The sequence below is a fragment of the Stenella coeruleoalba genome, assembly GCF_951394435.1.
Source record: "Stenella coeruleoalba genome assembly, chromosome: 6".
Classification (NCBI taxonomy): domain Eukaryota; kingdom Metazoa; phylum Chordata; class Mammalia; order Artiodactyla; family Delphinidae; genus Stenella; species Stenella coeruleoalba.
The window spans coordinates 70,072,052-70,197,480 of record NC_137151.1 but is presented as its reverse complement, the minus strand read 5'-3'; the positions used below and the strand labels follow the sequence as shown (position 1 = coordinate 70,197,480).

The 125,429-nt window shown below is 43.3% G+C and overlaps 1 protein-coding gene across 3 annotated transcripts; it reads left to right on the top strand.

Moving 5' to 3' along the window:
* Positions 1-6,927: 6,927 nt before the first annotated feature.
* WIPF1 (WAS/WASL interacting protein family member 1) lies at positions 6,928-121,396 on the top strand. 3 transcript variants are annotated; one of them, XM_079925264.1, is made up of 8 exons: positions 86,452-87,318; positions 96,771-96,859; positions 100,819-100,948; positions 106,265-106,393; positions 109,396-110,187; positions 113,877-114,089; positions 114,825-114,938; positions 118,335-121,396. In XM_079925264.1, exons 2-8 carry the CDS (start codon positions 96,809-96,811, stop codon positions 118,388-118,390), a joined length of 1,485 nt encoding a protein of 494 aa, XP_079781390.1. In that variant the 5' UTR covers positions 86,452-87,318; positions 96,771-96,808; the 3' UTR covers positions 118,391-121,396. The 3 variants fall into 3 exon arrangements, with proteins under 3 accessions (XP_079781389.1, XP_079781390.1, XP_079781388.1); XM_079925263.1 differs by lacking the exons at positions 86,452-87,318; positions 118,335-121,396 and adding an exon at positions 6,928-7,017 and having other exon boundaries at positions 114,825-115,601; XM_079925262.1 differs by lacking the exon at positions 118,335-121,396 and having other exon boundaries at positions 114,825-115,601.
* Positions 121,397-125,429: the final 4,033 nt, after the last annotated feature.

Sequence of the window (125,429 nt, the reverse complement as noted above, 5' to 3'; positions counted from 1 at the left end):
GACTGGGAAGAAAAAGGCCCACTCTGAGTCCTGGGGGTCACCCCACTTCCTGGTTATGGTATTAAGGGTCCACTTCTCGCTGGTCCTCCAGCTGTGCCGCCTCATCTCAGTGAAGTTAGGCACCTGGATCCTTGTTACAGGAGGAGGACATTTGGAAAACCTTGTGCCTTTGGAAGCTCCTAAGGTCTTCGCAGGTACCTGCCCTGGCACCTGACTAATGAAGCAAGGCTTAATCATCCATCAGAGTCATCAGAACAAACGCCTTTCATGCCATTAACTCCATTCCCCACATAAATAAAACCTACAGCCCACATGATCTTCCTGAGACACTTACTCGGGACCTGCCTGCCAGTTGTGAGTTTCAATCCTAGTACCTTCCTCACTGCTCCTGTAGGGGCACCAGAAACCAGCAGTTGGATCAAACTCCTCTGGACTTGTGCTCCCTGCCACCACCCTTTCCTGCCCCCTGTGCTGGACACTGAGGGTTAACTGCCTTTCAGTTCCTCTTTTATGTGAAGGGACATGATGTCAGGTCCCCGGGAAACATCGGTTAGTGAACAGCTGTGCCTGCCTGTGCTGGCCATTTTCCATTCCTCCCTCCAGTCCTGGGGGGCTGACCTGTGCGGACAGCATGGCGGGTTTCCTTGTCCTCTGGCTCCTGACTGGGTTCACGTGGTGGTGACACTGGCAGGAGAGAAGTCAGGGTATTTATGGCTCCAGTCCCACCCCAGGGTCACCGTGGCTTGACACCATTCTTCATCTGAAGGTCACAACTCCTGCCAGCAGCCCCCTCCCAGAGCTGAAGCTACCCTCTCACATTCTGTCCCCTTCAGGCCTGGGGGCAGTAATGGCAGCGTCCCTTGCTCCTTTTCCTAAACACCTTTGTAAACAATTCCTTGATTAAGCTTTCCTATATTACCTCATTTGAGAAGATTTCTGTTTCCTGATGGAAACTGCCTGCTGTACTGTCCAAACAGCAGCTGTGGTGTAATGCCACTCTTTTGTTCTTGATGTGATGCTGGGTCAAATAGGAAAATGGGGCGAGTAATGAACAAGGATGAGGATAATAACAACAATAATAATGAACTTTTCTTGAGTGCCTGCTAAGAATCAGATGCCATGTGTATTCTTTTACATGCGTGAACTCATTTGAACCTCGCAACACTTTCATGAGGAGAGTGGTAGGCAGCCTCTAGTGACTCCAGTGACCCCTGACTGCTAATATTCACACCCTTGTACTACACCTTCACCCCAAGTGCAGGCTGGATTTAGTGACTTGCTTCTAATGGCTAGAATGTGGCAGAGCAATGAGATGTCCCTTTCAAGATTACAAAAAGACTGTGGTTTCTATCTTGGGTGCTGCCCGTTGCTCACTTACTCTGAGGGAAAACAGTTGCCACGATGTGGGCTGACCTATGGAGACATCCATGTGGCAACGAACTAATGTCTTTAGCCAACAGCCAGTGAGTGAACTTGAAAGTGAATCCTCCTCCAATCAAGCCTTGAGATGACGGCATCCTTGCAAGAGACCCTAACCCAAAACACCCAGCTAAGCTGCACCCAGATTTCTAACCTCTAGAAATTATGAGATAATAAGTGTGTGTTGTCTTAAGTCATTAAGTTTTGAGGTAATTTGTTACACGGCAACTGATAACTAATACAAAGGGATGCCATTTTTATCCTCTCTTTAGAGATACAGAAACTAATGCTTAGCCACCTGCTCCAGCTCATGCAATTAGGAAATCGAAGAGTCAAGACAAAACACCTGACAGAGAGTCTGTGCACTTAACCATTACACTTATGGCCTCCTGATGAAACAGTCTATGAAGGGAATTTAAGTGTTTATAAGAATTAGCTATTTCCATTCTTCAATGTTGTCATTCAAAGTATAAATTGGTATCACGTTTTGGAGAGCCATTTGGCAGGATCTATCAAAAGGTGCAAACCCTTCCACCCTGCACCTTCACTTCTAGGATGCTAATTTACAGACGGACACAGGTGTGCCGGCATTTAAGCGCATGAATCTTTATTGCGTATTTCTAAAAGGCAAATAACTGGAAGCAACATAAATGTCTGCTAATAGGGGATTTGGTTGGATTATGATTCATCATACAGTGAAAGACTACATAGCTATTAAAAAGAATGAAGTAGATTTATATTTAGGGAAATGGAAAGGTAAACCTATGTATCTACAGTAGGTAGGATTCTAGGATGGTCCCAAGATTTCTACTCCCGGTACACACATATTTTCTCCAAGTTGTTCAATCAAGCACTAATATAGATGCTGCTGTAAAGGGATTTTGTAGATGTACTTAAGGCCCTAAATTAGTTGAGTATAAGATAGGGAGATTGTGCTCAATGGACCTAATGTAATCAGCTGAGCTTTTAAAAAGGATTGAGCTTTTCCTGGTAAAAGACACTGAAAGTGTGAGAGGGATTCAATGTGAGGGAATTCTCCATTGCTGGCTTTGAAGATGGAGGAAGCTAGAATGCAGGTGGCCTCTAGGAGCTGAAAGCAGCCACTTGGTGACAGCCAGTAAGTAAATGGGTACCGTAGTCCTATCACCATAATGAACTCAATTCTGCTAATAATGATTTGAATGAGTTTGGAGGTGGATTTTCCCCAAAGCCTGCAGAGAAGTACTCAGCCCTGGCTGAAACCTTGATTTCAGACTGTGATGCCTTGAACAGAGAACCCAGTCATGCCATGTCCAGACTTCTAACCTACAGAACCATGAAATAATAAATGGATGTTGTTTTAAGCTGCTAAATTTATGGAAGTTTGTTATATAGCAACAGAAAAACAATGCAATAGATTATTTAGTGGGAAAAGAAAGGCAAATTACAGAAGAAAAGGTGTAGTATGGCCCCATTTATTTGGCTTTTCATAAATATTTGCTGATTTTTTTAAAAATTAAGGATATATAGGAAAAATATGGAGAAGAATATTTATCCTACTATTACAGTGGTTATCTCTGGAGAATGGGATTGCAGGAGTCTTTAGCCTTCCATACCTATGCTTATGGAATACCTGAATTATTTAGAATGAGAATATATTTTTAATAAGGAAAGAAGATGATTAAATTTGCTAGCTTGGACTAAGGCTTAAATTCATCACATTCAATTCTCACTGTCTTAAGTTTTTTTGGAATAAGGTGTGATACTAAGCACACCCTGATTCTCTGCAGCACCCCTTGACCTAGCCTGGTGCTCTTGTCCCATATAACATTCTATGTTCTCCCTGCATTAAGTCAGAAGAGAGAACCCAAATCACTTGTCAGTATAGAGCCTTTAACCAGATATACCTGAACCCCAAGAAGTCTGTTCAAAGATCAATAAGTTTTCTTCTTTTGCTATTTGGTACCAAGGAACCTGTATGCTAGTCAATTCAGGTCATTCGCACCAGCAGAAGCTCAGAGGTGGAACAAACACAAGAAGTAGGGTCAAGAGACAGTATGCACAGTAGTTAGAGTCAGGGCGTTGCTGTCAAAATAATCTGGATTCTGATGTTCACAAGTTGAGTGATCTTGGGCAGGTTGCCTAAGTTCTTTAAGTCACAGTTTCCTCATCTGTAAAATGGCGACAAATATCTATTCAGTTAATTTGCCTTGAGAATTAAATGAGATACTATATGTAAAAGGACCTAGCTTAATGCCTGGTATATTCATTCATCCGGTGGTCATGAGTACTAGAAATGTGCCAGGTGTTGGGAGTACTGTGGTGAACCAGTTGCCTTCACATGCCCCTCCCCACAAAGGGGACTACTGCCTTGGGGGAGGGGTGAGGAGACAGGCATTTAAAAAGTAATTGCAATAAACAAATAATTGTTATAAGAGGGGAAGTTCTAAAACACCACAGGCCTAGTTTAGAGGTTAGGGTGAGTCCCAAAATGGTAGCTCTGAAATGATAAGCACATATATATCATTAATAATATTGGGTTCTGGTAAATTTGTCTTAATTTTGCCAATCTCAATGTCCTTCTATCTCCCTCCCTTTTCCTTCTTTCCCAAGATCATTATAATATTCCTAGCCTAACTTTGCCTTCAGGCAGCATTCAAGAAGTCATTTTTTCTTCATTCATTTCGAAGTGCCCATGACTGCAGAGGTTTAGCATGATACCTTTGCCTGGTGCCTGGTAATAACTTCATTCATTTTTTAAAAAAATAAATTTATTTATTTTTATTTTTGGCTGCATTGGGTCTTCATTGTCGCACACGGGCTTTCTCTAGTTGTGGCAAGTGGGGGCTACTCTTCATTGCGGTGCACGGGCTTCTCATTGCCGTGGCTTCTCTTGTTGCGGAGCATGGGCTCTAGGAGTGCGGGCTCAATAGTTGTGACTCACGGGCTCTAGAGTGCAGGCTCAGTATTTGTGGCACACGGGCTTAGTTGCTCTGTGGCATGTGGGATCTCCCCAGACCAGGGCTCGAACCCATGTCCCCTGAATTGGCAGGCGAATTCTTTTTTTTTTTTTGCGGTACGCGGGCCTTTCACTTTTGTGGCCTCTCCCATTGCAGAGCACATGCTCCGGACGCGCAGGCTCAGCGGCCATGGCTCACGGGCCCAGCCGCTCCGCGGCATGTGGGATCCTCCCGGACCGGGGCACGAACCCGCGTCCCCCGCATCGGCAGGCGGACTCTCAACCACTGCGCCACCAGGGAAGCCCCGGCAGGCGAATTCTTAACCACTGTGCCACCAGAGAAGTCCCCTAACTTCATTCTTCATTTTGTATCTTTTTTTTCCCCCCTCTTTGGCCAAGCTTTGTGGCTTGTGGGATCTTAATTCCCCGGCCAGGGATGGAACCCCAGCTCTCAGCAGTGAAAGCGCAGAGTCCTAACCACTGGACCACCAGAGAATTCCCTCAGTACCTTAATTTTAAAGTATAATTTAACATCACGCAAGGGAAGAAGGTATCTGTTGCAGAATTTTAGGTTTTGATCTTTTTAAGATGAAAATTTAACTTTTTCAACTTGAAATTATTTGAAACTTACAACTAAGTTGTGAAAATAGTAAAAAATGTTTCCACGTACCCTTCACTCAGCTTTCCTAAATGTTAACATCTAACATAACCATAGCCCACTCACGGAAACTAGAAAATTACCCCTGATAAAATACTATTCAGGTTTTGACCTTACTGAGAGAAATGCTGTCTGAGGAGAGAGAGCCAGGGGACTCTGGACAACTATCACTGACTTTATGGGTGACTTAAAACAGTAGACAATTCAGAATACCATTTATTTTTGGCTTCCAATGATGAAATAATGGGAACGGGCATATATTTTATCTTCCTAATTTTCCTTTTTGTGTACGAATGCAAAATTTTTATGGATTCTTGAAAGACACACACTCCAGAGAGTTCTTATCCCAACCAACATTTCATCAATTCCTTAGAAGTTGCCAGGAGCTCTACTGGGCTTTGGGGAATTAAAGATAAGTAAAAATTCCTGTTCCACTTGTGTGCCGCTACTCTGCTTACCTTTAGAGGCACTATCACATTTAATCCTTACAACAATCCTAAGAGGTAAGAGCTATTGTTATCCCTATTTGACTGAAGCAAAAATTGAGGCTTAGAGGGCTGATAGGAGCCAGCTCCTGGACTTAACTTCCATGATACACAGTGGTAAGTGCTACTGACTTTTTTTTTCCAAGTCTGGAATAATATACTGATATATGAAATCAATGGTCTTCATTTTATATAAAACACAGCAAGCATATGCGTATCACTATAGAAATGGTTGAAAAAGAAAAGCTTCGAATGATGAAATACGTAATGAACCTTTAAAAGATGGGTACACTTAGGGACAAATTTTGTCGCTGGGAAGTTTATCCATGTTACCGACCTCTTTCCCAGAAGAATTATTGTATCTGTTAAGAGCATGCGTGTCAAGGTACAAGTATGCACATGGAAACTGGCATAGGAGCAGACAGCCTAAAGTCGAGGATGAACCACCTTTTCAGCCTAGGACATCAATTCTGAAGTGCCTATGTTCCCACCTTTTCTGCTTTTATTTAAGGGGATACGCAGCCTTGATATTTTAACAATATGATTAAATGGTTATTATATCGATCGTAACTTGTTCTTTTCAAACGCACACGTTCTAACACCTGTGTCGTCTTAGTGTGTATTAACTTTTCTTTGGAGCCTGGAGATGGCGGCTTTCAGAGCCGGTCAGTAACAGCTCCGGCAACAGAGTAGAGCTTCAGCTTTCTCCAAATGTTTGCTGTTGATGCCACCGTATTTGAGGATGTGGGTGGCTGATGACAAATCCATCCCCACTAAGAGCAAAACCATTCAATCCCAGCCGATTCTTGGTGCTGGTGGGAGGCGGAGGGGGAGGGGCGGGCATCTTTACACGAAAGGAGTAGCAGTGCTGTCCCCACGCAGTGTTCAGGAAGACATGTGGATGGACCCTGGGCCTCTGTGGGCGCCACTCCATTTTAAAATTTATTTTTAAGTTGAATTTCTATTTAAGATGTCTCAAAGCAGGCCCCTTCTTTTGAGAACAGAGGAGAAGGCGATGAGAAAAGGCTTTCCCTCGGGGTTGGGGGGTAACCCCGGCAGCGGGAAGCTGGAGAGCTTGCAGTCCTTGGGGGAAAGGGCCCTCGGCTGGACACCCCTTCCAGTTCCCGCTCCTCTGCAAACACAGGGGAGGGAGACGGAGCGACACACGAGCCCCAGACTCCTAACCGCCCCACAACTGCCACGTTCCTCCAGGGTCCCGAGGCCACGGGGCGCAGAACCTCGGCAAGGGGCAGCGCGGGCGCGGCGCGCAGACAGGAGGGCGAAGGGCAGACGGCTGCCTCGCCGCGCGTCCACATGTGGCAGGGCCGCTGGGGGGTGGGGACCGGCAGCCGAGGGGGAGGGTTTACATCCCAGCGAAGTTCCCGGATGGTCGCAGCCTCCCGGCGCTGAGCACTTTTCCTGCCCGGCTGCTCAGCTCTACGGACTGGGGAGAAGTTTCCCAGAAAAAAATGCCCGGCGCGCCGCGAGGCCCTGGAGCCCCACGGAGCCGCTGCGCGGTAAGGGACGCGCCGCCGCCGCCACCGAGGGCGCGACCGGGTTCCGGGGACTCAGGGCAACGCCCGTGGAGACCCTGGCAGCCGCCGGGGACCCCGGGGAGGGGCTGGGCGGCGCGGCGCGGCTCGGCGCCGGGTGGGCACGGGCGGGGGCCGCGGGGACGTCGGGGCTGCGTCCGCTGCGGGCGGGGGTGCGGGCGTGTGGTCTCCTGGGGGGCTCGACTCGGGCCCGGCGGCTCGCGCGTCCTGCCGGCTGGCCGGCGGGCGGGGGAAGAAGGGGCCGCGGACCGATGGGCTCCGGACGCGGGCGCCTCTGGGGCTGGGCGCGCTGTTTGGCTCCGCCGAGCCTGGGGCCGCCCGGGGGGCTCGGCCCCGCTCGCGCTGTGGGTACCCGGGGCAGGGGCTTCGCGGGGATGCGCTGGGGCGCGTCTTCCCCCTTGCTCCCCATCCCCAGCGCCGGCGGATGGGGACTTTCGGGCATCCCCGGGGCCAGTTCCTGCTCTGGAGCCGCTTCGCTTTCTTCGCTGGGGAATCGTACCCATCCCGCAACTCGGCTTCCCAAACTCTCTTCCCGCCGGGTGCCCCAGGCTGCTGCTCGCGCAGTGGGCGGTGTAGACGCGCGCGTTCGATGTGTGCAGTGACCTTAGAGGACTTATAGTCCCCGTCAGCGATTTTCTCCCGGGGCCTCTCCCGAACTTTCCGGACAGCTTCACTGCAGTCTCATTCCCTCTACATTTTCTTTTTAAAATAGAACAGTTAAAGAACGTTGCAAGGGTAAGAGAAACCAGCTGACCCAGTCAGGGGGACCCTAAATCTTCAACTCGTGTTTAGACTTTGAACTCTTTGAGATTAACAAAGGGTGCTTCTGCGAGGGGCCCAGCCTGGCCAGGTCCTTGGTCCTGCTCAATCCCGGAGGAATACATATTCCTTCCTGGGCCACCGGCTCCTGACTTTATCTCAGTTCTCTGGGAAGCCTCTCAGGTTGTCAGCAGTGACTGGATGGACTTGGTACCTTTTTCTGAAAATTGCGTGTCACTATTGTCCCCTGCATGGTCACTGGACCCCCAATCGCTGGCCGTGGGTAGTCCCAGACTTTAGGCGGTGCAGCCGCGGAGCCCCCGGACAGAGTCCCGCCCTAGGTGGGTTTTCTTTTGCCAGTTTCCCAAGGCAATTCCAAAACAATACTGCAGCTTCATTTTGAGTCATTGGCATATTTTTTCCTCCTCAAAAAAATGCCTTTTTCTCTAGCGGATAAAATAACTCCGAAGAATTTTCCTTTTCAGTTTGCATAAAATACTTTTTGACTTCCGGAGGTGAGAGATCCCGCATAGGCCAGCAATATTTACATCTTAATCCCTCTTTACAGTGCTTACAACTCTGCCTTCACTCTTGCTGTGTATCTTTACCTGCCTGACATCCCCACAAGGTTGAGTTTCTCAGGGACCAAATCCGCCGCCACCTGTAGGAGCCCATTACCTGTTGAGTGGAATTGTGCAGACTAGACTCTGCAGATGTTATTAAAACATTTTAATATCATCTTCTTCCTTGGGACCTACCCAACCTCTGCCATCATTTTGGCTCCCTGAGCAGCACATAAGCTCTTAGGTTTGTGTGCTGTAGAACAGAGAGATTTGTAAGCAAGGTAACATCAGATTCTGGTACATTTAGAGACAATGAGATTACTTCCAGGTGGAGAGATTCATGCCTTCTTTCATTTGTTTGTTCATTTCAGCAATTAAGTGTCTACTGTGTGTTCAACCACTTTTGGCCCCTTAGGCATATCATGCATATCGTGTACCTTGAGCCTCACTTATCTCATCCAAGAAATGGGGTTGATAACCTTTGCTCTTCCTCCATCTCATCGTGTGAGGATCAGGTGGGATAATGGCATGTGAAACAGCAAAAAGCAGCACAGCACAGGGCACTGGAGGGCCACACAGACACAATAAAGGGCTAAAGTTGTGGGACAGGGGCAGTGAGGAGGTGGGATGCCTTTACTTTTTAAACGCACTGCCTTAGTTGCTCTGGCCAGGGATGAGCCCGCTTTTGTGGGAAGTATTTGTTGCTGGGTCTGCGTCACTGTCTTAGATATTTCAGGGTGTTCCTCACTACGGTTGTAATTTTAGGAACATACATGGTTTTTACAGTGCACATCAGGAGAACAGAATTAAAGAAAAGTGCCTTTTGTTGTTGTTGCTGTAACCCCTTCAGTTTTCAGCATCTGTTATTTGGGATTGTGTGTCCCAGAGCCGTCATCTTCCGGAAGCCTGCCCTCCCGTGAGGTCTACCAAATTCCTAATGATTTTCATACAGAGGTTTCTCTGCCACTGTGACCCAGCAATCCACAATTATGTTGCAGTGCTGGATGGTTTGTTAGGCCTTGTGAATAGCCAGGACCCACGTATGTGAATCGGCTCACAGTTGAAATCAAGCAACATGCTCATTTGGCATTGAGGGTCCCTTTTAGGGGTCACTGTTGTGCCCTGTGCCAGGGTAGAAGGGGAGACCTAGCTCAGAAGCAGATGGGGTTTGGTCCCTGAATGCTTACCTCCTGGTAGAGATGAGACGTGGTTTTGAACAGCAGGAATGCAGGGTAGAATGTGGTAAATAAGATGAAAAAAAGGTACAGAGCAAATACAGGGAATTTAGAGGAAAGTGAAATTACTTCCAGCTGGAGGGAGTCAGTCTTCCCTCATTTGTCTATCTAACGAGTATCTACCAAGTGTCTTCCATGTGCCAGGCATGGGAAGATTCATAGGCACGTGTACATTGTGTTCCATCTTCCCTGCTCCAACTGAGGAGCAGTTCAGTTTCCTCCTCCCTGGGAGAAATGAATACTTCCTTACCGGCCTCATTGCCCAGCCCAACATTTATCAGTTGTTCTCACCTTGTAGGGATTACGGTCAGGTTAGAATAATTAACTCTGCCTTTTATACTTGGAAGTAATAAAAACTCTGAGGCTCACCATATTCCCCAGAATACCTTCCATTAGTTGAGAAATGCTATCTACCTAACACGCTTTAACCAGTATTGAAGTACACTGGTCCTTAGGCATGGGTGTGACTTAAAAAGGCTTGATTCTGTAAGGCTGGGGTGAGGCCCAGGAATCTATTTTTGAAAGCTCCCCCAGGTGATACTGATGCACTACCACCTGCAGAGTCCCTAAAGGGAAAACCGTGAGCCAGGGGGTCAGGCAGATCTTCCATTCCCAGCTCTGTCTTCCACATGTTCTGCGACTTCTGTTTCTTTATCTTTAAAATCGGAGTACTGTAACCACCTGTACTACGGGGTTGTTCTGAGGGTCGGATGAAGTCATGGATGTGAATCACTTGGCGGATTATCCAGGACATGCTGCTGCTAGGTATTTGTGGGCCATTATTATTATTATTTTTCTTCAGCGAAGACAGCAAAAGAGATGATTTATTGTACACATGTTACATTCAGCCACAGCTGAGAACAGAACTAGTCCAGAATGTCACAAGTCCAGGGCAAAGGACTGAAAGGGACCGTTTTGATACCAGCAAGATGGGCCTCTCAGAGGTGGTCGAGGTGATCAGAATGGCCATAAATGTTCTGGATCCATTGAGACAAGTTCTAGACAGTTGGCATGCAGTCCGACGACTTGTACCAGCGTGCCTGGCCTCTGGCTTCCCTTGTTTCTGCTCCTGTGGCTTCCATGGGTGTACGCGTTTACTTGGACCTCTGCCCCATCTCTCTTCTTTTGCGCTTCAGCCTGCGCCTTTGCTTCTTCCTCCACCACCACCTCCTCTGCTTCTCCCCAAACTATCCTTCCTCTCCCAACAGCTCTTGGGCACCCTTGAGAACCCAGTGATCCAGAACGATGGCGGCCTTCCCTTGCCACGTCTACTCCCACAGTCTCCAGTTCTTACAGCCTCAGCCCACTGGCAGGGACTGCTCGCCTTCGCTCGTGGTGCAGAGGTTTCTCAGCAGATGGCGCCAAGGCCGAGACTGGGGGTCATTGTTATCATCAGTGTTAATTTGCGCAAAACACTGTGTAGGTATTCCTCTTCCCATATGGAAATTAAAAAAGAGCCTAAACATAGGAACTGCTTTTGTATATAAAGTAACACATAACGATCCCTCAGCTGTCTGTAGTTTATTGAGCATTTCACACTGATCACCTCATGTATTCTCTCAACAGCTGAGGAGGAGGGATATCACAGAGGAGAACATCAGTGTGGGGGGTGAGGGGAGGGCTACCAGCCGGTGGTATCTGCTTAGCCAATCAAGCTACTTTGTTGAGACGACCAGGGCAGATAAAGGGCCAGGGGAAGAGAGATGTGCTACTTTCCTGTCCCTTTGGCACTAGGAAGTGCTGGGGTAACATGTTGTGGTGGTCGCACAGGGGCCCTCATCCGTGTGGGGTGACCAGGGGGACCGCCTGTCCCAGGCCAAGCTGCTTTGGTCACAGGTAGAGCGCCCACGCCCACCGGATGGGAGCAGCTCTGCTCTCATGTTCTCTGGCGGCCAGGAGTCAAGAAACGTTGGCTGATTCCTGGGGAGCCGCTCAGCATTGCAGCCTTCAGGTCAGGCGTCCATACTTGGTGAGAAGTCAAAAATAATTGACTTTGCTAATACTCAATAAAAGGCGAACGTAGCTAAAATAAACAGGCAAAACAATCACCTACAATTTTCATTAGTTTAGAAGCTTCAGAAACATGGTTCATATTGTAAAATCATGTTGCTGTGATGTTATACAAGTAGTCATCCCTTGGTGTCCGAGGGGCATTGGCCCAGGGCCCCCTGTGGATACCAAAATCTGCAGATGTGTAAAAATCTGCTGACTATAACAAAATCTGCTGACTATAACATTTTAGCATTGCCTACGAGGGATATATTGTTTCTCTTCTAATAAGCCATCTTTCCATTGTAACTCAGTAACTTCCTTTTAATTTCCTTTTATTGCTTAGTTATATTAATTTAAGTGAATCAGATTTTCAAAGCTTTCTGTGATCTGGCCCAAGCTTTACAAAATCTCTCCTTCCTTTCCTTCCTTCCTTCCTTCCTCCCTCCCTCCCTCCCTCCCTTCCTCCCTCCCTTCCTCCCTTCTTTCTTTAACATTACCACTTACTGTGTGTCATTTAATTGAATCATTTAATAGTCACACAGCCCCGTGAGGTAGATTCTATACATGTATGTGGAGCCTGAGACTGAGAGAAGTTCAGTAACTTGCCCAAGGTCACACAGCTAGTGACAGAACTAGTATTCAAGCCTGGGGCAGTCTGATTCCAAGCTCTGCACTTTTAACCCTTAACTTCACCTTCTGCTGTATTATACACGACTTTTCATTGCTGTGGACTCCAGCCAAAGATTCTTTTCCATTCCCATCTGTATGCCTCTGCTTTGCCATTTCTTCTCTTGACACTGCCCTTCTCCTCGCTTGTATGTTGAATCCTATAGATTCTTCATATTGGCCACAAGTACTGGTTGAGAAGAAAAATAGCAGACTTTGTTAATACTCAATAAGAGAAGAATACAGCTAAAATAAACAGGAGACACAATCACCTACAAATTTTGTTAGTTCAGTGGCTTCGATGAACATGGTTCACATTGTAAAAACATGCTTCTTAAGAAAAGTCGAAACGCTGTCTTCTTCTGGAGCCGATTCATCCCTCTTCTTAGTAAATTCTCATTGCTGTCTGTTTGGGCCTCACCTGTGGCTCAGAATCCACTCTATTCCGTATTGGAGTCAGTTGCATGTGTTTTTTTCTCCCTCATTAGATTGTAAACTCTTTGAAGGAAATAACTTAATTTTTTTTTTTTTACATTCTCTCAGAAACAGTAGGTTCTTGTATAGTAGGTTCTCAATTAATGTTTGTTGAATGACAGTTTATTTCCACCACTCTGGTTGTAAGGTTTGAGGTGAGTGAATTTTTTACGAAGGCAAAATCGATTTTGATGTTGGCTTCTGAAGATGCTGGGAAACAAGTTTCATCCTAAGAGTGATTTCATCCTTCACCATGATTGCTATGTATAATACATTACTTTTCATCACATACATAATTATCTTTAAATGCTGTTTATCTTTATTTCTTCCAAACTGAAAAATAACAATGATCCTAATAATAAAGGAATGGGATTTTGTGTTCTTGTGGGGAATGTGGAAATTATTATTGTAGAACCTAAGAAGTAACATTTCCTGATCTAATGCCTGTATGTGGTTCACTTCCACATTAGTGAGTGTTCAGGCTCTCCCACCCACGGATTTTCCATCTTTTTCTTTGAGCTAAGAGGTGATGTACAACTTGAGAAAGGAGTTTAAGCAAAATTGAAGGACATTAGCCTCTCCCCAGACTGCCACAGACTCCTTTGTATTTGGAGGATAAATAGTTCTCTCAGGTAAGAGGTGTCTGCAGGAGGAAGGAAATGGTGAATAAAATGGAAAATTGAGGGCCAAATAGTTTCCTTGGCCAGAGGAGTCGATTACGATTTAAAATAAAAGTTAATTTTACATATGTTCTATTTTTCTTACATAGGCAATACACACACACACACACATATATATATACACACACACATTTACATTATTTAAATATATATTTTGTCTCATAGGCAATACTTGGTTACTTTAAATACTGAATATGTAATGTGTACACCTTACCTCATTGTAACAGCTAAACACAGCTTGATTACATTCCTCCTATTCTCCCTCCTCCACCCCACATGTTTGAGACTGGGTTATTTGCATTTTGCTTGCCTGATAGTTTTAGCGTTTCTTGGACATATTGCTACTATGTTCTTAATAGTTGCATGGCATTCTGCTGTCCGGCTGGATATATTTTCCTGTTCAACGACCATCTTCTCATCTGTTAGCTCTTGCTAATGATGCCCAGACAGCTAGTCCATTGAGTCAAGTCAGACAACCAACCAATTCAGTGACAGCATCAATATAATCATTTAGTTGGCTTACACAGACCAAATGGGCAGTTGGTTGAATTTCTTGCTTTTCAACCACTTGTGTGTCACCCAGCCCGTTTCTGAAACTTCCCGAGCATTTTTCTATAGACGTATGCAGATTAGGTCTGTTGACTGAAGAATTTAGGCCTGGGAGGGACCAAGAAAGAAATCTGGCCGCATCTTTGATGCAATTTTGAAGTGTTGAACATGTTATCTAATAATATTTCAGGAAACTCTGAGACTATTTTCTGCCCTAGGCAGGATAGATTTTGAAAGCAGAGAACCTTTAGACCTTGGAGAAGATCTTGAGAAAACATGTACCCTAGCTATTTTTTTTAAAAAAATGTAAACAGTGAGGTCAGTGTCTTCACCACAATAGACTTGTGTTATGGGGATGGATATTTAAATAGAGGAGACAGATCAGCCAGACATAAAAGGGGAAGAAATGGGTATTCTGGAGCAGGCTCATGTAATGTAAGGAGCACACGTATGTGCTGCGGGAGGGTCTTTCAGGAAGGACCAGGGTGATGGATTGAGAGAAAAGGGTGGGGGCAGGGAGAATACAACAAGACGAAACCAGTTATCTTTCCCAGGCCCCAGAAGGCAGGCTGGGGGACACTAAGACAAGTTTTCAGATGGTACTGACATTTCTAATTCAATTTTTGAGGGCCTAGAAAAAGGCAAAGTAGTTGAAGTCTTTTTAAAAATCTTTAAAAAGTAGTGATTTACTTTAGCAGTGCCTGTTCTTATCTATTAGAGCAAGAATTTGATTGCCGCACATGGTTTAAAATTTAACCCAAAGCATCCGTTTAAATAATCCCAGGTTTTGTGAGTAAAATTCCACATTATTCTTTTCCCTAGAGTTTTAGCACTGCTTAAAAAAAAAAAGCCTCACGTGTTGTTTGAGACAAAATAAAAAATTAGATCATTGTTAAAATTGGGGATTACTTTACGTGGTACTTTACAAAGATGTTGGAGCTAGAACCTTATTAATTAAACATTGTAAACCTTTCCCCCCCTTAATCCTCTCCCTTTGATGAGGAACTGGCAGAAGAAAAAGAGAAAACAATTCTCAGTTGGTTAAAGGACTGTGCATGGGGTATTATGGTATTACTTTAACCACAACATTCCTTTCTGTACGGAATTTTTGCATACATCATCTCTACTTTGCTGTGATGAAACATGTCCCTTTTGTCAACCACCAAGCCAGGTGCTCAGTCTTTCTAATTCAGTCTTTGCTTCCTAGTTTTTGCTGAAAATGTGACTCTTATCACTTAAAAAAAATTAAATTGTAGTTTTTACCTTGTTGAGATTACAAAAGTATTATGTGCTTGATATAAATAAAACAGAAGAGAAAGACATATACAAAGAAAAAGTTAATTTTTCTCCTATGTCTCTCAAATCTAACCACTCGAGGTAATCAATATTACCAGTTTGGGGTGTGCCCTTCTTTTCTCTTTGCTTATAAAACTATGTACAAATATATATGCACATATATAGTTTTTCTATTAAAAATAGAAACCTTATACACATTAGGCTACATGATTTTTAATTGCGGCATAATTGACACAAAACATTGTGTAAGTTTAAGGTATACAACAAGTTGATTTGATACACTCATATATTGTAATATATTACCACCATAGATTGGCTAACCTCCAACATGTCACATAATTATCATTTCTTTTTAGTGATGAGAACAGTTAAGATCTAGTCTCTTAGCAACTTTCAAGTATTTAAAACAGTATTGTTAACTGTAATCACAATACTGTACATTAGATCCCTAGAACTTATTCATCTTCTAACTGCAAGTTTGTACCCTTTGACCAACATCTTCCCAATTCTCCTACCTCCCCCCACCCTACCCTGGCCCTGGTAACCACCATTCTAATCTCTGGTTCTACAAGTTCGGCTTTTTTAGATTCTACATTTAAGTGAGATCATACAGTATTTGTCTTTTTCTGACTTATTTCACTTAGCATAATACCTTCCAGATCCATCCATGTTGTCAGAAATGGAAGGATTTCCTTCTTTCTCTTGGCTGAATAATATTCGTGTGTGTGAGATATTTTCTGTATCCATCCATTGATGAACACTTAGGTTGTTTCCTTATCTTGGCTGTTGTAAATAATGCTACCATAAACATGGGGGTGAAGATATCTTTTTTGATATCCACAAGATTTATTTTTTATTTATTTACTTTTGGCTGCGTTGGGTCTTCATTGCTGCACGTGGGCTTTCTGTAGTGTGGTGAGTGGTGGCTACTCTTCGTTGCGGTGCGTGGGCTTCTCATTGCAGTGGCTTCTCTTGTTGCGGAGCATGGGCTCTAGGCACACGGGCTTCAGTATTTGCAAGCGTGCGGGCTCAGTCGTCGTGGCACGCGGGCCCTAGAGTGCGTGGGCTTCAGTAGTTGCGGCGCGTGGGCTCTAGGACGCGTGGACTTCAGTAGATGTGGCATGCAGGCTCAGAGGTTGTGGCTCGCGGGCTGTAGAGCGCAGGCTAAGTAGTTGTGGCTCACGGGCTTAATTGCTCCGCTGCGTGTGGGATCTTCCCGGACCAGGGATTGAACCCATGTCCCCTACATTGGCAGGCGGAGTTTTAACCACTGCGCCACCAGGGAAGTCCCAAGATTTTTTTTTTTAACATAACAAAACATTATAGCCATTCTCTCCAAGTTAAAAACTCATTTATACTATGGCTGACTGATATTCCGTAATTTAACCATTCATATTATTTCAAGTTTTGTGCTACTACAGTTCTTCCCTGAATATCCATGTGTTCAGAACATACTAGCATACAGAAGCTTTGATTTCTGTCACAGTCCCTAAAGTGGTATTACTTTCTAAAAGTTGTAGTAATTCATAGTCCTACTAAAACTATTTGAAAATATCTGTTTCCCCACATCCTTGCCAGTGTAATTCATTTTAGAAGTATAAACTTTCTAATCTCTTTTTCCTGTTTTGTTTCACATGATTTCTTTAGGGAGCACTTGTCACTCTCTTTACCTTTTTTTCTTTTTTAATTCCATTCATTTGAATTATTCATGCCCTGTCTTTTCCTTAATTTTCTAATGTGCATATGGTTTGTCTTCTAGACCTGGAGAAGAGAAACTTGAGCCTAAGCTCACTGAGCTTAATTGTTCTGTATCGAAATGAAACAAAACACTTGATAGCTACATATAACAAAGTAAATACAGAACTTTTGATTCCAGTTTTCTCTTTCTGAAGTCTATTATGTAAGAAATGTCTCAGGAAATATAAATGTCTTACCAGGAAAAATGGAAACTTATAAAACGCAAAGATGGGAAATTTTCAAGGAGTTTTAAGCTTGCACAGCTAACTGGGTTTCCCTCTTGAATCTTAAAGTCTGAAGACAAACATTCTTTGAGAGCATTAGTTATAAGTTATGCTGAATTACATCAAGAGGAAAAAGTGAATCATAGCAGATAGGAATTTAAACCTGGAGTGTGGTTGAAAGCCCCTGCCCTTGTTGCTCCTGCTTGTTTTTCTGGGAGGTGAGACTAGATTCCACTGCTCCTGTCCTTGTAGTTGCTGAGTTCACTATAAAATTATTTGTATATAACTCCAGCAGTACATTGGTTAATCAGAAACAGCTGTACAACTGGATTCATTTATATGAACAGAATAACTAAATCAATCTGCAAAATTTCTTGTATCTGGGTAGGTCGGGCCAACATTGTGTAGCCCAGAATAATAACAGTGCTTTGTAACTAACCTGACACAGATGGCAAAAAGATTGTGTCTGGGCAGCAGACGTTGGAACTGAAAACTAAGAAGCCCTGTGAGTCCATGATATCTGCCATAATAAAATGTTGCTCTCTTTTTAATGTGAGTGTTTTAAAGGCTAGGAAGCTTCATAAAGGGATGTCCTGTTTAAGAAAGAACACATCAGAGTTGGACCCTCTGAGAGTTGGATCTCCTGAATGAGGCTGAATTGTCCAGATCAGTGTCCCCGGAAAGATCAGTTTGTACCTCCTGCCAAACTGTCGGGGCTGCGACAAGCCAAGGGCCTCCTGCTGGGAAGAGGCCACAGACTAGACGGGCAAACTGACGTGTCTGCCTGGAGGGAGCCAGGCCAAGGCAGGGAGAAGCACGAGGTTCCAGGCGAGACTGAGGCTGAAGTCCGGGCATAATGGAGCCAGAGGAATTCCTCAGGACGTGTGTTCTTGTGCAGAACCCTAAGGTCCACGGGAGCTGAGTGAGTTCAGTTCAGAATGCAGCCTTGTCCATATGCCTCTCACAGTCAGTCTTTTTTTTTTTTTTGCGGTACGCGGGCCTCTCACTGTTGTGGCTTCTCCCGATGCGGAGCACAGGCTCCAGACGCGCAGGCTCAGTGGCCATGGCACACGGGCGCAGCCGCTCCGCGGCATGTGGGATCCTCCCAGACCGGGACACGAACCCGTGTCCCCTGCATCGGCAGGCGGACTCTCAGCCACTGCGCCACCAGGGAAGCCCCACAGTCAGTCTTAATGGAGACTTCAGTGCAGTAAGATGGGAGGTCTGATGAGAACAGGAAAATCTCTAGATCTTGAGTCTCCATGGGTGGCCCACTCCTGCAGGACTGAACTCTCCACCACTCAAAAAAACAGGTTATTCTCAAGGCCAGAAATCCACTGGCCCTCAACTAGCCAGAGTCCTAAGTCTGGACTGGGTTCTGGGTACCTGGTTGGCCTTGGTAGGTAGCTGTATTAGGTATTAGCCAGAGAGTGGCAGTGAGGGAAAGTGGTGCCCAGGGGGAACTGGGCACAGACCATAGTTTTGGCATTGGGATTTGCAAACACTCAGCTTCTTGGGGTGCTCATATGCTGTTGCCTGAGGGCATGTGTCCCCTCTGCCCTGCCTTCACTTTCACTCTGCCCCTGGTTTTGGATGTCCATCAATCCTCAGAAATAGACTCTTGAAAGTCAAGTCACTTTCAGGCTAAGACCTGATATCAACCAGCTTATTACTTAATTCCTTTTGCACTGAATCCTCTGCTAAAGGTAGAGTAGTAAAGTGAAAAGTGCAGAAGAGCCGTAGACTAGGAGTTTACCGTTGTTTTATAATCCCAGCTTTCTTGCCTAGTGGTCACATGACCTTGACAACAATAAAACACTGTGCAAAAATAGAGTAGGGGAATTTGTAAGAATGGGAAGAAGGCTGAGGCTAGGATGTCTGTGATGCCTGTGGTGGGACAGACCCGACATCTCCAGATAAAGCACTGTCTAAACAATGCAGTTGTTAACAGTTTAACTTATCAGTCAGAAATTTGATAAGTCTGAAATGTTACTTTACCTGTTTTTGACTAAGTATTAGGTAAATAAGGGAGAGAAATAGATGTTTATCTCATTCCTCATTTAGCTAAAATAGTGTGGCTGTGTGACGTGGAACTCATAGGGTTCTTCATTAATACTTGAATCTTACTGTATGCTTGAAAAAAGACCATTAGCTATTATCCCAAGATTTTCTTGTAATGTTATTTGTGGGAGTGAGACGTGAACCAGGTGAGTCCAGGTATGCCTGGCAGATCTTATTTTATTTACATCCAGTGAAAATCACACTAGCTCGTGTGTACCTACACACGTCCATTATACTCACTTTTATTCTGTATTAGTGCACACATGGTCCCAACCCTGAAACCACATGTCCTTATCATCTGCCACCCACGGGTGCATGTGTACACACACACACACACACACACACACACACGTGCACACACATGTCATTGGCTTACCCCTTTTAAAGAACACTTCAGATAGAGCCAGGAAGTACCAATTCTAAATGTTGCTGGGAAAGCACATGGATTGCTGAGTTTTGTACACATCTGCCTTTGCAGTGTCTTAGAAAGCAGAGGTCATTGCTCACTAATGTGCCCTTTGTACAGTCTCAGACCAAACACCAAATGCAGGTGACTGTAAGTGTGCGCTTTGGAGGATGTTCACTACGATGGTGGGGATTCCCTGGGGGTGGAGAAAAATACCCACTTGGGGCTTTGCCTTGGGAGTTCTGCAGTGACCATTGATTGGTGGTTGTGACCATCACTGGGTGAGTGTCTTGTTTGTGTTTCTTAATCCTGGTCTGAGGAACAACACATTGCTGTTTTGGCTCAGAGGCAGACCATCTTGGATGGCATCCAAGAAACTGCACACTGCTCTTGCTTCTTGAGATTGGTGCCAACATTACAGGGTCTCCAGTTGTGCATAGAAAGATCCTGGACCAACACACTTGTAAATGGTACCCCTGTGGACTCTTTGCTTTACAGAGAGGTTAGACAAACTTGGCCACCCCGGAAGCTGAACCTTAGGACTGGTGCCCGAGGGAGCCCAACCACCATTTGTAGATAAGGTTGTGACTAGGAGAAGATGTTTTCTGAGTTCCAACCCAGATGCCCATGGAAGGATGGAGGCCTAGTAGAAACTTCCCCTTTGTCCCCTTCAGCTCTGGCCCCAGCAACACAGAGGGAGGAAGGAAAAGGGAGGATGTTCCTGGTGGTGGAGAGAGTACAGAGGTCAGCAGTGACAACAGGGAAAGGATCTGGTGGTGCTGAGCTACGGGGAGACGCCTCAGCAGTGGGAGTGAAGGGACTCGGATCCTAAGCGTCCTCTGCAGGGTAAGAAGCTTCCTGACCTAAGGATGTTGCTGGGTGGGGGCCCTGGAAGTGCAGGGAAAAGTGGTGAGCTGCACTAAGCGGTGGCCGCCCTTACTAAGAAGTCATTAGGAAACAGAAGCAAGAGGGTGCCTGCCTGCTCTCGCTTACAGACAGAAGTCAGGAATGAATTATTCCTCTTCAGATTTCTAGTAATGATGTTTGGACAAGGAGTAATAATAACAGCATCTAATAACATAGATATTGCTTAGTATGTGCCAGGTAATGTTCTAAGTGCTCTGAATTAACTCACTGAATCCATATAACAACCCTATGAGGCAGACACTCTTATCTTCATTTTACAGATGAGGAATTTGAGGATGGTCAGCTTGTCCAAGTTCACGTGGCTAACTTGGCAGAGGTGAGATTCAGTCGAGTCCGTGTGGCTTCAGAGCCTGCTCTGAACCACAGTGCCCACCTGCCCCTTCAGTAAGGGACATTCAGTTGTAAAGGACCTAGGTGGCCCCAGCTTTCTTCATGTAGATGGTTGACCATTGATCCATTGTTCTGGGGAAGTAACCTGGACTTCCTGTTTCTCTGCATACTTCTGGGTTAGTGTCACCAATGCATTGCAAAAAGGACAGCCAGAAAAAATAAAGACCAACAGCTGACCTGTCAGCAGAAGGGCCTGCTCTTTTCATGGTGTTTGGAGTACCACATTAGCTTTACTCTGAATCACCCACTTTAACACCTGACACCCGTCACAGCCATACATTCTAAATGACCCCTAAGACTTCAGCAGTCTCTAATGAGGAAGAAAATCTTCCTAGAGTGTCACAAATGCTGCCTAGTATCATTGACTAGTGACACATGATGTTCTCAAGAATAAATGAACAGGGGCTTCCCTAGAGGCACAGTGGTTAAGAATCTGCCTGCCAATGCAAGGGACACGGGTTCAATCCCTGGTCCAGGAAGATCCCACATGCCATGGAGCAACTAAGCCCGTGCATCACAACTACTGAACCCAAGTGCTACAACTACTGAGCCCAAGTGCTGCAACTACTGAAGCCCGCATGCCTAGAGCCCATGCTCCACAACAAGGGAAACCACCGCAGTGAGAAGCCCGTGCACCACAACGAAGAGTAGCCCCCGCTCGCCACAACTAGAGAAAGCCCGTGCGCAGCAACAAAGACCCAACACAGCCAAAAAAAAAAAAAATTAATTAAAATTAAAAAAAAAAGAATAAATGAATGACATTCAACCTGTGGGGAAGGAGTATAATATTCAACTATAAAATGTAGAATCTTTCATAAAATCCCAGAATGTTGGACATGGGAAGCCAAGCGAAGAGGAAGACCATTTTGCCTAACCTCTCAGTAGAAGGAGAACCCCAGAGAAGTTATGCGACTTGCCCAAGGCCAGTGTCTAGTTGGTAACAGGCCTGCTGAGTTCCAGTCCAGTTCTCTTTCCTCTGCCTGAGACTGTATAAAATATTCTGTAAGTGATTTTCTTACTAAATTACAGATGAAACAAAGAATGGTCTATTTCTTTGCTGGGCAGGGCCAAGGTTAACCCTGACTTAAAGATGTGAGGGATGCAGCTGGACACCTCCTTCAGGTACAGGACGCAGTAAGCCCAGGTGAGGAAAAGGCAAGGCAGGGTTCCAGTGGCAGCTGCTCCCAGGGAGTTTGCAGTACTGAGCCTCTGCCTTCTAGAAGGTCCCTGGTACCCTCTGCTCAAGTCTGTTTTGGAGGTTAGGGAATCAAACTGACTCGGCTTATAGCAGAGTTCAGTGAGGGACGTGAGGGAGAAGAGGAAATGGTCACTTCCTATCCATAGAGAAAAATGTTTCTCAAAACCCTGCTGCTGTCAGGCAGCCAGGGCTTAGCCAAGCTCTGGCCATATTGGCCTTGGGGCCCGAGAGGCCTGCCCACTACAGGGCTCTTTCTTGCTCCACTGCTGGGATGGAGAACATCGAGCCCTTCCTGGAAGAGGCTCAGGCAGCCTGCGGAGGCCTGCCCAGGGGGCTCTGGGCAGCCCTGCCCCTGTCTGCAGCCAGGACCACAGGGCTCGACAGCCATTTCTGCGGACAGGGACAACTACAGGTCACCTTCGTACCTGCAGAGCAATGACCCAGGGATCCCCACAGGCAAGAATGGAGAGGAGGTCACATAAAGACAGAAACCCAGGCCTGGAGGGGCATCCAGAGCTGTTTTCCTCACCTCTGGGCTGCACTGCCTCCAAATAAGCCCAAAGTGGGCTGTAAGGTAAAATTGTCAGGGCTGATTTCAGCCCTGGTCAGTGTGATCCCACCCTCAGCAGAAGCGTCTGGGGGGAATCGAGGGGCATTCTCCACAGTGCCTGCAGAGACCGGGACGAGCAGTCCCTAAAGGTCCCCTCCCCAAGGGGCAGGGCTGCTTTACTCCTTCAGGCCCCGCTGGCCGCTTATCTGGCCACCTCATCAAGCCCAGGGAAGGACAGAATAGAAGAGCTCTCCAGAGAGCAGGAGGTGAAACAAAACCCGCTCCATTCTCAAGCCCGTCCGATGTGGGAAGCTTTTCAGGGAGGTGTGCTGCTCTGAGCCCCAAGGGGCCTTTCCAGCCTCAAATCCACAGGTCACCGCTCTTGGTCAGAGGGTAACAGGATCTTTGTGTTTTTCTGATGTGACCCGGAGCCCTTCTGTTATAGAATTAAGGAAGAAACCAGAGGCAGAGCTAGGATTCAAATTTAGAAGGTTGTGCTGTCCAGTTCTGTGGTCTCCGTGCCCTGGCTTGGTTAGAACGACAGTTTTTTGTTTGTTTGTTTGTTTGTTTTGTGGTACGCGGGCCTCTCACTGTTGTGGCCTCTCCCGTTGCGGAGAACAGGCTCCGGACGCGCAGGCTCAGCGGCCATGGCTCACGGGCCCAGCCGCTCCGCGGCATGTGGGTTCTTCCCAGACTGGGGCACGAACCCGCGTCCCCTGCATCGGCAGGCGGACTCTCAACCACTGCGCCACCAGGGGATCCCAGAACGACAGTTTTGGTGAGCTGTGCTGTGCGAGCAGCAGCCACCCCCGTCCTGCCTCCCTGGCACATGCGGGCTGCTGCCTCGTTGCTGCGTCTCCCCCTCCTCAAGCCTGGATGGTGTGCAGAGTGGGAAAGTGGCTTCCGGCCCTCCCTCTGTGTGGTCGCGGGGTACGGAGGGGACTGCTGTGGGCCAGCCCTGGTGGGTGCAGGTGGGACCCACCTTCTCCTGATCTTACCATCCCAGCTCCAGTGTAAACTGATGAACTCTCATGAAACCAGCAGTGGCCTGCTTGCCAGGAGGAACCAGAGGGTAGCATGTGCTTTAACTGACCCTGTTCAGTAAGTCAGCCCAGGGAGTTCCTCCTTTTTCCCCCCATGAGGTACCTCAGAAGGGCCCAAGGCACGAGAGCTGCACGAATAAACTCGGTCCTAGTACAGAGGCCACAGGCAGGAACCTTGTACTGTGAAGATTCTGGGGTCTGGGAATTTAAGAGACTACACGTGGTTTAAATTTTAAAAAACCAGCAAAAAAGAAGCATGCTTAGAGTGCCTTATTCCTTGAATGACAGATGTGACAGATCACAATGTCAGATGCCAGATGGCATCTGGGCGATATTTGAAAAGAAATCTCTCTGTGAACAGTGAGTACTCCATGTAAAGAAGCATTATCTAAACTAGCGTTTCAAACCTTTTTTGACCATGACCCACAGTAAGAAATGTATTGTTCTTTGAGATCCAGTATAGATAGATGGATTGATAATAGAAACAAAGCTTTATAAAACAATTCCCATCCTTCCCACGTGCAGTACATTTTTATTTTTATTTTTTTTTAAAAAAGAAGCAACAGCTGGTTGCAACCCATTAAATGGATTTGACAGCCAGAGAATAGGCAGCAATTTGCAGTTTGAAAAATACTGATTTAAACAGAAATGTATCAGGCGTGTAGAAACCAATTCTCGTTGTAGCTGTGGCAGATCTCTGCAGAAGGAGATCCAGTAACAGGCCTTGTAGTCTTTGAAGAGGTTTTCCTCGCGCTTCCAGTCGCTGGAAGTTGGTGAGATGGTGATGGAGATGGAGGACCAAGGAAGGGAGGAGACGAAGCTGAGTTTTAATTCTGCTCATACAGAGAACACTGAGTGTCCCTGATGCCTTGTCCTGGCGCAAAGAAGACAGACCCTGCTTGTTCTGTGAGGGCGCTCACAGTTGAATAAGTGGACACTCATCACCATCCAACATGGTTTATAGTGAAATGGAAGCATAAACAGGATGATACGGGGCAGCTGAAGCCCCTTCGTTCCGAGTTCCCTAAATGGAGGAGCCATGATACAGGGAAGGGTGTATTCAGTGTTACATCCCTAGTTCTGTCTCACATATGATAAGTATTCAATAAATATTTATTGAAAGACCATGTTATCTAATTAATACTTGCAATGAGACTAGTAATACTCCTAATTATCTATGGTAATATTAAGAAAACATTTTTGAAGGGCACTTTAACACACTTGATTCATAATGGAGCATAAGAAGGGACAGGACAGTTTAAAAAGACCCCAAGAAGTTGAGGTTAAAGAGCAGAACTGCTAAACCCCACCCAGGCTTCAGGTCCTCCGCATAGCAAGCCTTTAAAAAGTTGAGGTTTGTCTGCCCTGACTTGTAGGTGTGGGCGACTCATTGGTGGGTCTTGGGACAAGTTGCTCTGGCTCTTTGCTTGGAGGTGAGAAGTCAAAGCGGTGAGGCGCACGTTGCCCCTGGCCAAGCGGGGAACACAGGCAGGAGTGCCTTCTGACTTTCCACCCCTGCGCATCTGAAACGGCTGCGTCTGCCCACTCGGGTCAAGCAGTTCAAGAGGATGTGATTCAGGCCCAAATCACCCAAGGTTCTGGGTGGTAGGTTTCTGGAGAGAGGAAGGTGCTTGCAGACCACTCTCTGTCGGGTCCTAAATGGAGTCTTTGTTTCAAGTTCTGGACCAACCCAGCACTAACCAGGCATTAAGGCTCTGAAGTGGTCAGGAGCCGTGGAGCCCCTGGTGTGGGTGCCCCTGCACGGTGGGAGGAGTTCCCTGGCGCCCTCTGAGCTGAGCTTCCTGTAAGGGTCCAGCCCCTGGGGCCAGCCTTCAGTATCTAGCTGGGCCTGTTGGTCCAGACCCCAGCCTGCCATCCTGCTGCTACACTGAATTAGCTACAGGTCCTTCTTTCAAGCAATTGTGGGGCGAAGAGTGGGGGAGTGGGGAGTAGGCAGGGAAGCAGGGGTGTGAGGAGAGGAGAGGGAAAGATATGTGACCTGAGAAAAATACTTGAATAAGGGTGGTTTCCGTCCAAATGAGGTCACCTCACTTGAGCTTGGACTAAGGAGACACCCGTAAAAGTAGACAAATTTAACCTCGGGGTGACTGCTGTCCATTTTAGACATGCGTTCAAGTTTTACATGACCCGACCCCAGAGAGAATAGTTAGGGATGACCGGGAACTGGGAACCAGTCACAAAGAATAGGTAGCCCTTCGGCCCTGGAGCTTGAATACGGCCTTGGGACCTTGGACGCGTGAGGGGCTTCACAGGATGGCAGGTGCACCTAGCAAACTCCGTCTGTGTTTAATAATTTGCCTAGTTATTTACACCTATTTACGATAAAAAACGTTCTTGGATAAAACCAAATCTAAATGCAAAAGAGCATTAAAAAGAAGAAAGGCAGCCCCGGCGCCCCAGCTTCTAGCTCCAGCTCTGTCCCTGTCTGTGTGACATTGGGCCTCAAGAGTCCTCATGGGTAAATTGAGGGGGAGGGGGGATTTGGAGATGCTTCCCCAGATCTCCCTCAGCTCAAACACCCTGTGGCTCTCTGCAGCCCGAGACACGTTTTCTGGCAGGAGAGAGGCTGCCAGAGCTTCCTTCTCAGGCAGCCAATGAGTACATTCTTTCCTGTGCCCACATATGGAAGCAATTTCTAGATTATCCAAGGCACTTGTGCCGCTGAGCTCAACCAAAACAGAGGAGCTCGGCAGTGGAAAGTGGAAAAAGAGAAAAAAACCTTGTGTGCGTTCTCTTACCTACGTACACTTTCACATCTTGAATCCCCCATGCAATTTGCCTATCCGTGCTATCTCAGGGGTGTGCCAGTGGGTTTGGGGCATTCCACAGATAAAATCAAAACTAAATGAGGGTTGAGCTCACTGCTTCTCCCCTGAAGCCGAAGGCCTCTGCCTTTCCCCTCTGGAAGCTTATGGCCGGAGGCTGGGGAGGAGTGCAAATTCCAGAGTTTTGTTCCCACATTTATGGTAATCTTTCTCTCCAGTCTGTTAATAAGGACTATTAATGGCTGCTTTCAAGGTTCTCTGTGAAGTTGAATTGGCAAACATTAGCCAAGTGCTTTGAAGGGGAAAATGTTTGATTAGTTCCTTTTCTGCCCAACCCTTTACTTACCTTGCTCTTCTGAACTCTTCAGGGGTTTTGGTAGTGGTTGAATGGTAGCTCTTTCACCTGTAAACCGGAGGCACGGGGCATTTGCTCCTGAATTTAGGTCAGGAGAGTGACTTTTTCTAGGACACGACCTTATTCAAAAAGTCTCATCTGTGGTCCTGGTCCCCATAGATGTTCCTAAGACCCTTATTTCCTCCTCCTCTCTCTCACCCTTGACCTTAATTCCTGGGAAAGAAGGTTACTGAAAAGGACATGTTTATAGAGAAGTGCTTTTTGTTCCCCTTTCATTTTGTCTCTAACTTCTCTACTGCCTAATCCCCCACCAACGTTAAAATTTAATCTGTAAAGCAGTGATATTCTTCCTAGGTATGAAATTCGAGTAATTAGAGCTCTGTAAACGTTTACCAACGCTTGTTAAAACCGTTGCATGGATGTTCTCATAACAATCCAGGGTACCACCTCCAGATAACTTTCTGGAAAAAACTCTCAAAATCAAGACAGTAGGCTGATGAATGCCGAAAGACTCTTAGCGGGAACCACATTCTTTTTTGTTGTTCTTGCTGGGTCTCCAGCTTAGAGCCTTCTGGTCAAAGCAGCCGTCTTTTTCCCTTCAGAGAGCATGTTTACGGCTCTGGTTTGCTTCATCTGGGATTGCTGCTCTGGAGGGCCAGAAATCAAACATGACGTGAAGATAGAAACACTTGCGGGAACCTCACATGCCTGGCTGCCCTGTTTCAGGACGCTCAGATTAGCTCTGCTTGGCTGTGAATAGGGTGGTGATTCCACACATAGATTTTCCCCCATGGGATTCTTGCTTGTTTTAAAGCAGCTAAACTTTGCCGCTCTGTAGAACCATCATCAGGAATGTTTATTTGAAGCCCCGTCTCTGCAGGACTCTGTGCTCGATTCTCCTCAGCCCTATTCAGAAAACGTCAACCGACCTGCCTCTTGTCTGCTAGGTGCTGAGGGCCTGAAACCACACTCCAGGAGAAGAGTTACTGAGTGCAGGCCTGTTCCTGCCACACACATGTGCAGTATTAACTCAGGGCCGGGTTAGGTACCTGTGCCAGCCAGAGTGATGCCACTCCCTGCTCTGCTGAGAAGGTGAAGACCATTCAGTTCATCTGTCCGTTCCCTCCAGGGATTCCTTCCCCTTCCCAGGCAACCTCTTGTCTCTAACGCAGCCACAGACACACCCACCCAGACCCCAGGCTCCCACTGAGCAATACGGTTGAACCCACCTCTCCAGGTCGGTCAACCACAAACCTCCTTACTACTCTGCAGCCTGTTTTTTTTTTTTTTTTTGCAGTACGCGGGCCTCTCACTGTTGTGGCCTCTCCCGTAGCGGAGCACAGGCTCCGGACGCGCAGGCTCAGCGGCCATGGCTCACGGGCCCAGTGTGGGATCTTCCCGGACCAGGGCACGAACCTGTGTCCCCTGCATCGGCAGGCAGACTCTCAACCACTGCGCCACCAGGGAAGCCCTGCGGCCTGTTTTTGCTTCATCTCTTCACTCAGCAAACATTTGCTCAGTGCTCACTGTTGAAGCTTGCAGAAGGCAGGCTCCCTATCTCTGTGGAACGTATGTTCTAGGAGGGAGAAACAGCAAACAAGTAACTCAGACAAATTAATGAATGCTTCAATAATTAACGCTTAGTTAATTACTTAGGTAGATTAGTAGTGATAAGGGCTATGAAACAAGGCTGACAGGATGATGGGATGGAATGGTAGGGATGCTACTTGAGGTACAGCTGTTAAGGGAAGTTTATGAGAGTTGAGATATGAATGACAAGGAGCCAGACGTGAAGATCTGGGGAGAAGTGTGCATCAGGCAGAGGGAATGGCAAATGCAAAGGCCCTGAGGTGAGAACAAGCTGGACAGGTCCCAGGGAAAGAAGGAGGGCTGTGAGGAGAGGGGTGGGGACGAAGTCAGAGGTGCAGGCCTGGCCAGGTACTCTGCAAGGACCATACTGTAATCTAATAGGGTTTTAGCCCATGGAGTGATGCCGCCTGCTGTGTTTCAAGAAAATCACTCTTGCCTCCATCCCATCTCCACCCAGCTCTGAGCTCGTGGCCTCACACCCTGACTCACCCCTGCTTGTTGGTTAGGGTGCCCTCAGCTCTGCCCACTGCGCCCTGGCCCGGCTCTGGCCCTCCCATGCCCGCTGCCCGTGTTCAGGCCCGTCACTTCTGCAGCCCCAGCACCAACTGACCAACCGTGCCTGGGGGTTCAGAGGGTGGGTGAGTCAGTCTTCCCTGAGCTGGACTGAGCGCTGGGCAGAGAAGAGAGCGAGGTGCTTACTGGGCTGTGAGCCCTTGGACAGACTCCTCTGTGCTGGGCTGTACTTGTATCACACTCACTCCTCTGAGACTGGCACTGTTGTCATGCCCATTCTACAGTGGAGGACACTGAGGCACAGAGAGGTTAAGTAACTTTTCCAGAGTCCCCAGCTAGCATGTGGTTGAGCCAGGATTCAAAGCAGATGGTCTGATAGCCCCATGTTCTAAACCACTACATTCCACTGCCACGTGCAGTGGGGATGGCTGTTCCTTCCCAGCCGCCTGACAGTCCTGAACGAGGTCCTTTTCCAGAGTGCTCAGCCCAGAGTGCTGCCCTCACTGGGGACACCAGATGCCCCCTGCTGACACACTCAGCCTCAAGCCGTCAGCAGACCCGTTGAGTTCACCGAGTTAGGGCGGCATCTCCAACCTCAGTCAAGCCAGTGCTGACTGTCCTCTCCAGGAGGAGCCCAACAGCCCTTTCCTCGTCCACCTGTGAAAACCCCACTCTGGGCACATCCACCACCTGCCAAGTAACAGTCAGGAATAGTAATAGGAGCAAGCGATTACGGAGCACTCCCTATGGAATTCTTATTTTACCGATGGAGAAACTAAAGCACACCCTGCTTAAGGTCACAGAGCTAGTAAATGGCAGAACCGGTATTTGAACCCAGGCAGGTTGGCTCTGGAGACCCTTTAGAGTACAATTCTTATTCTTTTTTTTTTTTTGCGGTACACGGACCTCTCACTGTTGTGGCCTCTCCCGCTGCGGAGCACAGGCTCCGGACACGCAGGCCCAGCGGCCATGGCTCATGGGCCCAGCCGCTCCGCGGCATGTGGGATCTTCCCGGACCGGGGCATGAACCCGTGTCCCCTGCATCGGCAGGCGGACTCTCAACCACTGCGCCACCAGGGAAGCCCTAGAGTACAGTTCTTCATACTGAAGAATTCCACTCCTGTGGTTTCCACGTTGTGGTCCATACTCTAATCCTTGTAGCCACAGATGGTCTAATTTTATTAACATAAGACAGACCTGTCAGCATTTGAAGACAACTATCACATCTCTCTCGGTTCCAAACCACCACACCAAGCTCTCAGGGAGCAGTTCTACCCTGAGTCCCTTTCTTTCTCCCAGAAAAGCACAAAGAGTGCTTTGTAATTCTCCATCCAAATCCAGATACTTGTGAGAGGCGAGGGAGCACAATTAATAATTATGCTGGGACAACAGGCATAAATGTGGACTGTCCTGGGCGAACCAGGAAGTGGTTCTCCCTACCCCCAGGCCACAGCAGAAATACCACCACTTGGCATGCCTTCTGAGCATTCTGTTCAAGTGGATTATCGGGAAGTTGAGCTAACTTTACACAGATACGTTATTGATGGGACATCAGGTTTCAGGAGTCTGCCATTAGTCAGACTTCTTGCAGTGGAAAAGTGCTGGATGTAAGGTCAAGTCCCACAGTTGCCACTGTGAACTTGGATGAGTCACCTCCCATCCGTGCTCACTGTTTTCTTGTCTGTAAAATAGAGGTTGATCACCCGGGAGTCCCTTCTAGTTCTAAATCTCTGATCCCACGTCAGCCTTCCCAACACAAGCAAAGGTCTAAGCTCTCACTTTGAAGCCATGAACATGGAACTTGAAGGTTTTAACCCATTTTCTGTCCGTTTAGCAGCTCTTCTACCAGCTTATTTGCCAAACCCCAGAGGTAGATTTTGAGAGTAAGATCCCCTTATCTTGTCTACTCTGGGGGTGTCAGTGAAACTGTGCTGAGCACTAATTATCTTTAAATAATGCTTTTCCTCCGAGACAGCCATGGATTTTGTCGATACAAACACAGGAGATAGAAAATGGCGTCCAAGGAAAGTGCCTGTTGACTTACTGAGCAATTTCTTTATTTTAAAAAAAGAAAGAAAGCCTTTTATGTTCCCTAAACGCTGTACCTCTGAAATAATTTCGAAGTGTTTTCACATAATTCGTCACATTAGATCCTCAAAATGGCCATGTAAGATAGGTGTCGTCTTTGTTGTCCGGATATTGAAACAGAGGCTCAAGGAGACGAACTGGCTGGTCTGAGGGCGCACAGCTGGTTAGTGGTAGGGCTGCAACTCACATTCACGTCTCCAGGATCCTTTTCTAAGAGTTTCTGTGCTGCACCAGTAGTTCTCACTTTGTTTGAGTCTTTTAGCAGAGAACTCATTTTTTTCAAGCAGAAGGGAAGCTTTTCTGGGTAAAGTCGAGTGTACGTGCCTTCCGTGGTGCTCTGTGAGGGGGTCCCCGCAACCCGCACAGAGCATGGCTTGAACAACCCTGCACTTTTCCAAGGTGCCTCACGCTGTTTTGCCCTTTTCTAGGGTATAGAGTGCTTGTGGGATTAGGTACAGTTTCACTGTACATGAATTTGTTGCATTTAATAAGCTTCACCGTGATTCTCGGTTACCTGGTCAAACATCTGGGGGCTTGTGTCAGCTGCATGGACACGGTCTTTGCTAGGAGGTTTGACTCCCTCCTTCCCGCCTCCCTCCCCTAATCCCCAAGGCTCAGTTATGAACCTCTCCACCCTGTTTTTCCACCTTGCTCTGTGGAATCCCAGTCCTACCTGTACCATTCACAGACTCCTGTGGCCTTTCTGGATAGGACTTGCCTGCCTTCGTCATTCATCCACCCACCCAATAAACACATTAAATACATACTAAGTAAAATCATGTGAAAAGGCCCAGCCTAGCAACTGGCACATAAGGAAAATGAGTTCCCATCCCTACCACAAAGCGTGGTACCCTTCATTTCCTTGTATCTGAGATGACCGGCTTCCCCATGACAATCTCCCAGGTCCCGTCTCTTGAGAAACGCTGTTGCTGTTCTGCCAGCCTTTTCTCTTCCCTCGAGGGTAAAAATGGGGCGCTGGGCTTATTGTCACGGCCTGCGTATCCTGTCCTCTCCCCACAGTCAAAGCACAAGTCTGTGCCTCCACCAGAAGTTACCCCCCAAAAGAGGAAAATTTAGAGAACAAGCTTTCCATTCTCTGAGGTTGCTGGGTTGCAGGGAGCAGCTAAGTGGCATCTATTCACAGAGCCCCCCTATCTAGGAGAAAAAAAAAGAGCGGGAAATAGTTCCCATTTTTTAAGTCTAGATTTTGCTCTCCCTCAGCAGCGTTTAAATGCCCAGTCTCACCAACTGACAGGACATGTAATAAATGCTGAAGGTGTATGTTTATGCTTAAGGTTCTGTTACTCTTGCTTAGAGTCCGGAGCTTTGCACACACTGGGAACTGATCCTTCTCTTTCAAAACACGCAGCATACGTGCTGCCAGATTTTTCTTAAATCTACTTCTTCAGTCTCCACCAGCTAAGGTTTATTAATTGGAGATAGTTTTAAAAGACATGATAGGACTTCCCTGTGGCACAGTGGTTAAGAATCCGCCTGCCAGTGCAGGGGACACAGGTTCGAGCCCTGATCCGGGAAGATCCCATAGGCGGCGGAGCAACTAAGCCCATGCGCCACAACTACCGAGCCTGCGCTCTAGAGCCCATGAGCCACAACTGCTGAAGCCCGTGTGCCTAGAGCCTGTGCTCCGCAACAAGAGAAGCCACCACAGTGAGAAGCCCACACACCGCAACGAAGAGTAGCCCCTGCTTGCCACAACTAGAGAAAGCCCACACGCAGCAATGAAGACCCAACACAGCCAAAAATAATAATAAAATAGAAGACATGATATATTCTCAAAAATACATTGATAATTTTACCTTCTGTAGATCATTCAGAAATGTCAAAGCATTAGTCCAGTATGAACTGTTAGAAAATATTTCTGACATTCTGTTTTTTGGTTTTTGTGAAAGACAGATACTTAGCTTAGACCCTATTTCTTTTACGATGATCCTTTTTCTTTCTGAAAGAGAAGTAATTATGAGAAGCATCAATCCAAAGTTCCACCAAACCGCTGTAAATTTAGCACTTTCTCTTCATTCTGCCTATCTACGTGGGTCTTTAAAAAGAATCTAGCCATATCCTGGATTATGTAATAGTGCCTCAGCTGTCTCCATGGGACATCAGTATAGTATGTGTGTGTATGTGTTTGTGTAAGTGATTGGATGCCTGGGCTAAAGTCATGGGTGGCTGTCTGTTTTACTTGTAATGATCATTTTAGTTTCTAGTCAAAATTGGCCGTTTTGTTCTTTGGCTGATTTTCACACTGAACTGAGCATCTGATGCTCAGTCCAGCTAAGCCAGGAGCCCCTACAATGTTCCAGTCTGCCCTGAACACAGCAGCCCCCATGCCCTCATCCACAGCTTTGGATCTACCCTACTGGTAAGTAAGAGGAAGTGGAACAGCAGGCTGGGCTGGTCGCCTGCTAGTTTCCATTAGTGTCTTAATGTTCACATTGCATCCTTGGTTGGACTCCTTAATTTTTAATGTCAGACCAGGAATCCTTTAAAAAAAAAAAGTAGGGAAATCTTTTCATTGGAAAATATCTTAAAACCGAAGAAAACGACAGAGGAAAATTGTGATGTATTTTAAATGGAAGCTGGTGGTATGAGTTCCTCCATATCCTTTTAATGCTGTTGCTCTTTTCTTAGATCTGCCTTTTAGAAACTTCGACTTGTCTTTGCATAGAAGTTATTCTGTGATTTTTGTATTCCATTTTATTTATATATTGAATTTATTATAGTTATGTGTTGGTATGTAACAAACCACCCCAAAACTTAGTGGCTTAAAAACACAATCATTTAATTGCTTACAATTCTGCAATCTGGGCTGGGCTCGGCTGGGCAAGTCTTCTGCCATTCTTGCCTGTGGTCAGTCTGGGGCTGCATTCAGATGGCAGGTTAGCTGCGGCAGGACTGAGCTGGGCTTCTCTTTTTCTCCAGGAAATGTCAGGACCTTTCACTTTCCAAGTGGCCTCTCCAAGTGGTCTTTCCATATGGTCTCTTCAGCAGGATTGCTGGACTTTTTACATGGTAGTTAGAATCAGAAAAGCAGAAGCTGCCAGGCCTTCTTAAGGCTCAGGCCCAGAACTAGCAGGTTCTTCACTTTCTTTTTTTTAAATCAAGTCACAGGTACAGCCCAGTTCAAGGGGAGGGGACTACGCAAGGTGTGAATACCAGGAGGCATGCTTCATTGGAGGCCAGCAGTGGAACAGACTACCCCACAGTCATTCTTCAATCACATGACACTTACCAAGTGCATGTCATGCACCAGGCAGTGAGCATACAATGGTGAAGAAGCAAAGCCTTGTCCCTGCCCTTATGGAGTTTATTAGTCTCTGGGGAGCACAGGAAATGAGGAATCAGAAAATTACCATGCCAGCGCTGAGTGCTGGGATGGGAGGAATGCTAGGGGCCCTGGGAGCACACCTGGACTTCATGGAAAGACAGAGGAGGCATCCTGTGGAGATGGCTGAGAGGGCTGCTGGGAAAAGAACAGCATGCTCCCTGGCCAAGAGACAAAAGAAAATATGGCTCTTCCGTGGAGCTGAAGAAGTTTTGTGTGGCTAGCGAGTGGAGTGTGGAGGGTAGAGCTGGGTGGGAATGTTCGGTGGGGGGAGGGGAGGAGTCACACCTCGGGTTCAAACAAAAGGCCCAAGAACTAAGCAGGAGCCTCCTCACTTACTGAGAGCCTGGTAAGCCAAGTTTGGACTAGACTTGATTTCAGTTGTGATAGGAAGAGAATTTTAAGCAGATTTGCCTTTCAGAGAGATCATAGCTACATCATGCTGAGAATGGAAGGACCTGGGCCTGGAGACCCCAAGAAACTGTTCTGGGGCCAGGCAGGGGAGAGTGGTGGATGGCTCAGGGGACGAGTCCAGAGATACTAGGAAGTAGAATCTGCAAGTCTTGGTCATTGGTTGATTGGTTATAGGAGTGAATGAGAGGGAAGAGGCGAGGGTTACCTTCAGGTTTTTGGCTTGGGCGGCCAGTGATAGTCTCATTTGCTCCAGTAGGGAGCCCTGGAAGAGAGGCAGGGTTGGATCCCATCGAGGTGGGCTGGAAGTAGCAAGGAGAGCCAACTGGAATGTACCAAGTTTGATTCCTTTGGGTTTTAGTCCACTGCAAACCTTTTTCAGACTAACATGTTGTGAGAACCTTATTAGAACCTGCTTCTTCTGCTTCCCTCCCCCACCTCTCTCACCCACTGTGTTGCTTTCTGCTTCTCTCCTTTCCTCCCACGGGGAAGAGTAGAATGGCCAGGTCTGAGGCAGGAGTGTCCAAGGATGGCACCTTCTTGAACCTTTCACTTTGAGGGCAGTGGGTTGGAAACACTGGTGATGGAGAGTTATAGGATTTGAGGTTGGCAGCTTACAGAGAGCAACTCAGGTCACAGGGTTGAGAAGTGCAAAGGTGAGGGGATTTAGGACAAAACTGGGAAAAGGAGAAGAGAAAAAAAAAACATGCCAGTTAAGGCAAGGAAAATGAATCATCTGAGGAGGAAATACTGAACAGAATAGAAAAAGCAAAGAGAAAGAGGCAGCCCCACAGCTATGACCTCTGTCATGGAAGACTCTAGAATCTTGTTCTTTCATGCCTCCTTTTCACATCCACATTCTAAAAGTTAGAAAAGTAAAATAAGCCTTTTTCCTGAAAGCCTCAGTGGGCCTTCAGATAAGCTTTCTTGTAATATATGAAAAAGGGAAATGAGCAGTTAATACACTAAGGTAACCTCTAGTCCTTTTGTGGAAGAAAAGGAACCCTAAGAAAGGGACATGCATACAAACCGTTAAAGTCAATTTTTAAAAAATTATTGTCTATTCTCAAGCGATCTGACAGAAAAATATCTGTAGCCTGAGAAGATGGGGAGAGAGCATGTCCCTGTGATCAATTTTTAATAAACGTAAATGGTATAATAAATTATGCATTGAGGAGTGGTATAAAGCATTAAACAATGAAGGATAAATAATTTAAATGATTAAAAACTGCCTCTGTCATATGTTTGATGTATGAGAACTCTATTTGACTTTTCAAGGAAATAGAGGAGGATTTCTTTTTTTAAAGGGGATTTTTCAAAATAGATTTTTTTAAAGGAAAATCATGTGATGGTCTGCCGAGAGAGGGTGTTGAGCACAGAAACACCAATTTCCATGATCCCGTGTCTTGTGCTCCTTTGATAAATACGTGAGTTGTGCCTTGCTAGTGGATGGGATTCTATCAGGTGATCAATGGTGGAGGTACTGCCCATCTTCTAGAAGGCTGAGACTCCAGATCTCTTTCCTCGTGTCCAGAGAGACGTGGTCTGGGTGTTGGAGTACAGTGACCTTATACAGTCTTAAACTTCCAGTATTCTGTGTAGGAGGAACTGTCTCTGCATATTCAGTGCCTCAGGTAAACTTCCATTTCTATCCCAAAATCAGAGTAACTGGATGGGTTATAACCAAAGAAGTGTTGACCAAGGCTTGCTCCCTTCTTGGACACCACTCACCTGTGGTTTAGGGGAGCCGCATTCATCAAAAGCACCATATTATAACATGCAGTGGCTAAGAGCACAAGTATCGGGGTCAGACCTGTCTGGGTGTGAACCACTGTGTACCACTCAGGAGCTTTATCACCTTTGTCAGGTTAATTAACCTCCTTGAAGCACCATTTCCTTATTTGTAAAATGGGTTCAGTAATACCCCAAAGGACTGTTGAGCATTAAATAAGGAACAAATGTCAGTAGCTTAGCTCAGTGTCTGGAACATAGTAAATGCTCAACACATGTTTATTAACTACATAATTATATATTGAGGGTTTATTTTCTGGTCTCAGAGGAGTGCAAAATAGACCAATAGAACCAGAACAAAAACTGTAAACCTAAGAAATATCCACCATGTAATCTCAATCAAAGATCGTAAGCTGTGGTCTAAGAGCCATTTCTGGAAAATGCAGTATCTTTTAAAAATCAAATTCAGATACCTTAAGGCAAAGGACACATGTGCTCCAGTTAACCCCAGTCCGCAGTATTTCCATTGGCTTTTACTTCTCTACTTGCCCAGCTCTGATAGAAGTTTGAATTTGCCACCTCAAACTGAATAGTTAGTTCTATAAAGTTAAATTGGTTTCCCCTAAGTTTCCTTAGGTGTTTTAATTTAGCTTGGGGCATCTGATTGCTCTATAGCCTTAGTGGAAATAGGGGAAAAATTTTTTTTCCCAACAGAATAATTTTGATAAAATTAAAGGCAAAACAGGCCAACAAATCTGCCAGTTGTATACTTTGTTGTTCTTCCAAATTAATATTTTCCTGTTGTTCCAAATTAATATTTTCCTAAGATCCATGTAGGCATTTTATTGCCTCCATGGCAATTCAGAATCTGATTATCCAGAAATATAATTGCAGGCATTTATGGTTGATATTCTGAAAACACAAATGCTGATCAATAAAAGTTCAAGTTCCAAATATTGGTGCACCAGACAACGGAAAACTGAAGGCTCACTCTAGGTATTTGAAATCATGGCTGCAAATATGTTGACACTTCTCCCGTTGAGAGGTGGGTCTATGTCCCCTTCCTTTGACTCTGGTGGGGGAAGGGGATTGTACTTCTTTTACTAAGAGAGTAAGACAGAAGTGGCCCCATGTGACTTTCAAGGCTAGGTCATAAAAGGCCGTACTTCTGCCGTGTTCACTGGGAACACAGAGACTTGAGCCACCAAGTAAGAAGTCTAACTAGATGTAAGTGCTGTGGTGGACAGTCTTGGTGAGCCCATCCTTTAGCCTTCCCAGCCTTGCGTCAGACATAAATGAAGAAACCATCAAGGAAGTGGATTCTCCAGCCCTAGCCTTCTCGCCCCCAAGTTATCAATGATCCCAGCTAAGACCACAGATAATATGGAACAGAGACGAGTTGTCTTCATCATGACCCTTCTAAATTCCTGACTCACAGAATCCATGAGGATAATGAAATGGTGGTTTTACAAAGCTGAGTTTTGGGCTCATTTGTTACACAGCAGTAGATAACGAGAGCACTCACCCACCATGGTGGGCTGGCTGTATAGCTGGGGTAGTTACAGTATCACATCATTGTGTTTATAAGATCTTAACTGTAAGAACCACCTGGTCCCATCAAAATGTACCATATTATTGCTAGGTTTTTTCCATACAAGATAAACATGGGAGAGTGAGCTAATCAGTTAATAGATATGTATTGAACTGAGACCCAGTAATAGGTGACAAACCAAGCTCTTCTGCAATTTTAGAGCTTGCTCAGAGGAGTATGTTATTGTTTTTCATTTAGCAGTAAGTCCGTGTCACCACCTCTAAAGTAGAAATAACAGCTTTCTTCAATGATGATGAATTAGGCAATGCATTAAAAAGCACTTAGGGTTTGTTTTTTGGTTTTTTTTTAAAGGAAAACATTGTTAATACATATAAACACTTAATGTCATAATCATTTTAGGTTAATGGATAACGCTAATAGTTCGTGCTATTAAGAGCATTTACAAAGCAATCTGAGCATATACAGGAGAATTAGGCTATTAGGGCCTGAGGTAGCATGTGCTTCAGAAGCAGCTGAACTGGAGTAACAGTCTTAGTACTTACACTTGGAATTAGTTTAGTGGTCTTTTTATGAAAAGTCTGAATTCAGTCTGAATTTTGAAAATCAGGGTATGGCAGGTCACAGGGCAGATCCCTTCTGAGAGGCTGTGTGGAGAAATCTTTATTTTTTCTAATCGCTGCCTTTTCAGCCCAGCCAGCAACAGAGAAAGCCAGCTCCTTGTGGGTCAAAACGCATATTCCTAGATCAGGGGTAGCACATTCACAGCACAATGCAATGCCAGTAAACCAGGCTGTCTCTAGACACGTTAAGTTCACCATAGTGCTGGTCTCAAGTGTGCTTGTGTGGCCACCACACGTGAGTCCTCATGGCAGGCACCTGCCTGGCCATTTCTCACTGCCCATCCTTCTGAAGAGAGCCCATGGGCACCTTGAACCAGAACAAAGATCACTAGCACAGGTATGACTGAAGATAGATTGATTGCTTTCTATTTGTCAAAGACTTTCTATCTTGTTTGGACACCACTCTGTTAAAAATACTGTCAGGAGGTGTACTATTTATGTTTAATCCTAGAAAGAAAACCGAAAAGCTAGGAGATTTTAATTTTTTTTTTTGACTGCTAAGGAGAGCAGTCGAGATGGTATTATGATTCAGTGAAAGTAGAAGGTCCAAGAAACACTAGTACAGGAGACTGTAGAAGGAGGGACAAAGGGAATTTTATATCCAGTTTCACCTTAAGATCTATAAATTACTAGGCAGGTTAACTTAGAATTGGAATCAGCATTTTTCATTTTCAAGCTTTTATACTTTGTGCATACACAGAGTGGACCGTTTATAAAACTGGTAAACTGGACTGTGGATTTGAGAATGAGGAATTCCTCTGTTCTTTGTTTTGGGGAGGCAGTGATCGTTCATTCATTCAGTAAACACCTGCAAGGTGCCAAGCCCCTTTCTTTCCCCTAACCTCCAGATGGGCTGGTAAGGAGTGGTCTAGGGGAGGACTGGTCCAGTGGAGTGAGGGGGTGAGACTCTACTGAGAGGGTTGAGAGGAAGAAGGAAGAAAGGAAGGGAGGGAGGGAGGAAGGGGCTGACCTTCGACCGAGGCCAAGATTGGCATCACAGGAGACAGAACACCTCTCTCTTGAGGTGCTTATTGCCTTAAGTTTCACTCTTTACTTCAGAGATGTACTGAGAGATGGAAAGTAATTTCTTTGTTTTGCTACATACTGTTCCAGACTTTTTGTAAGGGCTGATAAAGCAGACTGCGGTGGGGAGCATGTCATTAGCACATTGTCGTGTGTTAGGACAGTCACTCACCTCTGGGTATGCCTCCTCTTTTCCTTTAAAAGGGCCAGTAATGTTCCAAACTTCCTGTCTCCTTTCGCGAGACATGAAACTATCACAGGTACAGGACAACAGTAAAAGGTTGTTGTTGGTTTTTTAAAATCCGTCTCAAATCTTTCCTTCATCAGCTTGGCATAAGGAGAACGTGAGGGAGGGACTGTCCAGAAGGAACGGTGGTTTATAACCGAGCCTTGGAGTCACTGCAGCAGCAGAGCTTCTGAGCTGCCGTTGTCAGGATGGGGAACCACGTTGAGATAAAGAAGTATCTGGTCCAGTGCAGTTCAGTGACGTTTACAGTTGTGGCTAAGGTAGCAATTTACTCTATTCGGAATTACTCTTGATCACTGTCTCCTTGGTTGACATGAACTGGCTGGTTGCCATTTATGAGCCCTGGCATGTGAAAAATATGTGTTTTTGAAGATGGGCATTATACCCAGTGTGGCATGCCCGTGACAACCACAGATTCACATCCCTCATCTCAGGAGACTCGGGGCGCACTCATTGCACGGAATGGTGAGTGAAATGGCTGTCACTGTGTATATTGTTTTTTCTCTCTTTTTCCTTCAAGCATAAAGAGTTGGATTTCTGTAAGTAAAATATGCCTGTTATTGCAACTGCACAAATGAGAAACATAATCCTAAGATGTGTCTGTGCACCGTTAGCACAGTTTGGTCGTGGGTTCCTAGATTTTTTTTCTTTACAATTTGGATAGCAAATTGGATTGCAAGACAGTTTATCATTAATGACAACCCAGGGTTGTGTTGGTGTTGCTTTGCTTTATTTGTTTTTGTTTTTGTAACCCTAAATCCTTGTCTTTAATCAAGCTAAATGAATTATTTTTAACCTGAATTTATACATTTCGTTGTACACTTAGTAGGACACTACTTGTTACAGCTTATCTTCCCCCTGCATATTCCTTATTGTTTAAGAAGGCTTTACACTTATGAAGTCTAGTTACTAAAAACGTCAACGTATTTTGATGACTATTACAGTTCATGGTGTTCATTTTCCAGTAAAAAGGGAAGTATAATTTATTAAAACAGTTCATCATAATATTCCATTAACTCCTATTCTGCCTATACTTCCAACAGTGTTATTAATGATCCACAGTGCCCCTGAGGTTAAAATGCAGTTTATGTAAAATGTTCAGGAAACATATTTAAATAAGTACACTTATGTTATTAGATGCAGAGATGTTTGAGCATTTTTGTGTGTACGTTTGTCCTTGGAAGTTAGTAGCTGCTATGTTGCTTTTAGTACAGTAAGTATATCATTGAGAGATGTGCAACAGTAATTTAGCACATAGCACCTTGTTTTATTTTAGGTACCTCTCAGAGCACCAACTTTATTTCTAGGCAAAGAAAATAATAGGTAATCATATATAAAATATATATATAAATCATATATAAAATATATAAAATAAAAATCATATATAAAATATATATATAAATCATATATAAAATATATAAAATAAAAATATATTACTCATTCAGAATGACTGTGAGTAATTAATAAAATCTTGAGAGATGTTTATCTTTTGAAAGTTTATCTCATTTATAGAATCGTGTAATTCAGCCTGTCTACAGCCACTTCAAAATCCAAATCATAATCCAGAAAATACGTGATAAACACATGTGGTTGGGTTTGATGTTGCTCAGCTGGATGTGACCCACACTCTAATTGTAACCTGAATAAATCTAGAGGCCCCACATGGTCCAGATCCTGCTTGGAGTCTCATTCAAAGAAAACATCAGAAAGCCAGAAAGCCTTGAAGAGTAATGTATCTCTTTCATCTAAGGTTTTCTAAAAGGCATGGCTTAAAGCTGTTACAGTTTGCACCACATAAACAATTTCTCCAAAATTCTGTGTAGCCATCTGTTCCTCTCCCTACACTCATGGCCACTGCTAAACCTCTCTAACTCATCCACATAGTTTTTTACTGGCTATGCAACCCTTCATCATTCAAAAAAAATTAATGGAGATATAATTCACAAACCATTTTCCTCCTAATTTTTTGATCAGACACAAATACATCCATCTCTTCCAAATTTAGAAGCATAAATGCTACACCACTTCCAAAGTTAGAGTATGCAGATGGATTTCCTGTTCTACTTCCTGGATGGACTGTGCCTCTCTAGAATGACTGGAGGACCTGTAGCTCCACTGCCTCTGATTTCTGAATATTTTTTATTTCCTGTTTACCCAGCACCCTCAGAAGTAAAGCCCATTGCCTCACTCTGATTGCATTTCTTTTTCTTTTTTAATAAATTTATTTATTTGTTTATTTATTTATTTTTGGCTGCATTGGGGCTTCGTTGCCGCGTGCGGGCTTTCTCTAGTTGCCGCGAGCAGGGGCTACTCTTCGTTGCAGTGCGTGGGCTTCTCATCGCGGTGGCTTCTCTTGCTGTGGAGCACGGGCTCTAGGCGTGCAGGCTTCAGTAGTTGTGGCACGCGGGCTTAGTTGCTCCGTGGCATGTGGGATCTTCCCGGATCAGGGCTCAAACCCGTGTCCCCTGCACTGGCAGGTGGATTCTTAACCGCTATGCCACCAGGGAAGTCCCTGATTGCATTTCTTGTAAGAAATTCTAATGTAGAATTTCCTAATAAAATTTCCACCTACTAACAGTAACAGGAGCCACCGTTTATGCACTGCACTGGCTAAGCTCTTTGAATGCAGCGTCACACTCAATACTCAGAAGGTTATCTGCATGTTACAGATGAGTAAACTGGGACCTAAAGAATAAAGTAATTCACTGCAATTAGTAAGTGATGGATCTGAGATTTGAACCCAGGTAGTTTGATTCCAGAATCCTTCCTTTTAGGAACGACATGGGCTTGTTTACCCATTCTACCGTATTCTATGTGCTCTTCAATGTGGAAGGGAGGGATGCATCTGAGTAGGAAGATTGTGAAAACAGGCAATTAGTTAGCTGTTCTCTTGGTCCCATGTTATGTATACGTGTGAGAAAAACACAAATCCTGAATCAGGGCTACAGATCTGCGCAATACCCACTCATGATCTCTCCCAGTAACCTTGGTTCACTTCTGAATTGTAAGATTGCCTTATATTCTTCTTTTCTCTATTCAGCCTAAAAGAAAGGAGCAAGAAATATGTGAGAGGGTCTTGGTTCTCAATACTGTCTGCAACCTCTGGAGTTCTGTGTTTATGAGCCTTCTTAAAACTCATGCTGGGTGAATGTCAAGGCTTTCTGTGTGCCCCTAGCCAGTCTTTTTTTGAACAAGGGAATTTGCCATATGCTTTCAATGTTTTGATCAACAGCAAAGATGAGTGAGGGGCCTAGTTATTTGGAATTAAGCTGTGTGAAATTGGAAACAGCCAGTTTGGTTGTTGGCCTCAGGTCCCGTAGTATGCCAAAGAATGACTCTGTCAGGTAGGGCTCTGGCTTTAAAGACAGCTGGCCAGAGTGCTTGATGATTCTGGCTTAGATTACATTACAATGGCATAGTCAAATGTACCAGAGTGCGGCGCATCATCAAGAGAACTTTCTTGACTTTTCATCTTCTTTTTAGCTGTTCCAAGTGCTCAGAAATGTGGTGCATGGTGTCTTTTTGCATGACTGCTAATGAGGAAAGCCTTTGGCATGACATAATGCTCCCAAAACCCCTGAGGGTCAGTGTAGAAACAATTGCTCTGGGGTCCGGCTGGACTGTTTGACCTACATGGTGAAGCACTGACTGCCAAGGGTGTGCCTTGCTGCAATTTCTCTCTGCAAAACATGCATGTGGTGTGCATGGGTTTAGCTTTCTCTGAAACAGAAGTTTTGGTATATGTTGGAAATGACACTGGACTTGTAGTCAGAAGCTTTGGGTTTAAATCCCAGTTCTATTACTTATTTACTTGTTTGAACAAATCCCTTCAACTCTTGGAATCCCTTAGTCTCCCCTTTTGTATTATGAGAATGCTTAAAAAAGGATTTACTTCATAAAATTTTATGTGGCTAAATTAATTTTTAAAATATGTTAGAACAGAAACACTCTTTTAAGGTATTTAATCACTTCTTCTTTGTGATCCAAACCAGGATCTCAGTCCAGTAAATTGAGAGTTAATGGCAGGTATTCAAACAGTTGCTTCACCTTTATCCCTCTTCCCTCCCTCCCACTGGGATTCTCCATGAAAAATTAAATATGGAATTTTAATGTTAACCTTTATTCAAACACATGCACTTATAGAAACACATACAAAGAATACACATACATAGGTATTTATGGTCAGAATTTTCTCCATCACCCCTGCACCTATATCAAAGTTTTAAAAAAGTGGAAACCACCTCATTTTTAGGGGAAAAAAAAAGGTGGATTCTTGTTGATTACTTAGCTTTCTTAACTAGACATTAAGAAACTCAGAATTCTAGCCTCCTAAGCAGGTCTAGCAACATTTATTTTCTCATTTGGATTCTTCACCTCTTTAGAGGGTATGTTTACATTCTTGTGGTCTTACTGTTGCACTCTTAGCTAATTCTAGATTAGATTTCTCAGCTGATGATGACTTCTAGAGACTGGAAGTGAAGTAGCAGGAAACTCACCCTGACAGCCTCCCTTCTACAGATACTTCTACAGATCTCCAAAGTGCATGTATATCTCAGAGTCCAGAATTTGCAGAAGCATTCCTTAAGATGTTCCTAGCTGTATCCCAACCACTAGGTTCTTGACTGCCCCTCTACCCCACACTCATCCACAAGATTTGTGAAAGCTGTAGTAGCCAGTCCTTGTTGTAGGAAGGGAGAAGGGAAGTGAATGGAGATCTGGTCACATACTCTTTTAGAAGGGTTTCTAATACCTATTTAGTGTCATTCCCATATATACACAAAATCTATTATTGCTACTGACATGAATCTACCATTAAATTTCCCAAAGCAATGGACTGACCTTACCAATTAACAGGGTCCTACTATGCAGTTATCTGATGTTCACCAAGAAAGGTCACATGTATTTGATCTTTAGAAAAAAATATAGGTAGGATTTCTAAACCATTAGATATTAAAACACACACACAGAGCTAGGGGTGCTACAATAATAGAAACCATAGTCTATCAGCAAAGGTCAAGAAAAGAGGGAAAAAAAGTAAGAAGAAAACCATATGATAAAATAGTAAGCATAAGATAAACATATAACAATAAATGTGACTAGGTTAAATTCCTATGTTAAAATCAGTGACTCTCAGATTGATTAAAAAGATAATCCAGCTAAATGCTGTCTTTAGGAATCTTTGTATACCAAAATTACACAGAAAGGCAGAAAATAAAGGGATAGGTTGGTGAAGTCTAACTAACAAAACAAAAATAAGGATAGTAATATTAATTCTAAAAAGTGTGGGATTCAATGTAAAAAGAAATATTGAACGAGACATAAAAGAATAGATATAAATCAAACAAGATTCAATAACAATGAAACTTTATGTACTGAACATTTAGCACTGAATTAAATTAAAATTTGTTAAAAATCCAAGCAAAATAATGCAAATAAAAATAAATTAAAAAATTTAAAGCGTAAATAAACTTTTCCATAATCATAGTGGGAGACTTTAACAAAATACTTTCAGAATTTTATCAAGTAAATAAAATTAAGTAGGAACAGAAGATTTGAATAACATAGTTATTATTATTAACCTAACTCAACAAATAGGAAGTATACACAGTTTTTTTAAAAGACCATGGATCATTTTCAAAAATTGATGAAATACTACACCACAAAGAAACTTAAACTAACCAAAAAGTAGACATATAACAATAACATAGCATTGAAAGTTACACAAGATGGCTCCTGCCCCTACCTCCATCCAAGCACTTGGAAACTAAGATATGGTCCTTTTAAATAATTCTTGGATCAAAAAGGAAATCACTACTGCAACTATAGACTATTTTAAAATTAACAATGAAAATACAGTGCACTGAATTATGGGGATTGTACTAAAAATATAGTTAGATAAAAAGTTAAGGCTTTTATTTAAAGGACTGAAAAGAAAATAAGCTTAGAATTTAAGAAGCTAATAAATGAAAAACAAAATTAAACAACAAAGTAGGGGGAGGGAAATTATGATGTTAAATTATTTACCTTTATGAGAAAAATTGTGAATTTTTTCCAATAAGAAAAATTTGATTGGCAGTTAGGCAAAAGTTCAGAGTTAACAGGAAAGCTGCTGGAATGAGACTGGAAAGCTGAGTTAATGGGCTAAAAGACACTGTCCCTGTCCTCACTGTCACTTAGGTTTGGCTAAGGTGAAAAGCATGTGCAAAAAATAATTAGAGAACAAGACTGTATTCAATAAAGTGCCCGTTTGTGAGTTATAGATGGTAAACCATCTATAGCAAAGAGAAGCATTAGGCTCTGAGTCTCTGGCTTCAAACTTATCAAGGGCCTCTGGGTGGTTATTTAGCTCCTCTGACGTGGCTACTTATCTGTGAAGTGGGGATCACAGTACCCACCTCAAAGGATTGCCGTGAGAATTAAAGTACACTGGGCCCTCTGTATCCACCGAAGTGGAACCTCGGATACACAGGGCTGACTGTAAGGGACTTGAGCATCCGTGGATTTTGGTGTGTGTGTGTTGTGGGGGGGCGGTCCTGGTACCAATCCCCTGAAGATACCAAGGGACAACTCCGTGCATGTGGTAAGGGCTGCCAAAAAAAGTCAGTGTGGCATCTCTTGCAATCTCTTCTGGATGCTGGTGAGATGGTTAGGGCACGGTCAGTATGTTAGTATATTTTACACAGGAGTAGGACACGTAATGATGTTTAGAGTACCCAAGTTCTATCTGCCTGGGTGAAAAGACTGGGCATTTTATCTGTGACTGTCTTGAAATATGCCCGTGGTGATTAGATAAACAAGTCTCTGTCCATTAAAAGAGAAAAATCTATAAAGCATGACACTCCCAAAGCAGCGGCAGTTCATGAGTTCCTGGCCACAGAGAAAGAAATGACCAGTTTTGCCATTATGTAGTCAGATGGCTTCCCCAGGTAGGAAAGGGGGGGACCAAGGAGTCCTTCCTGATCTGCTTCTGACCAGTAAGCACTTTTAGTCCTCATGTGTAAGAGTGAGACATCATTCTTGCAACCATTTAGTGTCGGCATTAGGCTCCTCAGGCATGATGATGGATTCTGAGATCTTGAAAAAGTGACCTGGTAAACATAAAAGGAATCAGATAGTAAACCCATAAAAAATTGAAGAGAATTTAATGCTTGATGAGCATATGTGGTTTGAGGTAAAGTTAGAATGTGGCTGGGAGTAGGTAAAAATCTGCAGATGCTACACATCAAACCACTTTAGTCAAAATATTTGTTCAGTGGGGGAAAAATATCAGTGAAAGTAGTTAAATGACGTCTACGGTCCAAACAAGAATTAATCGTCTACTCTACTTCCTCCATTCCCAAGACACCATCAGCTGTAAGGTGTACCATCAACTTTATGACAGGTGAGGAGGCGGGGGCAAGGACATGGTATTAAATGTATACTTTGGTTCCAGAAATGTTAGAATATGAAGGCAAAAAGCACTATCAACACAAACATGCATCTTGGAATTAAGGAAATGCAGAATTTCACACAGTTGATGTTTTGGTGTTTTCTTGCTGGTAGAGGATAGGACTAATTTTATAAAAACAACTTTTAAAATGTTCACTAATACATGGGGCAGAACTAATGACAACTGAAGGCAAATTTAAGTTTTCTCAGGCCCATAGATTTATTTTCTTTTATTCTCTTGTCAAGACAAAATAAGCCATGGACCGTTGGGGCGGTACTATACGTGATAAGCGTGGAACATATTTTAGTGCCAGAAAATAATGAAATGCTCAAAAACAAAAACCAAGACACAAAATATTGGTGGGAGAATGTCAAAGGAGCACAGGAGCCAACTGAAAGAGGTCTCACCAGTCAAAGGTAGAACAATTTGAGCAACACAATTAGTAAAATAGTGTTGAATTAGAACCCAAAGTATAAAATGAATACCTATGAGGCCATACTGATGTAAATAAACGGTTGAAAACATTGTTGAATGGGGAGAAGAGATAAATCTTCCGTGAAGAAGAATTCGAAATAATTTATATAGATACTCCACCCTCAAGCTTTTCCTTCCAAAGTGTATGGTATGGAAGCGGGTAAGGAGCAACCTTCCAGTGGAGAAACCTGACAAACACCACCTCGGGTGATCAAGGCCAACGTCAATAGTATTAAATTATGTTGATAGTATATGTGCTTGATCTGATGTGATTAAAATGGCAGTTTACCTCTGTGGTCTTCCTCCAAACAGCCCATCACCCCAGTATCATGAGAAAGATCCCCATTGTGGGACATTCTACAAAATACCTAACCAGTACTCAGAACTGTCAAGGTCATCAAAACCAGGGAAAGTCTAAGAAACTGTCACAGCCAAGAGGAGTCTAAGGAGACTTGATGACTAAACGTAATATGGTGTCCTGGATGGGATCCTGGAACAGATGAAGGACATTGGGGGAAAAAATTAAGGAAATCTAAATAACCTATGGCCTTTAGTTGATGATAATGTGTCAATATTGGGTTTCTTAATTATTTATCTATCATATTAAATGTAAGATTTTAATAGTGGGGAGATTGGATACAGAATGTGTGGGAACCTTACTATCTTCTTGATTTTTCTATAATTACAACTGTTCTAAAAGATAAAGTCTATTAAAATTCTTTTAATGCCTAAACAGAAAGAAAAAAAAAATTCATGCACAGGAGGCCAGATTCTAGAGTTTAAAAGGAAGTTATAAGGCATTTTGTTGAGACCTTTAAAAATTCCACACAGAGCATGGCTGCAGCAGAACATATGTAACTGCTTAGCTGAAAAAAATGGAACTGGCAGCTGAGCCCAGAATGTGACACTTCTGAATAAATTTAACTGGACTCATTATTATTTATCATCGATGGAGTATTCTGTTTTTCCAAGATGGCAAAGTTCTACCATTATTCCTATTTTAAAGCGAATGCCGTGCTTTCAGCCATCTTGACTCACTCAACTGGCTAATCTAACTGTACAGTTCAATCAGAAAACCAGCCATCAACTGTCAAAATGGTAAAAACAGTTATGCATGTTTTCAAAGCCAGAAATGTAATTATGTGGTGAGACTTCAGGGTTTTAGTGTTCTCCAGGGTTCTGACTCCCGGGGTTCATTCCCTTACTCGGTAGAAACTCACATGGAAAAATTCTTTGAGGGAATTATAGGGTAATATTTTCAAGACTTGGAACAGTGAGCTTGTCTACGGTTACCTTCCTAAAAAACAACTAAAAAATGCCTTTAAAAGCATTTTTTAAAAAAAGAATTGTGCCAGCGTAGCCAAATAGAGGCAACGTTGGGGTTTCTGCACTGAGTCAAGTTGCACAAACTGCAGAATATTCCCCTCTGTCCAGGACATCGTTTTACTCCCACATACCACTTCCTACATCCACAAATTCCAGTGTGTTGGACCTCCAGAGAGCTAGAGGAATCATAAAAGGAAAGAGGCGGGTACTGACCACAGGGACAAGTAAGCTAGAATGGCAGCCCTGGACTTCTCGCTTGGTCCTGCCTCAGCTCTTCTCCAGGCCTCCCCGCTCCAGGCCTCTCCCAGGTGCTCTTGCCAGGCCAGCATCAGGGTCCCCCGTGGCCAGGGCTCACGGGCCGCCAGGACCCCCCCACCATCCCACAGGAAGACAAAGTCAGCCCTTTCAGGGGAAACCAAAAGGCTGGCATATTTTGGAGACCAGCAGGGGGGAGGTATGTGCCAGTTATTTAGCCCTGGGAGGCAGGGAGTACTGGGGCTTTGTTTGCTGAGCCCAGAATTAGGGCACACAGTCCGTCAGCAGGACTAGCTAGACGGGATGTGAACTTGAGACTGTCCCCGGAAACTCAGGGTGAGTGGCCCCTGTCGCTGCAGGGTGCAGAACCACGAGCCAGGCCCTGGGTGTGCTCCTCCGGGCTGGTGCCCTCCAGAGAGCGTCCTGGGGACACCCTGGGTGCAGCACCACGGCCGCCCTTCCTCAGCAGTTCCCAGGGCAGTAGCACCAAGGCCTGCCTGTCCTGGTGATAGGACAGCGCCTAAGCCCCAGTGAGCTCAGACGCCCCTACCCCAAGATGGGCAGCCTGGGGCCCAAGAGTCTCTGTCTCTCCCTTTCTCCCCCTCCCTCCTTGTGGAGTCAGAAGAGCCAGGAGCCCGGATACTACTGTCCCCGGCCCCCCACCCCCTTTGCTTCTCTCCTCTTTACCTGAGCCCTAGGGATGCCTGAAGCCAGCTGGGGACCCCTGCGAGGACACAGCATTTCTTCAGACACAGGATTACCCCAGCGTGAAGCAGGCAGGGAGATGGTCTTACCACATGCCTCTGACGGCTCCTTGAACGAGTCAGAGAAGGTGCAGTAAGGAAGTATAATGTCACATGCCACACTTACAGGAAGCTGGCCAGAAGACAGAGGGGGAACTTGAGAACCTGGGTCATTTCAGCGGATTAAAACAACACAGGTTAGTGCCTTTTTTTCCTCCCCCTGAAAAATCTTTCATAGCCATTCTAAAATACCTAACTGGTTCTCTTTCCTTAAACCGTCTTTAACTCTTTGCAATGTGGAGAAATTGCTCCGGCTTTGGATGTAAGAGCCAGGGCGTAGCTGGTAGCCACATGTTATTAGAGGAACCAGCAGCAAGCCATTATTATGAAAATGAAATTCTCAGAACCTCCCGCTTCCCTATTCAGAACTTCTGTACCCTAAAAAACAAACCTTCAGATGGTCATTAAATTACTTATTTCATGGAATCCAGCTAAGCCTCTCCTCGAGTTTACCTATTAGCGTACATTGGGACACATCATTTTGTGTTTGGAGGCAGACGCTGGGTGCTCAAAGGGCGGTAGAAAGTGCAGCAATAGTGTGTGGACAAACTTGCTGCAAGGCTGCATGCAAAAGTTTGCTGTTTTTATGCACTTTTTGCCTGGCAGAACGAATCTTTTGGCTTGTGTTTCCTGTTAAAATAATTTCTTGTATCTTTATAAATTCTTAAGTTCCCTTTTCTTTTATATATTTTTTTCTGCCCTCTTCCTTTCTGTGTTCTTGTTTTTTGCAATTTTCCTTCTTTTATTAACAGAAAATGGGAGTAGAGGGGTGTGGGCAGTTTGAACGTGGGATGAGGAAGTCCCCTGCCTCCCCCTGCCCCAGGGTTTCAGAGCACAGCCTGGGGCTGTCATGTGCAGGGTGTCTAGAAGCCATGAGGTCTGTCACTAGAGCTTTGTGTCTTCAGCTTGTTCTTCCTCTAGAAGGGAAGATTTGAGGAGTCTAGAAAAGAGCCCAAGAGATGATCAAAGCATTGGAAATTAGAGCCCAGAAACAGCTAAAGGGCCCAAGATTATTCATCCTGTGGTCCTCGAGGGACAGTTTAATAAAGAAGTTCAATAAAAGGCTCTTACACAACGGCCTGCCGCTTTCAGACCTGTATGACAAAGGAAAGTGTCTCAAATCTGAGTGAGAGGAAGGAAGTCACCACCTTCTTGGGCTCTCGTTAAGCACTAAAACAGGTTAGCCAGAGAGGTTGCCGAGCTTTTTTTCTGGGCCATTTGAAAACAAACTAGCCTCCTTCTGTGGCTGTTCACGTGTTAACAGAGGCAGGGAGAGAAAGGCAGAGAAGAGCCCAGGTTTGGGAGCTTCTTGTTTCCTTCTCTTCATTCCAAAGTGTACTACAAAGTGTCTGTGCTGGAAAACAGAACGACAGTGGGGTGAGGGGTTAGTGGACCCGTGTGTTGTTTATGTCCCAGTACTGCAAAATAACCAAAACTGTGAGGCAAGAGGAAGAACATCATTGTTGATGATGTCCTCAGATTGCCACATTTATTTCATGTTTTGCTACCACGTTATGCAAGAAGATGGAGAGGAAGCTGACAGACTATGGGAGGATTCTAAGTTGGAGTTCTCAGCCCAAGTGGTTTCAGAAACCCTGCACTAGCTCTGACTGAGGCAGCCCACGTTTCCACTGGGGGTCGGAGCTGGAGGGGAGATTGGACTTTATTTGATGTTTGGAGCCCTTTGCACAAATAAATGCCTGGAGGAGACACATGGAGGAGCACTGCAGTGGAAAGGTCTCTTGCACGTGGTACCAGGAGCTCTCCTGAGCACCAGAAAGAGGCTTACAACTTAGCCATGGCTGGACATCCCTAGAAGGAGCTCTTCTTTCGGTTTTGTTTTGATTTTTAATTGGTCCTAGAGGTTTGTTGATCAGGGAGTTTTGTATTCTGCTAATCTGCTGCTCATAGCAGAAAAGGGCTTTTTATTTTGTTAAATACTTTCCAGATGGACCTGACATCTTTTTTCTTGGAGTGCATCCTTCCAAAAGCTGTTTCCCTTTCTCCTGGGGGAATCTGTTCTCTCCCCAGCCATTTCTCCAGCTTCCTACCGTCACTGTGCTCCTTTGTGTTTGAGATGCAAGAGAAGGTTTATAAAGTGTCATTATTATGCAGTGCCTTTGATCCCCCAATCTGGAAGTGGTTCCGGAAAAGAAAAAAGACAAAAAGAAGAGGTCTCAGAATGGCAGAAGGTGGTAGATCGTGTTGGATGGTGGAGAACACCTGGAATATTAATCTCACGTGTAATTCTTAGACAGGAAGTACTGCCAGTTCAGTGTGAAGGTCAAAAGTAGAAAGAGAGAAGTGGTCATCTTTTATCTGGAGAAAAGATGCTGAATTTTATGGGGAGGGACTACATGGGCATGTTACTGAATTCTCTAAATAAGAAGAGGAAGGGGGCTTCCCTGGTGGCGCAGTGGTTGAGAATCTGCCTGCTAAGGCAGGGGACAGGGGGTCGAGCCCTGGTCTGGGAAGATCCCACATGCCGCGGAGCAACTAGGCCCGTGAACCATGGCCGCTGAGCCTGCGCGTCCGGAGCCTGCGCTCCGCAACAAGAGAGGCCGCGATAGTGAGAGGCCCGCGTACCGCGATGAAGAGTGGCCCCCGCTTGCCGCAACTAGAGAAAGCCCTCTCACAGAAACGAAGACCCAACACAGCAAAAATAAATTAATTAATTAATAAACAACTTTGAGGAACTAATTCATATTAAGCAAACACAGAGGAACCTGATTTATACACCAGAATGCCAATTTACAATATTAATTTAAAAAAAAAAAAAAAAGAAGAGGAAGGGGGTTGACTTCACATATCCCTCCTCTCCTGGACCCTGACATTTAGGCAGGCCTCTTTTCCCCAGAATCCCAGATAATGCAGAGGAGCACTTCAGAATCGGCATCCACAGATGTTTGGGTGGCCTGAGTTTCAGAGGAGTGTAATGGTGAGATATTCAAAATATTCATGTTAGTGGAGAAAAAGAAAATAAAAAATAAAACTCCGATGAGTGCAACCATGTAGTTGAATTTACCCTCGGCCGTCTTTTTGAGTTGGCATCAGCGAGTCTGTAGGCCAGCCATCTGGGCCTCTCAGAGAGAAGTTCCTGGGTGTGTCTGAGGTGTTATTGTTAACATCACTAGCATACTGGGAGCCAGAGATTTGGTTTTTTCAACTGTGGTAAAATACACATAAAATTTACCACCTTAACTATTAAATGTGTGGTTCAGTAGCGTTAAATATATTCACGTTGTTGTAAAACTCCAGAACGTTTTCATTTTGTGAAATGGAAACTCGATAGCCATGAAACAACAACTCTCCACTTGCCCTCCCCCAGCCCCTGGCAACCACATTCTACTTTCTGTTTCTATGAGATTGACTACTCTAGGTACTTCATGTAAGTGGAAGCATACAGTATTTGCCTTCTTGTGACTACTTTATTTCACGTTGCATAATGTCCTCAGGGTTCATCCATGGTATAGCGTGTGTCAGAATCTCCTTCCTTTTGGAGGCTGAATAATAGTCCATTATACGTATAGACCACATTTTCTTCATCCATTCATCTGTGGATGACATTTGCATTGCTTCCACCTTTGGCTTTTGTCACTAATGCTGCTGTGAACATGGGTGTCCAAATACCTCTTTGAGACCCTGCTTTCAATTCTTCTGTATATATATCCAAAAGCGGTATTGGTAGATCATATGGTAGTTCTATTTTTAATTTTCTGAGGAATTGCCATACTGTTTTCCATAGCAGCTATACCCTTTTACATTCCCACCAACACTGCCCAAGGGTTTCATTTGCTCCACAACCTAGCTAATAACGTGTTGTTTTCTGTTTGTTTGGTTTTTTTGTTGTTGTTTTTTTTGTTTTTTTTTTTTGTGGTGTGCGGGCCTCTCACTGTTGTGGCCTCTCCCGTTGCGGAGCACAGGCTCCGGACGCGCAGGCTCTGCGGCATGTGGGATCTTCCCAGACCGGGGCACGAACCCGTGTCCCCTGCATCGGCAGGCGGACTCTCAACCACTTGCGCCACCAGGGAAGCCCTGTTTGGATTTTTAATAGCAGCCATCCTGATGGATGTAAGATGATATAGTTTTGATTTGCATTTTTCTAACAATTAGTGATATTGAGCATCTTTTTATATGCTTGTTGTTGTTTGTATATCTTCTTTAGAGAAATGTCAGTTCAAGTCCCTTGCCCATTTTTTAATGAGGTTATTTGGTTTTTTGTTGTTGAGTTTTAAGGGTTCTTTATGTATTCTAAATATTTAGGGAACTGTAGATTTTTAAAGTATTGTATGTGCAGGTTCTAATGTTCACATTACCTACTAGGAACCAGCTGCCTCCTGTGACCTACACCCTTGGGAAAGAGCATGAGTTTCAATAATAAGGGTTTTTTTTCCCAACAGTATGATTTTTATCCTAACTCTGGAGTGCTATACAAAATCTCAGTCATTTGCAGCTTATAAGCGGTTTGGTTTTTGAGAACTGACAAAGGTGAAGAGAAGGAAAAGAAAGGGAAGAGCTTGGGGTAATGCTTTTTATTCCTTCCATAATTTATACTTTTTCAGCTATGTAAACGTCAGGAGAAAGCCTTATCCTCAATTCTGTTGACTAAAACTAGACTCTGTGCAAGAAGAGACATACTTTCTGAGAATCATCCAGTAATTATGTCTTCTTATACCACCCTCCCTCCAAACCCACAGACTTGAATTCACCTCAGATTATGAAACCATTATCATTTTCCTTCATGAATGCCTCAAGCAAAATGCATTTAGCTTCTGAGTAGTAAGGACCCAAAGAGGACTTGGTCTGCTGTCCCAGGAAAAGGAGCAAGAAAGGCGGGACTCTTCTGGAGCTGTGGCCAGGGGGTTTGTGTAGATTTCAGATTTTCAGGAAGGAACTGGTAGGGAAGATGTGATGGACAGGCGGGCACAGTGCTGTGGTAGGGCTGCTTTTGCTGGAGGTACTGCTTCTAAATGGAGTATCATCGTGGTTAGGGAAGGGATTGCCTGTGTGCCCGACTGATTCTTCACTCTACCGTTTCAATTTCCCTCCACTTCCTCATCAGTTACAAAGTTGGTGCTGTTTCAACCCCCCCCCCAAAAAAAGCCTTAGTGTCCCTCCTCTCCTCTCCCACACCCACCCCCCCAAAAAAGCAAGCTATCAGGAAATGACAGTAACATGTATTTGTTTGTTGATGAAAGGACAGAGAAAACTTTGTCTTGAAAAGAATAAGAATAAACTGGGAAAATATGAGTCCTGGAGGCGGAACCCTGTTATGATGCAACAAACCGACAAACTTCAGAGGCACCTCTTCCTAGTGTACATGACATCCTACGCCAGTGCCACCCGGAGGTATTCATACAACACCAACATTGTAATTTCTCCATACTAATTCGAAGTTACTGCTTTGAGACTGTCAGACTAGCTAGATACTTACCAGAATGTCTGTTTTTGATACTTTCTGGTATGAATTAGGCTACCTTTCTGCTTTTGTTTGTGCCTGTGTTTAAATAATATGTCATATTTTAGGTTCACTCATTGTATTGGTTTGTAATCCTAGTGTGACTTAAAAAGAGAGACTTTTTTTTTTTTATAGTAGGATACATGTTTGCACACATGCATGTACCCACCCCTCCTAAAAATTCTTTAGGGCATATGCGTCCTCAGTTAAAAGTCATTAGATGACATCTTGGCACCTACAATTATTTAGAATATGCTGCTAACTTCAGGCTAGGCAGTTATTCATGTATTATACCTATAGATGCGTTTGGAGGGTCTGCTAGTGAATTGCTCTTCTTTCAATAAATCACTGACTTATTAAGTGGTGGTTTGGAGCATCTTTGATTTCCAGGATGGCTACGGAAAGATTTGGTCTTCCTTAGAGGCTTTAGAGACCTGTAGAATGATCCTGGCTCCTGGAAACTGGGTGTGGGACCAGTAGCGGGGCTGCCCAATACCTCACCAGCTTGCTACGCAGACAGATGTGCAGAGAGAGCTGCTAAAGGACAGGAGTTGGCGTTCCAGCTCCGCCCTCTCACTGTGGTGTGACTTCGTAGGAAAGTCCCAGTTCCAGAAGCCATTTAACCAACTGAACATTCTTGATGGGCTGCCACCAGGGCTTCGCCTAAAAGCTCTTTCAAAGCAAACAACATGTGCCTTCACTCTTTCTCCCCTTCCCTTTGCGTTCTCCCTTTCTGCCCATCATCTCCTGAAAACTGAGACCAGAACTCACCTGCGCAGACAACTTGCTTCCTCCCCCAGCCCCGCCTCTAACCTTTGTATTCCATTTCCTCAGAGCATTTAATACCCTTCCCTGCAAAACAGGGACAAATCAAGGCTGATGAGCATAGTTGCCACAATGAAAGTGTTTGTGTGGTTTTTCATAGGAAAAATAATTGGGGGGGAGGGTGGGGGGAATAATGTTATTATGAGATAGATCCTGATGAATATGGAAGGGTGGATAGTTTCCTTTTTTAAAGCTTTTTTTAAGGATTCCTAAGGAGGTAGCAGTAGGGGAAAGGGAATTGAAAAGGCCAGAGGATAATTTGCTCTAAAAGACAAAATAGTTAGGTTATTCAAAAACTATTTTTTTCTCCTACTTCGGTGCCAGGAACATCTGGCCTTGGGAAAAGTTTCGGAAACAGGGTTTCAGATGCTGTTGTCATTATTTAAAACTTAAAGAGGTAGGTAAAAAATAGAACTCTGGGTTTTTAGAAATAGAAGGGATCTTCAAGTGTTCAATCCCCTCATTTTTACTTTTTTAATTAATTTTTTTTGGCTGCATTGGGTCTTCGTTGCTGCACATGGGCTTTCTGTAGTTGTGGTGAGCAGAGGCTACTCTTCGTTGCAGTGCAGAAGCTTCTCATTGCGGTGGCTTTTCTTGTTGCAGAGCACGGGCTCTAGGCATGTGGGCTTGAGTAGCTGTGGCACACAGGCTCAGTAGTTGTGACTCACGGGCTCTAGAGCACAGGCTCAGTAGTTGTGGCTCACGGGCTTAGTTGCTCCGCGGCATGTGGGATCTTCCCGGACCGGGACTTGAACCCATGTCCCCTGCATTGGCAGGTGGATTCTTAACCACTGCGCCACCAGGGAAACCCTCCCCTCATTTTTAGATTTGGAAACTGAGGCCCCGAAAGTTTAGGTGATTCGTCTTGGCCAAAAGAGCTAATTAGTGAGAGTGGTGACCATCAGTCACGGCTCCTGGCGCCAGCACGGGCTGCAATGTTGAGCGCTCCCAAGGGCTTGGACCCTGGATGTTCTACCCCTCTGGGACCTACAGAGGCCAGACCCATGCCTAAGAGGGGCAGGCCAAGCGACTGAGGAGCTTATGAGCTCACAGAACTCCAGCCAAGTGACCTCTGTTTCTGGAAGGTGGCACAGCAATATGGGTGTAACCTTACCAGGAGACACCTAATCCGTCCTACCTGGAGAAAGTTTGTGTGCAGTGAACGGTGATGGTCCCCTTGGAGCAAAGAAGACGACAGCCCAGAAAGGAAAAATTCCCAGCAGTTGCCCAGGATTGGCCAGTAAAAGAGACCCTCCATCTCGCGGACATGACTGTGGATTGAGAGGGCTGTCCGTTGAGCAGTGTGGCTGAAGATCAGGCCCAGATTAAGTAGCCTTTCCAGTGACCATGGCCCAGATTAAACAGCCTTCAAGAGGCTTACCCATCCTTAGCCCTGATTCCAAGATCCCTGAACCACCGTCTGAACATTCAATCAGTTTCCTTGCTACCACTGTCTCAGAAGAGTATATTCTGGGCAATGGCCATGGTCACTGGAAAGAAATGCCATCATTTGTGAATTCTGGTGTGCCGGGGAGCCTCTCGTGAATTTGTAAGATGGGTCGGTCATTCTGAGTCTCTGACTCCCAGATAAAAAGGAGATTTGGGGACCTCTATGGCGAAGTCCCTATGCTGGAAGTGTGGTGATCTACCCCTCCCCGGGAATGCCACTCCACAGGGTCTTTCCTGGGCAAGCAGCATCCTTTCCTCAGTGTCAGTCCTACTTCTTTGTCACTCCTCTTTAAAATGCCACAGCATTATGAAAAGAAGAAAATGGGGCTTCCCTGGTGGCGCAGTGGTTGAGAGCCCGCCTGCCGAGGCGGGGGACATGGGTTCGTGCCCCGGTCCAGGAGGATCCCACATGCCGCGGAGCGGCTGGGCCTGTGAGCCATGGCCACTGAGCCTGAGCATCTGGAGCCTGTGCTCCGCAGCAGGAGAAGCCACAACAGTGAGAGACCCGCGTACCACAAAAAAGAAAAAAAAAAAAGGAAAAAAAGAAGAAAATGAAATATAATATGTGGGTCCTGCAGTTGGACATTACAAGCCCTTTTTTGGACTCTTGATATCTTATGGGGTCTTTTTTCTGCCCTTTGGGGGGCATTTTCCCTTAATTCAGAAATATTTACCGAGCACCTTCCATGTAGATCTTAAATTCTAGGTGGGGGATGTGGACAATAACAATAACCCTAATAAAATAGTACGTCACATGGTATAGGACAAGGTTAAAAGTAGCGAGGACTGTGGAAGGAGTGCAGCAGGGTAGGAAGAGTGGCACGGCAGGGGTGGGTGTGTGGATTTAAGTGGGGCAGGTAGGGTGATTGTCACGGAGAAGGTGGCATTTGAGTGAAGACTTGGAAGAGGTGAGAGAATTCGCCTTGCAGTTACTGGGGAAAAGGCACAGGGGCCTTGAGGCAGGAGCAAGCCTGGCATATTGAAGGAATAAGGAGGAGCTGGTGTGACCAGGCAGAGTAAGTGAGGAGGAGGGAAGTAGGGGGAAGTCCTGGAGGGCCTTGTAGGCCCTTGTAGGACTCTGGCTTGGGAGATCAGCTCAGTGCCTTGTGACCACCTAGAGGGGTGGGATAGGGAGGGTGGGAGGGAGGGAGATGCAAGAGGGAAGAGATATGGGGACATATGTATATGTATAACTGATTCACTTTGTTATACAGCAGAAACTAACGCACCATTGTAAAGCAATTATACTCCAATAAAGATGTAAAAAAAAAAAAAAAAGAATATCCTGCTGAGTAAGGTTTACGTTAGAACGTATTGCCACAATTATTTTGAGATTTTATGGCTCTGAATTTGAAAACATAAAAAAAGAAAGAGTGAGAGGGAGCTTTGGGATCCCTTTGAGCCCTGGAGAGACGACGGTCTGGCTTTGTTCTTTAAAGGATGCCTCTGGCTACTGTATTGAGAGTACCGTACAGGAGAGTAAGAGTTGAAGAGAGAGACTATTCCAGTACCCTGGTGAGAGATGAGGGTGCCTTGGACCAGGGTGGCAGCACTAGAGGTGACGGTGAGGAGTAATCAGAGCCTGTTTGTTTTTTTTTTAATTGAAGTTTCATTGATCTACAATGTTGTGTTAGTTTCGGGTGTACAGCAAAGTTCATGTTCTTTTCCATTATGGTTTATTACAGGATATTGAATATAGTTACCTGTGCTGTAAGATAGGACCTTGTTGTTTATCCATTCTATATATAATAGTTTGCACCTGCTAGTACCAAACTCCCCATCCAACCCTCCCCTGCCCCTCCCCCCTTGGCAACCACAAGTCTGTTCTCTATGTCTGTGAGTCTGTTTTGTAGATATGTTCATTTGTGTTGTATTTTAGATTCCACATATAAGTGATAGCATGTGGTATTTGTCCTTCTCTCTCTGACTTACTTCACTTAGTATGATAATCTCTAGGTCCATCCATGTTGCTGCAAATGGCATTTTTTCTTTTTTTTTTTTTACATCTTTATTGGAGTATAATTGCTTTACAATGGTGTGTTAGTTTCTGCTTTATAACAAAGTGAATCAGTTATACATATACATATGTTCCCATATCTCTTCCCTCTTGCGTCTCCCTCCCTCCCACCCTCCCTATCCCACCCCTCTAGGTGGTCACAAAGCACCGAGCTGATCTCCCTGTGCTATGCGGCTGCCTCCCACTAGCTATCCATTTTACTCTTGGTAGTGTATATATGTCAGTGCCACTCTCTCGCTTTGTCAGAGCTTACCCTTCCCCCTCCCCATATCCTCAAGTCCATTCTCTAGTAGGTCTGCGTCTTTATTCCTGTCTTACCCCTAGGTTCTTCATGACATTTTTTTCCCTTAAATTCCATATATATGTGTTAGCATACGGTATTTGTCTTTCTCTTTCTGACTTACTTCACTCTGTATGACAGACTCTAGGTCCATCCACCTCATTACAAATAGCTCAATTTTGTTTCTTTTTATGGCTGAGTAATATTCCATTGTATGTATGTGCCACATCTTCTTTATCCATTCATCTGATGATGGACACTAGGTTGTTTCCATCTCCGGGCTATTGTAAATAGAGGTGCAATGAACATTTTGGTGCATGTCTCTTTTTGAATTATGGTTTTCTCAGGGTATATGCCCAGTAGTGGGATTGCTGGGTCATATGGTAGTTCTATTTGTAGTTTTTTAAGGAACCTCCATACTGTTCTCCATAGTGGCTGTACCAATTCACATTCCCACCAGCAGTGCAAGAGTGTTCCCTTTTCTCCACACCCTCTCTCTTTTCATCTTTTAATGTTTATGTTTATATTATCTTGATTTGAAATTGCATTTATTGTGATTGAAACAAATGTTAGCTAGTTATACGAATATTAATGAATTAATGTATGTTAGCTATTTTCCTGGTTTTAAAAGGAGGTATGTTAACTTCATTCAGTAGGGAGAACGCTGAGTTCTTATAGGTTGGATCTAAGTCTGTGCCAAACCTATTGAATACATTTGACCTCTAAATTCGCCCTTTGTCTGCTTTTTAGTCAGCTTGAGTGAACAAAAAAGACCTATTTAAGAAATACTTAAATTGGTACACTGGAGTAACCCTGGAAGTTCCTACCCCAAACAGAGACTAGAAGTTTTTATTCTCAATCTTGTGCTCAGTTTATAAGAGTATCTATCAGTTTTTTCTTTGTCTCGTTAGACCCTCGACCAGCCTACAAGACAGGCTCTGTGTGAGCCCCATTTACAGAAGTTTTTACATTGCCTCAGAGGGGAAGTGACTGGGCTGCAGTCCCCTGAGCCAGAATTCAGACCCAGGGCTACCTGTAGCCAAAACCTCCCCTCCTCTGTTTACCAGAAGCAAGAGCAAAGTAGACCAACCAGAGCATTTTAGCAAAATAATATAGACCAAGAGGCACTGCAGAATGACCTCTTTTATGAAAAAGTGAAACGTGAGCTCCATTCAGGAATTTCAGGTAGTTGCTAAACCAGTCCTTGAAATGAGAGGGTACACGAAAAAGTCTCTTTTTTCATCGCTGCCCCGTACGGTGGTGGGGCTGCTTGGGTGGTGTGATGCCTGTGGACTGCGAACATGCCCCTCCATCAGACTTACAGGAAACACCCAGCCCTCTCTTGCGTAGAAGTCCCTCGGTGCCAGCTGGCAGCAGCTGTCCAGGCTGCTCCTAGAAGGTGCCTGGGAGCTGGGAGACTGCAGCCAGCCAGCCCTGAGAAGACATGAGCAGGGGGTTCTGAGAGCCTTGGAAGTGGTCCAGGACCTAGAGGCACTGACCTCAGCTCCAGGCGCAGAGAGAAGGGCTGGGCTCTGTCCCCACAGTACCAGCCAGACAGAGTGCCGAAGGGCAATAGGGTCAGCTCCCACACTGGAACCCTCCATGGGGACCCTTGGGAGGAGCAGCCCCCCACTGCAGCAGATGCTATTCAGACTGTTAGCACTGGTGCAGCCGCGCTGGTTGCTAAAATACCGAGATGCTTCAAAACCCGTTGGTGACTCCTCACCAACCTCAGTCACCCGAGTGCACCCCCAGCACCCCTAAGACCTCTCTCATATTTCAGCAACTAAGGATTAATGCCTGACACAGCAAGGGGTGCCCCAGGACCCTGCTCCAGCATCAGACATTGTTTGGATTGGTTATTGCCTGTGCCTTATTGGTTGTTAAATATTTTGAATATAACTCCTGTCTCACCCCCAATACAATGGAACACCTAGGCATTTCTGTGAGCAGGCGATGACGAGTTTTGATTGGGGTCCAGGAGGGCAAAATTGAAACTATAATTGTGTACAAAGGTCACTGGTTCTCTGCCCTGGGCCTGTCGTTAGCATCCCAGGCTATTCTTCACCATCTAGAAGGAAAATACCTGCAGTGGCTGTGCCTGGAAAGGTCATAAGCAGAGGTCAGGCAGGGCCCTTAGAAATATAATTTTGATTCATGTTTTCAGAGGGCCCCACGTTTAAGAAGATCGGATTTTTTAGGAATACAACATCTCTCCTCTATTCGCTTTCTACTCCGATCCTACCTGTCATTAGAAAAATGGTTATCCCTTTGAAACATGACTTGTTTGTCCCAGTAGATCAGTTTCTCCTCCTGCCCAGAGGAGGTGAAAGTTTCACTATAAGCCAAGCTCCACTAATCCTGATTTATTAGTGCCCAACACTTGCTTTTTGCAGCTGTGGGCACAGTTTTCAAAGTTTTCAAAGTCGATTTATTTCTGAGTTGGACTAGCAGTACCACAAGGTTAAGAGAAAAAAAAAAAAAAGGATTCTTTCACAAACATGGTAAATGCCCACACGTGGTGGTTCCAGGGGTATGTGAGGAGTCGTTGTGCCCATCCACAAAGCAGCAGACTGATTTCCAGGTGGTGCGAGGTATGCTGAGTTCTTTAACACAAGGGGGTTTGAGCTGAAGTCTGTGAACATAATACACCTTTATTTTCACGAACCTCTAACTGAAAATGTGCATGTCCTACAAGTATGAATGTAGCCAACAAACTGCAGTAGTTTTAGCAGCACTTGTGACATCATCACCAATAGAGGTCATTGATATTTTACATCATTACCTGGTAGGCAGCTTCTAAGATAGCCCCCAAGGGTCCCCACCTCCTGGAGTTCACACCCTTATTTAAATCCCTCCCCTTCACGTGGGCTAGATTTAGTGATTCATTTATATCGAACGGGATGCAGCAGAGAGGATGGGATATCACTTCTGAGATGGTTTCCATCTTGGGGGCTTTCTGTCACTCTGTTGCTTTACTGTGAGGGAAGCCGACTACCATGTTCTGAACTACCCCACAGACCCACACGGCACAGCATAGAGGGAGGCTTTGACCAATAGCCAGTGAGGAACTGAGTCCTGCCAACATGTGAGTGAGCTTGCAAGCGGGTTCTCCCCTAGCTATCATGTATGCTAGAAAAAATATCTGACAACACATGAAATCCATGGTTTCAGGGACCTAGTCACTTAGGATGACACTAAATTATGTATTCAGATTTTTTAAGGTTAGTTGAATTAAATAAAAATATTAAGTAAATGATATCATTTGGGTGGTATGCAGCCATCCCAGAATTATGAAGTCGGTTTGCAAATGTTTGACGTTTGGGAACCACTGCCTTAGGAAACTTATTGGGAGACCAGACACATATACAGATTAAGAGATAACCAGTTCAAGTTCAGGTGGATCTGAGTTCAAAAAGATTGCTTCCCGGATGTTTGATAACCTAATAAGTAAGGTTTAGAGGGGTAATCCCTATCCTTCACCCCTTTCAACCTTCCGTCACATGTGACGCTGCCCCTTTGCCACTGCCTCTCAGAGCACGAGAAGGGGGTGGTGGGTAGTGATCTGGGGGGCTCAACAGGCTCCTCATTGTTCTCTCATCTGTAAAATTAAGTTCTGTTTAATTTAATTCCACAAATTCCAAGGCCTAGAGAAACGTCATGTTGGTGCCTAAATCACCCTTGTGGTTCACCATCTAGTCCTGCATATAGTCCCCTTGAAATGTCGCTGATCGGAATTGATATGGGCTGGGCTGTAGGTGTAAAGGATACGTAGGATATGAAGATTTAGTATGAAAAGATGACTGTAAAATATCTCATTAGTAATCTTTATATTGATTCATTTTGAAATGATATTTTAGATATACGGGGTTAAATAAAACACTCTTAAAGTGAATTTCACCTGTCACTGTTTTTCACGTGTCTACTAGAGAACTGTAAATTGTGTATATGGCTGGCATATTTCTAACGGGCAGTGCTGCCTGCAGGCGAGGGGAAGCACGCACGTGTACGTGGGGGGAATGTTGGAGTGGGAGGGGTGGTTAGCCCCGTGCTGCTTATGCTGACCTGTGGCCTGTGCTTGTCCCTCCCTGACCTCCAGATTGTATTTCCATTTGCTTTCTGGGTATACCTGATATCTCGCCAGGTCTCAAGGTCAATGCGAGCAAATGCCTTCCCTCTAGAACCTGGACCTCCTCCTGCCTTCCCCACCTCATTAGTGGCACCCCCGTCTAATCAATCTCTGTGTCATGTTATTTCTCAAATAACATTCAGCATTACTCGATTCCATGTCCTCTTTTATGTTTCCTCTGCCTCTTCCCTGAATTATACCTTCAAAGCCTGTGGGCTGGACTAGTGCAGATAAGGTCTCCTGCCTTCCAAGACTCCAGCCCTTCCCCTCGCTGCCATCAGAGTGAGCTGATAAAGCACAGCTTTGACCGTGGCACCACTGCTTAAACGTCTTTCATGGGCCAGGCACCTCCAGTTTGGGAGTCCAAATTCCTGAACACTGCCCGACCCCAGAATGCCTTTCCAGCCTCATCTCCCCAGGCCGCCATGTTTCAGCCGCATCTGACCAGCAGCCTTACTCTCTCACTGCCTGGGAGGCTCCTCTCCTCCTCTGCTCAGTAGACTGCTTTCAAGTACAATCACAGCTCCTGGCCAGCTCCTGTGTGAAGCCTTCCACATCCATCGCTCTGCCACCACCACAGCACCCGTGCACTCCTGTCACCACCCAGTCACGTGGACTATGATTGTTTGCTCACGTCTTCCTGCCCACCCCCCCCCCAAGAATGAATCCCTCGTTTCTTACCTTGGGACACTTCCCCCACTGCTACCCCAACACCTAGCACAGCCCCTGGCCACAGTATCTTTTTAGTGAATGTTGGTCAGATGAGAAGGTAATAGATCAATGCTGAATATTTTAATGCTTGCGGGGGAAAAAAATCTTATTATAGATTTAAACAAGGATCTTAAGAACAGAGTAGTACTTAGATGTGAGCTTTTGCTTTTGTCCATAAAACAAGTTATTCTGACTTGATGTCAAAGATAAAATAGAATTTAGATCAGTAATGGTTTCCTTTTCAAATATTGTATGCTGTTTTTTTCCTTTATACTTTCACTCTGTTGCTTCTGTTAGGTTGTCAACCTGTTCTAAAGAAATGACTCATGGGGCAAGACAACTAGATTCTAGTTCTAACTCGAATACATGCCCAGGTCCCTAACCTCTCTGAGCTTTGGTTACCTTATTTATAAACCAAAACAGTTTATTCACTGATCCCTAAAGTGATTTCCATTTATAAAATTCGACAGCATTTTAAGGCTCCAGGGGCGTGAAGTTGGGGACTGATGATCATAGGCTTATTTTACTCTTGTTCGTAAGTGGCTCTTCTGAAATTTACTTTGGAGCCTAGAGTTTCAATATATACTCTGTTCTGACCCATTGAAGAAACCAAATTAAGATATAGCTTTTCTAAAACTGCAATATTCAGCGTTGGCAAGAGTACGGTGAATGGGGCATTCCTTTATGATGCCAGAGGAAATGGGAGCCTTCCCAATGTGTGTATGCACTGGGTATCAAGAGAGTTTAAATTATTCAAACTGTTTGATCCAATATTTCTGTTTCTATAATTTATTCTATTGCATAGTCCTAGCTGAGCACAAGAATCTGTATATAATGATATTGATATTGGCGCACTTATAAAAAGAAAGTAAGAGATAACTAGATGACCAGCAATAGAAGAATGTTAAATAAATTTTGATGTAGGATATCATGCAGTCATTAAAAATCAAAAATTGGTTTCCAAACTTACATACATCACAATCCTAATTTTAAGACATTTCATGTATGTATAAAGACCAGAAGGAAATAATCCGAAAAGTTAACAAATGTATATTTCTACCCAGTAGGATTATAGGTAATTGATCTTCTTTAAACTTATTTATGTTCACCAGTTTGCACGGTAGACTTTGGAATTTGGGGAAGACAATTACTTAAAATGTATTAAAGGCCTGTCGATGCAGAGCAGGGTGGTGGTTGCTGTAGGGTTCGACAGATGAGACAGTGTGACACCCGGCATCTGGGAGCACCCACCTTGCAAGTGCTACAGACATATATGAACATCGTTTAGCGGCGATGGGGCCCGTACCATGAACAAGTGGCCGACCCTGAGCTTCGGTAGGATGGAGAAAAGGCCGTGGTTCGTACTCTTGAGATGCTGCTCTGCAGTGTCTGGGGGGAACATGGCAGCCCCACCTACAGGCACATATTCTTTCTGAGCGAGTCCCAGCCAGCATGAGCATAACTGTTGCCCTCCCCACAGCCTCTCTCTGACCCGGAATCCTAGGAAGGGAAGACCTCTTAAACTTAGGAAGGACGTTTGAAATCCTAGGAGGGAAGCCATCTTCAACATGTCTGTTTTTGTTCTGGTGATTTATTTTTCATTTTTTTTGTTGAAGTATAGTTGATTTACAATATTATGTTAGTTTCAAGTGTACAGCAAAGTGATTCAGTTATACATATGTGTGTATATATTCTTTTTCAGATTCTTTTCCATTATAGGTTATTACAAGATATTTTCCCTGTGCTATACAGTAGGTCCTTGTTGGTTATCTATTTTATATATAGTAGTTTGTATATGTTAATCCCAAACTCCTAATTTATCTCTCCCCCACCCCCGCTCCCCCATCCCCTTTGGTAACCATAAGTTTGTTTTCTGCTTCTGTGAGTCTATTTCTGTTTTGTAAATAAGTTCATTTGCATCATTTTTTTAGATTCCACATATAAGTGATATCATATGATATTTGTCTTTCTCTGTCTGACTTTACTTAATATGGTATGATAAGCTCTGGGTCCATCCATGTTGCTGCAAATGGCATTATTTCATTCTTTTTTATGGCTGAGTAATATTCCATTGTATATATGTACCACATCTTCTTTCCATTCATCTGTCAGTGGACACTTAGGTTGCTTCCAGGTCTTGGCTATTGTAAATAGTGCTGCTGTGAACATTGGGGTGCATGTATCTTTACAAATTAGAGTTTTCCCCAGATATATGCCCAGGAGTGGGATTGCAAGATTATATGGTAACTCTATTTTTAGTTTTTTAAGGATTGGTGATTTTTTTATTTTTTTATTTTTTGTGGTACGTGGGCCTCTCACTGTTGTGGCCTCTCCCGTTGCAGAGCACAGGCTCCAGACATGCAGGCTCAGCAGCCATGGCTCACAGGCCTAGCCGCTCCATGGCATGTGGGATCCTCCCGGACCGGGGCACGAACACGTGTCCCCTGCATCGGCAGGCGGACTCTCAACCACTGCGCCAACAGGGAAGCCCAAGGATTGGTGATTTTTTAAATGTGCTTTTTTTAGACATTATTTTATCAATGAGCTCAGGATACAGTATAGTATTGTGCAAAAATAAGACACAATGTGTACAAAGATAGGATATCATAGTATACATATCACGCATAAGTGATATAGGCGTGTTACATATGGAAGTGTGTGACCTTACAGAGTAGACGCTGGAAGCGCATTCTAGGGGGTGGGGTTTGCAGACCAACTCTCTTTCTACCAAAGATAAGGTTCCCGAAGCTGGAACAGCTTCCAGAGCTCATAGCAGTTCCTGGCAGGTAGTAAGCCTTAAATGGTTCTTGAATTAATAAATATATACTTAAGTTACTGAGATTCATGAGTGGCACCAAGAAAAATGCTAATCTTGAGACAATAGGGGAGCAAGAAATAGACACTCTGTCAGGCCTCCCTAACAGAGGCACTTCATTGCAGGAAGGTCAATAAGGAAACAGGGCACCCAGGACTAGCCCCACAGGGAGACACGTGTTGATTAGAAGCATGGACTCTGGGGCCAGGCCATTTGAGTTCAGGTTGTGTCTCTACCACTTAAAAGCTGTGTAGCCTTGGTCAAGTTACTTAATTCTCTGTGCTTCAGTGCCAACATCATCATCATCATCTACGTCATAAAATTATTGTGAAAATGATTGGATTAATATTTGTAAAAGGGCCTATAATGCTCCTTAACAGAAAGTGAGCGTGCGCTGAATGTTAGCTAGTATTGTTGTTCTTGTTACTGTTGATACTGTTAAAATCGTTGAAGACGAGGATGCCGTTTAGGGACCTGAAAAGCCATGATGTGCCAGGAGATGGATCATCTCCTCTGTCTTCATGTCCACTGCTTAACTGGCTCAGCTGTTCCTTTCTGTCTCTTGTCTGGTGCCATCAGCCGACTGCCCCTCCCTCTCCATGATTCCCAGTTCATCCTTCTGAGACTGGGAGGAACCTGACTGCGCTATGTGAGTAGAGTTTTTCATGCCCGGCCGGCTCAGTGTGCTATCCAGCCTGAAGACTGGCCCCTCCCCGCCAGGGACCTGCTCTCGTCCAGCTGGCCATGGCTAGGGTGGGTCTAGCTGCAGTTGGTCTCAGAAGGGGAACATAGGCACAAAGGAAGCACTTGTAATTATGGAATTTTAAATTACTCTGAAAAGAGGACTTTAGAATAAAGAAAGGGTTAAAAAAAAAACAACACTGTTGAAGAGAGCCATTGACCTCTGGCATTTTCCACCTAGTACCCCATTCATTTTCTAAGGCCCATTAGTCACTGGTAAGATCCAGAAAGGAAATTTATGTGACTAAGAACTGTGGAAATGAAACCTCAGAGACCTTTTTTGAATCCTTGCCCTCCTAAGTCATGCCCTTTCCTCCTCTGCATCAGTTCACTTCGTAGCTCGTCTACTTTCTGGGATCTTATTCAATTCTTTCTATGCCCACGGACCAGCCAAGAAAGCATCGTATGATGTGTAAACTACACACAGAGATGTTGATGGGCCTTTTAATTGTTTTCTGAAGCTGAATGATGCCTTGGGAAAGCTCATAGGGAAGATACTAACATCACACGGTGTGCAATCTCATGGCGCACACTTCCTTCTCTCACTGTCACTGCCATGGACCCGCATCTTTTCACCACTCCCTGTATCCTCACGGTGATCAGACAACATTTCACTCCCTAGAAGTCGACCACTGCCCTTTAAGTCCCCCCTATCACTTGAGTCAAGTCTGATAGAAATGGCTCTTTGCTCCAATGCTTGTAGCTCCACAGGCAGCAGACAGCAGGAGATGAGCCTTTAGGGGGTCACCGCTCACAGGCTGTGTAAGACCATTGTTTTTTCTGGGCCATCTCTCTTTTCCAGATGCCTATGATTTGGTATTTCTTCTGGCCAGAGAATAGCACAGGAAACATTGAACAGAAAGCATTCTGTCCTTTATTACTCAATGTGTTTTTACCAGAGAAGCCCAAAAGGTTATGTTGGGTTTTATGAGCTTCAGAGGATTGCTGACGGGTGTTCCACCTAGAAAGACAAATGTCGAAAACTGTAGCGTGGAGCTGCTCTTGTGGGTGGGCTCCTGAGCTGAGACAAAATCTCTGCTTCCTGCGCCCAGCCTGAATATTGTCAAGGGGAAGGGAAAGCATCCTTTCAAATACTTTCATTGTCCCCACATGTGACCTGGGTACTAAAAGTTTTAAACTAAAAGTCTTACTACCCAGTCGACGGTCAATGGCACGTTTCTGATATTAAAATTCAATCACTTTTTCCTGTCTTCCTCTCACAAAAATGAAAATCAAATCAAATAAATAAGCCTTCAGCTGTGAGATGAATTTCCTCAACTGATCAGAACTGAAGGGCTTTTGGAACTTCCTTCACCCTATCAGCAAGAAAGACGTCAAAGTAGTGATACAAAACCAGGATTGAAAAAACAATTTAAAGGCTTTTGCTGACATAGCTAATGATCTTCTCAAATGAAAGTTATTTGAAAATAAAAATAAGGATCTTTTTAAGATTTTGGTAGCAATCTCCATCTATTCTGTCAGAAAAGTAGCTGCTTTTACAGAAAATTCCAAATGGTTTTCAAAACCAAATATAAATGTGATCTTTGTTGTTGATGTGTTGGCTTAATTTGAAGAATATTTTTAAATGCTCAAAAGTTGAAAATTCAATATTGTTCATTTTAAAAGATTGTAGATGTATTTCAGCCTAATGTTGACACACACACACAAAAAAAGTTTTAGGTGCCCTGCTCCTTTCTTAGCTCTGTAAGGACAGCATTGTGGAAGGAAAACCCATGGAAAGGCTTCAGTGATGGAGAGACCATATGTTAGAGTCTCAGAATGGCTTCTGATCTACTACTGGCTTCAGGGAGGGACGTCAGATTCTAGGGCCCACCGGTCTCATGGAGAGAATGGTGTGAAGTCCCCTTACATACACGTGACTCTGTGTGGGAAGCCATGTGGGGTGGGGTATCGTCTCTTATTCCATTCTGGCCCCAGGATGGATAATCTTCCCCTTTCATCCCCTTTGGCATAGAACAAAATCACTGGATAATTGCTGACCCTCAGTTTTCCTGCGTGTGTGTGTGTGTGTGGTTACAGCCAAGGTAAACTGGTCTCTTGGGTTTATTTTGAGTTGAAAATTAGCTGAGCTGTTTGTTTCCTCTGAGCCATATACAGATGCTTTTTGAACTATCTTTGTGTTTGAGGGATTTTTTTTTTCATGGTATCAGCACACCACTTCCTCCAAGTCATTACTTCGAAACAGTTTTGCAGAGGGAGATATTCCTGCCGGCAGTCAGCCTAGCCAAGCAAAGCGATGATTGAGGGATGGCAGCAAACCTTTACAGTCTATTTCATTTTTGTGTATGACTTCATGAAATGATTCCTCATCCACGAATTTTGGCAGACAGGGTGGGCTGTCATCTGACCTTACCCGTAGAAAACTGCATTTTGTTAATATCAGGCATTGGCTGCCCTGTTTGAATGGTATTCAAAGTTTAGGCTAAAATAATGTCCTCAGATGACCCTTTGCCTGCTCTCTCTTTCTGAGAATTCCATGGAACTCTCTTGAATGTGGGTTTCTACTTAATCTTTGATACGTCCAGGCTCTCTGGTTCTGATAAATTTTTAGAAACTGCAAGTTTGAGTAAAGCAATTCTTAACTTTCCTTTAATTATACTTTAAATATTACACTTTAATTTTTGTTTTTTTTTTGGATACGCCACATGGCATGCAAGATCTTAGTTCCCTGACCAGGGATCAAACCCACGCCCCCTGCAGTGGAAGCCTGGAGTCTTAACCACTGGACCACCAAGGAGGTCCTCAATATTTTAAAATAAATGACCTTTGAATACTTTGAAATGTTGATATGCAAACATATGCAAGTGCTTTTACTAACATGTTTTATAAATATTATTCCCTTTTCCATAAATTCATGAATTTCTTTTGTTACGAAGATAGTAATATTTTACATTATCTTACAAGTAAATTCTAAAGCTTTCAATACTTTAATACTTATGCTGAGGAAAATAGAACTAGAGATTTTAAATATATTACCATGATAAACTTATAGTGATTTTATATTCCCAGATTTATGGATTAAAAAAAAAACTGATTTGACTTTCATCCAGTTCTGATTTTATATTTTTTAAAATGTAATTGCTTGCTTGTGTGTGGGAGGGAGTGGGAGGGGTTACACTTAAGGAAAATACCCACTGAGTTGATCCAGTCCTTCTGTGGACTTTATTTTTGTAAAAGCCCAAATGCTGGCAAAGCAATAACAGGTCCCAGTTACTTCCTAAGTAATATATATTGTACACTGCCTTTTACACTGTTTTTAAGTAATTGTTAGTGAATCCAGGGTATAATATGTGTTGTTGTTTTCCGTTGTTCAACCTTGTGCGTCTTTATGCCTATGAAGACTTTGAGATACCTCAACTTTATGTATCTCTCAGCGTTTCTGAGAAACTGTCATCTGTATTTGCAAGATGTAGGGAGAGGGCGGAAAGCAAGGGAAGAAAACCTAATCTCTGCATTGGTGCATTAGAGGCCGAAGAGAATTCAGTAGGCACTGCTGATGAAGAGTATTAGAAATGTGCCCCTACAGAGCATTTTGCACGAGGTAGGAGTAAACCCAGGATGACTAGAAAGTTCTGTACTGTACTTTGGAAAATAAAATTTCACACCGGTGATCTTCATATTGATTTTCCGTGAATTCCCTGCCAACGAGAGTTGGATCCGCAAAGCGTTTTCTGTGTGGTATTCAGTTCTGCTGAAGCTTGACTTGACTCTGGGCACAACTGTGTTTCACGTCTGAGTCCCTCATCTTGTGGTGGCTGAACCTGGGCATAATGATAGGAATCATTTTGTTTTCTCACTTGTTCAGAGACCCCAGATCTTGTCTCAAGGCCTGCTTTCTTTCAGTTCATTATGTGCCACCTCTGAAAACATTCACAGACCATTACTGTTCTTTCTGCACTCCTCAACCACTAGAATAAAGCAGACTTGAAAAGAAGTTCTTTCTTCCATTTCCCAGTTGGGTGAGACAGTCCCCAGGGGCTTTGGGACATTTTCTTAGTGCACTGAAGATAAGCCTGCTCTCTGAAGTGGAGGATTTGGGGTCCCCATCCTCCTGGAACTCTCACCTGCAGTTGGCAGGGAGCCTCTCCAGGTGAAATGAAAACAAGGCAGTGAACATAAACTCAATTTATGAATCCCTATTTCTCCTTAACTTTTAGGAGAAATGGTATTTTTAGGAAGTTTCTGGGGCATTTTTTCTGAATTTGTGTTCATTAAGTCTAGTGATACTTGAAATTGCACAAAAAAGCAGAGGCATTCATAAAAGAGAATTGTGTAGGTCAATGCCATCTTTTTGAAATAGGCCTAAGCAGACTTGAAAACGAGCTGTAGAACCAATATAAAATGGAGACTCTGAAATTACGAGTACCCAGGTTTTCTCAACTATGACATAGAGTAAATTCTTTATTCTTAAATTACATTGAATTATCCCTCTATAAACAAAAAGAGCCACTTCATCTGTTGTGTTCCCTCTTTTACCAAGTAGTACTAACTGGGGGAGAAGTTTAGCTCACTTAACAATAGTAATGATAGCTGATGTTGCTGAGTGTTTAGCGTTGTGCCAGCATCTTCTAAGTCCAGGAGAGAAAACTGTACCAAGTAAGGAATAGCTCTTGACTTGGGAAGACACAGGTGGAAAGGAGACCGGAGAATGTCATTCCAGCCCAGGTCCTCCGGTGAATCATCAAATAGATAACTGTAGTTACTTTGAATGACTTAGGCTCAGAAAGGTTTTTAGCATCAAGTTTTCAATCAAAAAAATTCTAAGTTAGATTTTACTTTTTGCAGAATATTTGCAGAATTACTAAGGAAAATGGCAAACATAACAGAAGCTTGGGTGCTCATTAGGTCAGCCTAAGTTACTCCTTAGTTCCTGGGAACTTTGGTCTTGTGAAAAATGGAATAAGGTGACTCAGGATCATAATGGTTGTTTTCTGTACTCAGACTTTAGAGGTTTACACATGTCTGCACGTGTGTAGCATAAATCAGGGTATTCCTACTTCTGCTTTTGAGACAGGAAGAACGGTGGTCAGATGTGCCCGGATGTCCTGCTCCTTCCTCCCGGTATGGGATGGAAACATTTCTTAGATGTTGAACATTCTCAGAGGCTGCACAAAATTATCCACAGTTGCAATCTCAGGGAATTCTTTTGTAAATGTATATCTGTTGGGAGTAGGGGTGACTCTGGATTTATGAAATTTTATTTATAAACACACAGAAATGGTCACTGCTATCCACCCAGTCCCCCAATGGTCAGAACATTTTATTTTGTCTATGAAAAGTCATGGAGCTTTTAGGTGGTCTTTAAATTCAAAAGTGGAAGAAATAAGGGAAAAGATTAAAACCCTGTGATTTAAAAAAAAAATCCAGATAACTAACGGAGAAAGATATACTAATAATGGAGAAGACAATAAATATATATAAAACATTGTTAACCTCATTAATAATCAAAGAAATGAAAATTAAAATGGCTCATACATACAATTTTTTTGTCTATCAAACTGGCACATTTTGAAAAGTGATAAAAGCAATGTTGAAAAGAAATGAAATGGGTGCTAGTGAGAATATGAATGCGAAAACTAAGAAAACAGATAACAACATGTATCAAGGGGAAAAAGGAAAAACTTCCTATCTTCCATTCTAGTAATTGTACTCTAATAAATTTATCCTAAGGAAATAATCTGAAAGGACCACAAACATTTGGATACAAGTGTGTTAATCATAGTAGGATTTGTAATAATAAATTGGATGCAGTTTAAATATCTAACAACGAAGAGTATTTACATAGGTAATGGAACATCTATAAAAATGAAATATGCAACTATTAAAATTGTGTTAGGATAATATTTAATAACATGGGGAAATGTGAGAAAGAAGAGTATGAAACTATATATATATACAGTATGATTCCATTTCAGATGCACACACAGAGAGGAAAAAAGACTGGAAGGAAATTCCAAAATGGTAACTGGTTTTCTCTGAGTACTAATGGGTCACTTTAAAAATTATATTATTCCTATTTTCTAAACTTTTCATGTATGACTTTTTCATAAGAAAATATATATATATTTAAGTGAAGGAAGAAAACTATAAAAAGTAGGAGAAACTTAAGAAAGTTTACCCTAGACAGTGTGACTGTACTGTACAGCACCTCCCTCCAACCAAATGGCTTCCTTTCTCTCAACAAAATGTCCACTAACTCAATGTCGTTTGGGTTAACAACTCCTCTGTCTTTAAAGATAAAAGGCAACAAGTCGATTTCCTCCTGACATTTTGATGAGGTCATCTTACCCTGTGGAGGGGAATTATGACTTCTGGGTAAGAAGTACTTAGGGACAGGAGCCCCTTATGTCCTGAGTGCGGTCAAGGGAAGGTGTAGGGCCGGCTTGGGGATGGGGCAGAGGCTGAGGCTGGCGCAGCAGAGAATCATGAAGCCCTCTCCCATCCATCACTTCTGAGTCCTCTCCTTTGAAGCATTGGAACTAAAGTTTTAGTTTAGTCATGTTATGAATTAAATAGACTTCTGTGGGCTGGCCTGGCAGTGCGCCCTCAAGTACGTTTGTACGGAAATGGTTCTCAAATCGAAATGATTACCCCAGGACTTTGGTGCACTATACATTTACACTAGAGTCTGCCTGAATTAGCCCTTCCTCTGGCACTGACCTGGGTACTCTGTAACACCTGTGCGGCACGGAACGGGGGGTAAATTGTTTTCCTTCCATCACATCATCAACTCAGATATGAACATGAGCTCTGTGAGGGTGGAGATCACTGTGTGATCTCACCTATCTGATCCCTGTGGCATCCGCGACACCTAAAACAGCACTTGGCACACAGTGGATTCTGAGTGTTGAGTGACTGCCTGGGAGCCCTCGCAGCGTTCCGGCTCCCTAGTCAGCCGTGAGGTCAGAGACAGGTACATGGGGAGAGCAGGTAAAAGATCATCGAAGATTTGATTCCTAGGAACTAGTCTTCTTTGTGCGTTTTTCTTTCTGGTTGGAGAAGACTGGCCAGGAGGTTGAGCATGGGGCCAGAGGAGCTGGAGTTGGAGAAGCGACTCTGGAAGGAAGCAGCTGTGATGACCGAGAGGGGCGGTGGCCGGGCCGGGAGGAGCTCTGGCCCCGGCGGCCATTATGCTTGACCTTAGCCGTGGAGCCCAGACAGCTACATATTTGCCTTGTTCGACAGAGCTGCCACCCCGAGGCCAAGAGTAACACCCAGATTGGGTTCTGTTTAATTGCTGTTTAGTCTTATTTTGTTTTTTATTTCTTAATGGTTGTAGGTAAGGGTGAGGGAGAAACCAGTTTGATTTTTTTTAACTATGTCCATTTACCTTCCTGAGGGTCTCCTATAAAACATAAACCACATGTGGTTTTTACACCTCAAGTCTTTGTGGTTTGCTCTTCTCAAACTAGTAAATATTTAAACATAGTCCTGGAGTTGCTTTTTACGTAAGCCATCATTCTGTCCATTCTGTTGGAATGGTTCTCAAACAGGATGAAATGATCCAAGACTGAATTAAGCAGCTTCCATGCAGCAGGGGAAGAGTCATTTAGTCAGCACTGAGCAAAAACAAAAAAACCCAATAAAGCAAAACACACACACAAAATGGTAGAGCAGATCACCTTGTGGTCGCACCTCTTCTGGTCTCTTGCCCCTGGACCTATATTTGGAGTTGAGGGAACACATACGTGCATTTGGTCCAGCGGGAGGCATTTCCGTCGTCTGATAGGGCGGCCATCCCTTTAGAGACAACCTGGAGATGTTTTTCCAACAGTCTGTTTTCCCAGTCAGTCATTTGGAGATTCCAGAGCAGCCAAATGGGAGGCGGAAAGTTCTTGAAGTGGCAAAATCAGATGGAATCTGGGGTCATTCGAGTAGAACAAATTGTTTGAGCCAAGCCACTGAGAGAAGCAGGGCCTGCTGAGAAACAGGGGCAAGAAGCACCGCATGCAGCTGTGACCGTTGGGAAACGAAGTGTGAGATTCCCTCCCAGGATTATAGGTGAGCAGCTGTGACGGTCCCCGTGGGTTCCTCTCTTTATTTCCCAGGCTGGACAAGCAGAGCCCTCAAACTACCGTGCCTGACTTTAAAGGAGCTCAGTCAGGGGTATGCACGGAGGCGGTGGCTTGCAGCCCTGTCTGAGCCCGGGCTCACTTTGAATAACAGTATTTTCTAATGCCCCCTTCACAAGCTTCAGTGAACCTTCACCGGGGAAATAATCTGACCTCACACATCATGTCCCCCCAGATCCATGTAATCTTTATCTGTAATTAAAAAGAGAAATGAAAGGAATGTAATTTATTATAAAATAACTTCAATTTGGAAGTGATCGGGTACAACTGATTAGCAAACGGGTTTGCAGCTACACTGATAATCACTGTGAGTGGGACAGCTGCAACTGCAGGCTAATTTGGGTAAGAGAGACTTAGGTACCGCAAGTGGAGGCTAATTTGGCTAAGAGAGACTTGGGTACCGCAAGTGGCGATACCTTGGGACACATTTTCCAGCAGAGGTGAGCAACCCTGGGTAAAGAGCTGAGCAAAACATAGTATTTCATTTCTATGACAGTTGCATTACTGGAAAATTCAGGGACTAATACAGCAGTGCAATAATTACTTTGAATTGTATGTAAAATGGAGTTAAGTTCTCGGCTCAGATAACTAAGCAGTTTTTTCACCTACAGCAGTGTCCAACAGGACCTCTGTAGGTCATGCGGGTCAATTCTTTACTGAGTGGGACAGTCTGGCACATTGCAGGTTGTCTAGCATCCTTGGTCTGAATCCCAGACGGGCCCTCCCTGTTGTGACACCCACAAACACCCCCATTTCCTGTCCCTGTGCAGAGGATCTGGGTCTGCTTCTCCACATAGCAGCTGCACTAGCCTGGTGCTGCTTCTTTGGCGTCAGGGGGCACCAGGGGGAGTCTCGGGTCAGTGAGCCCTTCCTTCAGGCTTCAGATGAGTGCCATCAGGCCCAAAGGTGCAGAGCTGGATAGAGCCTTTTTTCCTGAGAAGCCCAGGGAAGGGCTTTCTTGTCCACATGGTTCTATTCTCCAGCAGGAGACACTGAGTAACCAGCCATATGGCTGGAGAGAAGACTGAACAGGGAACAATATAGCTGTTGTCACCACCCCAGAAATCATTATAGAGGCCCCATCCTGGGCTTCATACCTAATGATTAGCAACCAGATTAGCAGCCAGAAGGAACACACAGCTATCCATATTCCAGCAGCTTCTCCCTGGGTGTGTGCGCAAACAGATACATGGCAGGATGTAAAAACAGGGCTTTCCACCCATTGGCCCCTTGAATTGTAAGAAACATTTTTCTATATCTCACGTGGTTTTTTCCCCTGGGGGGCCACTTGTATTGAATGTCAGTGACCACCTGGGAAATGTTTGCATTTTAATCAAATCATTTAGGATAAGACGGGGCTCCTTCCCACCAGGCCCTCACCATCTAGAGAAGTGTTGTCCAGTGTGGTAGCGGTTCTTGAGCATTTGAAATGTCACCCATAGTAAAATACACACTAAAATAGTAAAATAGGAAAAAAGAGTGCAAAATGCCTAATTAATAGGTTTTTTATTGTGAGTACATGTTGTAATGATATTTTTGAAATAGGGTGTTAAATAAAATGTTATTAGTATTTCACTTTTTTTTCTTTTTAATGTAGCTAGTAGAAAATATAGAACTGCACATATAGCTCAAATTATTTCTACTAGACAGTGCTGATCTAGGAGGAGCGTTGCTTTCTTTTGTTCTTTGGTTGGTTGGTTGGAATTTAGATTTTTGCTTTTTTGTTGCCATTAAGAGGGTCTCCAATTTTGAGTTGAATGCTTTTCTAGGAAGAGCTACTTGGGTTCTGAATCAGTATAAGGGAGCCCTCAGTCTGTCCCATTTCATCTATCAACCAAAGAGATCATTATGAGGAGAAAAAGGTAACTTCTGTAACTCCCAGGTCTGAGCATGATTATAACAGAGTGAGCAAACCCCTTTAACAGCCTCTAGTGGATGAAGAAGGGAGTGAGCCTCGAGTCATTTTTATTTTACTGTTTAAACTTTTTATTACAGAAACATTTCAAATGTATATGAAAAGTAGTCAGAACATTATAACAAACTGCCACGTGGGCTTCACACAGCTTCAAGAATGATTATCTCTGGCCAATTTTGTTTTCTTTAAACCTTTAGCTATTTTCCCCCTTTTTCACTTCAGGGCAAACCTAGACATCATACCTTTCCATCCACAAATATTTCGGTATGTATCTCGAAAAATTTAAGGACTCTTTGTAAAAAACAACATAACCTCAATAACATTATCATGCTTAAAAATTAGCAATAATCTTTTTTTTGTGGTACGCGGGCCTCTCACTGTTGTGGCCCCTCCCGTTGCGGAGCACAGGCTCCGGACGCCCAGGCTCAGTGGCCATGGCTCACGGGCCCAGCCGCTCCGCGGCACATGGGATCTTCCCGGACTGGGGCACGAACCCGTGTCCCCCGCATCGGCAGGCGGACTCTTAACCGCTGCGCCACCAGGGAAGCCCTGATTCAGTTTTATATATCTATGTACATATTCTTTTTCATATTCTTTTCCATTTTGGTTTATTACAGGATATTGAATATAGTTCAATAAGATATATAGGTATAAGATATAAGATAGGACCTTGTTGTTTATTTTATATATAATAGTTTGTATCTGCTCATCCCAAACTCCTGATTATCCCTCCCCAACCCTCTTCCCCCTTGGGTAACCATAAGTTTGTTTTCTATGTCTATGAGTCTGTTTCTGTTTTATAAATAAGTTCATTTGTGTCATTTTTTAAAGATTCCACACATAAGTGATATGATATTTGTCTTTCTCTGACTTAATTCACTTAGTATGATAATCTCTAGGTCCATCCAAGTTGCTACAAGTGGCATCATTTCATTCTTTTTAATGGCTGAGTAGTATTCCATTGTGTATACATACCACATCTTCTTTATCCATTCCTCTGTCACTGGACACTTAGGTTGCTTCCACGTCTTGACTATTGTAAATAGTGCTGCTGTGAACATCGGGGTGCATGTATCTTTTTGAATTAGAGTTTTCTCCAGATATATGCCCAGGAGTGGGATATAGTAGTGTGTATCTGTTAATCCCAAACTCCTAATTTATCCGTTAGTCTCAGGCTCCTCTCACAGCTTGTTCACTGCACAGGCTTCATTCTCAGTCTCCATGTGTGTACAGCGTGGCTGTCATACCACCAGTCCCAGCCCCACACATCTTAGAAAAAGTCTCATTGCATCTCCTTGGTACGAAGTAGTCACATGCTCATCTCTGAACCAATCACTGCAGCCAGGGAACCGCAGGCTCTAAGTGGCCAGGGCTGGTCACTTTCCATTCCTGGAGCCCGGGTAGAGTTAGCCCAACTGAAGCCAGAAGAGCAGGAGTAGAGATCAGTGGATGTCTCTCTCCCCAGATCTGAGACTCTACTGTAATTCAGAAGAATGGATGCTGGACAGCCCCAAAGCAACCAGTGTATACTCTATTTACCTATGCAACACACACACATCTTCCCACACATACAGTTTCAAAAATGCTCCCACATAATAAATCACACTCACCCTCCTCCCTAGAATAGGTGGCCAATCCAGGTCCAAGTCCAGCGCCGAGTGCACACTTTCCACAGTCTTGTCCGTCAGTGCTGAAGGTAGTATCTCACGGTCCAGTGCTAAATTAAATTTAACACCCAGTATACGATGGTGGAGGGAGAGCAGTAGAAGAATTTCACAATTAAACTTCCATTTGGGAAAGGAGCGGAGACATTGCTCTCCTGTCTCTAGCATATTTTATAACCCACTGAACAGATTCTAGCTGTGTGGCAACGGAATGAGGACTTTGGTCATCCAGTGGCTTAACCTCCTGCTCTCTGGGTGGGCCTTCCTTATCTGTTGCCTTCAGAGCCATCTCTAAGAGCAGGGCTGCCCCTGTTCCACGGCCTACACCCTGTTCTCCTGGCTTCGGGGATCTAGGGGTTGGCTTAGGATCTGAGCAATCATAAACTGTTTTCGACCATTCTGGGGCTTTATCCTCTAGTACTTAGAAACGTGGTAGGATTCTCTAATGCCTGAACTCCATGGACTAGTGAACAAAACTCAGGATTGCGTTGAGTCGTACTCTTTGAATGTGAAGCCAAGCCTGGGCATTTCTGTCTCCCAGCAAATGAACCATCCTCCGCTCCCAAATTTTGTGGCCTCTGATTAGGTACAGTTTGAAACAGTGGCCTGAGGTGGTGAACCCACTAATAATTTACTTCTCGCTCCTGAGATGGAAACCAGTGTATCACAATGAATGTCACGGGCCTTCTGCTCAGATGAGAGACCACAGTCCTTTGGAGAGACGATGGGGAATCGGGCTTCTCCTAGGTTTCAAACCTCTTTCCTGATATTGTTCTTACCGTCAGGCCTTGCTCTATCTAATGTTCGCATAGTGTTGAGAATTTGGGTTTTTAAACCCACAAAGCTCCAGATTTTTTGACTCTTCAACCATCTTGGTTGCACCTCACAGGAAAAAAAAAAGGCCTCTATTAACAAAGCCCTTTTTCCCTGCCTCTGGGCTTCCAATCAGTTTCATCCTATGTTTCTCTCTTTCCTGTGGCTCTCACTGAAGGCTGCAAGTAGCCGACACACTCCAACCTTCTAAATTTCATCTCCAAATCCTTTAACGGTGCACCTTCAGGAGGCTCGTGGTCTTAGACCCAGGATTCGATAGGTGGCACCATAACCAGCAGTGTTGCCATCACATAGCCGGGATGGTCAACCTCCTAGTGCAGGAAGCCTGCACTAGCTGTCATCCAACCTTAAATCAGCCAGTTGCACATTTTAGGGTTAGTCACATTCAACATTCACTTCTAGTACTGATTTCTGTATCACGTAAGAGTGTTGGTATTGCCAGTGATAGAAAACCTGATCACACTAGCTTAAACAAAATAGAGAATTTATTTGCTAGTGTAAGTTAAAAGTCCAAAATAGAGCTAGCTTCAGGCATAGATGGATTCAGCCAACAACGTCAACAGCTGGGTGTTCTCCATCCCCAGCTCCCCCACTTTGTTGGTCTCATTTTCAAACCCCATGTGGGTGAGAGGATGAGTGAGCCAATTCCAGCCCCTCCATCTTCACAGATCCAACTCCAATCTCATCCCTCAGGAAGAGTCCTCTCCTCTGGCCACAAATTCCCTTGGTTCTGATGAGGTCACAGGCCATCGCCAAAAAAGTCTCTGGGGCCACATGAATGCAAGGATCCCATGAGCCAGCTCTTCGTGCATCTGGAATGGAAGTGAATTTCTCTGGACGCACAGGGTCTGGGAAGCAGGGAAGGAGGGAGGGAGGGATGGATGTGTCTCCAAACGAAAACTGAAGGACATCATTGTAAGTAGGGTCAGTGGAGGCTGAGCTGCCAAAACATAAGGAAATGTATTGCAAATATTTCCCCAAGTAAAATTATACCAATTTATATTAGCAGGACATAGAATAGGACAAAATTTGTTTTTAATTTCTCTGTTTCTGAGATTATTTTTAAATGATCATCCCTCTATGTAGCTGTACTGATAAGTTTATGGGGAAGAAGTTAATTCCTTTGTTTCTGCTCTTTTAAATCACATAATTCCCATGTTTTAACAAGTTGCACGTAGAATTTCTCTTACAATAAATGCATACATTTAATTTGGTACTGTTTCCTTTTCCCCCGAAAAAGCTATAAGGGGGGTATTTTGCTATTGAAGAAGGTGGTGTTTTAGAATGGAAGGAATACAGTATTCTAAAATATGTTTCTACTACCAGGGAAATACTGAACCATAACAGGTAGTCATGGAAACACAACTTGAAACACCAGAATTATAAAAAACAATTGTTCTTACATTTTATACATGTCACTGTTGCCCTTATTCAGTCTCTGTTGATTTGGGGTCGCCATAGGAGGGTCGCTGGCTGTGATTCTTTACGGCTTTACCCAGACTGGTGAGAACCACCGTGTTGTACTATAATCTCTGTCCGTCCTTCATTTTCTGTTTCTGTAGATTAACATGGAGGCTTCTTCATCTGATTGGTCCGGAGACTGTTGATTATTGTTTTACTCTGTCATTAGGCTTGGACTGGTCTATGTATTGAATAGGGTGATATATGCATTTAAAATTCTCTTTGAAGTCCAGGACTGTGATTATCTTTATTCGCCTCGGGGTCTCAATCCACTTTTCTTCGGCCTTTGATTATAATAACATCCCCAACAGCAATACAAACCCTACCCTCAACTGCTTCCCTCCACATCACAGCCTTCTCTCTACCCTCTTCCTTCCACCTCTTCTTATGCTTATAGAGAGGAATTAAGTGAAATGCTCCTCTGAACTTAAAATGAGGCTTAAGGCCATAATGACACTGGACCATGGAGAGAGAAACCGGGCTTCTGGCACCAGCTCTGCTGCTGCCTGCTGTGTGACAGAGGCAGGTCACTTAACCTCTCTGGACCCCCGTTTCCTCTTCTGTAAATGATGGTGTGGACTCTGATCTCTGCAGTCTCATTCGTCCTTAAAATTCCTTATTCGGAGAAACTGACGCGGATCTGGGAACACCTGGGCACAGAGGAAGGGCAGAAAGCACTTTCACATCCAACACCTACACCCACTGCGGAGGGTGGCCTCCAAGGCCGCTTTGTCAGTGATGCAGTTGGAACCGGCCCCCCGCCCACCATGTGATCTCACCTTTGTCTCCATCTTTTCCTGCCTTATTTCCTTTATCTTTTAATTTCTTCCCCTTCCTTTCCGATTGGATTATTTGTTTTTAACTTTCCTGACCCATTTTTCTCTTCCCCACTGCCCAGTGACATGAGCCACTTGCACTGCATGAGACTCTGCACACACTGCCAAGCCCCCCGGTTGGCTAAAGGGTTTACTGCTCATCTCCAGTGTCCTTTCCCTGGCAGATTTCCCTTTAAGCTAAGCCTTCCCGAGAAGAAAGTGCAAGTCTAGCCTTGGCATTCCTTAGTCACTGCTTTAGGGGGAACAGCCTTAGGCTCTTAAACAAATGTTATGTTCTGGTAGAATTTTTAAGAGAGATTGATTTTCTTTTTCATTCAACAAATAAATTTGTTGAATTTACCAGGAGTCAGATGCTGCTCTAGATGCTGAGGCGACAGCAGGAAACAAGGTCCTATGGAGCTTGAATTCTAGTGGGGAGGGATGTACAAGTAAATAAACAATTAAATGAAAACATGTCAGGTGGTGACATGTGCAATGTATAAAAGAAAATGGGAGTAGAGATGGGACATAAGAGGGGGCATTTCTGCTGACAACTGGAAAATGAAAAGGAACCAGGGAGGTGAGTGTACCAGGTGAGAGGGCTTACAAGTGTCAGGGCCAGGATGCAAATGAGCTTGTGCATTTAAGGAACAGAAAGACCTGGAAGGAAATTAGCAAGAGGGAGTTTACTTGAGATGAGGTCAGAGAGCTGGGTGTGCGGGGGGACGCAGACCTTGTGGGTCCTTGTGAGCCTAGGCAGAGCTTGGATTTTTAAAGTGAAATGAGAAACCATTGGAGGGTTTTAAACAGGGAGGAACATTGTCTGATTTATGTCCTATGGTGCATAGTGGACACCTCATAAATGTATCCAAAGTTGACTGTGCTTACAAGTTCTCATTAAAGATGAAATAGACCCAAACCCTAGACCAACTACTCCCTTGTGTGTCTCACAGGCTCCAGACTTCTAAGTGACATACCCCCTTCTAGTTGAGTTTTTCCTAATGGGTGAGAATAGTCATGAACTGTAGTGTCCTAGGAGGGGGTGTGTGTGTGTGTGTGTGTGTGTGTGTGTGTGTGTGTGTGTGTGTGTGTGTGTGTGTGTGTGTGTGTGTGTGTGTGTGTGTGTGTGTGTGTGTGTGTATGTGTGTGTGTGTGTGTTTGGGGCACATTACTTATTAGAGAACTTCAAAGTAATTCTGTAAATACATAGAGAAATCACCCTATTGCCCATGTTCTCTTTTTAGACCCAACTATAGTTAGACTTCCCCAAAGAGTCACTCAGACATTTATTTACCTGGTAGGTGATCAAGTTCTGTGTCTTCCCGAGGTTAGTGGAGAGCGAAGGAGATAATAGCTGCAGGCCTCCACCTCTGTCCAGCCTCAGGCCTGCATGTATTTATTCATGTATTGAGTGTCCCTTGGACTCCAGGCCCTACGTTAGTTGAGAAGAATAGAGTCTGTACCATCAAGTGGCACCAGGCAAAGTAGAAGACTCTAGGTCACTAATCCTTGGAAGCTCCACTTCCAGGAATTCTGCCATGGCTTGGCATCATGAAACTCCTTGTAAGGCTAGACTCGTATCTCAAAGAATTGAGAGTTAAAAGAACCTTGGACGTCAGCTATCCCAGTACTTCTCCAAAATGTGCCTCTGTTTTTCATTCTTTCAGCTGGTACCGTTTTCTCAGAGGTACATGGTGTGTGTCACAAATATAAGTCTGAACCTTTCAGGTGGATTGAGAAAAAATTATGAGCATGTTCAGATTTTTATACACTTCTCAAGCTTTCGGTATAATATTTTTTGCCTATATTCCATTGCCTACCCACCTCTTAGAGTCCTTTGAGAGTGAGGAATCTGAGTTTCCTCCTTGTGTACTCATCATCTCTGTGCTTCTGTCAAGCATCCTCTGGAAGAGTTATTGTTACCCCATTAAGCGTGGCGGACGGAAACAAAACATTTTGGCTTAGAAAGCTCTGATCTTCAGCTGACTTGAGCTGTACAGGCTTAAGAAGATTCTGTTCCAGGCTACTGCAGTAAAGCAAATACCGCAATAAAGCAAGTCACACCGATATTTTTGGTTTCCCAGTGCATGTACAAGTTATGCTTATACTCTACTGTAGGCTATTAAGTGTGCAGTAGCATCATGTCTAAAAAAAATGTACATACCTTAATTAAAAACTACTTTATTGCTATTGTAAATCAACTATACCTCAATTTAAAAAAACTTCATTCAAGTGGTAATCATCATCTGAGCCTTCAGCGAGTCGTGGTAGTAACATCAAAGATCAGTAATCACAGATCACCATAACCAATATAATAATAATGAAGACGTTTGAAATGTTGCTTGAATTATCAAAATGAGACACAAGGTGAGCAAATACTTTGGGAAAAATGGCGCCAATAGACTTGCGTGACTCAGGGTTGCCACAGACCTTCAATTTGTTAAAAAAAAAAAAAATGTACAGTCTGAAAAAAGATAAAGAAAGGCTTGACACTAAATGTAAAGAGACACACTGAATCAAATAACCCCACTAACCCATATTCTACCTTATAATGAGGTTTGGAGGAAGAAAGCCAAAACCAATAAAGTGCCAGTGATTTTTATAACTTTGCTCAATACAAACAGTAGAAGTGAAAACAAACAAATATAAAGAGCCTAGAATATTAAAATGGGCATTTGTGTGTGTGAATATTTATGGCTTTTGTTAGAAAGTCCTTAGACATACTTAATCCCTGAAGACCATAATCTCAAGAGAATAAATTACTTCCATAGAGTCAAACCAGTGATGGGCCAAGGTTTAAAAATCCCACGTTCCAAACAGTTTAAAGAGGGAAACAGGATTTAATGAGAATTTGTGGGACTACAAAGAGATGCACTGAAGTTATTAACCAAATTATTGGAAATGCCTTGAAAGTAAGAGTTTTCTCAGTGTAATATGAATTTTAAATAAATACAATTTTGGTACTTTAAAAAAAATAAAATAAAATGTAATATCTGCAAAGCACAATAAAGCGAAGCACAATAAAATAAGTTGTGCCTGTGTATCATTTATCCTGACTTGGGCACCAGAATCACGTTTCAAAACTCATTTGCCTTCCTACACCTGACTAGCTCTCTTCACCTGCGTTTATAACTTACTCCCTACCCCGCTCTGTAGATGAGGGAGGATCACTTATGTTATTTATTAGTGCTGCTCAGAGCTTTTAGTTCTTGAGTGACTGACTCTTTCCCTTAATCCTAAATGTTATCATCAATATCGAGAGTGACGCTTTAGAATGGAATTTCTTGAAGGAATCTCACGTTCCGTGAGCAGGTGTTTTTGTGGAGGTGTCTAGAATAAAGTTGGGCTGTTGACCAGATCGAGGTGCTCATCTCCTCTTGTCCCTCTTGTCTCCTCTTGTACCAAAAGGTATGTTACACCTGGTGGGAAGGAGAAACAATTAATTTTCCAAATTTAGGGGTTTCTTCTTGCTTGCTTCTGAAGTAAAACCTATCTAGCCTTTTTTTCTGCATAAAAGGAGGAAGGAACAAGCAACAAATTAATCAGACAGGAAGTGAATAACCACAGAAGGATGTCTGCCTCTGACTCAGTGTGTCACATTTAACGAGAGGCCAGAGCTTGTCCAAAACGGCTGTCCAAAAACGACCCCACGTTTGCGTTAGAAGATGATGCCTTTCTCAGGGACGGTTTTCTCTCTCATATCTTACTTGCTCCCTGTCTGCCTGTGTCCCTGATCATGCCTTCCTGCAGTATCCTTTAACGGTAAGAAAGATTATATTCAAACTAAATGTATTTCCTTTATTCAGTTAGAGGGAAGGACTCGATGGCTTTTGGTGGACCATAGTATGTTGAGATAAAGTTGTTTAATTTTTCAGTAGAGTACCATGTGGTCGAGTCCTGTTGCACACAGGACTAGTTTCACTGCTATAGTGATTGTGGGCAATTTAGAACTTGCGTTTTGAACCAAAATGTAAGCGAGATTTTCAGGAGAATTTTTCCTGACCACTGGGCAAGTTTGGATCCACAGGAATTTCTTCTGCCATTTAAAATGGGGGTTTATGTCAGTAACTGTATCCTTTCGGTGGATGGTGCAATTGTCCACATGACTGCCTTTGAATTGTCACTTTGGCCGACAACAGTAAGTGCTTTTCAAGCAAAAGGAGCCACTGGAAGCTTCAAAGGAAAGTACCGTGGAGCTAAGCTCTTGCCAGTCTGTTGCTACAAACCTGTTACTTAAGTTCAGATCCCAAACCATTTCTAAGCAGAGTCTTTTAGGACAGTTTGTCTTTTAGAATCATTCTGTTCAACATCCTAACAGTGCGGTGCACGATTACTATTGCTAATCAAATTCTGCAGCATTCATTGTAACTAATTACATTTAATATGATTAATATTCTGACATAAAATAATTGTAATTTTCGTATTTCAAACGGTGTACCCAGAGATCTACAGTGCAGGATTAAGGAAACTTTTTTGTATCAAAAAAATGCTTTTTTTTTCTTTGGGGCATATATGAAAAAGCAACTTGACTTATATTCCTTTTACCCCATGGAGAAATGTAAAATAAAGCTTTAAAAAGTTAAGAGGGCACAACTTTGGTCAATAAGTATAAGTTCTTTTAAATAATTCAGTGGCATAACTAGTGTATACAGTAGAAAATAGACAAGTGGTAAAACGAAGAAAAGACTATAGGAGGGTTCTAATTAAGAAAAGTAGGACAGCTTGGTAGAGAGAAAGATAGTGGGAAAGCAGGATAAAGAATAAGACAGGATAGTGAGAGAGGAAGATGAGAAGCCTGAAAAAGATTTTGAGGTCCATTAGTGTGGAAACCATACCCTTACTAGTCACTTGGGCTGTGGGTCTAACATTATGCGTTAACTTCATAAAGTTATGTTGCTTCTGAACTGGAACATCATTTAGTCGAAATTCTCCTTTTATAGTCTAAAGAGGTTAAATGATTTATCTAAAATCATAGGTGGTTTTCTGATGCTCTTGGAAAAGTTCACCTGTTGGTTAATTGCTCACAGCTCTTCAATTACTCTAATATCTAAACTTTTAAGGATTACACATACTCTGAATGAACTGCAGTATTCAGAGACCTTCCCATGGTGAAGAATTTTCCCTGGGGTCCAGCAGCAATTTCACTCTGATCGTTGACGAAATCAAATTCTAGATCTTCCCTATAGGCTGGAAGTTCCCCAACCTGTGGTAAAATGTAAGAGGAAGTGAGCTACCTAATTCCTGGACCTTTCAAGTTTTACGCACTTTTGGAGTCTGCTTAACATTTCATGAACACGTCATTTTCGTTGGGAGTTTCTGGCTATTTAAATTGTGATTCGTTCCTGCTTTAAGGTTTGACTCATTTTTGTTTTTCCAAATTGTCATACATTTACTTATTGTTGAAAAGAGCATTTCCCCTGGACTATCAAATACCTCTGTCTGTATTTTGCAACCCTGAGTCCTGAAAATTAAAACTGAAAAAAAGAATACTAGAATAAGTAATGCCTTAATTAGTGTGCTTTTCTGAGAAATTTAAAGTGCACTTTATATGCACCTCCCTTTGCCATCATTTGTAATGCAGAAGTTTGCATGGGTGTGCACATGTAGGCTACATCATCAGCTCGTGGTTTCTCTTTCTCATGGTTAAAAAAAGGAAAAGACAGTGTTTATTGAGCGCTCACTGTATGTTAGGCTCTTGACTTTTGCTTATTTTATTTTTTTTAAATGCTAATACTTAGTTAGCACTTGCCTCATTTAACTTTTTTTTTTTTTTTTTTTTTTTGCGGTACGCGGGCCTCTCACTGTTGTGGCCTCTCCCGTTGCCGAGCACAGGCTCCGGACGCGCAGGCTCAGCGGCCATGGCTCACGGGCCCAGCCGCTCCGCGGCATGTGGGATCTTCCCAGACCGGGGCACGAACCCGTGTCCCCCGCATCAGCAGGCAGACTCTCAACCACTGCGCCACCAGGGACGCCCCTCATTTAACTCTTGAATAGTCCTGTTGAGTCGGTACCCTTCTCGCCATTTTATTGTGGGAACTGGACTTAGGCTAAGCAATTTGCCCAAGGCCACTAACAACTAACTGTAATTTCAAGAGCTTTTTTCGTAAGTACAGTTAGGAAGCCACAAGATGTCCTTTTCTAATCCCGAGAATCTGGGATTGTACAAATGCTTTGTTTTAAATGTCACAGCCACAGTAAATATCTTTACGTGAATAATCTCAGGTAAGACCATTTCCTTTCTAAGTCTTCTGACCTTTTCAGAAGTAAATGTGGTGACTCTTCTACTTATATTATGAGGCTACACTTTCAATGGTTAAATGAATAAGATATGTTGAGTTTGTTGACCTATATGCTGTGAGTATGTGTGCATGAGTGTGTGTGTGTGTGTGTGTGTGTGTGTGTGTGTAGTGGAGAACAGGGAGGGGCAGATCTTAATCATCTGGTAAAACTAAATGTGGTGCTGAGGATTTAGGGAAACGTAGTTTTGAGATTTGAGGCCCTTAAAGAGAGTACTAAAAAAAAAACAACCACCAGTACTTGTTAGAGATGGGAAGTTGTGGGAGGCAAATTGGTACTTTTTAGTTAAGTGCATAAAGTAGAAAAGATTTCTCTTCCCTTTCCCATAGTTAAACAAGGACAAGTAGGTGGGTCATTGAACTTACCTTCATCTTCTCATTTTTGAGAGGGTTTAGCTGTCTATGAATCTGCACTAATTTTTCAATTAAACATGTAGGACAACGTATTAAAAAATAATTTTACTTCATAGCAACCTTTATTTCCCCAGCAGTTACTCTTACAATAAAATTGTGGGTTTGTGTCCAAGCTCCCCTCTAATCGTAATGACATTGTAATGCTTCAAAATGTCTTCTCTGAAAAATCCCCCCTACTCCCCAAATTATCCAACTCTTTATCTAAAAGAAGTGTTTCTGAAATAGCCAGGGACCCTCCAAGTACAGCAGAGACACAAACCCTTACCATTGAGAAGACAGCCCGTAAGCAGAATTCACTTAAGCTATTGCCTTAAATGATGATCAACGGAGAAAAGAGCAAGTACATTTTGAGAAATGAGGGGTCCCGTGTACAGCTCAGATTGAGAAAAACAATGATTATGAACTAGGTGAGGCAGTTGCTTTGCTTATAAAGGAAAGCTTGTTTCTCTTCTCTACCTTTGGCTTCTTCTTGGGTTGAGCAGCCTTTTCTGCTTCTCCTCTTGCATTGATTGCCTCATTGCCTTCAGCCCTCTGGAGCTTGGACTGAGGAGAGGAAGAGTCACAATAATAGAAACAAACTTTATGCAAACGTATTAAAAGTTGCTAAAATGGCCAAAAACGACATGCCGGGCTTGGGGGTGGGGCACTGAGCTGTTGCACTGGGCCTGGTATCAGAAAATAGAAACTACGGGCAACTGCAGCTGTGAAAAGACTGCTAAAGAAACAGGATGGCTGTGGTTTGCTGTGAGCATCAATTTTCCTGTTGAGCATTTTTACAGGAAGTTGAAGAACAAAGCCAACTTCATCTTAATTAGTTCTGATGGTTTGCAGATCTTATACACATCCAACTAAGTTTGTCTCTTGGAGGAGTTTCTAAAGAATAGAACCCAAAATAATCATGAGTAGGAATCCCCAAACTACCAGTGTTAGCAGCAATTTGAGTTTTTGCTAAATGATTTTATTTTAACGGTATAACTTGGAGTAGATTCATTACCTTTATAATGAATGCCTTTGCAATCTTTTTTTTATGGCTGCAATAACTCGATATGAATTTAAGGGCCTTTCCTTATTAAAACACTGTCAAGTTGTATGTATTATAAATTTCCTTCTGTTAATATTTATTGGTCAAACAGTTGTGCATGTGTGTATTTATATAGATACAAAGAGGTATGTGTGTGTTTGTGTATAAAAGCTGGAAAAATACACATCAAAAAGTTAACAAGAATTATCTCTGGGTATTATCAACCCCAACCCTTTTTCACCTAATACTTAATTATTATCAAATGCTTCCTTCAACGGTTAAATACAACTGTCGTGTTTTATTTTCATCTTTGTATTTTTATATTGTTTATAATTTTCTAAATGAATATATGCTACTTTTGGAAGCAGAAAAAAAATTCTCAAAAATCTAACCTGAAGACACCAAGAGCACAGAAGAAATATATACATGAAAAAGAGTTAAGAGCATTATATATAAAGTAAAATATCAAGGAATATAAATAAAAATAAGATAGAGAATAGAAAGTAATGAGGGCAAGAGAACATTGGACATTAGGATCTTTTCAGTTGTATTATTTCTATTATGTCCTTTCCCTGTACCCCACCCCCCCACACACACACAGTGATGAATTCAACCTTTTCTGAACAAAAAGTTTACTTTTCTCCCATTCATTTTAGGTAGAATAGTATTTAAGGGTGACTTTTGGCAAGATTTGCATAGCAAAATGCTTTATATTTTTGAATGGTCCAAAATTGTGATAAAACATAACTGGATAAACCTGCTTCTTATCTTCTCTGCTAGAACTTGGCCGATTCACACCCACGTCTTCAGGATTAGAGGCCGGCCTTCTGAGGATTATTTCATTGGACAGTGCTGGAAATCTCTCCCCTCTTCCTGTCATTCTGTAGTGTGGGCCTCACATGACATAATCTAGAATGAATTTGACATTGGTTGGAAGAAACTAAGAAACAGTTTATTTAAATAATTTGCCAGTTCTCTTGATCATTTTACCTTCAGAGATAATTCTGCTTTCTTAGATGAGCATATTGAAGAAGAAAGCATAAGTTTCCTGGGGCAACTCTGGACTGAACTCTGGGCTCTGACTGAGTGTCCAGTTGTCCATGCTGTTGGGGGACTACGTCACAGTAGGGTGGGGAGCAATTCACTCTCTCACAAGGTGTTCCCCATAACCAGTATTACACATTGAGCAGATGGCTCGGGGCCACCAGCTACCCTGGTTGATCTAGGGTCAGTGTGTGATGCTGTCCACTGTCCAGCATCATTAAACCATGATGCTGACCTACTAGAAGTGTAGTAAAACCAACAAAATCATCCATGTCTCTCACAGAACTAGGAAATTCCAGAATTTCTAAATATTGATGTATATTGTGTGTATATATGTACGTGTGTGTAGGTGACAAAGAAGAGCCAATTAGTGGATTTTTAAAAATTTATTAATTTATTTATTTATGGCTGTGTTGGGTCTTCGTTTCTGTGTGAGGGCTTTCTCTAGTTGTGGCAAGTGGGGGCCACTCTTCATCGTGGTGCGCGGGCCTCTCACTATCGCAGCCTCTCTTGTTGCGGAGCACAGGCTCCAGACGCGCAGGCTCAGTAGTTGTGGCTCACGGGCCCAGTTGCTCCGTGGCATGTGGGATCTTCCCAGACCAGGGCTCGAACCCGTGTCCCCTGCATTGGCAGGCAGATTCTCAACCGCTGCGCCACCAGGGAAGCCTCAATTAGTGGATTTTTGAAGTCATTTATGTAAAATATTCTACTCTGTTCTCTCAACCCAAAGAATCAATTCCTTTATGAAAGGTTTATTGGTAGATCCCTCCCCTCATCTCAATAGTTTCCACCAAAAATTTGTTGACTTTTTTAGGGATTCAGTTATTAAATAAAACTTTGGTAATCACTCATGTTCCCTAGGGTTCAGGATTTTTTTAATATATGTTTTATCTATTTATTTATTTAGGCTGTGTCGGGTCTTAGTTGAGGCATGCGGGCTGTTCATTGTGGCACGTCGATTTTCTCTTCTCTAGTTGTGGCGTGTGGGCTCCAGGGCATGTGGGTTCTGTAGTTTGCGGCCTGCGGGTTCCAGTTGAGGCACGGGAGCTCAGTAGTTGTGGCATGTGGGCTTAGTTGGCCCGCAGCATGTGGGATCTTAGTTCCCCTACCAGCGATCGAACCCACATCCCCTGCATTGGAAGGCAGGTTCTTTACCACTGGACCACCAGGGAAGTCCCCCCTCCGGTTGACTTTTAATTTCTTTAACGTATGACAGACAATCCAGAGATAGTTTGGGTGAGAAATCAATTGATGGATTTTATTCAAAAGCTATTATCTTATAATTTTCACTGTGGATAGCAGACATGATAGATAACATGTATTGTTGAAACTGTGTTTATCATTTGCTAGGGCTGCCATATCAAAGTACCACAGACTGGGTGGCTCGAACAGCAGAATTTTGTCATCTCACATTTCTGGAGGTCGGAAGTCAAAGATCAAGGTGTCGGTGAGAGCGCCCACCCGCAGATCCTCTCCCTGTTGTTTATCGGAGGGGGCGGGGCAGGGGCAGGCCCAGCCTCTGTGCTCCAGAGGTTTATTTATAAGTCAGTTAATGCACAGAGAGAGCCATAATAGCAACGACAGAAAACTGTAAAATACTTAGATTAAAGAGGCCTTACAGGGTGGCAGTCCCCTGAGAGTGTCCCTGTTCCATCATCTGGCCCCTCAGGCGTACAGAAGTTCAGTTTTATCTTTGCAACCAGAGACTGGTTTATGAGAACCAAACCCATAAGAGGTTCCCGGTAGCTGATCGGAATCCACTTCTTCCTCAGTATTAGGATTAACAGGATGGCAGGTTAGCTGGTGAGCGTAGAACCTGACACAATGGAGTGTTGAGGGGCCTTTCATCCACTGAGCACGTGGACAGCCTGTCCCATGGAGCCCATCTCTCGGGCCCTCTGGGTGGACCCGGCCACCCCTTACTTGGTTAGCTGCCTCCTCAGCTGTTCAGACCATTGCTTTGGCCATAGCAGCTCTGACAGTTAGTTGGGCCTGAATCCCGTTTCAGATCCCCGTCCTTCCTCCTGGTCCTAGGACACAACCCTGAGGCTTCTGGAGGTGCCCCTGCAGCTGGAGCACCCCCTTCATAGGCCTCCAAACACAGGCCCCCCCCAGCCCTCCTTATTACACTGCCCGTGTAGCCCCACGGGGGACCGATTGGTGTCACCCAGAAAAGACCAATGTAAGGAACAGATTTTAAAAGAACCCCTGTCTGAGACAGGCTCTTATTGAAAACCGGATTCTGACCGAGTTTACAGGTGAGCTGCAGTACTAGTTAGCCCTTTACCTGCCTAAAAATGCTTATCTAAGAAGAGCAGGGATCAAAAGGACTTGATGTGAATGAGTTTCGCGGGTCTTTTAGCGAGTTATTAATTTCTCTGAGTCCCAGCGTCCTCCTCTGTAAAATGAGTGGAATTATGCTAGTTTGCAGTGTGGTCATAAGTATTCAAGACGACAGAAATAAAGTGCCCTTTATCATCCACTTGACTGTTAATAGATGAGAGCAGCTCTTGCTGCTCCAGAGTTTTTTAAATTTCATTTTCTAGATGGCACTCAGAATAGAACTGTCAGAAGCTCTCTTGATTCCTGTCTTCCAGTAGCTTTGACAAGTTTGGCCATGTCCTCTTAGCTTTTCCATTCCGTTACTGTCACAGAAAGCAAGCCATCCATCCAGCAAAACTTCTATGGAAAGTAACAGCTGACCCTTGAACGATGCGGGGGTTAGGGGCAACGACCCTCTGCACGCAGTCAGCCCTCTGTATCCACGGGTCCTCTGCACCCGGATTCCGCATCGTCGGATTCAACTACCCATGGATGGTATCGTACTATGATGTTTACTGTTGAAAACAATCCACATCTAAGTGGACCCGTTGTTCAAGGGTCATCTGTATTTGTTTCAAGGTATACGTTTTCCACGTTAACTTTCAGTGGTTGAACTAAGTTAATACTTTAAATTGTTTTTTCTTTTGGCCATGCCATATGACTTGTGGGGTCTTGGTTTCCCGACCAGGGATCGAACCTGGGCCCCCAGCAGTGGAAGTGCAGAATCCTAACCACTGGACCCCCAGGGAATTCCCTAATACTTTAAATTCTAAGAGGTTGTTTTCTGCAATTAAGAGGCTATTGAAAATAAAAGATAATTCTGAGGTTTGAAATTCAGGACACATGTTCCACAGAAACAATGTTATTCAGGTGGTCAGTGTTCCAGGCTGCTCACTTGGTTTAAGGCTCTACCACCAGGCTTCTCAAATGCATATGAATCACCCAGGGATCTTGTGAAAATGCGGAAACAAATGCAGGGCAGGCAGAGGGACTGAGATTTGATGTTTCTAACAGCTCTGGGTGATGCCCCGCTGCCAATCCGGGAGCGCTGCTGATCCAGGAGTGGCAAGATCTGGGTGGGAGAAGCTGGGATACTGAGGGGTGAGTAGGTGGGTGAGGGCTGCGGCCTGGGGCTTCCGCTTAGACCCAGGGATGGGACTCCGAGGACTGGGGGGAAGGGAGACAGGGTTCATTGCTGGCACAGCTCTGGGGGCACGTCCTTGCCATTGTTTCTTCAGCCCCTCATGTTTGCCAGGCTGCCCCCTTCGCCGCTGCTACCCACCAGGGCTTCCCTACGCTGTCTCACCGCCGCGGAGTCTGGCCTTCCCTTTGTCCCCAGAGCAATTAGACTATGCAGAAATCCTTTCTAAGGAAGCCTTTTGGTAGTAAACAGCCCAGAGTCAGAGGTTTGATTCCTCCTCTCTTTTTTCCCCCCTTTTTTTCCACTTGGATCCTGTAAGGAAATGCCAAGTAGCATAGAGGTAGGAATCCAGCCTCCTTGCCCATCTTATCTTCCCGTATTCCCATCTCCTTTCCCCGGAGGACTGTAAGAACTTTGAGGGCAAGTATAGAAATATAGATTCATCTTTGCATTCCTGGGTGCTACCCAGACCTAGACAAATGTCAGGAATCTCAGAGAAGAAAAGCAGCGGAGTGGAGAAGAAACGTCAGGAATGTTGGAGAAGAAAAGCGCGGGCACGGAGTTGGCGGGAGAACGGGAGAGGGCTGCGCCACGGAGATGAGTGAAGAGGAGCCACTTGAACATCGGACTTGGCCAGGATACATTTCTAGCCGTTTCCTAATAACCTCCCAGCTTACTCGGGCGGCAGGCCAGGGTCCTTCCCCCAACCTGCTTTGGTGGTGGTGGGATTGAGCAGCATGAGGCACTGGGTTTTGCTTCCAGTATCTCCAGGCACTTCGGCTGAGAAGCCTTCCCTGCTGACCTCCTTCCAGAATAGTAACATCCTAGCCATGCCGTAAAGCAATTCCACCTCTTATAAAAGGTGGGCTTCGTGAATAGCTGCCACTTTGACGGGAAAGCGGGAAGGAAGATTAGGATGGAGTATTACTAAGAAGTCTAATACGTGATGGTGCTTTGTTTCTTTTTGTTTTTACAGATTTGTCAGCCAGACTGCTGAAAACGTAACTATCCAGGATGCCCGTACCGCCCCCTCCAGCACCCCCGCCACCGCCCACGTTTTCTCTGGTGAGTGATTCTCCCCATCCATGGCCCATGCACGAAGCAAGCTAAACAAAATTGAACCTGGCACACGTGTATTTGTTTTCAGTGTATTCACATTCTGGCTTAAATATGAATGATATGGTAAGCTTTCCAGGTGCTGCAGTAAATAAGCCAGAGCCTGAGATGCAGCAGATAACAATACGAAAATGTTTTGTAGTCTAAGGTCTCATGTGATGCATAGGACACGCGTGGAATGTGGCTTAGTTAGGTTTCCTCTGCCTCCTCCATCAAGGAGACACGTCCTGTTCATTTGAACATGCTGGCCCAAGACGGTTGGCAGGAGCGGTTCTGCCCAGCCTGCACTGTTTTCAGCTTCTAGCCTTTAACATCTGGGCAGGATAGTCCAGAGACCCAGTCTGCCTGTCTGAAAATGCATCCATTAAAGTGTCCTCCAGACTCACTTTCTTTTTCTCTGCCTTTCGCCATCTTTCTTCCCTCTCTGTTTTTGACAAATAACCCCCATCTTCCACTCCCCCCTCCTCCCCTCCCACTTACTTCGCCCTTTAAATCCATCCTCGCAGTTCCGTGTGTACTTTCCTAAGGAATTTCTTCTCTGGGCTCATCCTGGCCCCCTGATGGACCCATCCTCAGAAGTTAGTGCACCCTCTTCCAGGAAGCCGGCAGCCCTCCCCGCAGTGATACGGAAGGTCTCCCAGACGCATCCCCCCAGTATGTGAGGCCTTCGCTGCTAAGGAGCCTCCCAGTGATGGGCCCTTCACTTTTCACTTGAGGAAACTGGAGCTCAGAGAGGAAAAGTCTCTTGCCTGGGCTTCCATGGTACACATTTTTTATAATCCATCTAAGGCTGGAACCTAGTTGGAAGAAGAGACCATTGATTAGCTCATTGCTATTCCAAGTGTGATCCTCCAACTCCTGGTTAGAGTCCCCAAAAAATAAGTACAGAAATTTAGAGTAAGCGCTTAGAAACACTTATAGCAATCTGATAGTGGTGTTATGTCTATTGTTTCTAAGATTGTATTTTGTGTGTCTTTTTTAAACGGATTCATTTTTCTAATAAGTCATTGTTATTTTACAAAATATTGGTCCATGACGGATTGGAAATTTTTTTCTTAAAAATTCGTCCTTCCCTTAGATAAGTTTGAAAAGCTGTGATCTGGCTAGCATAGAAGGACTAGTTTATATTTCCCCAAAAGTATAGGTTTTGCACCACTGCTGAGTCGTATGTGCCTTGATTTTTTTTTTTAATTTTAATGCTCGTGTTTAATATGTATTCTAAAAGTTATAACTGGCACACCCAGGGTTTAATAGTGAGTTAATTTAAAAGAAATGTTCACTGAGAAATAGTATAGTAAATAATATAGTGAATTAACTTAATGAAAAATATTAAATAATAACACAGGTAGCATGAGAAGATGACAAAAGTCACAAAAGTTGTACCAGAATGGTTGAAGTTTGGGACACCCTGGTTTATCCTATCCACTCATTTCTATCCATTATTACCTGACTAAAAGCAAGATCCTAGAGAGACAGGATATAGAGACGAGAAGATGGAAAGGTTGGTGGCCATCGTAGGACACCATCCAGTGGAACAGCACAGTCAAGAGATAAGTCAGCACCCAAGGAGGTCAGGTGTCAAAATAAATTTTGAGGCAGAACAGGAGGCCAGGGAGGGCTGCTGATCCAAAACCATGAAGAGAACCAACGTGGACGTGGCGCTTAACCTCTAGACGCCTCAGGATTTTTAATCCTTAAAACGAAGACAATAGGTAATTCAAAAAGCTCTTTCTAAGATGTCCAAGGCATGTTGTTAAGTTATAAAAAGAAGTTTCAGAACAATAGAGGATGATCCTATTAGCAAAAGCGAACTGTATATGCAAAGAGCGTTTCTGGAACTGACTGCCAAGAAGCTCTTAACAGGCTTGCTTCAGAGGAGGGTTGGAGGCCAGTGGGGAAAGGGCATTTTATTTATTAATTTTTTTTCAACTGAGATATAATTGACATATAACATTGTATAAATTTAAGGTGGACAGCACATTGATTTGATACATTTATGTATTATAATTACCACCATAGTTTTAGCTAATGCCTCTATCACATCACATAATTATCATTTCTTTTTTGTGGTGAGAACATCTAAGTTCTGGTCTCTTAACAGCTTTGAAGTATATAATACAGCATTGTTAACTATAATCACTATGCTGTACATTAGATTTCCAGAACTTATTCATGTTTTAGTTGCAAGTTTGTACTCTTTAACACCTCCCCATTTCCGGGGAAGGGCATTCTAGACCCCGCGTTTATCCTTCTGTCAGGTTATAGGGAAGGCTCCGGAGTCAGGCTGCCAGGCTTTGAATCCGAGCTCCTCCTCTTACCAGCTGGGTAACTGGGTTGATGATTTAACTTCCCTGTGCCTCAGTTTCCTTGACTCTAAAATGAAAGTCATGACTCACAGGGTTGATGAATTAGTATACTTAAAATGCTAAAAACGGTGCCTGACCCACAGTAAAAGCTATATAAATGTTAGCTGTTATTATCGTGAGCAAGTACTACTTTGTAATTTAACTAAGACCCTTTCAGTTTCATACACAGAGATTCTGTTTAGCCTGCTTCAGGGTTTTTCTTAGCTCTCCCTCTGCCTCTAATAAATAGCTGGGTCAGGTATCAAGCTAAACTTGCCCAGGTTTACTCCTTGTGGCCCTTGCTGGCATCTGTGAAATCAGAGCCTTTCAGAAGGGCTGGGGCGAGCCTCAAAGGACTCTCACGGCTGCCAGAAGTACCACTGGGTTTGGGGAAGACGACTCTCCCCAGGACCAGGCCAGACCAAGCCAGTTTCCAAGTGTGACAGACACACGCCTACTTCCGAGTCCATTTGCTGGCGTCTTAGTGTTCCCACTCCCTAAAAGAACCCTGAAAAAACAAAATCCCAATTTCACAGTAAGAATCTTTCCCAGGAATTCTGAAATTATAGAAAATACCCAAAGGTTTTATTTATTTTTTATTTTTTGGCTGCTCATCGCAGCTTGTGGGATCTTAGTTCCCCGACCAGGGATCAACCCCACACCCCTGCAGTGGAAGCACGGAGTCTTGACCACTGGACCGCCAGGGAAGTCCCCCCAAAGGTTTTAAAGCAGCACCATTGTCAGCTGTGCAGTCTCTGTGGGCTAAGCTTTCAAAGGGATTAGGGAACTATGTTCAATATCCTGTAATAAACCATAATGGAAAAGAATTTAAAAATAAAAAAAATTTTTAAAGGGATTAAACATCAGGAACACCTTAGCCCAGAGGAACATGAAGGGAGTTGGGGGGTAATGGAAATGTTGTATATCTTGACTGTGGCGGTGGCTACACGATTGTATATGTTTGTCAGAATTCACAGGACTGTACACTAAAAGGGTGATTTTACTATTTGTAAATTATACCTCCAATCTGCCTTAAATTAAAAAGAAAAAAATCTCTTGTCAGTGTAACCAGAGGGAATTATTTTCTAAAATTTTGGTGGATTAAAAAAAAATACAGCTGAGCCTTTTTGATAAAGACAATTCTCCTCTTGCACCAGGTTAGTTCCAAAAGACAAGAAAGAGATGTTCTTCAGAGAACATTCTAGAGGATGAAGCCTCATAGTATCCTGCAAATTCCTCTCAGACTTAAAATTCCCTGCTCGTCTCTAGCCATCCACCCCTTGCTCTGTTGGTTACGGCCAGATTGTGGTCTGAATTTTCAGAGACTTTTATCAGGGAGTGACTCTTCCTGCATTAAAAATGAATGTAATGTATTGCTGCATCTGCTCCCAAATGTCTGGGTCTTAAAAAGAGTGACATCGGGTCTAAAACTTGTAGAGAATTTACAGCCTATTGCCAAGAATCTTAATAACAAGCTCCCAATGCGCTAGCTGTCCCCACTGAGTGTTGTACTACACGATTTTAATTCAAAAGATGAATACGAGTTTGTGTGTTTCGTTTCAGGCCAATACAGAAAAGCCTACCTTGAGTAAGTCAGAGCAGGCTGGGAGAAATGCTCTTCTCTCTGACATCAACAAAGGGAAGAAACTAAAGAAGACAGTCACCAATGACAGAAGTGCACCGATATTGGACAGTAAGTGAAAAAAGTTATTTTCCATGGAGATAAATGGTTTATGACCTAACAATCAACTCTACTCTTCCCACCAAAAAAAAAATTTTTTTTTTTTTTTTGGTTAACAACAGCTGCAAAGCTAGCAGAATAAGGGACTGTATCACTCATTGTAGGCCATGGCTCTGGCTTGGGTTCCCTCTAATGCTGCAGGAAGCCAGTATAATAATTCTTTGTCCAAGACACACACAGCAGCAATTCTCTGAATTATTCACAACTCTTTACAGCACTTTCTGGAAATTAACCCTTTGCTCATCTTACCACAGCGCAAAAGGCAGCATGAAATATGGAAAGAGCCCTAGTCTTGGAATCAAAGGATGTAGGTTCGAGCCCTGACCATCTCCAACCCTTTGTCTTCATTTGTAAAATGGAGATAATACCTGTTCTACTACCCTCACAAGTTTGTTGTGAGCATCAAATGAGACAATGCTTCTGAAAGTGTTTTGTTGCCTGGAATGTATAATTCAAGTGTAGTTATGATTATTAGGGGGTTAGAGAGAGAGGAAGTGAGATCACAGCTTTGCTCATTGACCCATCATAAATCTGAGATACTTTCTGGAACAAGGCAGGGTATGTGTAAACAAACAAGTACCCACCATACAGGGCTACTTATTAACATTTACAACAGAATGAAACATTACAGATGGCTAGAATCTACCGGAAGTTAATTATCAGGCCTCAAGACTATCATCTCACACTCCTCACACATTTCCACTGCCAGCCAGATGTGCCCAGAATTCATCCTCGACCACAGATGCCACTTGGACTCAACAGGAATTAGACTGTCCTAAACTCACCAGAGGGAGTTTGGAGACAAGTGAATAACGATGTAGGATTTTAGCCAAGTGGAGGAATTTCTAGGAAAAGTGCCTAACGAGTAGAAGAGAAAGATCAGTGTTAGGTGAGAACATTGGTGAGGGAGGAAGGTGGAAAAGAGGAAGACCAAGACAAAGGCCTTTGAGTTTTGCTCTGTTACCAGGCAAGGTGGTGCAGATGGAATGCACCACACCTCAGTGGAACTAGAGGGTCTTTGACTTTTGATGAAGTCTTACCCCTGGGTCAGAATGCCCACAAAATGGTGTGGTTATTGTATAGTCAATTGCTTAGTTTTCCTGATCTGTGTCACAAGGTTCTCCCTGGGGTTGCCCAGCCCAGTCGCTTCTTTCTGGGGAGCTCTGGTCCAAAACCCATTGAATCGTGGTGCCTGGGATGGGGCCAGAGGAACCCCACAAACTGCCAACCTCTAGACCAGAGCCCAGTGGTTCTCTCCACTACGAGAGGGAGCCTAGGCTCTGGAGAATTCCCTAGATGTTGAAGGAGAATGGACAGTCTGGGGCCTAGTCCTGAATCCACTAGTGGAAGTTCATTATATTCTTCAAGATACACTTCTCTCATTAAATGGAAAAGAGTGTTAGTTCTCCCTCCCATCTGCTCAGTGATGTTTAAGAATGCACTTTGCCTTGTGGACACCAGATGCAACCCAATGCATGCCCTTGTTCATGAACTTAACTGGACGCTAACACTGTTGTTAGAAGCTCTTTGCAAGTGGCAAAGTCCATCCATGGTTTTGTATTTGTTTGCAGGTGAAACCTCCCTGGGTTCTATGTCAAAATGTTGACCATGGTTATACAGGATATAACTCTTGAGGTCAGCTTTGTCCTCCAATTTAATTGTTAGCAGAGTGACCTAGAGCCAGTTAGCTGTCCTCAACTAGTGTAGCTTCTCTATCGGAAAGCTGTACAACTGTTGCAAGTTAAGAACACTAGTGGACGATGTCTGATAGAACAAGTTCATCGATCTCTTTGACTGTTCAATACCAGGTAAAGGTGTCCTATGAAATGCAGTATTGCAGAATGCATCGTTCATCAACCAATAACATTTTAATGTCAAGGGCATTATTAATATTATTGGCAATAATTTAAATGAGTAAAACTTTTAAATTTTATATGGAAGCAATTTTGCATGCACTTCCAGAAATGGTTATTCTAATTTGATATAGCGTACTAGGCGAAGTAATTCTTGTGAGTTCAGTATCAGATTGTTTCTTCTATCAGCAGAGTTCCCATAAGTATCCCAGAAAGTTCCACACCTAGAAAAGATACAGAGCTGACACAGACTTATGATCAATCTAATCCAGAAAAAAAGAAAACACAAATGAATAAATAGAGCTCAGAAAGCAGATTAAATAAAAGATTCAAAGCAGATTTTCTAAAATTAAGGATGCTACAATGAAGTTATTCTTAAAGAATTTAACTTTTTAAGAAAAGTACAAATTTACCAAAAATCATTCATGAAGCTTCAGTGAGCAAGGAAAAAGTTGAAAACTTTATCAAATTACTTTTTCTCTAAAAAGCTTTAGAGCCAGATGATTTTATCAGAAAACTATTTCAGATTTTAAGAAACAACAAATTCAAATGCTATATAAATCATTCCTAAATGTAGGAAGACATGGAAAGCTATCTGTTAGGTATAATGAGATTGGCATGATCTTAATATCAAAACATGACAAAGGCAGCATATATACAGAAAGAAAGCTGGTGTATCAGTGTCTCAGGGGACACGTGGCAATGCCTGGAGGCATTTTTAGTTATCACAACTTGGTGAGGGAGGGTTCCTACTGACACCTAGTGGGTAGAGGCCAGGGATGCTGTAAACATTCTACAGGGAACAAGATGGTCACCCACAACAAAGAATTATCTGACCCCCAAACGTCCGTAGTTCCAAGGCTAAGAAACCCTACTATGGACCACTTATGATCACAGACGAGAGGATACTAACTAAAACCCCAAAAACTCTAATTCAATAGTATGTTAAAAAAAATAATTCACCAAATCCAGAGTTTGTCTCATTTTTAATGTTAGAAAGTCTATATATCCATCATATCAAATAAGGAAAACCATATAATGATCTCAGCAGATCCTGGATAGGCATTTGATAAAATTCCATGCCATAAGAAAGTCTTAAAAACCCAGAGTGGAAGGATCCTTGCTAACCACGAATACTTAGGAAAAAAAGTTATTTCAAAAGTTATTTCAAAGTATGTAACTTGGGGGTTTCCCTGGTGGTGCAGTGGTTAAGAATCTGCCTGCCAATGCAGGGGACACGAGGTCGAGCCCTGATCCAGGAAGACCCCCACATGCCGCCGAACAACTAAGCCCGTGCGCCACAACTACTGAGCCTGTGCTCTAGAGCCTGTGCTCCGCAACAAGAGAAGCCACCTCAATGAGAAGCCCATGCACCACAACGAAGAGTAGCCCCCGCTCGCCACAACTAGAGAAAGCCCGCACACAAGAACGAAGACCCAGTGCAGCCAAAAATAAATAAATAAATTTATTTAAAAAAAAATGTAACTTTGAAACATTAGAGGCATTCTCATTAAAATCAAAACATGATTTCCTTTATTTTTAAAATACTAATAATGTTAATAATTTATGTTTAAGATAAATATATAAATGTATATTTATTCTTTATAATTATTTTAAAATAAATTGTCTTTAAATTAATAAAACATTAATAACTTACACTGTTATGGAAGCTCAGTCATCAAAGTAATTTCTTATATAAAACAGAAATAAGATACACAACTCTTAGAAAAGAAGGCATACACCTTACCTTTATTATTTGCAGAGCATTTGTCTACTAGAAAATCCAAGGTAAAAAATAAATTTTAATTCTGAAAATGCAGGAAAGTGATTTATTAGATATCAAATGAAATTTCCTGATGCCAATAATAACCAAATCCAAAATATAGTAGGAAAAACATTCCTTTCATAATTTCAACAAACAAAAATGTATTTGAAGTGACTCTAAAAGAACTATGGGTGACCCACATCATGAAAATTACAAAACTTTACTGAATAAATCAGAAGACATGGGAAAATATACCAGGTTTCCATAAAGTCTAAATATCATGAAAGTGTCAGTTCTCCCAGATTAATGTGTAGATCTCGTGTAATACTTACCAAAGACTCAACAAGGTTTTCCAGGGGTAGAACTTTAAACAGTACTTAACCTCATAAAACATATATACATACATAAGTTGTTAAGAGACAGTTTTTTAAAGAGGGTATAATCATGGCTCTAATACAGATATAAAATAAACATGTATCAAAGATTTTATTTAGCTCATTAATTAATGAGGGAACCAATATAATGTTATCAATTCAAAGGAGAATTCGAAGTACCACACATATGTAGGCAGGTGAGTGTTGAAATGAATTTACAAATAGGTGCAAAACAGGTCAATCAATTGCATGACACTGAACACAACCAATATGCATTTCTATGGACAAATATCATTTGCATTATTATCAGTTTTGTACAATTTAATAGAGTTGCAGACTAGCTCAAAGGCAATGGGAAATAACCCAGAAGGCTAGACTGGATACTTAGTAATCTTTTTCTTTCTTCTTCTTCCTTTTTTTTCTTGTTTTCTTGTTTGCCTATTTTGAAATCTTTCACAGTTTTTTGGCAACAAATGCAAAATAAAACAAAATCTTTGCATCGTCTCAAGTTGCAAAGATTTAAAACATGTTAAAGTCTACTGTTGGGTTTTATGATATTAAAAAATTGAAATCAACCCGGAAGGCCATCAAATAGGTAGATGGATAAATAAATTACAGTACATTCAGTGTTCTAAAACACAATGCAATCCTTTAAACTCATGTTTTCAAAAAATATTTAGTGACATGGGAAATGCTAACAATAAAGTATTGACTGAAAAAAGCAGGCTGAAAACTATGTAGTGAATTTGGTCGTGAGAAAAAATATGTAAAATGAAAAAACAAAAAAAAAACACCAAAACCTGGCAGGGAAAAATACACCAAAAAAGTGGGTATTTCAATGAAGCAAAATTATGGGATATTTTATTTTCTTCTCCTTTATTCTTACTGTTTCCTTTCTTCTCACCTTTTATTGCATCTCCTCCCTTAAGACTTTCTTTCTTTGAAGATACTTTTATTTACCAAATCCTATGATACACAATAGATATTAACTCATGTGGCAGCCAGCCAAGCAGGGGAAAGTCATTATCTATTACTGATTCTTCTACCTCTGGGCTTGCGACTGCCCTGGAGTAGAAAGAACCCTCTGCTTTTCTGACGGAGGATAGGGTGAATCCTTAAAAGTCCTACCCTTTAATGAAATTCCAGGTGTCCACCATGGGCTTAGGTTCTGCCAGCTCCCTGTTATATTGTGATTGTTTACTTGGGCGAGGACTGGTAAAGTTCTCTGGTGGTGTCTTCATACATGTGTAAAGGCTGTGTTTTCTTCCTTCTGCAGAACCTAAAGGAGCTGGTGGTGGTGGCGGAGGCGGCAGTGGGAGTTTTGGAGGGGGTGGACCACCCGGTTTGGGAGGACTGTTCCAGGCTGGGATGCCAAAGCTGAGATCCACAGCCAACAGGGAGAGTGGTAAGGAGAGTTTCCTTCCTTAGTTACTGAAGACCAGGCTGAGTCTGGCGGTTTTGAGACTTGGCATCCCCTCTAAGGCATTGTGCCCTGTGAAACATTTTAGATTTCTTGAAATGTTAACACTGTTTTATAAGAGGGACTCAAGGGACTTTCCTGGTGGCACGGTGGTTAAGAATCCGCCTGCCAACACAGGGGACATGGGTTCAAGCCCTGGTCCAGGAAGATCCCACATGCCACAGAGCAACTAAGCCCGTTCTCCACAACTACTGAGCCTGTGCTCTAGAGTCTGCGAGCCACAACTACTGAGCCTACGTGCCACAACTACTGAAGCCCGCACACCTAGAGCCTGTGCTCCGCAACAAGAGAAGCCGCTCTGCAATGAGAAGTCCGCGCACCACAACGAAGAGTAGCCCCCGCTCGCTGCAACTAGAGGAAGCCTGCGCACAGCAACAAAGACCCAACGCCGCCAAAAATAAATGAAATAATTTTTTTACAAAAAGAGGGACTCTATTTAGCATCTTTTTTTTTTTTCTTTTTAAATCAGGATCAGACAGCTCCATCGAGCTGTTAAATATTTGCCCAGTGTCCTTGGGGTAACTTGTACTTTTTTGTACTTTTCTAAAGGGTAAGCTAGAGTGGGAAGAAAAGGAAGGAGCAAATGGGACTTGCCACCCCTGGAAACTCTGCCTGGTGACCTGGCAGATTCAGCTTTCTTTGTGAGGTAGTCTGACCCACCTGTTGAGTGTAGTAAATACTTGTGGGTCTCTTTTCAAATACACAATGGAGCATGTCATATGAAATATAATTACGTATCTCACAAAACCTAAAAAGGTGTTTTGCCTGACATGTGGCATTTTAGAACTAGTGATTCTAAGTATTCTCTGCAGGAAGCCATGGAAATGAGTCCTACAGGATTGTCTGTGAACACGATGGCACAGAAAAAAGTTAAACCTGGTCATGCCTAAATAAAATACCTTACAGAGTGTGTGAGGCTCTCCCCTGACTATGACAGAAGCTCAAGAAATTTCCCCATGAAACTTTACTTTTTAATGTTTACTGTGTTAGAAGAATTTTATTTCTAATTCCATGGTCTTTTAAAATGTCCACTGGGAAAGTGTGAAACTGTCACATTCATATGAAGATAAAGTCACTGAATCCTCAGGGTTACCTGGCTATTTTAGTTTTGGATTGTCAACATCTAGAAGGAGACTCAAGAATATGAGAGATTCTATCTTGCCAGGCCTGCATTTAAATTTGTTTATTTAAAACCCACTGAAAGGACTTGAGGCAACTGACAAATGTATACATTCAGTACTTTAACAGTAGGTGAAGAAATTCAGGCAAAAGACAACTGGAAGTAAAACAATGAAATGAAGATGGAATTTAAGTTAGTACACAAAATGCTACAGTATTTGCATAGTATACTATCTGCATAATGGGTCCCATCCCTGTAACGTATATGTGGATAGTAACTGCACCTTTAATCCAAATTTGGAAGGTAAAACTTATCACAAGTTGGTGACATAGAACTATACCACACAGTCAAGGAAAATATAGCTCATGTCTAGTGCTAAAGTCAAAATAAAAAATTCTTTCTAGAGTTCATAAATCCAGCCAGATGTCTCTCATCGTGCCTTGGATAAAATCTGAACGCCTTCTGGCCGACAAGGCTCTCTATGACCCGGCCCCTGCCAGCCACTCAGGCTGCATTTCGTAGGGTTCTCCTCCATGCTCACTGTGCCCCCCACACATAAAAGCCTTGGTTTTTTAACCTGAAGCTCATTTCCACCTCAGGGTCTTTGCACCTGCTGGCCCTGACTGAAGCACTTCTCTTCCTCCTCTCCATGGCGGGCCTTAGCTCAAATGTCACATCCTCAGAAGGGCCACCCCCATCTAACCTGGCCTCTCTGGGCATCCTTCATCTCATCAGCCTATTTTAGTTTCTTTTTAGTCCTTATAACTATCTGAAAATATTTATGTTTACTGGTTTTTTGTTTATCTCCCCCAGAAGAACATAAACTACAAGAGAGCCAGATCTTTTCTGTTTTGTTTACTCCTCTGCCTCTAGCATCTAGAATAATGGCTGACGTATAGTATAGCAGGTTAATATTTGGTATATTAATTAGCTCATAGTTGAACTGGGTAAAGTTTTTTCAGACTAAGCATTTTACAAGAATTAGTTTAGGTTCTAAGAGACTCTGGGGTGGTGGTTTGGGTTTTTCCATAACTTTGGTTCCTCTTTAGCTCTTCCCTTTGTTGAACCAAAGTAGTTGAATATTAATTGTGTATTAATAGTAGGGTTGTTCTGTCCTGTCAGTATTAAAGTGGAAGTTGACCTAGTAGGGAAAAACGTTGTATAGTTGCCTACTTGTTGGTAGATTAAGACCATCCACTGGTGTCAACTCTTTTAAACTTTGACAGTTTCTTTTTCCTTTGACAGTTTCTTATTTCAATCATAACTCTTCCACTATATTTTTCCATTCTCTCTTAGAAATTTACCTTTAAAGGTTCTAGGTAAGCCCTCCCATACAGAAACTTATATTGGGATAACTAATTTCTTCATCTAAGAAAGCTACATTATTTTTCAAACCTGAGAGGTACAGGGTGGGGGGACAGGGATAGTGATGGCGAGAAAAGAAAATCATTAGCAGAAATCCCATGTACCAGTGCCATCCTGTTCTCGACCTCTTGTAATGAACGGATGTCTCCAGAACTCTTACCAACCTCATCCTGGTTCTTGTCCATCCATAATGCCAAGAGAGCTCTCCAGAATCCCTTTGAAAGCTGATGGGTTGTGGAATCTGGGAGTAGAAGAGAAACAGAGAGCTGTGATCTGTCCCTCTGCTTCCAGGAAGGACACACAAAACCTAGTTTATATAAGTAATAGTTACCTGTCGTTTGCAGCATCTAGGAAAGGGCTTCCAGTAGCTGGCAATTTACTCTAGTTCTCTGATTGCCTTTAAGGTTCCTAACTTTCTGATTTTTTTTTTTCTGTTCTTCAGATTCTGGAGGGAGCCGACCCCCGATTTTGCCACCAGGAGGAAGACCGACATCTGCCAAACCTTTCTCGCCCCCAAGTGGCCCAGGGAGGTTCCCTGTGCCTTCTCCAGGCCACAGAAGCGGACCTCCAGAACCTCAGAGGAACCGAATGCCTCCCCCGAGGCCCGACGTGGGCGCGAAGCCTGATAACATTCCGCCTCCAGTGCCTAATACTCCAAGACCCGTTCAGTCAAGTCTGCACAACCGGGGGTCCACCCTAGTGCCCGGGGCCCCCAGGCAGCCCAGCCCCGGGCCGACTCCTCCCCCTCTCCCCGGAAACCGAGGGGCTGCTTTCGGGGGAGGCTCCACCCGCCAGACCCCGTCAGGCTCCTCCTCGCCCTTCTCCAACCGGCCTCCCCTCCCCCCTACCCCGAGCAGGGCCTTGGATGACAAACCCCCTCCTCCGCCCCCTCCAGTGGGCAGCAGGCCCCCCATCCACAGGGAGGCCGTCCCTCCGCCTCCCCCTCAGAACAGCAAGCCCCCGGTGCCCTCCACCCCGCGGCCTTCCCCCTCCGCGCAGGCCCCGCCCCTGCCCCCCAGCCGGCCGGGCCCTCCCCCAGTGCCCCCAGGGTCCGGTGGCGGGGGCGGCGGCGACGAAATCCCGAGGCTCCCACAGCGGAACCTGTCCCTCTCGTCGTCCTCGTCGTCGTCATCATCTGCGCCTCCCTTACCTTCACCTGGGCGGTCGGGACCTCTTCCTCCCCCGCCCAGCGAGAGACCCCCTCCTCCAGTGAGGGACCCACCGGGCAGATCAGGTATGGCCAGAGCGCGGTGAGTTGTGCCCCTGTGACCCAGCCAGCCCAGAAGTCACTACCAACTGCACACGAAGAGAGCCCAACAAAAGCTTAAGTGAACTCTTGGGCTGCTTTGACCTTGGAAGTGACACATAACCCATATGATTTCCTCTTGGCCTCACATAACCTCTGAAGAGAGTGGGACCCATACTTCTGTCCTCGTTTCAGAAGTGAGGAGACTAAGTAACCAATGAAGTGAAATGATCCCAAGCGAGTTAATAAAGAACAGGCCACTCACTCACCTTCCATCTCACCACTCTACCTGACATCTCCTGAAAGGGAATTTCTGCTGTCTTAACTGGGAACTAAATACCCATCTCCTGCAGGAGGGCCCATTATTCCAACAAGAAGGGCAGTTATTTAAGAGTGAATGCACTTCCCCTGTACTTCTCTTCATCGGTCAAGTTTTGACACATACTAGAGTCCATTTTGCTGTCTGTTCACATCTCTGACACATAGATCCCTTGGAGAATCAGATAAAGGTATAATAAGGCCTTCTCTCCATAAAAATGCTCATAAGCATAAACTCAAAATTGCCTGCTGTTTCATGGATTGAAGGACCTGCTGAAGCCCATCTGTGTCCCCACCCAGGGCTGGAAACCTGGATCTAAGGGGAGAACCTGCACAGTGTGAAATGAAGTGTGAGGAGTCTGTACTCTCTCTCCTACTTTTAATAGGTGCTTGTTTGTTTTCTGTTTGTTATTGATGGATTCAGAAGAACTATCTAGTTTTGGAATTTAACCTTACCATACCTACAGGATGTCTGGAAATGGGGCATTTTGTGCTCTGTGAGAAGCTAACTGACCTTTGACCCCCTGACCTCAGGAACCTAATAAACACTTTTTTAAAATAGTCCTCAAACTTGACCACATACTGGAATCACCTGGGAGCTTTAAAAACCACCATGCCTGGGTTCCTACCCCAGGATTTCTGGTTTCATTGGTCTGGGTTACAAACTGGGCATCAGGATATTTGGAAGCTCCCCGGTGCCTGTAATGTGTAGCAAAGTGAAAACCACTCCTTCAAACCACTTTGCCAGGGAGAGTCAGCTACAAATATAAAAAGTTGGTAGTCTATTCAGTCTAGACATTGTGGCAGCTCATTAAGTATGCTTCAATGAACAAATAAGAACAAGTAGTCAGATGAATGAAATGCATCATTTTCTTCTTATCCAACAGGTATGGATTTTCCCACAAAATGGCTGAGGAGCTGTTTGCTTGGTTCTACCAAATGATTTAATCAACAGATTAAATATTCCCCCAAATAGGATAGGCAGTGATATATATTTGTTGTTTCTTTCAATTACATTAAGTCATACCTGTTTATTGTACAAAATACATAAAAGTATAATGAAAATAAAAATCATCTATAATTCTGCCACCACCATCATCCAGATATAACATTGTTTATATACCCTTTCAGTCTTTTTTAAATGCATATATATACATGTTTGCAAAATTAGTATCATACTACATATATTGTTTGCTAATTTTCTTTTTATTTAATTTAGCTCATTATTTTCTGACATGATTAACTCTTCTTTTACAACCTGACTTTCAATGGCTGCATAATATTAAATCCCACAAAAGTACCTTGGCTTATTTATTAGTCACGTGGTCATACGGGCCATTTCTAGAGTTTTGCTATTGCAGATAATGCAGGGATACATTCTTGTAGCCAAATATTTGTGCACGTCTCTGTGTATTTCTTTTGGATGAAGTCCTAGGAATGGAATTCCTAGGACAATGGATGTACACAGTAAACTATGGATTTCATAGGTATTGCCAAATTAGCCTCTAGAAAATTCCCACCAATTTACATTTCCATAAGGAACCTATGAGAAGTCATCAAGGGCCATCTATATTTTGAGAGGTGGCTTGGCTTCATTGTTAGGGGAGTGTTTTAGAATTTGACAGAATGGAGTCAAATCCTATTCTTCCACTCATTAGTGTACTGATTTGGGCTCTTTAACCTTCCAACACCTCTGAGGCCTCACCTGCTGTCCTGATGCTCCTCGGGGCTGTTGTAAGAATTAAATGAGACCAGTGTGTATAGTGGTTATCTTACTTCCCCCCATGTAGTAGCATTCAACAAATGATCGTTTTCATTATTATACTGCCAACAGGAAATAGAAATCTGTTTTCTGTTATGCTTGCCTAGGTTTGGAGCAGAGGGCTGGAAGGTTGGAGAGTAAGGAACATGAACAGTTACTTTAAAAGAGAGAGAGATCAAGTTGATCAGGTTACGTAGTACCAGGCCCCATAGTACTGGAAGTCTAGTTTGCATTCGGTGACAGTTATGTGGTGGTACTACCACTGCCATTAAGCCCACAGCGTGTGAGCCACTTCTCCCCCCAGTAAATCTACTCATACTAACTAGGACTCCAGCAGTGAGAAGTAGATGGGGCAATGAATAAACCCTACCAGATTAGGCACTGAAGACTCCTTGAGAGACGAACCAGGGCTGGGCATGCCTCCCACCTCCATCAGAGATCTGGGTGGGTCATTCACTTTAAGGTCCTCTAGTTGGATTCTGAATCTGTAATTAACAAGACATATTTATACTTATAGCACCATAAGACATTGTGTTTACATAAAGATGTCAGCATGTTGCTAGTGGAACACACCACTGAAGGTCAGGAATAATTACTAAGGCCATTTTGATTTGCATGAGAGATGCTCAAGTTCTTTTTTTCTTTTTAAAAATTTACTCATGACCCAAACAGCCTCTGCATTTGGAGGATGGGAAAAGCAAGATATGTTCCTTTGTACTATCAAAAAGAATTTAATTTGAATTATTTACTAAGAACTTAAAATTTTCTGATTATACCACACCACTGCATTTTTAAAACATGGTTTCAAATACTATATAATACTTTTTATTTGCTTTTTGACTAAGTATTTCTGGCAACAGTGCAGTGAGAAAGGTGTTCTTTCGTAGACAGGAAATCAAGTTCCACAGGACAACCAGCCTGCACAGGGTCAGGATACTGCACCAGCATTTACAGCCATGCACATCGATTAGCTGATTGTCACTCCCTCTGTTAATCTGACTCCCCAGAGAGGAAGAACCAAGAAGGAACTCCTACTGTTCTCGGGATAACTGATGTTTGGTTTCCTGATCCCCCTTCTGCCTGGAAATAGATCATATGCATCACAGAAACATGCTTGTATAATTAGCGGTAATACTATGCATTTAAAGAACTTAGTCCCTCTGGAGACCTAAAATAAGTTCATAACTATCTTATTTTTAAAACAGCATTTACTTAATAAGTAACATGTCACAGTAATTAGTTCAACAGCTATTTAAAAGGAATTTTAAATGTTTTTTAAAGTATACAGTTGTCAATATAAACAAATGATTACCATTGTCAACTGCATCACCTCCAATCTCAACTCAAAGCCAAACAGCCATTTAGCTATCAATGTGCACTTGTTCCACGTATGTGTGTACATTTGTGCATTTCTGTGCTTATATGCGCCTAATCATTTCTTGGCTAAACCTCCTAGGAACTCTCCACCATTTCTCCACATTCCCTAGTAAAAGGGCATGTATCCAGCAGGCACTCAATAATTGCATGTTGATGACCATGATGATAGTAATGTACAGTGTAAGGTATAGCACTAAATGTCATTTTTCTTTTGCTCCAGGCCCTCTCCCACCACCTCCTCCAATGAACAGAAATGGCAGCACATCTCGGGCCCTGCCTGCCACCCCTCAGTTGCCATCCAGGAGTGGAACAGACAGTCCCAGAAGTGGGCCCCGGCCTCCGCTTCCTCCCGACAGGCCTGGCACTGGGGTGCCTCCCCCACCTCCACCATCAACATCAATTAGAAACGGCTTCCAAGACTCTTCATGTGAAGGTGAGGTGTGGTCCCGGCTCCTTGGAAATGTACAAGCTATAGTAGGGCAGCAGTTGAATGGCAGGTGTGTTTGTGTCTGTTTGTATGTTTGCATTAACATTTCGTGTTTGTGTGACCCTCATTGTTATCATACTGCACAGCACTAATCTAAGCACTCTAGGGCCCACCATGATTTCAAATGAAAAATAGTAATCCCCCTTCCTCCACTCCCCAAAAAGGCAGATCATTTTTCTCTGTTCCTTGTTTGAGTCTCATTTTGGTTAACTTTCCAGAGGTTCCAGAATTCTGAAAAGAACCATTTTTGTAGCTAACCTTATACCTACCTTTCTGAACAGTTCATGGTGGGTAAGAGGCCCAATGGCCTGCAGATATTGAGCAGCTTATCTCTGCCATTGTTATCAGAGGGTCCTAGTTATTCCTTCCACTGATGAAGGAATAATTAAGAAAGGCATCCCAAACCTTAGTCCCCAGCTCCTGAGAGGGACTGGCTGGGTCCTAGTCACTCTAGTTAAAGTCACCTGGATCTGTCTTTGGTTTGATATGCAGACCACTATATTTTATCGCTGTGCTAATCAGTGACATTTGTAGCACTTCCGGCTTTTCTCTAAACTTCTAGACATAAAACCAGAAGCGATCTCTGCCATTCTCTCTGTATTTCATTCTGTGCCTTTCGTTACATAAGTCTTCCGAGAAGATTGTCTGTTACTGAAGATATTGTTTGTTTCTCTCCCTCAGATGAGTGGGAAAGCAGATTCTTCTTCCATCCGATTTCTGATTTGCCACCTCCAGAGCCATATGTACCAACAACCAAAAGTTATCCCAGTAAATTGGCAAGAAATGAAAGCCGGAGTGAGTATTTCTACGAGGGCAATTGGATGCCTTCATACTTGAGTAGCCTGGGTTATACACAACTGAGGGTTGTATAGGAAATCCAGGTCTCTTGCCTGGAGTCGGGCGATTTCAGAGAAATCACTCCTGGATTTGGAACCATATAAACTCTAGTAAACTCCCTTTCTACACTCACTGAGGAAAATGGAGACATCCAGAATGCATATGAGAAATGATTATTTTAATGTGTCATTACAAGCTCAAAATACCTTTAGTTTGCTAGTAGGTTAAATTTTATTATTTTGCTTGTTTGGACAATCTTTCCCCATTTTGATCTTCCTAAGATGGCACAATTAGAGCCATCTTCTATTCCTACTAGTTTTGAGACTGGCAGAATGTCTAATTATAACAAAAACTCACTGTAACTGCCTTGATCGTTTAAATATAATCATAACTTTACAGAGCATTACATGAAAATTTTAAGTATACCCATAATCTCTCTACATAACATAACAGATATTTTCATTTTACTAGGTTGTCTTCTAATTTTTATCCATCTAATTCTGATTAATTTATACAGTTTAATAATTATAGAGTATGGGTTTTGCTGATGAGATTTATATAACATTGCTGAGTAAACACTTCCCTATTTTATCACATGGTTTTTATTCTACAGAATTCCATCAAGTCAGCATATAATAATTTAGTTTACCATTATTGGACATTTAGATTGTTTTTTTCCTTATAGATGTAATGCTACCATAAAGAAGTGAATCAGTTTTCCCCTACTGAAAAGAAATACGTGAACAAGAAGAGGAAATAGAAAAACTGATATTTCACAACAATAAATGTATAGAACTAAGGAAGAATTAGCATGAAATATACATATATCACTGATGAGGCCCCATCTTGGAACAGCCTTAGCTTCAGACCAAACTCCCAAGCCAGAAATGAGTGGAGAAAAAGTGTTTGAGCATGTCAAAGAACTGTCACATGATCCTAGTCTTGTCCTCATTGCCCAGCAGAGTTCCTTCATGTACTCTGAGCCTAATGACTCTTTCTTAACACACAGTTCTTAATTTTTGCTTGGTTGGTTCCCAGCCTTAGAGCAGATTAATATCAGCTGAAGTCAAGGTTGGTTAGAAGCAAAATCACTGACTTCGGGGAGAAGAGATAGGTGGCAGTCTTGGGTTAAAGGAGGAGCTAGGAACACAGAGCTCTGCTAGGTATCACAGCACTGGACAATACAGTTGTTTCTGTTGGGTTATTAAGAACAAGACAAATTGTGCTTTGTGCTTCTGTTGAAGAATTCAAAGAATTAGAAAATATTTTAGAAAAATTTCCCTGAAAAAAATGCCAGAAGTAAATAGAATATTGCTGCTTGAAAGGACAAGTTTAATTCCTAGAAAAACTTATTTATGTGGAATACTGCATTCTAGATGATGCCTAATAAAAGAGGTATAACTGTAATAAAATTATCATACAAGAGTTGGTGGTTGAAATTTTTGGTGAAAAAGTCTTCACGTAGGAACAGCATCCTCGAGTTCTCTTCCCCCACCCCACTCTGTGCTATTTGTATATTTACGTCAATAACAGAGCCATCCTCCCCAGCCCCTCTAGATTTTTAATTTAATAGCTGAACACATTCCTTCCCCCCAACTTCCTGTCTTTATGACTGTCCACAGCTTGAGAACTGGAACTAGGCCCTGCTCACTACTGCATCTTCTGAAAGTGGCACAGAGCTTGAAATACAGCAGCATTTAAAAATATTTCTTAGATCGGTAAATTAATTTCCACAGCCCTCCAAAAATGTTTTTGTAGCTTTAAAAAAATATTTCTAGCATTGGGCATGTTTAATATTTTATAATGATAATGGATCATCTCTCTAACACAAAAAAAGTACTATGGAGTGGTTTTATCCTGCTCCTGTACCTGCCTCAGCCTCCAGGCCCACTACCTGGTAGGGCACCCAGACAGCCCTGAACAGTGCCTCCTAATTGCAGCTTTGCACAAGGCCAGCCCTTGTTTTGCTCAACATTTGTGGTGTGTCAATTGACAGTCAAGTCTCCATGACAGATAGCTGATTTACACACAGATGAGTCTTTCCTCAGGTCCCTGCCCAAGAAAAGACTTGGTTGGGATAAAAACAGGAAGAGGCAAGGTAATGGACTGCCACTGTTTTCCTCTAACTCCTCCCCTTGCTCAGAGATTTGTTCTAACTCAGGAATCCCTAAGTGGGCTACTTTGGTTGCTGTCAGGGAAGTGGTGGCCTGCTGAGGAATCCATCAATGCCAGTCCACCTGAGTATCAGAACTGTGGCCTTAGCAGACCTACTCCATTGACTCAAGTCCCTGGTAGACCTACTCACAGCATCTGAGCACCTGGTTTCATGCCTAACACCTGTTAGATCCTCAAAACAAAATGTGCATGGGACAAATGAATTTTTTAATTGTGAATGGATTTTAAACCTAGTTATGGCATGCTGACAGCCCATGAATATGCATAGTTTTTAAAAGAACACTATCAATAGAGTGAAGAGAAAACCCATGAAATGGGATAAAATATTTGCAAATCATATATCTGATAAAAGGTTAATATCTGGAATACATAAAGAATTCCTACAATTCAACAACAACAAAACAACCCAATTTTTAAAATGGTTGAATACCTGCACAGATATTTCTTGAAATAAGATATACAGCTTGCCAATAAGCACATAAAAAGATGCTCAACATCACTAATCATTAGGAAAACACAAATAAAACTACAAATAAAACTACCACTTTACACCTATTAGGATGGCTGCTATCAAAAAAGCATTGTTTAGAAATTAGAAGATATCTAAATGCCCAAAAAAAGGGGAATGATTAGATAAATAAACTACAGTATACTTATATAATAGAATGCAATGTGTCATTAACAATTATATTTGTAAAGAGTAATGACTTTGAAAAATGTTCAAATGGACTATATATGATCCTGTTTTTGGAAGGAAAAAGGGAACTGTTTATATATGGAAAATATACATATAATGTTATTGGTTATCTCTGGGTGGTAAAAGCATTGGTGAATTTTTGTTTTGTTTTTCTCATCCGTATTTTCTCAATCTATAATATATATATTATATGTAATGTATAATCACACATACTACGTGAAGAGAAAAAAAGTGACTTTTTAAAAACTTTAAGTTCGCACAAGTACTTGGTAGCCAGTGGTAGGTCATCCTTCTCTAGTAAAATTTGTTCAGATCCTTACTTGCTTCTTCCCCCTCATCTCTCATGCACATGTGCAAGTTATTTACAGCCTTGATCATGGCGGGGGGCGTGTAGTGGGTTCTTTTGCAACCATTCTTAAGTTTTACAGTGAGAACATAAGCTTTCTAACCAAAATTTATATTTTGTCTATTTTTTCATCAAGGTGGATCCAACCGAAGAGAAAGGGGTGCCCCACCCCTTCCTCCTATCCCGAGGTGATCCTTGCCTGCTCTTCTCCACCCAAGCCCAAGAGCTCCTTCTGCTGTTGCTGTCCAAGTCGCACACCCTCCTTCTCTTGTCTTCCCTTGTCCCCTTCATGATGGCAATAGGGAAGAAGGGAGGTGATGTGGGAATGCATGTGTGCAGGGTGTGTATGCAGTAAAGAAATGCACCTCGCTTTTTATATTGTGTATATTCTTAAAGCTATTGCTTGCTTCAGCTATAGCCTGTTGGCTGCTTTGGGGATCAGTATAGGCTTTTGTGGCAAGTAGGCAGCGATGAATTGTGTCCCAGCTTTCAACCCATGAAATTCAAACATTCACTGCTTTTTTGCTACAGATCACGATATTAAGGTCCCTGAGAGCTGTTTGCTTCCATGCCTTTTTTGCATGTTTGGCCTCCTGTTTCCATGAACCACAGACCACCTAAGCAAGTTGCTTATATGAAATGTTTGCAGTTACAGGCTGTCCAATCTTTGGCCGTCTTGGACAGAGCTGTCCAATAGAAATATAGTGTGAGCCACATATACAATTTTACAATTTCTAGTAGCCACATTAAAAAGGAAAATAGGTGAAATTAACTTTAATATATTTTATTTAACCGACATCCAAAATATCATTTCAACCTGCAATCAATATAACAATTTTAATGAGATATTTTATATTCTTTTTTTGGTACTAAGTCTTCAAAATCTGGTATGTATTTTACACTTAGAACACATCTCCATTCAGACTTGTCACATTGCAAATGCTCAATAGCCACACATGGTTGGTGGCTTCCATGTTGGACAGCACAGGTCCAGAAGATAGAGGCTAGTGCAAAAACCTCTTGTTTAAAAAACGAAAAAGCAAGATGAGCTTTAGCAATTCAAGAGGTAACTAAAAATAAAGTTAGGACCCAACACCTTGTTTGGCAAACAGCTTTCCTTAGATTTTTCTCCCTTATTTCCCTCTTCCCTGGAAATCTGTATGCAGATGTTGCTTCACAGTACCAAGGTCAGAAATTGATATAATAGGGTTTACAGTCATGTGGAATAAAGCCATTGGAGAGAAACTGAAAGCCAGTTGGGGCTCTGGGGCTTAGAAGCAGCTGCCTTGAGCTCATCTGTCGGTTGGCCTCCTGCCTTATGCATGGGAAGTGGCTTCATTCCTCTCCAGCTCAGCGTGCTCCTTAGGGCAGGAGGCTCATAGGCTCCATAGTTGTGGGGAAAGTCAGGGAAAGGTAGCAAATCAGAAATGTGGAAGAAGGGGACAGTTTTGAGTTGATGGACAAAACTCTAAAAATCTAAATCTGGTGATTATGGGGTTGAGAGAAAGAGACTGCTGCAGGAAATTGGAGGGAACTTGTTTTGAATCTTTCTGGGAGAATCATTTGCCTTGGATCTATGCAAATAAAGCTCCCCCAGAGGACCATAGGGATGAGCCAGCCTTGCCCTTTTTGTATGGTTTTGTTTACAAAACTTTACTGGGACTTTTAAATCTAGCTATACACTTGGAAAAAAAGATTTCCATTTAGATGTTTTATATGGTTAATTATGTTTAAAATTTACCATTACTTATTTTTTTAAAGTTCACAGCTATATATGTATATGTATATCTACCTAAACTTTGTATTATGGTTTCAGTGAATTGTTCATGTATTACTGGGAGATGCTAACAAGAAATCAATCCAAAGAAAAATTTGAAAGAAGCATTCCTATTTATAGAATAAATGTTTCATTTATATAAAAGCAAAAGAACTTAGAGTTCTAATAATGGGATGTCTAATAACTTATGAAGTTGCCCATTTGAATCTGTTGTATTTTTATAACTTTCCTTGCCAAAGTCCTGGGCTTATTAAGTACATTAGAGAATTTGGGTTCCCCGCCCACCACCATTAATTTGTCTTTCATACGTTCACTTGAGGGCCTTTACCCAAAGAAAATCAAGAAACATAAAGGTGTAACAAGCTTGGCAAAGTATTTTCAAAAAAAGTTTTTAATCTCTAATATTTTGGTAATATAGCAGCAGCATCTTATTTTGAATTCTTTGATCAGATATCAATAGTTGGTAAAAATCCCTATGATAAAGCCTAATGACCCACTTCAGAAAAGATGGAGTTGGGCCTTCCTAGCAAATATGGCAGAGAAAAGTCTGACCCAAAGAAAATGGGTCTGAATTTTGTAAAGTGTAGTAAGTATGGCCAATTTCCTTATATATCCCAATTTTGCAGATACCATCCTAAGTTTGAAGCAGGGTCACAGCTCAAAGTTGCTATTCATCCAGGATAGAGATGTTTTAAAATGTATTTTTTAAGTGAATATTCCATTAATACATGTACACCCTTTCTTTGAAAGTTAGAAACCTAATCACATCCCAAAGTTTGAATGAGGTTCTATGCTAAAATCGTCAACTATGGCAGATCACAAAAATTAATAGTTACTTCCCTGAAACCAGAGCTTACATATGTTTTTTCCCCATAAAATTTCCAGATAAATGTATTCAAGATGCAATACAGTATCTTAATATTCACATATTTTATAATGAAATGTATTACAGTATTAAAATTCAGTGTTCAGTATTTATTTCAATATGCATTTTATTTAGTAAAAACCAAGAAAAATGTTTAATCCAGTGGTGCCTTACTTGGTGATTTGCAAGAAATTGACTTTTTATGTCTAAGTAGCAGATTATTTGCATATTTGTAAGAACTGTTAGGCCTTTATAGTTTAACTTGTAATACCAATTTTGTTATTTTAGTAGCAGAAATGTGATGACTGTTAAAGTGCCCAAAATTTTCTGGCATGAAATTAATTTTTCCCTATTTATAGTCAGGGGCTGTAAAGAAAGAAAATGTTTTTCATACCACTGCATTATGTAAACATGCACATTTTGGTACCTATGTCATCAGGGTAGTTTATATGGTGGGGTAGGACCTACCCTAGACATCTGTGTCTTTGTAAGTTAGCCAGACAATAAATAAATGCAGAATGATAAGACTGTCATCTGGTGGGTTTTATTTTAAGTACTCTCTATACAAATATAAATAAATGAAAAAGCAAGTGTCTGTTTTCTGCTTTATACTCTGGTAAAGAAAGACAAACTCAAAAAAAAAAGAAGAAGAAGAAGATCCACAAAGTAAGTAAATATTCAGTGCATCCACTTTCTAATCCCCTTGATTTCCTGAGAACTTGCATTTTAGTCAAAATCTGTAGTCTGCTTCCTTGAGGCAAATGCTGCTTCTACTCTGAAGTAAAGGATGGATGGTGGAAGCAATGGAAGATGTAATTACAAAGATTATCACTGACACTGATAAACAAGGAAAGGCCAATGGGAATTTAGGAGGCCTGATAGTTTTTCTGTTTTGGAGGGTTTTTTTGGACAATTACTGTATTTCTAAAATAAAAAAAAAAAATGATTTGCAAACTGAACTTAAACATTTGTAAAAACTGAGATTCTTAATTTATAGCTTCAATAAATTCAGTACTAAGCTGTACTACAATAACCTTTCTTTCTGGACACAAAAATTCTCTTTTAAAAACTCCATTGATCATTCCCATTGTGATCTCAGAGACACAGTAACCTACTTCAGTGCTTGAGATGGAAAAAGCACAGAGAAAACCTTAAGTTAGTTGTCTTTGACTTCTAAAATCCCTCTCCAATCTCCAGGTTAGTGTAGCTTCCTTCAGTCTTGGTAATCTTGACACTGAAGCATAACTGACCTGACCTTTGCCCCTTTCCTCCTTGGGGATGCCACTGGAGGGCAGGCAGAAGCACAAGATATAATTTCCGCCACCTGTCTTCCTAGACAGGAATTAATTGTAAACATCTCTATTCCTTTCCTAACTTTATCTCTTTTGTTGGCTTTCCAACCTCACTCTTCTCCTGCAACTATTCCCAACAAGCAATTAATTCACTTAGAGAATTTCTCAGGGTTCAAAAAAAGGTATCCAGAAGTGAATTCAGGTAAACCCAGAATTCTGCATTAGGGACACATGCAGTGCGGGAGGTGGTATGCATCTGCTGTTCCTTGTCTCTATGACTACGATGTCCTCTCTTCTCTTGGTCTAACTTACTCCTCAGTTTTCAAAATCTCATCTTTTGCTGACTGCTTGAATATATTTTTCAGGGACATACTTTACCCGCCTCAACATTACTGAGGGACTTCCCTGGTGGTGCAGTGGTTAAAAATCCACCTGCTGGGCTTCCCTGGTGGCGCAGTGGTTGAGAGTCCGCCTGCCAATGCCGGGGACACGGGTTCGTGCCCTGGTCCGGGAAGATCCCACATGCCACGGAGCGGCTAGGCCTCTGAGCCATGGCCACTAAGCCTGCGCGTCCAGAGCCTGTGCTCCGCAACGGGACAGGCCACAACAGTGAGAGGCCCGCGTACGGCAAAAAAAAAAAAAAAGAATCCACCTGCTAATGCAGGGGACACAGGTTCAATCCCTGGTCCAGGAAGATCCCACATGCCATGGAGCAAATAAGCCCGTGTGCTACAACTACTGAGCCTGCGCTCTAGAGCCCACAAGTCACAATTACTGAGCCCATGCCCCACAGCTACCGAAGCCCACATGCCTAGAGCCTATGCTCTGCAACAAGGGAAGCCACCGCAATGAGAAGCCCATGCACCGCAACAAAGAGTAGCCCCCGCTTGCCGCAACTAGAGAAAGCCCACACGCAGCAACAAAGACCCAACGCAGCCAAAAATAAATTTAAAAAAGAAAAAAAAATTACTGAGACTTTTTCATGCTGCTGTCCACGGCTATTTGTTAGTCCATGCTATGACTATATCACATTTATTCATTTCACTGTTGATGGAAATTTCAGGTTGTTTTCAGTCTTTTTATTTATTACAAATAATGCTGTTATAAATAATTGTATACTTGTCTCCTGGTGTACATTTGCAAGAATTTTGCTAGTGTCTATAAGTGTGTAGGAATGGAATTGACGGGTCAACTTTAATAGGTGATGCACTGATTTCTACCGTGCTGCAGCATATGTGACATCCTCTTGCTCCATGTCTTTATGAACACTTGATTATCGGCAAGGTTTTTAGAGAAGTTTCTTTAGCATTTCTCTTTTTCTTATAAATTTATTTATTTTTATTTTTGGCTGTGTCGGGTCTTCATTGCTGCACGCGGGCTTTCTCTAGTTGTGGTGAGCGGGGGCTACTCTTCGTTGTGGTGCGTGGGCTTCTCATTGCAGTGGCTTCTCTTGTTGGGGAGCGTGGGCTCAAGTAGTTGTGGCACGCGGGCTCAGCAGTTGTGGCGCACAGGCTTAGTTGCTCTGTGGCATGTGGGATCTTCCCGGATCAGGGCTTGAACCCGTGTCCCCTGCATTGGCAGGCAGATTCTTAACCACTGTGCCACCAGGAAAGTCCCTCTTTAGCATTTCTTGTAAAGCTGGTTTGGTGGTGCTGAATTCTCTTAGCTTTTGCTAGTCTGTAAAGCTTTTGATTTTCTCCATAAAATCTGAATGAGAGCCTCACTGGGTAGAGTATTCTTGGTTGCAGGTTCTTCCCTTTCATCACTTTAAATATATTGTTCTACTCCCTTCTGGCCTGTGGAGTTTCTGCTGAAAAATCAGCTGATAACCTTACAGGGATTCCCTTGTATGTTATTTGTTGCTTTCCTCTTGTTGCTTTTAATATTTTCTCTGTCTTTAATTTTTGTCAATTTGATTAATATGTGTCTCAGTGTGTTCCTCCTTGGGTTTATTCTGTATGGGCCTCTCTGTGCTTCCTGGATTTGCGTGAGTGTTTCCTTTCCCATATTAGTGAAGTTTTCGGCTATTATCTCTTCAATATTTTCTCAGGCCCTCTCTCTCTGTCTTCTTCTTCTGGGACCCCTCTAATGCGAATGTTGGTACATTTAATGTTGTCCCAGAGTTCTCTTGGACTGTTCTCACTTCTTTTTATTCTTTTTTTCTTTATTCTGTTCCACAGCAGTGATTTCTACCAATCTGTCTTCCAACTCACTTATTCGTTGTTCTGCCTCATTTATTCTGCTTTGATTCCTTCTAATGTGTTTTTCATTTCAGTTACTGTATTGCTCATCTCTGTTGCTCATTCTTTAAAGCTTCTAGCTCTTTATGAAACATGTCTTGTATCTTCTCAGTTGGTGCCTCCATTCTTTTTCTGAGACCTTGGATCATATCTACTATCATTACTCTGAATTCTTTTTCAGGTAGATTGCTTATCTCCACTTCACTTAGTTGTTCTTCTGGGGGTTTATCTTGTTCCTTCATCTGGAACATATTTCTCTGCTGTCTCATTTTGTCTAACTTTCTGTGTTTGTGGTCTCTCTTCCTCAGGCTGCAGGATTGTAATTCTTCTTGGTTCTGGTGTCTGTCCCCTGATGGGTGAAGTTGGTCCAGGGGCTTGTGCAGGCTTGCTGGTGGGAGGGACTGGTGCCTGCCCACTGGTGGGTGGAGGTGGGTCTTGTCGCTCTGGTGGGCAGAGCCATGTCAGGCAGCTGTTAACTCAGGATGACTTTAGGCAGTCTATCTGCTGATGGGTGGGGCTGTGTTCCCACCCTGCTGGTTGTTTGGCCTGAGGTGTCCCAGCACTGGAGCCTGCAGGCTGTTGGGTGGAGCCAGGTCTCAGTGCTAAAATGGCAACCTCTGGGAGAGCTCACGCCAATGAGTATTCCCTGGGGCATCCGCCACCAGTGTCCTTGCCCCCCCAGTGAGCTACAGTTGACCCCCACCTCCCTGGGAGACCCTCCAAGACTTGCAGGTAGGTCTGCCCCAGGCTCCTATGGTATCACGGCTTTGCCTTGGGTCCCAGTGCACATGAAATCTTGTGTGTGCTCTCCAAGAGTGGAATCTGTTTCCCCCTGTCCTGTGGATCTCCTGCACTCAAACCAAGCCAGCCTTCAAAGCCAAATGCTCTAGGGGCTCCTCCTCCTGATGCCAGACCCCCAGGCTAGGGAGCTTGACATGGGGCTCAGAACTCTCATGCCTGTGGGAGAACCTCTGTGATATAATTATTTTACAGTTTGTGGGTCACCCACCCAGCAGGTATGGGTTTTGATTATATTGCAAAAGCAGCCCTCCTACTG

What these genes read in the sequence shown, in the direction of transcription:
- WIPF1 (XM_079925263.1), top strand. Translation starts at nt 96,809, where the DNA reads ATGCCCGTACCGCCCCCTCCAGCACCCCCGCCACCGCCCACGTTTTCT. An exon ending in AAGTGCACCGATATTGGACA is followed by an intron (nt 100,949 to 106,264) that starts GTAAGTGAAAAA and finishes TTCCTTCTGCAG; the next exon opens with AACCTAAAGGAGCTGGTGGT. An exon ending in CACAGCCAACAGGGAGAGTG is followed by an intron (nt 106,394 to 109,395) that starts GTAAGGAGAGTT and finishes TCTGTTCTTCAG; the next exon opens with ATTCTGGAGGGAGCCGACCC.